The 144,179-nt window shown below is 40.7% G+C and overlaps 2 protein-coding genes across 4 annotated transcripts; both read right to left on the reverse strand.

Moving 5' to 3' along the window:
- Positions 1-1,287: 1,287 nt before the first annotated feature.
- Positions 1,288-13,625, reverse strand: LOC132828352 (gastricsin-like). Its single transcript, XM_060845380.1, has 9 exons — positions 13,570-13,625; positions 11,913-12,078; positions 10,804-10,921; positions 10,566-10,684; positions 8,038-8,237; positions 5,567-5,689; positions 5,339-5,483; positions 3,524-3,622; positions 1,288-1,443 (listed from the first exon to the last, which is right to left on the reverse strand). The coding sequence occupies exons 1-9, from the start codon at positions 13,623-13,625 to the stop codon at positions 1,288-1,290; spliced, it is 1,182 nt and encodes a 393-aa protein (XP_060701363.1).
- Positions 13,626-44,271: 30,646 nt separating this feature from the next.
- LOC132828359 (fibroblast growth factor receptor substrate 2-like) lies at positions 44,272-118,161 on the reverse strand. Of its 3 annotated transcripts, none has more exons than XM_060845387.1 (8): positions 118,005-118,161; positions 57,337-57,444; positions 55,074-55,162; positions 52,232-52,418; positions 50,510-50,671; positions 48,000-48,166; positions 45,969-46,918; positions 44,272-44,482 (listed from the first exon to the last, which is right to left on the reverse strand). In XM_060845387.1, the coding sequence occupies exons 3-8, from the start codon at positions 55,137-55,139 to the stop codon at positions 44,455-44,457; spliced, it is 1,560 nt and encodes a 519-aa protein (XP_060701370.1). In that variant the 5' UTR covers positions 55,140-55,162; positions 57,337-57,444; positions 118,005-118,161; the 3' UTR covers positions 44,272-44,454. The 3 variants fall into 3 exon arrangements, with proteins under 3 accessions (XP_060701370.1, XP_060701371.1, XP_060701372.1); XM_060845388.1 differs by lacking the exon at positions 118,005-118,161 and adding an exon at positions 57,594-57,635; XM_060845389.1 differs by lacking the exon at positions 44,272-44,482 and having other exon boundaries at positions 45,965-46,918.
- Positions 118,162-144,179: the final 26,018 nt, after the last annotated feature.

The following is a 144,179-nucleotide window of genomic DNA, read 5'->3' on the forward strand; positions in this document are numbered from 1 at the left end:
TGGGATACATTTGTTAATTTTTCTATTACCCCAGATATTCATTTCTAAAGGGAATTAGATAAGTGTTTGAAAAGGGAATGCTCCCAGGCTGATGGGCAAAGGAACATAGGATTAGGACTAATACAGTGCAGAAACAAGCAGAGTGAAGCAATTACCTCCCTCTCGGCAATATTGCTCAATGCAAACTTAAGAAAAGAAAAACACTTAAGAATCTGTACCTAGGTACCTTTGTACGTAAGATAGTGCTGTAAGCAGACATTTGTAAACTTGTCACTGTATGTATTTGTGTACATATAACAATAAAGCTAATTCCAGGAATTTTAAGGCTGCCATGCTAAGTCACCAGTGGTGGAAATCAAGGAAGCCAGAATAGAAGGAATGTCAGGATATCAGAGGGCTGCAAGGTTGGAAGAGCAGTTATGGAAATGTGCAATGGTGAGGCTATGGAGGGATATTTTCACAAGGTTGAGAACTTTAAAATTTGAGGCTTTGTCATTTGAGTTCCAATTGAAAAGAAACATGGTGGCACTGTGGCTCAGTGGTTGGCATTGTCGCCTCAAAGCACCAGGGACCTAGGTTCGATTCCAGCCTTGGGCGACTGTCTGTAGAGTTCACACATTCTTCCCAAGTCTGCGGGAGTTTGCTCTGGTTTCCTCCCACAGTCCAAAGGTGTGCAAGTGAGAAGAATTGGCCAAGATGAATTGTCCATTGTGTTCAGGGATGTGTGGGTTGGGTGCATTAGTCAGGGGCAATGTACAGTAATAGAGTAGGGGAATGGGTCTGGGTGGGATAGTCTTCGGAGGGTCGGTGTGGACGAGTTAGGCCCAATGGCCTGTTTCCAAACTGTAGGGATTCTATGAAATAACATGAAAAACAGACTTTACATTAGAACCAGAAAATAACTGAGATAGGAAATCCATTATTTTAGAAGTGCTTGAACAATACTGACAAATATTCAAAGAAAACGTGAATGAAACAATAACCAATAACTATTTTTTCAATGTTTTATCATATTTATTGTTTACAGATAAAGCAATGATATCCTTTGGGTAGAAACAGTTTCTCAATCAAGGAATCAAAATTTTTAGAAAATAGGTGTGGCAGTCACTGGGCAAAATCAGGATGTGTAAGGTCCTGTCTGAGTAATAACAGAACAAAACCTTGTAGCAATAACACTTGCGAGAGTATACCATAATCAGTCTATTCAGGAAGATCATTAATCACAGGCAGAGAGTCACTTGGAGAAGATATTACTTTCCTTGCAGGATAAATCAGATTGTACACAGCTTAGGCAGCTTTAGCGAATCCCATTCTATTGTTCCCTCTGTCATAAATAGAATAAAATTCTCTCAGGAAGACATCACCCAAGATCCAGAAAGATCCATATCGGGTAGGAGCTGGCAGGTAGGTGGGCTCAAATGCAACAAGACATTGGCCATAACTCTGTAAAACATGAAACAATGATACACTATTAGACTCAGCTATTTTCTAATCACCCTATTCAGAGATGTCATGACACACTGCTGGAGCAAGTGGGACTTGAACCCAGGCGTCCCTGTCCAGGGATAGGACACTACCACAGTGAGCCGACCCACACAATTTGACTCAAGGAACAGATTAGACTCTCAAATAATCAAGACAGGTTTATTAACTTCAGCCGTCAGACTGAAACTCTATAGAAATACTTCCAGTTCACATTTTTTTGGCCTTATTGTAGAACTGACAAAAAAAAATGACAAAGTTGACAATGAACAAACAAAATGGTTAAATTGATTAATGTTAAGGTAAGCTTATTTTTCTCAACTTTGGTCATACGGGGAGTCAGCTATCTCTGACAGTGAAGTGTATAATTCCCACTCAAATGGATTAAGTTGTGTCTTCACTTGCTCAGCCATTTAGTGTTGGGTATTTCAAACTTGTTCTGTTAGCACATGATGGCAGTGATTCCACTGGAGAAAGAAAGAGGGGAACAACGTGGGGAGAGATGGAAGGGAAGGGGCAAATTGTTCTACTAGGGAATCTATTCCTCCTCCCACAACATTGGCCACCTAACATCCAGCATTGACGTCAGTAAATGCAGTCATCCAGAAATTTATAGCACAGCATTTCACTGAAATGAGACATTGTGAAGAGAGATCAAATCAAAATCAGGTTCGAGAACTTTGTAACATTTTGCTCCCCCAAATAATATTTTTCTTATGGGCTTTTTACAGAACAATCAAAACATTTTCTTTAGAAAGGTTTTCTGATTTCACTACAATACAAAGGAAATTTAAGCCCATGATGTGTTTCTGATGCTTCACAATTAGCAATAGCAACAAAGGATTATGTAATTGACGTAGAGGGCAGTGGATGCTGGAACATTAAGTAAATGTAAGGAGGAGGAGATAGATTTTTAATAAATAATGGGTTGAAGAGTTATGAAGAACAGACAGGAAAGTGGAGTTGAGATCAGTTATGGTTGTATTAAAGATGTAGTTAGGCTCAAGGGGCTGAATTGCTTCCTCCTGCTCCTTGTTATTTTGTTATTATGTTTTGTAGTTCAGTGGGCTAGAGTAATGATCTAGAGTCATGAGTTCAAATCACATCTCAGGCAGCTGTGTAATTTATATTCACTTAATTTAAACCTGGATTAAAAATGTAGTATCAATATTGCATGAAACAAGCAGATTATTTTGTCTTTTAGTGGTCAAAATCTATTATCGTTTCCAATCCGATCTACATGTAACTCCAGACTCAGCATATTATGTCTTCAATTATTGTTGATTGTCCTCAAAATGGCCTGGCAAGCCACCATAGAGTTTTACAGCATGGAAACAATTTAGTTGTTTAGTCATTTCTGTTATAACGCGGTCGTCCAACTCTTGTGCAATCCCGTATTCTAAGAAAATCATGTCGTAGCTGCACCATTTAAACTAATGGGACTGGAATCGTGTTATAACTAATACACACTTGACAACTTCACGCTTTAGAAACAATGTCCTCAATTCAACATTCGTGTTATAGTGAATTCATGTTAACGAAATGCGTATTGAAGCAGAACCACCTGTATTGAAAAAGCTGCTTATTACCATTTTCTCTACAAGATGAGGAACAGGCTGCGTCAACTGCCGCATTTCTTTTTTTTTAGATTAGATTACTTACAGTATGGAAACAGGCCCTTCGGCCCAACAAGTCCACACCGACCCGCTGAAGCGCAATCCACCCATACCCCTACATTTACCCCTTACCTAACACTACGGGCAATTTAGCATGGCCAATTCACCTGACCCGCACATCTTTGGACTGTGGGAGGAAACCGGAGCACACGGAGAAAACCCACGCAGACACGGGGAGAACGTGCAAACTCCGCACAGTCAGTCGCCTGAGTTGGGAATTGAACCCGGGTCTCAGGCGCTGTGAGGCAGCAGTGCTAACCACTGTGCCACCCTGCCGAGTGAATCAAATAGGGAGCCAATTAATCTTGCAGTTTATCTGACTAAACTAGCATTAGCTTTTAAAAAAAGACAGCTGTTGTACACACCTGTTGGATGTAGGCCGAGGCTGGAATAGTGAGTTCAACTCCATTGATTACAAAGGTCAGCGAAGGCAGGTTTGCAACAGCATTACAGTTAACCATGTACTGTGAAATAAAGAAGAAAACATTCAGTACGTCTGCATGTGTAGTTCAATAGGCAATATACAGCAAGGAATCATTGGGTAAGGTATCTTTCCATCGACAACCTATCTCAAATAATTGCTTTTTCACTGCAAGTGTGAACCTTGAGATGTTGAGACCACACTTGGAATACTGTGTGCAGTTTTGGTACCCTTCCCTGAGAATGGTTATTGTGGAGGGAGTGCGACCTCACTTGATTTCTGGGATGGCAGGGCTGACGCATGAAGAGAAACTGGATCAGTTAGGCCTGGATTAGATGGAATGAGGTGGGATCTCATGGAAACCTATAAAATTCTAACAAGACTGGATAGGGTAAATGCAGAAAAGATGTTCCCAATAACTGGGGAGGCCAGAACCAGGCGGTCACAGTCTAACGATATGGGGTCGGCCACTTAGGACCAAGATGAGAAGAAATGCCTTCACCCAGAGAGTGGGGAGCTTGTGGAATTCTCTGTCACAGAAAGTGGTTGAGGCCAAAATATTAAATGGTTTCAAGAAGAAGCCAGGATAAAGGGATCAAAGGGTATGGGGTGAAACTTGGAAATAGTTTGTTGAGTAGGCTGATCAGCCAGAATCATAATGAATGGTGGAGCAGACTTCATGGACCAAATGACCTACTCCTGACCCTATTCCATGCTTTGATTTTCTCAGGGCATTTTGTATCAAAGGTATTTGTTAAAGTTTATTAGGAAAGATGATTTCTATCCAAATGGGGAGTCAACTTCAAAGTTTGATCTGTTTAAAATCATTCCAAAATGAACGGGGAAGGGGATTAAGGTTAGATTTCCTCACCTCGGGAGTTGTATAGAAAGCTTTGCCACAGAGGAGAGGGTCTTACTCAGTATTTTGTTCTATTGCATTAAACAGCCACTCCTTTCTCCAATGTGCCACTATCATTGGATTCAATGAGTACTAAATGTCTTACTGAACCCCAATGTTGTTTATTATATTATCCCTACATACCACATGATATCACAATGCACCCCCCACATCACACACTTACTATCTTGCTCTGATTAAATTCTTTTGTTTTCAGAAAGATGCAATTTTAATTCTTTTAAGTGCATTGACTCATATGTACGAGCACTATGCTTCAAAACACTGGTTCTGCCTTCGGCGAGAGTGTCAAATCCTTCCCTTTCACTTCCCCAGTCACACCCACCAAGTGCAGTCTCAAAAGAGAAGGCATTGTTCATTGTTAGGACAGTTTCATTTCCATACCATCATCTCATGATGTGGAGGTGCCAGTTTTGGACAAAGTCAGAAGTCATGTGACACCAGGTTAAAGTCCAACAGGTTTATTTGAAATCAGTAGCTTCAAGGAGCAGGCTTATGATTTCAAACAAACCTGTTGGACTACACCCTGGTGTTGTGTGACTTCTGACATCATTTCATGATTCCTTTGATTAAAAGTGAACATTTTGCACAAACCAATTAAGACTTAAATCCATTAATGATTCAGAGGTGACCGCAAAATTTAGTTCTGCTTAAGACTCCCACAACAATCAGGTAGAGGGAACAGCAATCCACCACTGTTCGTTGTATCAAACCCACATCCCAAAGCTGAAAGGATAGTCTTGTGACATAGATTCCACTATTGTGGTCAACAAGTACCACTACAGCCCCAGCGCTGAGGCTGGCCAGTGTCTGTATCGGTAAGCACATATTGGAAAAGCTTACCTCCCCATACTGGTTCTGATAGGCACCAATGTGTTGCATCAGTTGTTCTAATTCCTCACTTGGTGCAGTGAGCAAGGAAGTCCCAGTATCAACCATAGCTTGGCAGCCTTGGGTACAGAAGATTGACTGACCATTAAGAAGCACACTGAAGAAGAGAATTTTATTATTAGGTTATTGATCTATGGATGGTGCACGCTACTCATAACCAACCAGTCTTTCCTTACTTACCCTTGCATAGGGATGAGCCAATACAATTCCTGAAGGACAGGTACCCAGACAATTTCACCAGTATACAAGCTATTGTCAATCCCTCCAAATGTCACTTCACCGCCATATTGACTGTTTGGTTGTCTGGAAAGAAGAAAGGTATTCAACTTTACTAATCTTTTACTCAGTGTTAAGGCACCATAAGACATAGGAGCAGAAGCAGGCCATTCGGTCCATCGAGACTGCTCCATCATTCAATGAGATCATGGCTGATAACCAACTTCTCTGCCTTTGTCCCATAATCTTTGGTATCATTACTAATTGAACCTCAGCCTTGAATATACTTAATAATCCAAACTCAACAGGCCTCTGTGATAAAGAATTCCACAGATTCACTATCCTCTGAGAGAAGAAATTCATCCTCATCCTCGATTTAAATATGCAATCCCTTATTCTGAGATCATGCCGTCTTAATCCTTCCTCAAGGGTAAACTACCTTTCCATATCTACACTTCAAGATCCCTGAACAATTTTGTATGTTTCGATAAGGTCACTCATCATCTATATTGACATATTTAGTTTGCCCTGACCTAGCTTCAATATACTGACTAAAATACAAGTCTCACTTTTTCTTCTCCATTCACTGGCATAATCCCAAGTCAGGCTGAGGCAAAATATATTGCTTCAGATTCTGCATCAGAATTAATATCAAGTAATCTGTGACCAAGAATATGTGTCATATTATAAACCTAGCCTATGACTAGGATAATCCCAGATCAGATATACCTGTCAAATGCTGCTTCTTAATTTTAGGTTGAGAGAGGCATATCCCAGGAAGTTTAATAGCTCTGAAGCACTGATCATCTCTCTCAAAAGAAAGAAGCTTGCTGAAATGATTACCATTTTTAGGATAGCCTTTTTAAGGCAGTTATAAATTGTCCACGTAATTGTAAAAGTCCAGATAAGAATTCTCATTAATGTACTGCATTCAGCTGTGTGAGACCTTTTAATTACCAAAATGTATAAAGGTTTATAGAAGAACTCAACATGCAACTCAAAATCTTGGTGGAAATAATAGATCAGAACATTGGATAGGGTCTAGAAAAAGAGAGATGGTACAATCTCACCCCAATAGTAAATCTAGTTGTAAATTTTAAATGTTATAGTAAAACATATGACATCCATTATATATTAAAGAAACGTTTATCTTAATCCCCTGGGTGAAGATTATATACCCAAGCTGGCTTTGTGAAATTGCCTTATCCAGATTCGTCCTCAGTACTTTGAGAATATAACATTAGTCTTTTTTGTGTAAATGTGGTTTCTGAGCTGTCACAAGATCCCATTTTTTTCTCCAAATTTTGATTTTGATCATTAAGTTCACAAAAAGACAACCTTCTTTAACTCTAAGGAAAGTTAGAACTGTCAAACTCCCTCTAAGGGTCCCTCATAACCCAGGAATGCGAACATTGTTGATTAGTAATATTTTGTCAAAATCTTTCCTGAGTTAGGGGACTTGCATGGTAAAATGAGAATGTGTTTGTGAATTATAAAGTCTTCTATCTGAATGTGGTTTAGCTATTACTTCGCACATTGGCTTGTTTCCTGTTTTAGACAGGAAAATGTGTTTGTGTGCATCTTCTTTTATCAGTGAATCCTTAAGATTGTTAAGCAGAGCTAAAACCCAACTTGTCAGGATTATAGCTGGACTTTAGTGAATTATTTTTAACTGTCTTTTTCTTAAAATATACCCTTTGAATTTTTGTAAAGTGACTTTCTTATCCTTATAACCTTTCATGAAAACCATATCTCTAACCACAGGTTTCTTCACAATTACTTATTATAAAAAAGTAATTATTTCAAGTGACAATATAGGCTTGTGTTAGCTGCCCTTGACACAACTCTGTTCAAACAGGTCATAATAACTCACAAATTATATTCTGATTTGAGATAAAAATGTATTTTAGTGACATAGAACTTTCAACAACCAGTTCATCTTCAGCTGTAGCTTAGTGCAAGAGTTACAATTTCAAATCCTACAATGGAAACTTGTGCACAAAAATCTTGTTTGACACTCACAGTTATCAGCTTTCAGATGAGGCTATAAACCATGACCCCATCCACTTGCTAGGATAGGCACAGAAGATCCCACTATAATATTTGAAGAAGTTCTTCAGAGTTGTTCTAATATTCTGGCCTGTATTTATCCCTCAGCCTCTACTATTAAAAAAGCAGATGACCTGATTATTGCAGTTTATGGGACCTTCCTGAGCACAAATTGGCTAGTAACCTTCCTACTTTAGAACAACAACTGCTCTTTCTGGGTCACTCATAGGCAATAAACACACAGGACATGAAAGATGCTACATAATTGCAAGACTTTCTTTAATCATCTATTCCAGTACCAGACTCTGGGGTTCCCTGTGTTTCTTAAGAAACTCTACTCTTCAATTTAGAGTCTCAGTGATTTCATCATGGCCCCATCCTCTTACCTGCCCAGGTAAACAGAAAACACGGGTGATGATACCAGATTGTTCCGCATCATGCCATCAAACACAGGGGTGGCACCCCCCGCTGAAAGCGCTGGGTAGGAAAGACCAAGGATTCCATCAAATTTTGCATAATAGAAGGTAGATCCAGGTTCATTCTGACTGAGGCCAAACTCCTGCTGGGGAATAGAAATGCCTGCAACCTTGGGTGGGGATAAAAAGGCAATATTAGAGAAAGTATTACTGTGAACTTAGAAACACAAATCAATCGAAATGACTAGTAATTTCAATGGCGTAGCCACTGATTGTTGTTGGATTAGAAGAATCAATACTCCTGATACAGATAGCTTCAAAATCAGCAGCATTTATTTAATTTTGTTCCATTATTAAAATTGAAATAATCTCAGTTTAGACTCTGGGAGCTGCCACAGAGTTATTTCTGTACTGTATAATGTATTGCACGCCAATCAGATGGAGCAGGACAGAAGACCATCCTATATCCCAGTCTGTTCTCTTTTAGGCCAGTATCTGTCGTTACCATCACTATTATAACTATTATTCATAGAAAAGTGTATGTTATCACAGCAGCTCCCTTCCTAACAGCACGTTGCTATATGTACTTATTTCCCTCCCCCCACCCCCATGGACTACAGCAGTCTTTCTCAAGGGCACTAATGGATGGGCGATAAATGCTGGCATAGCCAGCGTCGCCCATGTCTTGTAAATGGGGAGCCATTTGGATGACATTTGTAAGACACATCAATCTGTTAATGAGTTAGAAATAACAATTAGTTCCACTGCTGACATCCTTTGGAGGAAAACGCAAAGAGCAGCTGCTGAGATTGTAACCTGAACTCGTCCCAAAGTTGTTCGTAACATACAGTCTGCTCCTCTAATTAAAAATTGCTTAATTCATATCATCTGGTAGTCGGTCTTTTAGTAATAAACTCAAACTTTGCTGCACTATTTGCACTGCTTAACTAAGATTATAGGATCAATTGTTCAATTTAATAAAATGCCAAAGGTAGACTGTATCATTTTAATGCTATATTTACATCAGTTGGTCAGATGATAACTATCAGTGCAGACAGCAATTGTCAATGATACAGGACATCACTGAGTTGGCAGAACAAACAAGACAAAATGACTGACTGCAATATGATTATTGAAAGAAGCAGCGCACAGTCAGTATATAGAGAGCTTTGATGCTCAACCAACATGGGTTGAAGCTCTTTGCTTGAACCCACTAATTCTTCAGTGGATCCCAGGCTGGTGTCTAGCAGGAAACAACTCCACAAATGGGCAACACATTCTTATGTATCCCTGTGTCCCTGTCGATTCCTGCTGTAATGCCTGGGTGAGGGAAAGTGAGTCTTCCGATGTGTGGGGAGCTGTATGACAAACACCAGTTGTTTGAACTTCAGATACAGGGCCCTGTGATTTATCATTCAGAAATCAGCAGACTCTTGGATCAAGAATGAAACGTTAGATTGATTTATTATTTGATTCTTCAAAGGTTCAACATTGATCACTGACCAATGCTGGTTGATAACAAAAAAAGGGAGCAATTTTAATTTATCAATAGACTTAGCCCAGTATACCCCCACACATAAACAGCTATAACTCCCTTGTATAATCCCACCTCCTGCATGTGAGTGACTGACAAATAGTTTTAGCTAGGACTATTATAGAATTCACGGCAGCAAGCAGTTCCCACTCCACCAATCAGGAACAACAGATATTTCAATCAACCTTTTCAGACATGTTATGACACATCTTTTTGGCCCAGTTAGGACTTGAACCCGGACCTTCTGGTCCATAGGTAGGGGCGTTACCACAAAAGCCCCTTGTATTTTAAAGGAGATTGTACTTTTCATCAACAGATGGTTGAAAGTACTTTGCAACCGACGAAGTACTTTAGAAGTGAATTCATAGATATAATGTAGGAGGCCCAGCAGCTAATGGAGATATTTTCTGATCAACCTCTTCAGATATGTCACACTTCTAGAGCAGTTGGACCTGGACCTCCTGGCTCGAGGTGGTGACACAACCTTTGCATCACAGCGCCCCAGTCAGAGGCAATAAGCTTAGGCTAATCAGCAAAGGCTTAGTAAATAGCACTCTCTAGAATTAGAGTGTTCTGGGCCAAGCCCTTCTCCAAGGAGCTGAGCCCACATTCTAGGCTGACACAGTACCACAGCACTGGGGGAGTGCAACATCTTTGGCTATGCTGCTTTTTGAATGAGACATTAAAACTGAGGGTCTGACCCAAGTGGCTGTAAAAGATTCCGCAGGGCTACTGCAAAGGAAAGCAATGCTAATGTGGATACCTCAACATCATCAAGAAAAACAGATTACCTGGTAATTGTCTTGTTGCTGATCTTAGACCTTACTATCTCCAAATGTCCTACCACATTTCTTACATTAAAGCAGGGACCAGGTTTTAGAAATATTTCAGTGGGCATCATATGAATGAAAGGCCTTTTTATAAAATGACTGGTAACATTTTGATTGATATCATTAATACTTACATTAACTGTATCAAATCCAAAATATCCAGTTAAACTACCAGAACCATACGCAATGCTGAAACTTTGTCTGTTCGTCGTGAATGTTGAGGATTGTCTTGGATTATATCTGGGATGGTTCTCTGAAGAGAGAGGATTGAGTTATGATTTATTTCGTTCACAGGATGTGGCAAGTTCGTGGATTATTCAGTGTCAAAACAAAAGAATTGGGCAAATAATCATTTGCTGGTGTTATACTCACCACATGCTGGACTGCCACAGAAGATAGAGGGGACCCAAAGGTTAGAGGAGCCAGTGTCGAAGAGAACGGTGAAACTCTGGGGTGGGTTACCAATTGTAATAGAACCGTAGTAGGAATTCTAGCGTGAGTTTGAGAAAGGATATTAGAATTAACCATTGGTTAGTCTGGATATGAATTATGCTTCATTAATTGGTAGAAAACAAAATCTCATTATTTTCTCAACTAATGTCTTTCAAAAATAAAAACATTTACAAGAAAAGTACCTCTAGAAATGAGAGCTTAAATTTGGCCAGCAAGCCATGGCACCAAAGATAAACATCGAGTCATAGCGATAGTACAGCATGGAAACAGACCCTTCGGGCCACTCATCCATGCTGACTAGATTCCCCAAATTAACCTAGTCACGTTTGCCAGCGTATCCCTCTGAACCCTTCCTATTCATGTATCCATCCAGATGTCTTTTAAATGTAGGAATTGTATGAGCCTCCACCACCTCCTTATTTGATACATGCACCACCCTCTGTATGAAAAAGTTGCCCCTTAGGCCCCTTTTAAGTCTTGCCCCTCTTACCTTAAACCTGTGTCCTTTGGTTTTGGACTCCCTACTCTGGGGAAAAAGACCTTCTAACATTGATGGATTACACCTTATTGGTGGTAATGAAATGGCTTAGTTCTTCTTTAAAAGTTTTGTTAAAATTGTACACATTAGCTGAATAGTACTGTCTCTTAACTCCTTTCCCTCTGTAACCCCTTAAAATTGAAATGTGTCTGTCCTGATTTTAATTATCACTGACATTGGTGGTAATAGCATGCTGGCTCTTACAGTTGTAAATCACATTTAAAAAGAGCAACTTCTTGTATCTAGACTGATGGCCCCTACTGGGGCTTTCATGTGCTCTGCACCTTGGAGCAGCAGCTACGACAGAAATTATAAAGCCAGCAATGAATTGAACAAGGGAAATGTTGGCAGCATTTATAACCTTCAGTCTCATAGCACCTGCCTGTACTTGAGCTGGATAGTCAGCCTCTATTGGAACTTAACCCCAAAGAACTAGCATTCTAACTTTGTCAACTCCTCTTCACTTCAAATAGTTTCCTTCTTAACTTACATCCATGAAATTCACAAGTGGCTCATTTGCATCCTCTGACTGATATCCAGGGAAGAGATGCTGGTATTTCAAGCCAGGATCATATTTGTGCGTTTCTAAGAACCTTTTCAGCTCCCCACGCTCCTTCAGGATATCTCGGACAGACTTGCCTCTGTACAAAGGCATTCTGAAAACGATTTCAAAAATACCATCAACAAGAATCAAATAATTGAAGGTTGGAGCAAGCCCTTTTGTAAATAATGGAAATCAAGTACTGAGCTGCTACTCTAAGATGCAACATGCTTCAAGGCTCCACAAGAATTGAGAGTGAGAACAGAAATATGTTCTTCAAATGGATTCCTTGATTATTGAACGGTCACTGAACCACTTCCTTATGCTGTGGTTTTACTTTTGGGTAGGTTGAGGAGATAGGCCCCAAGGAACAGGAAGCAAACCTCTACTACTGTTGTTGTTCACAACCACAGGGTGGCTGTCTAATTAACCAAAGTAACCACACCAGCTCCTGCCAACACTCTTTAGCTTGCTTTATATCTGGATTTTACATCAAGAATTGAATCTCACCTCTGCAGACCTAATAAATGCTTCTACTTGAGTTTCAGAGATTATTTTAAATTCATTCTAATTAAATCACCAGATTTTACCAGCTTGTTAAAAAAAATCCTACCCATTTCACCTCTTTAAATGAAGTTTATAAACTTTATCCCAGAATTAGGTTCAAGCTCCACTTCTCCAGAGATGTGTCACAGCATCCCTGAACAAGCTGATTAAAAATATGCTTTCATTCTCTATGCCCCCAAATGCATTCCACTACTTAGCATCGTAGACTCCTTGTACACACAAAGGCATTGTCTGAGTAACGTTAGATCAAAGATGTTCCATGAATTATTGCTCATCTTTCCCCAAAGGTATCTCTGTAGCCTCCAAATCTTCCTGTAATCAGCCCCTTCTCAAACTCTTCTGCTTGAACTATTTAAGCCTGAATTAGTTGGTAGCAGTCAGAAGATTGTGGGAATTTGAAATAATTCATTAATATAGTGCAACACTTCTCAGTGGTGCTTTTGTAGGGCAGGGTGGTAAAAGATACTGCTCACATACTTAGGTGAATGTTCAAACAAACAGTAATTGACCTCAAGAGTTGGTATTTATTCTGGACAGAGACACTCCTTGATCCAAACATTGGGAGATAATTTCCACCTTGCCTTAAAATTAATATTTTGCTCATATCCGCTAATTTTACATCACAAGAACAGAGGATAGAGGAGCAGGAGTTAGGTGTTTAGCCTCTAGAGCCTGCTGCAGCGTTCATTATCATGACTGATCCTCTACAGCAACTTCACCTTCCCACAGTATCACAATATCCCTCAATTCAGTGCCCAATCCCAGTCTTCGTTAAATTTAACCGGGAGCCTTCATGGCTCTCTGATACATAGGATTTCAAAAGAGTTTTTTTCATTTGACCAGTAATGGCAGCAACTTTGCCTTTTTGCCCATCTGCTTCTCATATATTTGACTGCAAAATAAAGCTTTGCATCAGACAGAATTAATGAATCCAGCATCTCCAATAGCAGAATGAATAGAAACTGAATGCACAGAAACAAACCATCATATAATCTGGTAAAAATTTCATGCTAAAGTAATAAATTGTTCAGTGACTTACTTGTGGAAACACTGAGAGAGTTGGATACAGACCAAGGCAAAGATTAACAATTTCATTTTGCTCCTCGTTGTAGTGTCACCAAAAGTCAGAGTCTAGTGAGATTCACACAATTCCTAGGATTGTGCTAGAGACTGCAGTAGGCTCAGTACCTTTATACTCAAGAGTAATCGTGCAATCTGCTTTTCAAGTTCATTAATGAAGGTCATGTTATCACCGATTCTGAACTAGATTGCTCTTTGTTTAAATACAAACAAAATAATCTTCAAATAATTGAACCTCCTTTCACCTTGAAACAATTTTGTGGCCAGGAGTCATACATCTGAAGACAAACAAGCAATTATTCATTCTGATGAGAATTAAATTGTGAGGGAAAAGCTGTTTCACTGAGGAGAGTAAGCTAGTCCATTCTAGGTAAAGGCACACACATTTATATTATTCACAAAAAACAGTCTTGCATCTCTGTAATGATACAGGATGGGGATGAGGCAGAGGTTTGCATGGGCAGAGGAGATATGAGTTTTGTTTTGATAATGGCAGACCCGAAGGAGAGAGAACAATTGTCATCAGCTAACGTAACAGCTATGAAAGGTCATGTGTTCAGAGATTCATGGGGAGCAGGATGAAGGGTTGAGGAATTGGGCTCAAGAACACCACTTCCTGAGGTTTTTCATGGAGCTCTGTGCTGTTTTCTAAACCCCTTCCTTCCTTTTGCCTACATAACTATATCCAGCAAGGTGTATTGTAAGAATTTGCAATGCCAAGGAATACAAGGGAATGGGCCAAGTGCTGGAAAATGGGATTAGAACAGTTACATAGTTGTTTTTGACTGGCACGTGTGTGATGGGCCAAACAGCCTTTCCCTGAGTTGCAGATCTCTGTAGCTCTAACATCTTTGTTTCTAAAATGCATGAGCACTGCATTCAGCTTTTCAAGCTCCAAAACCTTGAATTCTATGAAAGTAGTTGGATATACTGAACCATGTGATCATCTCAATTGAACAATGCACTCAGTCACGCAGGAACTACAGTATATAGTTTCACTGGGTTCCATGTATCAAGTAAAACTGCCTTCTCTTAAGAGTGAAATCAAACAGTAACATTTAGCAATTAAGGTGCCAAAGCACTTATTTCATTGTGCAGGTCAATAAAACATGGTGGCACAGTGGTTAGTACTGCTGCCTCACAGTGCCAGGGACCCGAGTTCAATTCCTGCCTCGGGCAACTGTCCGTGTGGAGTTTGCACATTCTCCCCGTATCTGTGTGGGTTTCCTCCGGGTGCTCCAGTTTCCTCCCACAGTCCAAAGATGTGCAGGTTAGGTGAACTGGCCATGCTAAATTGCCCATGGTGTTAGGTGTAGGGGAATGAGTCTGGGTGGGTTGCTCTTTGGAGGGTCGGAGTGGACTTGTTGGGCCGAAGGGCCTGTTTCCACACTGTAAGTAATCTAAAACTAATCCTTAGAGCATCAGTTATTCATGCTGAGATAAAACCTCTCCAAAAAAAAATTCAAGCAGACTTGGTAAATAGTTTTATATCATTACTTGAGAAAGGATGTACAGACACGGGAGAGGGTATACAGGAGGTTCCCTAGGTTGATTTCAGAGTTGAGATGGCTGGCTTATGAGAAGCGATTGAGTAAACTGGGACTATATTTATTGGAATTCAGAAGAATGAGGTAGGATCTTATAGAAACATATAAAGTTATGAAGGGAATAGATAAGATGTAAGCAGGGAGGTTGTTTCTACTGGCGTGGAAACTAGAACTAGGGGGCATAGCCTCAAAATAAAGGGGGAACGCGTTCTCCCAAAGGGTTGTGAATCTGTGGAATTCCCTGCCCAGCGAAGCAGTTGAGACTAACTCATTGAAAGGTTTTAAGGCAAAGATAGATAGATTTTTAAACAGTAAAGGAATTAAGGGTTATGGTGAGTAAGTGAATAAATGGAACGCAGCCATGATCTTATTGAATGGCGGAACAGGCTCAATGGGCCAGATGGCCTACTCCTGCTCTAATTTCTTATAAGCCAAGATTGCCAAAAGCAGATCGAGATAACAGCCTGGAATATCTGTTGGTGTCTGCACTTCAATGGTCTTAGTGAGTTTTGAGAAGATTTGTAGCTCAGGTTGAGGTTTTGGATGTAGGTTTGCTCACTGAGCTGAAAGGTTCATTTCATTTCTAAACGTTTCGTTACCTTACTAGGTAACATCTTCAGTGGACCTCATGCGAGGTCTACACAGAGCAGCAGGAAATCACCTATACCATGTATTCAAAAAGAATGGGTACCCACTGAACACAGTCCGTCAATTTCTCAGCAACAAACCCAAACAAGCAGACAAAACACGTCCAGAAACCCTAGCCACTCTCCCCTACATCAAAGACATCTTAGAAATGACTGCCAGGCTACTCAGGCCTCTTGGCATCATGGTAGCCCACAAACCCACCAACACACTAAAACAGCAGCTAATGAATTTGAAAGACCCTATAAAGACAATGAGCAAAATTCATGTCATTTAAAAAATACCATGCAAGGACTATAACAAACACTACATTGGACAAACAGGCAGAAAACTAGCCACCAGGATACATGAACACCAACTAGCCACAAAAAGACATGACCCCCTCTCACTAGTATCCTCACATACAGATGAGGAAGGACACCACTTCGACTGGGACAATACATCCATCCTAGGACAAGCCAAACAAAGACACGCACGAGAATTCCTAAAAGTTTGGCATTCCAACCGGAACTCTATCAACAAACACATCGAATTAGACCCCGTCTATCAACCCTGAGAAAAGGAACACGAGGTGACTTCACCACAGGAAATAACATCACCACAGGAAATGACATCACCAACCCAAAGAAACCCAAACATATAAATAGAAAGCAGGAATTTTCAGCATTGCTTCGCATGAGGTCCACTGAAAATGTTACCTAGTAAGGTAACGAAACGTCTGGAAATGAACCTTTCAGCTCAGCGAACAAACCTACATCCAAAACTTCAATGGTGTCTGAGGCTTAGTTTATGGCAATATTAGGCAAATGAAAGTTTTAGCACTTTATGTATTGGTTACTCATGTTGAAGTTAAACTACATTATCTCTGCCATTCACATCCTCCCCGTCACAAGCTCATCAGGAGTCAGCATTTGATAGTTGCTGTTTTGCAGTTGGCAGATCAGAAGTTTGTGCTAATAACTTACATCACAATGAAACAACTTTAAAAACATGGAAATGGAGGGTTACAGGGATAGGATAGCGGGTTGGGTCTGCATGAGATGCTCTTCGAAGGGTCAGTGTGGTCTCAATGAATGCTTGATTGTTAGAGGCACTGGATACTGCAAAGGCTGTGAGCCCTGACAACAATCTGGCAATAGTAGTAGAGACTTGTACTCCAGAGCTTTCCACTCCCCTGGCCAAGGTCTTCCAGCACACTTACAACACTGACGATTACCTCTTAACGTATAAAATTGCCCAAGCAGGATAAATCTAACCCAATCAATTACCAAGCCATCAGTCTACTATCAATCATCTGTAAAGTGGTGGAAGATGTCAAGAACAGTGCTGTCAAGCAGCACATGTTGGGTGACACCCAGTTTGGGTTCTGCCAGGACCACTCAGCTCCTACCCCATTACAGCCTTGGTTCAAACATCAAAAGAGCTGAATTCCAGAGTTGAGGTGAGAGTGACAGCCCCTGACATCAAGGCTGCATTCACCCAAGTGTGGCATCAAGGAACTCTAGCAAAACTGGAATCAATTGGTATTAGGGGACACATTCTCTGCTGGTTGGAGTCATACCTGGAAGATGGTTATAGTTGTTGGAGGTCAATTATTTCAGCTCCAGGACATCTCTGCAGAAGTTTCTCAAGACAGTGTCCAGGGCCCACCCACCTTCAGCTGCTTTATCAATGAACTTACCTCCATCATAAGGTTAGAAATCAGAATGTTCACTAATGATTGCACAATGTGCAGCTCCATTTGCAACTCCTCAGATATTGAAACAAGTCGAGATTCAAATGCAACAACAAAATATCCAGGTTTGGGCTGGCAAGTGGCAAGAAACATTCATGCCACACAAATGCCAGGCAATGACCATCTCCAATAAGAAACTATCTAACCACACCCCTTGATATTCAATGGTATACCATCACTGAAAATCTCCCATGACCAACATTCTTGGGACTGCCATTGACCAACTTGAGCAGCTGAACTTGCCACAAAAAAACAGTGGCCACAAGAGCAGGTCAGAGATTAGGAATACTGTAGTGTATAACTCACCTCTGGACTACCTAAAGCCTGTCCAACACTTACAAGACACAAGTCAGGACTGAATACTCCCACTTACCTGGATGAGGGCAGATTCAACAACACCCTAGAAGTGAATGAGTTGACACCATCTGGGACAAAGCAGTCCACTTGATTGGCACCACATTCACAAACATCTACTCTCTCCATCACTGATGCTCAATAGCAATTCTGTGTACTATCTACAAGATGCACTGCACAAATTCACCCAAAGATACTCAGAAAGCACTTTGCAAATCAATGACCATTTCCATCTAGAAGAAGAGCAACAGATACATGTAAACACCATTACCTGCAAGTTCCCCTCCAGGATGTTCACCATCCTGACTTGGAAACATATCACCATTCTTTCACAATCAAAATCCTGGAATTTTCTCCCTTACACCATTGTGGGTCATAGCAAGTGGACTGCAGCAGTTCATGAAGGCAGCTCACCACCACCTTCTCAAGGGTAACTGGGGATGAGCAATAAACACTGGCCAGCCAGCGAAGCCTACATTCCTTGAATAAATAAATAAAATTCCAAAGCTTAGGCAGCCAAAGGTCACTAATGATAGGAATAATTCAATTTTGGGATACAAATTTGAGAGTTTTTGCCTTCAGTGATCAAGGATAGACAGAACTTAGCCTTAATAAACTCTGGACCAAAACAGAGATGATTTTGGGAAACTAATATGCTTAGTTATCTGTTACAAGCAGTTTACATTTTTGGTTTGGAGCAGATAATGGCAAGGCTGTCACATTCTAATAGATGGCCCTGTTGCTGATTTTTAGCACAAACCTATAGGTCTATCAGACCCAGAAAATACCACAGATCTTTTGAAAATGATGCTTCTATGGCTAAGTAACATTTGGGCACTCACTGTCTACATCTCCCCATGACAAATGGCCACGTTGGTGAGTGGGGAGCGACTAGCACATGGCCAACATATACCAGAAAGCATCAGCTATTTGAGGTGGTATTCAGGAAATTTGTTGCTATGGCTTTCTATTAGCAGGAGATAGCTTGTCAGCAAAATAATAAACACTTATAATCACACTTCATTTCCAATATTTCCATTAATATCCCTTTCCAAAAATTAATAATACTTAAATTCAAAATACTTATATTCAAAAAGAATTCAAAATTCTTTACACTTGAAAATTTGCAGATTCCATTGTTGCACTTTCTACTGATCTGCTAATCCAATCCAGGACTTTTTTAAGAGACTGCACGCAAAGGCACTGAAATAGCTAATGTAAATTGACATATTGTGGCTACAATGTCAACTTACAGCAACAGAAAAACACACAATGATTACTGAGTTGATGCTTTGTTATCAATGTTTTGGAATTACACAGAACATTACAGCTGCTGTGAAAAAAAAATAATCAAAAGAAGATGATAATCAGTAGAAAATAAATAAATGAAGTTGATAACTTTCAATAAACTTTCAATGTACTCTACTCAAGTGACAGAAGCATATTGACAGCTTTCTTGCAAGATAAAGTAGATTTACCAACCGAATAGTTAAAAGCCCCCAGGATCCTAATTCAATCAAACATCATTCCAACAGTTGAAGGAGCAAACTGAGATTTAGTTGCCAAAACAAATTCATTAAAGTGGTTTAATTTATAAATAATTAAATATGGAATATGTTGCAAGAAATATCCATTTCCAATATGTTGCACTGAATACTTTTGGCTTTAGAGCTGAAATTATACCCAAATGTTTTCATTATTACTGCAGGGGATCCTTTGCGGTCTGTATAGATCAAAGATTGCTGTAGGGGCTGAGAGCTTTAATGGTGATGACAATCCATTCATTCAGTTATGTGGTTGGCAGGGATTTAGATGTAAAAGCAAGGAAAAGAAGGCGAACAAGACATCACTATGTTAAGTTTGAATACCACGTGCATGTCTGTGCATTTCATTACAGGAAGAAACTTTGGTCCACAAAACTAGTATAAGATTGTGGAACATTATCAGTAATGAAAGCTTACAGTCCAGGATGACTTTGAAAATGCTAATTAAAATAAAAGTTTTAATAGAGCCTTTATGAAAGGTTTAAGAGGGCAATGAAATCTTATTCCCATTTATTGGGAATTCGACTGCAAATATGTAGGATTGGCATTGGAAGAAAAAAGGGCACTAGGATTTATTTCACACTCTTCCTGCATTTTTTTATTCCATGAAAAATTGGATGAGTTGCTTCAACTAACTAGATAGCATCAAGAAGCTAGATATCATCTGAACCTCAACTATCTGTCTTAACTTGCAATAAGTTCCATTCCCTTATCACTCCTCCCCACCCCCTCACCACCCCCATCCTCACTGGCCTGCATTGTTCCTCAGTAGAGCAATTTTAAAATTCTCATCCCTTTTTGTCAAATCTTCCCAGAGCCTTGCCCTTCTCTACCTCTGTGACCTCTACAAACCACACAATGATTAAATTCCCTTCAGTGTGGAAACAGGCCCTTCAGCCCAACCAGTCCACACCGACCCTCTGAAGAGTAACCCACCCAGACCCATTTCCCTCTGACTAATGCACCTAACACTATGGGCAATTTAGTATGGCCAATTCACCTGACCTGCACATCTTTAGACTGTGGGAGGAAACCGGAGCACCCGGAGAAATGCTCTGAGATTTCTGCATTTGCTTATTTCTAGTCTCTTGTACATTCTCAATCATAATGATTCCACTAATGGCAGCCATACCTTCAGTTGCCTAGAGTCCAAGATCTAGAAGTACCTCCCAGCCTCACTTCTTTCCTTTAATCTATTCCTTAAAACATTTCTCTTTGACTAAGCTTTAGGTGATCAGATTTACTGGCCCCTTTGTCATGCCTTGCTTTGTAATACTCTTGTCAAGCTGGCATATAGGGTAACTGTTAGTGAAGAATTAATGGACCAAATAGCCTCCCCCATTGCTACAATCACAATGAATTATCTGGAACCACTGATGAAGCAAATAACCAAAAAACATTAAGGCAAAAAAAATTCATTTGAGATGTTTTATGCTGTGTTCGGAAAGTCAATGCTTCAGGGGAACTGGCTTCATTGCCCTCATACACATTATGGAAAAGGACAAGCATGAACCTGAACTCAGCTGAGGAAGGCTGACACTAATACCAGATACTTTCAGGTAAATCTGTCTCCGAACAGGAAATATGAAGAGCACAGGACCAACATGTTCCAATGAACAAAAACATTGTGGGCAGCACGGTGGTTAGCACTGCTGCCTCACAACGCCAGAGACCCGGGGTCAGTTCCCGCCTCAGGCGACTGACTGTGTGGAGTTTGCACATTCTCCCTATGTCTGCGTGGGTTTCCTCCGGGTGCTCTGGTTTCCTCCCTCAGTCCAAAAATGTTAGGTGAATTGGCCACGCTAAATTGCCTGCAGTGTTAGTTGCAGGGGTAAATGTAGGGGAATGGGTCTGGGTGGGTGCGCTTCGGCGGGTCGGTGTGGACTTGTTGGGCCGAAGGGCCTGTTTCCACACTGTAAGTAATGTAATCTAAAAAGGGTGGGACCATCAAATCCTGTGAACACTGGATAGAAGAATTTACAGTACTGGATTAGGAGGAAAAGGAATGCTTATGGCTGATGCTGAGGGCTCAACACTGGAGAAGCACGAGGAGTCAAGAATGTGCAAACAGGAACTTAAAGACATTACGAGAGCTGAAAGGGGACATTAAAGGATACTGGCAGGTAAAATAAAGGAAAATCCTAAATTGCTTTACAAGTGCAAAAAGGTAAAAGGATAATAAGGGAAAGAGTAGGATGACAGCAGTAATTTGTTCATGAACCAGAGGATGCAGGTAGGATTCTACATGAATATTTTGCGCTGATGTTCACTCGTGACAGGGTTATTTTGGGTCTAAAACTCAGGGAGGAGGTCAGTGATACAATTTTTAAAATTAGCATAGACAGAAAGGAGATTCCAAGTGGTCTGGCAAGCTTAAAAATAGATAAATTTCCAGGGCCAGATAAAACAAATCCCAGGATGTTGACTGAGGCATAAAAGGAAATAACGGGATTACTTCCAAAAATTTTTATTTCCTCTCCGACTACAGGAGAGGTTCCCAGGGACTGGACGACAACCAATGTCATGTCATCATTCAAAAAGGGGAATGAGAGATTAAACAGGGAACTACAGGCCAATCAATCTAACATCAGTGGTGGAGAAACTATTGGAAGCAATTCTGAGGGACAGAATTAATCTGCATTTGCAAAGGGAGGAATTAACCAAGAACAATCAATTTGGTTTTATTAAGGGGAAGTTATGTCTGACCAACTTAATTCAATGTTTCAAAGAGGTGGCTCAGTCTAATGCTATTGATGTAGTTGTTAAGACTTCAATAAGGCTTTTATAAGGTCCCACAAGAGAGACAGCTAAAAAAGGTAACAGCCCATGGAATCAAGAAAATTGGCAAATTGGATCCACAATTGACTGATTGGCAGGAAGCAGAAGCTAATGGTAGAGGGGTGTTTCAGTGATAGGACATTTGTGTCCAGTGGGGTCCCAAAGGGATCAATTTTGGGACCCATGCTGTTTGCAGTTTATATTGATGATTTGGACTTGAATGTGGGAGGGTTGATACGGTGCAGAGACGATAAGTAATGATAAATAGTGAGGATAGCCTCTGAATACAGGAGGATAGGGATGGGCCGGTTGGATAGGCTGATCAGTAACAAATGGAATTCAAACCAGATAAATTCTTGGGCAGGACAACCAAGAGCCTTGAGAAGCACTGAGGATCAGAGGAATTTTGGTATGCACGTACACCGGTCCCTTAAGGTATCAGGACAGGTGGACAAGGTAGTTGAAACAGCTTTTTTGGTTGCCTCTATTAGCTGAGGAATTGAATTTAAGAGCAAGGAGATTATACTGGGCCTTCAAGAGATGTTGGTTGGACCACAGCTAGTGCAGCTCTGGACTCCACATTATAGGAGAGGTGTGATAGTATTGGAGAAGGTACATGAAGATTGACCAGAATGGTGCCTGGGGTAGAGAGTTTCAGTTGCAGAGAGACATCAAACAGACTGGTAGGGCTTTCCTGAAAACAGGAGATTGAGGGAGGGGCATAATTGAGATGTATAAAATTTAGGGGCATAGATACGTAGACAGTAAGAAACTTCTCCCCATAGATTTAAGGTAATAGCAGAAAATGATATCCTTTTACCCTTAATATACTGTACTTGTAAAACAACTTCCTTTATTTTACTTGCTAGTATCCTTTCATGTCCCCTTTTAGCTCTCCTACTCATTTCAAATTCCTGCTGGCACATTATTCAGCTGTGTTGAGCCCATGGTATCTGGCATAAGCCTCCCTTTTTCTGTTAATTCAACACTGCATATCCCTATTCACAGTGTTCACAGGGTTTGAAGGTCCCATCTTTTTTAAGAGATGTGAGGGGGGAAACCTTCCCCACCCAGAGGGAGGTAGGAACCTGGAACTCACTGGCTGTAAGGGTGGTCGAGGCAGAAAGTCTCATCATATTTAAGAAGTATTTGGGTGTGCACTTGCGAGACCAAAGTTGATAAAGGGTGGCATCGGAAAAAGCACAGCAGGTCAGGCAGCATCTGAGGAGCAAGAGAGTCGATGTTTTGGGCGTAATCCTGCATCAGGATTTCATCGGGTTAAGCCCAAATCATTGACTCTCTTGCTCGTCAAATGCTGCCTGACCTGCTGTGCTTTTTCCGTTGCCACCCTTTATCAACTTTGGTCTCGCAAGTGCACTACCACCTTCTCATGGGGAACTAGAGGTGGACAATAAATGCTGTCCCATCTAGAGATGCCCATATCGTTTGATTTTTAAAAATATTCATTGTCTTCACCAACAGGACGAAGCTGGGTCTGGCAAGGTTTGCATTTGTTGTACATCCCTAATTGCCCTTGTGAAAAGGACAAACTAAAATACAATTACAGAGGAACCTCGATTATCTGAACGAGATGGGCTGGCACTATTTCGTTTGGACAATTGATTATTCGGTTGATCGATTCAATGCCTTTCCTCTGGGGCTTGGAGTTTTCTATTCAGTCTGCCCCACATTCACGAGACTAGCAGCAGCACAGAATGCGGGAGGTCCCGCCTGCGCCAAATCCCATCCAACCCCACCTCCCACCTGACCCCCAACCTCATCCAAACCTGGACCCTCAAACCCCCCAAACCCCTTCTACCCCCGCGCCCTCTCCTGGACAGCTGGACTGGACACCAACTGCTGTCTTTGGGGGGGGGGGGTGAATCTCTAAGTAGCACACAGACACAAACACATGCTGAGACATTTGTATCATTGATAGTCACAGGTGAGGCGCCGGAAAACTGGTGCCACTGTTTAAAAAGGGTGGTAAAGACAAGCCAGGGAACTATAGACCAGTGAGCCTGACCTGAGTGGTGGGCAAGTTGTTGGAGGGAATCCTGAGGGACAGGATGTGCATGTATTTGGAAAGGCAAGGACTGATTAGGGATAGTCAACAGTATACTTAAGAGGGAAATCAGGAGGGCACAATGGGGACACGAGGTAGCTTTGACAAATAGAATTAAGGAGAATCCAAAGGGTTTTTACAAATATATTAAGGACAAAAGGGTAACTAGGGAGAGAATAGGGCCCTTCAAAGATCAGCAAAGCGGCCTTTGAGTGAAGCCACAGAAAATGGGGGAGATACTAAATGAGTATTTTGCATCAGTATTTACTATGGAAAAGGATATGGAAGGTATAGATTGTAGGGAAATAGACATCTTGCAAAATGTCTAGATTACAGAGGAGGAAATGCTGGATGTCTTGAAACGGTAAAAGGTGGATAAATCCCCAGGACCTGATCAGGTATACCTGATAACTCTGTGGGAAGCTAGAGAAGTGATTGCTAGGCCTCTTGCTGAGATATTTGTATCATCGATAGTCACAGGTGAAGTGCCGGAAGACTGGAGGTCGGCTAACATGTGCCACTGTTTAAGAAGGGCAGTAAAGACAAGCCAGGGAACTATAGACCAGTGAGCCTGACCACAGTGGTGGGCAAGTTGTTGGAGGGAATCCTGAGGAACAGGATGTACATGAATTTGGAAAGACAAGGACTGATTAGGGATTGTCAATATGGCTTTGTGCGTGGGAAATCATGTCTCACAAACTTGATTGAGTTTTTGGAAGAAGTAACAAAGAAGATTGATGAGGACAGAGCAGCAGATGTGATCTATATGGACTTCGGTAAGGCGTTCGACAAGGTTCCCCATGGGAAACTGATTAGCAAGGTTAGATCTCATGGAATACAGGGAGAACTAGCCATTTGGATACAGAACTGGCTCAAAGGTAGAAGACAGAGGGTGGTGGTGGAGGGTTGTTTTTCAGACTGGAGGCCTGTGACCATGGAGTGCCACAAGGATTGGTGCTGGGTCCTCTACTTTTTGTTATTTACATAAATGATACAGATGCGAGCATAGGAGGTACAGTTAATAAGCTTGCAGATGACACCAAAATTGGAGGTGTAGTGAACAGCGAAGAGGGTTACCTCAGATTACAACAGGATCCTGTCCAGATGGGCCAATGGGCTGAGAAGCGACAGATGGAGTTTAATTCAGATAAATGTGAGGTGCTGCACTTTGGGAAAGCAAATCTTAGCAAGACGTATACACTTAATAAGACCATAAGATATAGGAGTGGAAATAAGGCCATTTGGCCCATCGAGTCCATTCCACCATTCAATCGTGGTTGATGGGCATTTCAACTCAACTTACCCGCATTCTCCCCGTAGCCCTTAACTCCTTGTGATATCAAGAATTTATCAATCCCTGCCTTGAAGACATTTAACGTCCCGGCCTCCACTACACTCTGTGGCAATAAATTCCACAGGCCCACCACTCTCTGGCTGAAGAAATGTCTCCGCATTTCTGTTCTGAATTTACCCCCTCTAATTCTAAGGCTGTGTCCACGGGCTCTAGTCTCCTCACGTAACGGAAACAATTTCTTAGCGTCCACCCTTTCCAAGCCATGTATTTTCTTGTAAGTTTTGATTAGATCTCCCCTTAATCTTCTAAACTTCAATTAATACAATCCCAGGATCCTCAGCCGTTCCTCGTGTGTTAGACCTACCATTCCAGGGATCATCCATGTGAATCTCCGCTGGACACACTCCAGTGCCAGTATGTCCTTCCTGAGGTGTGGGGACCAAAACTGGACACAGTACTCCAAATGGGGCCTAACCAGACCTTTATAAAGTCTCAGGAACACAACGGTGCTTTTATATTCCAACCTTCTTGAGATAAATGACAACATTGCATTCGCTTTCTTAATCACGGACTCAACCTGCATGTTTACCTTTAGAGAATCATCCACTAGCACTCCCAGGTCCCTTTGTACTTTGGCTTTATGAATTTTCTCACCGTTTAGAAAGTAGTCCATGCTTGTATTCCTTTTTCCAAAGTGCAAGACCTCGCATTTGCTCACATTGAATTCCATCAGCCACTTCCTGGACCACTCTCCCAAACTGTCTAGATCCTTCTGGAGCCTCCCCACTTCCAAAGTACTATCTGCCTGTTCACCTAACTTTGTATCATTGGCAAACTTCACTAGAATGCCCCCAGTCCCTTCATCCAGATCATTAATATATAACGTGAACAGCTGCAGCCCCAACACTGAACCCTGTGGGACACCGCTTGTCACCGGCTGCCGTTCCGAAAAAGAACCTTTTATCCCAACTCTCTGCTTTCTGTCAGACAGCCAATCCTCAATCCATACCAGTAGCTCACCTCGAACACCATGGGCCCTCACCTTGCTCAGCAACCTCCCGTGTGGCACCTTATCAAAGGCCTTTTGGATGTCTAGATAGACCACATCCACTAGGTTTCCCTGGTCTAACCTACTTGTCATCTCTTCAAAGAATTCCAACAGGTTTGTCAGGCACAACCTCCCCTTACTAAATCTATGTTGACTTGTTCTAATCCGAACCTGCTCTTCCAAGAATTTAGAAATCTCATCCTTAATGATGAATTCTAGAATTTTGCCAACAACCAAGGTTAGGCTAATTGGCCTATAATTTTCCATCTTTTGTCTTGATCCTTTCTTGAACAAGGGGGTTACAACAGCGATCTTCCAATCATCCGGGACTTTCCCTGACTCCAGTGACTTTTGAAAAATCTCAACCAACGCCTCCACTATTTCCTCAGCCACCTGCCTCAGAACTCTAGGATGTAGCCCATTGGGGCCAGGAGATTTATCAATTTTAAGACCTTTTAGCTTTTCTAGCACTCTCTCTTTTGTAAGGGCAACCATACTCAACTCAGCCCCCTGCCTCCCTTTAATTGTTGGGATATTACTCATGTCTTCCACTGACTGACGCAAAGTACTTATTAAGTTCTCCTGCTATTTCCTTATCTCCCATCACTATGCTTCCAGCATCAGTTAGAAGTGGCCCAATGTCTACTTTTGCCTGCCGTTTGTTTCTTATGTATTGAAAGAAACTTTTACCATCATTTCTAATATTACTGGCTAGCCTATCTTCATATTTGATCCTCTCCTTCCTTATTTCTCTCTTTGTTATCCTCTTTTTGTTTTTGTAGCCTTCCCAATCTTCTGATTTCCCAGTGCTCTTGGTCACTTTATAGGACCTCTCTTTTTTTTTAATACATTTCCTGACTTCCTTTGTCAGCCATGGCTATATAATCCCTCCCTGGATAATCTTTTTTTTCTTGGAGATGAACCTCTGTACAGTGTCCTCAATTATACCCGCAAACTCCTGCCATTTTTGCTCTACTGTCTTCCCCGCTAGGCTCTGCTTCCAGTCTATTTTCGTCAGTTCCTCTCTCGTGCCCTCATAATTACCTTTAACTGTAACACTATTACATCCGATTTTGCCTTGTCTCTTTCAAACTGCAGACTGAACTCTACCATGTTTCCTAAGTGTTCCCTTAGATTTTTTATCAAGTCTGGTTCATTACATAGCACTAGGTCCAGAATAGCCTGCTCCCTTGTGGGCTCCATGACAAGCTGTTCCAAAAAGCCATCCTGTAAGCATTCCATGAATTCCCTTTCTTTGGATCCACTGAAAACATTATTATGGTAAGGTAAGGTCCTAGGGAGTGTTGCTGAACAAAGAGACCTTGGAGTGCAGGTTCATAGCTCCTTAAAAGTAGAGTGGCAGGTAGATAGGATAGTGAAGAAGGCGTTTAGTATTCTTTCCTTTACTGGTCAGAGTATTGAGTACAGGAGTTGGGAGGTCATGTTGCGGGTGTACAGGACATTGGTTAGGCCACTGTTGGAATATTGCATGCAATTCTGGTCTGCTTCCTATCAGAAAGATGTTGTGAAACTTGAAAGGGTTCAGAAAAGATTTACAAGGATGTTGCCAGGGTTGGAGGATTTGAGCTACAGGGAGAGGCTGAACAGACAGGGGCTGTTTTCCCTGGAGCGTCAGAGGCTGATGGGTGACTTTATAGAGGTTTACAAAATTATGAGGGGCATGGACAGGATAAATAGACAAAAGTCTTTTCCCTGGGGTCAGGGAGTCCAGACCTAGAGGGCATAGGTTTATGGTGAGAGGGGTAAGATATAAAAGAGAACCTAAGGGGCAACTTTTTCATGCAGAGGGTGGTACGTGTATGGAATGAGCTGCCAGAGAATGTGGTGGAGGCTGGTACAATTGCAACATTTAAGAGGCATTTGGATCGGTATATGAATAAGAAGGGTTTGGAGGGATATGGGCCGGGTGCTGGCAGGTGGGACTAGATTGGGTTGGGATATCTGGTCGGCATGGACAGGTTGGACTGAAGGGTGTGTTTCCATGCTGTACATCTCTATGACTCTATGCCATGCACACAACCTTTTACTGCAACTTTTTTACAGGTTCCATCTTTGCCCTGTACAGGACGATGTTGGAGAGATTATCTGGGGAAGGGGGGTTTAGGGTACACCCCGGTGTAGAACTCCAGGGGAAGTGTGGGAAGAGAAAGAGGGAGAGAGAGAGGGGTGGGAAGTCAGTCATTTAAGAGATGGTGCCTGTACTCCCATCAGTCCAGGACTGTTCTCAGCAGTACTTTTAATCACTGTAAACAAAAGACACAATCAGTATTGGACACATGTCTTTGATGTAATGTTTCTGTCAGGACCTTGAGATCTCCATTGAATAATCCGATTTTCAGATAATTGGTATTCAGATAATCAAGGTTCGCCTGTAAATGGTTCCTTTATAGAGCATTTAAGAGTCTGGAGTAACAAATCGGAAAGGCTGGGTATGCATAACAGATATCATTTGCTAAGAGGACTTAATTAATCAGGTAATTAATCAGTGGTGCTGGAAAAGCACAGCAGCTCAGGCAGCATCCGAGGAGCAGAAAAATCAATGTTTCGGGCAAAAGCCCTTCATCAGGAATGGAGGCAGTCAGGAGATAAATGGGAGAGGTGTGGGGCTGGGGAGAAGGTAGCAAAGAGTACAATAGATGAATGGGGGTGGGGATGGAGGTGATAGGTCAGAGGGGAGGGTGGAGTGGATAGGTGGGAAGGGAGATTGGCAGGTAGGACAGATCATGAGCACAGTGCTGAGCTGGAAGGTTGGAACTGCAGTAAGGTGGGGGGAAGGGAAATGAGAAAACTGGTGGTAATTTTTATGACCATTAAGAGGTTTTCTGGTCACTATTAGTAATGCTGGCTTTTTAATTCCAGTTTCATTAACTGAATGTAAGTACTAAATCTGCTGTAGCAGAATCTCAACTGGTGCTTCCAGATCCATTATCCACCTTCTGAATTACGAGCTCTGTATCATAACCATTATGCTACCATACACCATCACACAACATTGCATATATCAACTCATTGCGAGTTTCAGTCAGGAAGTAGATTAAAAAGTACATATCTTATGAATAAAGGTTGAGGAAACATAAGGACATTGAAGCGACTCTCGGATAGGCACATGGAAGATAGTACAATGAAGGGCATGTAGATTAGTCTGATCTTAGAGTAAGATATAAGGCCGGCACAACACTGAGGGCCGAAGGGTCTGTACTGTATACTACTGTACTGTTCTACGGTCCTTACCTTACTTTTTTTTAGATTAAATTAGATTACTTAGTGTGGCAACATGCCCTTTGGCCCAACAAGTCCACACCAACCCACCAAAGCGCAACCCACCCAGACCCATTCCCCTACATTTACCCCTTCACTTTACACTACAGGCAATTTTAGCATGGTCAATTCACCTAACCTGCACATTTTTGGACTAAACATGACAAAACCAGTAACTGGGTTCCAAAGTATTTAATTTGAAGTGGCTACAGTTATTGGGGTAGGGGGTGGGGTGCGGTCAGAATATTACTAAGTTCAGTAAAAAAACAGAAAGAACTGCACAACCTGAAAATCAGAAGCAAGAACAGAAATTGCTGGAAAAGCTCAGCAGTTCTGGCAACTGTGGAGAGAAATTAGAGTTAACATTTCAGGTCCAGTGACCCTTCCTCAGAACTTACGGCTGCTAGGAAAAAGTTGGCTTTTATGCAGCAGACAGGGTGGGGTGGGTGGGTGGTGTGGTTAATGAGTAAATGATAGGTGGAGATATAGCCCAGAGAGACAGTTAGCCAGACAAATGAATGGATAATGATCAAACTAGGAGAATGAATGGCTGCTAATGGGGACTATTAGTCGCTAACAATGGGTGGGGTGTAATAACAGACCATATCCGTGGATGGAATGAACTGCCAGAGGAAGTGGTGGATGCAGGCAAAATTACAACATTTAAGATGTTGGATAAGGACATGAATAGGGTATGGGCCAAAAGCAGGTAAGTGGGACCAGTTTAGTTTGGGAACATCGTCAGCGGAGACAAGTTAGAATAAGGGGTCTGTTTCTAGGCTTATGCCTGTATGTGAAAGTAAGGCCTGATATGTGGGGGTTAGGTTAAGGACATGGGAGCAGGTCCCTCAAGCCCCTAAAACTGTTGAACTCGATATCAAGTCCCAAAGGCTGCAGGGTTCCCAAGTGGAAAATGAGCTGCTGTTCTTCCAATCTGTGCTGAGCTCCACTGGAGCACTGCACTAAGACAGAGATGTGAGCCAGGGAACAAGGCGGTGTGTTAAAGTGGAAGGCAACTGGAAGTGCAGGGTCTTTTTTTGCAGACAGGACATAGGTGTTCCGCAAAGTAGTCACCCAGTCTATGTTTTGTTTCCCCAATGTGGAGAACACAATATGAGGAATAAATGCAGTGGACTAGATCCAGTGAAGTGCAGGTAAAGCTGAAGGACGGGTAGACCAAGGTATCCTGGAAGGAATGGTTTCCTGCGGGGGGGAGCTGACAAGGGAGGGGTAGGGAATGTGTGTCTGGTGATAGCATCCTGTTAGAGGTGGAGGAAATGGAAGCCAATGGTCCTCTAAATGTGGGTACTGGTGGGGTGGCAGGTAAGAACAAGGGAGATATTATCACTGTTGTGGCAGGGAAGACAGCAGTGAAGACTGAAGTTCAGGAGATGGGTCAGACCTGGCCAAGGGTGCTGTCAACCAGTTGAGGAAGAAGGTGGACATTTCAGAGGCCCCCTTGTCAAAGTTGGCATTGTCAGAATAGATGCGCTGGAGGTGGAGGAACTGAGAGAATGGAAGAAAGTCTTTCCAGGAAGAAGCATATGAAGATGTAGTCACGTTGGGAATTGGTTGGTTTGTTGTGGATATTAGTGCCTAGCCTATCTCTAGAAACTGAAGCAGAGATGTCGAGGAAGGGAAGGCAGGATTCATATATGGACCGGGTGAAGGTGACAGCGGGGTGGAAACTGGTAGTGAAAGAGATCAGTATTGTTTTTATAGCTCTAGGCAAGAATCAGAAAGAGCTTGACGTTGTTAAACTATAGATATTTGAGGTGTTATTCAAATCTTGGTCTGATCCTTCAAGTAACAATGATTTCAATCGTCAACCATAAACCTGTGGTGTACATATCTTAGAATGAACAACTATTTAAGCAAAATATATGGAATTCATTTCTCTACCTCTCAATTTTCTACCTCTGCCTTGAGGAGTCTTCTTTCTGTAGGATGTGATTGGTCCTTTAAGTTTCTTTTCAGTTTTTTGAGAAGTCAGGAAATTGATGCATGAAATAGTTATCCAACAAACTATGCGTCTCTCCCCCCTCCCCCATCGCTCCCAAAATCAATCCCCAACTTCAACCTCTGCCAAACTGGCAGTTAGCTGTTTTGCCTCCAGGATCTGATAAGGGCACTCTAATCCCTCATTCATCTCCAGAAGGCCTTTGACAAACTGCTGTACAGAAGACTGCTCAAGAAGAGAGCATGTTGTTAGGGGCGAGGTACGGGCAAGGGTTGAGGATTGGTTGACTGACAGAAAGAAAGCAGAGGGTAGGGATAAAGGGGTCTTTTGCAGGATGGCAGCCAGTGACTGTTCTGTTTCACAGGGGTCAGTGCTAGGACCACAGCCATCACATTATACATCAACAATCTGGATGAAGGAACCAAGGGCATTGTGTCATCTGCAAACTTAGCATCAAAGAGAGGTGGAGGGACAGGTACGGGGAGGTTGCAAAATGACTTGGGTAGGCTAGCAGAGTGAGCAAAGAAGTAGCAGATGGAACATGTGGAAAAGTACGAGGTTACGCATTTTAGTAGGAAGAATAGAGTATTCACTATTTTCAAAATAGGAAAATGCTTTGGAAATCTGAAGCAGAAAGGGACGTGGGAGTCCTACTTCAGGATTCTCAAGGTTAGCATGTAGGTTCAGTTGGCAGTCGGGAATGCAAATGCAATGTTAGCATTCATTTCAAGAGGGCTAGAGTACAAGAGCAGAGATGTACTTGTTGAGGTTGTATCAGGCTCTAGTCAAACCGCATTTGGAATGTTGTGAGCAGTTTTAGCCGCGATTTCGAAGTAGGGTGTACTGGCATTAGAGGGAGATCCAAAGGAGGTTTATAAGAATGATACCAGGATTAAAGGCTTGTTGCATGAGGAGCAGTTGAGGACTAGGAGTCTGTATTCGATAGATTTTAGAAGGACGATAGGGGATCGGATTGAAACTTACAGAATACTGAGGGGTCTGGATTGAATAACTTGAGGGAAGGCCTTCTGGAGATAAATGAGTGATTAGAGTTCCATTAGCAGACTGCCTTGGGGGAGGCAATGTTCTACTGGCACTATTGCTAGACTATTAATCCAGAGACCCAGGCAACATTCTAAAGACCTGGGTTCAGATCCTGTCTTGGCAAATGGATAAATTTGAATTTAATAAAATCTGGAATTAAGAGACCTACAATTATCATGAAATGTAGCGATTGTTGGGAAAAGCCCATCTGGGCCACTAAGGCCTTTTAGGGAAGGAAACTATCATCCTTACCTGGTCTGGTCTATATGCAACTCCAGACCTACAACAATATGGTTGTCTCTTAACTGACCTCTGGGAATAGGTAATAAATGCTGGCCTGGCCAGCAATGTCTACATCCCTTGAATGAATAATCTTTTTTTTAAAAGTGCACATGGAGAAGATGCTACCATTAGTATGAGAGACTAGGACCTGTGGGCACAGCCTGAGTGAAGGGACAATGCTTCAACACGGAGATAAGGAGGAATTTCTTCAACCAGAAGGTGGATAATCTGTGGTACCCATTGCCACAGAGGATTGTGGAAGCCAAGTCATTGATTGCATTTAAGAGTGATAGGTAGGCTTATGCTCGAAACGTCGAATTCTCTATTCCTGAGATGCTGCCTGGCCTGCTGTGCTTTGACCAGCAACACATTTGCAGCTGTGATCTCTAGACCTCATTTTTTTACTCGGAGTTCTTGATCATAGGTTGGTCATGGGGGAGGGCAGCTAGAATAGAATGACTTTGAGAACAGATCAACCATTATTGAAGAATGGAGCAGACCGAAAAGGTCTAATTCTGCTCGTATTTTATGATTATTTCGTAATATTCATTACCACCTCGATTCTGGGTAATCCAAGATGGACAACAGGAAAGATTTGTGGTGATAACAGCTGAACCTTTTACAAGATATTTTAAGTGTTGGAGGTGATTTTCCTCAAATTCCAGGAGCAGTAATAACTGTTTTATATGCTGTTGCAGTGTTTTGAAATTTGAGAAAATATGTTGAAATAACGACACTATTAAAAGAGAGAAGGACAGACAATAGGCAGCACATGGTCAGTGAAGGAGAGAGAAAGAAAGAAACCTACATTGCTAACTGACAGCAGTGAATCTGCACAGTTACTGTATTTGTTTGAATTCTCAGGAGATTGGAGTGCAGAACAAACAGCAAAACTAACAACAGATCTTGGAGGAAGATGTTTGGGAAATGTCACAGCACAGAAACCAATAGGCGCATAATTTTAAGTGTAGCCTTTCTTGTTGTATGTTTTATTGAGATCGGTCTCTTGATTAAATTTTTAAAATATAAGCCCTAAATATTAAGTTAGCCTGGAACAGTGTTTTGTAGAGGAATAATACAGTGCTGGTTTTGGGGTCTGTGGATTGGAAGGAGCAAAAAAATGGCCTTTAGTAGAGAGATATGCTCCTCTATAGGCAGGATAGAAAAGGAAGCATCAGAGGAGGAGTGGCATTTCTGATAAGGGATAGCATTACTACTGTATTTAGGGAGGATATTCCTGGAATTACATCCTGGAAAGTTATTTGGGTAGAACTCAGCAATAAGCAAGGGATGATCACCTTATTGGGACTGTATTATAGACCCCCTAATAGTCAGAGGGAAATTGAGAAACAAATTTGTAAGGAGATCTCAGTTATCTGTAAGGAAATAGGGTGATTATGGTTGGGGATTTTAACATTCCAAACATAGACTGGGACTACCATAGTGTTCAGGATTCAGATGGACAAGAATGTATTGTGTACGAGGAAATCATCTGATTCAGTATGTGGATGTAGCTACGAGAGAAGGTGCAAAACTTGACCTACTCTTGGGAAATAAGGCAGGGCAGGGGACTAAGGTGTCAGCAGGACAGCACTTTGGGGCCAACAACCATAATTCTACTAGTTTTAAAATAGTGAGGGAAAAGGATAGACCAGATCTAAAAGTTCAAGTTCTAAATTGGAGGAAAGCTAATTTGATGGTATTAGGCAAGAACTTTCAAAAGCTAATTAGGGGCAGATTTTCGCAGGTAAAGGAACAGCTGGAAAATGGGAAGACTTCAGAAACAAGAGGCTAGAGACAGTATATTCCTGTTTGGGTGAAATGAAAGGCTGATAGGTGTAGGAAATGCTGGAAAACTAAAGAAATTGAGGGTGTGGTTAAGAAAAAGAAGGAAGCATATATCAGGTATAGACAGGAGAGATCAGGTGAATCTTTAGAAATGTATAAAGGTTGTAGGAGGGCAAAAAGAGGACATGAGATAGCCCTATTTGCCAAAGCTAAGAAGAATCCAAAAGGATTTTATAAATACATTATGAACAAAGGGTAACTAGGGAGAGAATAGTGCCTCTCGAAGATCAGCAAAACAGCCTGTGTGGAGCCGCAAATGGGAGAGTTATTAAACGGGTATTTTGCATCAGTTTACTGTTGAGAAGGACATGGAAGATGCAGAATGTGGGGATCTAGATGGTGGCATCTGGAAAAATGTCTGCATTACATGGAGAAAGTGTTGTTAGTCTTGAAATGCATAAAAGTGGATAAATCCCCAGGAGCTGATCAGGTGTACCTTTGGGAAGTTAGGGAAGGGATTGCTGGGCCCCCTTTCTGAAATATTTGTATCATCGATAGTCACAGATGAGGTGCCTGAAGACTGGAGGTTGGCAATCGTGGTGCCACCACTTTAAAAAGGTGGTGAAGACAAGCCAGGGGACTGTAGACCAGTGAGCCTGACGTCAACTGTGAGCAAGTTGTTGGATGGAATCCTGAGGGACAGGATGTATATGTATTTGGAAAGGCAAGGGCTAATTAGGGATAGTCAACATGGCTTTGTGCGTGGGAAATCATGTCTCATGAACCTGATTGAGTTTTTGAAGGAACACAGAGGATTGATGGGGGCAGAGCAGTGGACGTGATCTATATGGACTTCAGTAAGGCATTTGGCAAGGTTAGATCTCATGGAATACAGGGAGAACTAGCCATTTGGATACAGAATTGGCTTGAAGGTGGAAGACAGAATTTCCTGGTGGAGGGTTGTTTTTCAGACTGGAGGCCTGCGACTAGTGGAGTGCCACAAGGATCGGTGCTGGGTCCATTACTTTTCATTATTTATACAAATGGTTTGGATGTGAACATAGGAGGTATAGATAGTAAGTTTGCAGATGACACCAAAATTGGCAGTGTAGTGGACAGTGAAGATTACCTCAGATTCTCAAATCATACCTCAGATTAAAATGGGATCTTGATCAGATGGGCCAATGGGCTGAGAAGTGGCAGATGAAGTTAAATATCAGTAAATGTGAGGTGCTATATTTTGGGAAAGCAAATCTTAACAGAACTTATACACTTAATGATAAGGTCCTAGGGAGTGTTGCTGAACAAAGACTTTGGAGTGCAAGTTCATAGCTCCTTGAGAGTCACAGGTAGATAAGATAATGAAGGCAGCATTTGGTTTGCTTTCCTTTATTGATGTGAGTCTTGAATATAGGAGTTGGAAGGTCATGTTGCAGCTGTACAGAATGTTGGATAAGCCACTTTTGGAATATTGCATGTAATTCTGGTCTCCTTCCTATCGGAAGGATGTTGCGAAACTTGAAAGGGTTCAGAAAATATTTACAAGGATGTTGCCAGGGTTGGAAAATTTGAGTGACAGGTAGAGGCTCTATAGGCTGGGGTTGTTTTCCCTGGAGCATCAGAAGCTGAGGGGTGACCTGATAGAGATTTATAAAATCATGGGGGCATAGATAGGGTAAATAGGCAAAGTCTTTTCCATAGAGTGGGGGAGTCCAGAACTATAAGGCATAGGTTTAGGATGAGAGGAGAAAAATATGAAAGGGACCTAAGGGGCAATTTTATCATGCAGAGGGTGGTGCTTGTATGGAATGAACTATCAGAGGAAGTGGTGGAGGCTGATACAATTGCAACATTTAAAAGACATCTGGATGGGTATATGAATAGAGAGGGATTAGAGGGATATGGGCCAAGTGTTAGCAAACGGGACAAGATTAGGTTGGGATATCTGGTCAGCATGAACAAGTTGGACCAAAGGGTTTGTTTACATGCTGTACATCTCTAGGACTTTATGAATAGCTGTTAGAAAAATACTCGTGTGGATAAAGCTTCCTATCATCCTTTAAGAACATTGTCAATTGTGCTTTCAAAATTCAGTCAAGGTTTGGACCTGAACTGTGCCTAATTAGTCAAGCTTGCTTAGTGTGTCTCTTTCCTTATTCTTTTACCTCACCTTTCTAGGCACCTACTTGAAGCACTTCAATTCCTGTGGTGCAATTACACCTTTAGCATTGTTAGGATAAATGTTCACTCAATGGAGTGGACTTCAAGGAGTCAAGCGTGTGAGAAAATTTAGCAGCGCATTCTACCGCCATCCCCTTAGCTTCCACATTATAAAATTACACTAGTCCTTCATCGGTTGTGAAGTATTACAGGCTTTCCAGAGATTGTAAAATTCATTTCCACAGAAGTATCGTTCATTCCCCTGTTACCAACTGGATTAAGACAGACAGTTAAATCCTGTCTTCAAAAAGAGCGAGTGGGCCCCAAATGCAGGGGGTCTGCCAAGAAAGAGGGAGACAGCAAGGAAAATTTCCTGCAAGTACCACCAAATTAAACAGACCTTCTTTAAACAGATCCCTTAAATCTTCTTTCACTAAAAGAAAATGTTTAAAAAAAAACACAAGCTTTTAGTCCATTTCTTTATTCTATTCGCCATTTTCAGAGGCCAATAAAGTATGATACAGCATTGCTCTTACAACATTTAATCGTTATATTTCATACATTTCCATACAGCATATAAACAAAGTATGAAATGGTGCTAGTTCGAACATAACATTTGCAGTACCGTATAATACAATGCATTTATAAACATAACCTGATTTCCATAAAACAGAAACATCCAACTTAATTGTTCATCCCTAATGGGGATCTTTATTAGTGTAGTCACTTTAATAAAGTCATAAATATTTAGAATCAGACTACAATTACTTTGACTGAAATTACAATACAATTATTCTGCTTAAGCGTACCTACAGTTTTCCTAAGGAACACTAGGCCATTAATTGCATTTAACCCTTCCTTATCCATAAAGTCACAAACAGTGCTTTTGATACAGCAATGAAAATGTTGATGTTTGTTAAGATACCGATGCTCAGTTGAAACAGGTAACTGGTTATTGGGCTTAACCTTTATTAAGCAGAGTGATAATACCTTTTTAATAAAAAGCATGTGTAGCTTTCACAATGTTGCCATAGTGCAGAAGTCATCAGTATTTTGGAAAAAAGATGTGCAAAATCTTGACAGCAATCAAATCCTACTTGACTAAATTATAAATGGTTACAATCCAACCAGATTATTCACTGGTTAATGATCAATTTATCAAATTAAGCAGCTCTGAATAATTTGTACCACAATCCTTTATGAATTCATGAAGTAGGTTCGAACACTTCATGGATTGGAAAGGGTTAAAAACAGTCCATAAACTCATGAATATCACAGCTCAGGAAATAAGATAATCACAGAATTTACAAATGCCACCACAGTTCCTTGCATGTAAAAAACAAATTATTGGCAAATGTGAAATTAACTGATTTATTGCAGTCTGGTAGATCTGGTAGCAGAATTGGTCACAGATACAAGCAGATGGAACCACAGGATTAAAGATTGGAAATGGGATTTAAATTTATGATTCAGAATTACATGAACATATAACTTGTGTACAGAAACTTAGGAAAATAAATGTCACAACATCCAGTTTGTTAAAATTAAGGCAACAATTAACAAAGCAAGTATACAAAACCTGGGTGCACGCAAAAGGTCTAAAAAGTCAGGTACCTATCTCAGGATGCCAATACAATTTGATCACATTCTTACTTGGAGACTGGACAAATCTAGTAGCACTGTTAAGTGTAATTTTTCTTCAAAAGGGAGTGTATAGGAAGTTCTACTGGGACTCCCTATTTGAGAATGTTAATGCCGACTGATAGCTAAGGTACAAGTTTGGGAAATTCACTCCCTCTGCATCAAAAAATACTTAAGAAATGCAGCAAATGTGCTCCCTGCATAAAGCAAAAAAAAAGTTCATTTTTTGTTCGGAGTATAATATTTTTTTTCCAAATAGCAACAGTTCAGCTCAGATAGCAGTTCTTTCGGTGTAATGAGTTCTGTGTACATTCAGAAAATCCTGTGATTACCTTCCTCTGTACCTTGGTAAAGCTCACAGAAGCAGACAATATACAGCAGCATCCAAGGACATCTACGTACCTAAGTGCAGTACACAAAATACTTCTACAAAACTGCCAGCAAATCAGCACATGCAGAGAAATGAAGGAGTTTAAGACATTGACGAGAATGGCCTGAAACCTGCTAGGAGTATTTATTCATGAAACTTTACACAATAGTTGGCAGGAAGGTATCCCGCTGAAATTTAAAAGTAACTGTGCAATGAAATTCGCGCAATTGCATTTGTGACTACAGGCATCTAGATGCCACCATAAGGTTGATAGTGGCATTTCAAATCAAATCGTATGCAATCTCTACAAAGTACATTGAAATTACCAGACTTAAATACTTCCATTAAAGACCCAGCATTTTTTGAAAAACACTTTCAATGTGTCTTGGTCACCAGTGCTGAAGAATGAAACCACTTTCCACTTTTACATTTGTGGCAATACCAATGATTCAAGGCTAAATAGCAGAGTTTCATGAATGTTTGACCCCTACAGCAGATATGTAGCCAAATACGGCAGCATTTAAGAATCTTGATTCCACCAAAATATCTTACTAGCTTAGTGATAAGGCACTTCCTTCTCACCTCTGTAATTTTACAGATTTAGTCAGGCAAAAACCTTACATTCCAAACATATTTGTATCTTGGCATTAGTAGCATCTGACTTCTAATATACCCACCTTCCAAAACACAAAATGAAAACACTAATTGCACTACTTAGAAAACAGACACCTGCTACCAGCCAATCCATATGGCAACTTAGGCACTTGAGCTGTAAAAGAATCTTCAGTGCTAATCTGTAAACACAACTGTAATCAGCAGTCTCAGTGACTGATCAGAGGTCAAAATTCTTCCTTTTAAAAAAATGGGCACAGGAGATGAAGTGGCCTTCTAAATGATTTAGTAAGAGATAACTTGAAATTTAAATTAAAAACACATTACATCTTGCTGACTCAAGTTGCAGAGGAAACATCACAGCCAGTACTTTAAGGCTAATATTGTACAACTTGAAGCTACAATTGCTGTAGATCTGGTCAAGCCAGGAATAATGAGGAGATGCAATGATACTTGGCTTTTATCCTTCATTTTTAACATCCATGTTGATGTTAACTGCATGGTTTTGGATTACAAGAGAGCTGGTGGAAAACCCCGAATAAAAATTCAGACAGCACAATAATCTCTTAAGTAACAACTGCTCTTGGCTTAGAATGCTGTAAGGGATCTGTAGTGTGAGAGCAACAACAATGGACAGAATGCAAGTCCCAGTGTCAACTAGCATTTGATCTCCATACCTACCAACTGGTTACATCAATTTGTGGCTGCAGTGCAGACCTGAGCAGTGCTCTCTCACCCCTAGGCATCTAGATTCAAACCTCAAGTTTAAGGCCATAAATTAAAAGAAAACAAAGAAATTCTGACTAGTCTTCATTCAATTTCCAGTTGGAATCTGGTGCTCAAAAATCAACATTAATCTCGTACAGATTAGAAATTTTCATTTAAGACAAACCAAGAAATACTGTTACAGAACTCAAATTGTTGCAGTTCAGGACTTAGGAACCATGCTTATTTTCAAATTTGTTTTGAGCTATGCCCGACCCAAGAGTGCAAAAGAGGATACAAAGTGGAAAAAGTGAATTTCATTCTTTAGCCCTGTTATACCTCACCCTGATGAGTACACATACATACAGAAGATAATACTGTGAAGCCATTTATTTGGCGACTGAAGTTCAAAAGTTGTGCACAGAACTGGTGTAGTTCAAATTCAGTGCAAAGGACAAAATCCCTCACAGCCATGGTGAACAATACAGATAATCCTGAAATGAACATACAAATAACAAAGGCCACGTATATTTGTTGAGTGGAAGTCAGCTTAATCTGTTTAGAAACTAAAAATTGCCAACTGCACCCAACATCATAAAAAACAAATACAATTTGGCAACTCCTAGTTTTCAAAAGATGTGTTCACAAACATTTCAAAGCTGCAATATATTCTAACACTTCCTAAAACAATACAAAAATAGTCAAATACATACAATGTATAACTGGACAACTTAAGCCCCCATTATTATACAATATTGTCAACACTAATCTCTATTTGTAGAGCAGAGTTAACTGTAAACTAATCTATGACAATACTTCAGTTCCATCTAGTGGTATGCTGGGGTAGTGAGTAATTTGAAATCCATTCACTAGCTCTTTGTGACTTGGTTTGCTCCGGTCAGTTCTCCTATTTAAAAGATACTGATTCTATTCTAATTAATCAGATGAGATTTGACAGTGAACATGTTAGTTCACTTTGGGAGACAGAGAACAACCACAACTAAGTTCAAACTTGTCTTCTGGCATTTTCACATGCACATCAGCAGCAAGGGTCACTGGACAGCAAAGTTTAGTAACAGTGGCCACTTTTATCTTACATTTTTCCTTTAACCCAAAAGTACAGAGGACAATTACCCCAACTGAATTAGGTGACAGACCCGATAACCAGATAGTCATTGTATTACTTCACTGAGTCACTTGAGGAGCACAGCATGTACTACATTTTGTGTTCTACACCATTACATTGGAATTATTTTATGATTCCCAAGCATAAATGAGTAACATGTAGAATATCTTTTAACCGTTAAACCAGCAAACTACACGGGTATGATGTGGACATAGCTCAGTAGTACTTTGACTTTTTTTGCTCTGCCTAGAAAAATTTCATTTATTTGCACAGCTAACCAAGTCTAGGATGAATGACTGTTTTGTGCAAAGTCAATTTTCAGCCCAAATCTCATTCATATTCTACTGTTTCTACACATGCCACACGAGTTCCTGTGCCAAAGGCAGGCATAATTTTCAGGTTAAAATATGATCATTGCATAACAGAAACAAGTTCAGTAATATTTTCTTCTAAATGCTTCTTGATAATTGGAGTAATTTGTTATAGGATATCCATAGAACAAGAATAAGTTAGAGTGCTACACCATCTATGTCTGATCATCATGGCAGCTGTAAATTCATAGTGGGGGCTCTTGTGTTGCAGCGGTAATGCAGTTGCAGTGGTAGTCAACTCTAAGTACTACCTGCTGAAAATATCTAATTTCAAAATGGGGGTAGGTAGCATCGTTGTTAAAGGAATTAAGCAAAGTCTTTTCTATCTGAAAAACAAATGCAATTAACTCCAGGAATGTCATATGAATCAATAAAATTCAACAACGGTCAACTTTGCAATGAATTTTAAAACAAAGAGGTCTAAACATCAAATATATTTAAAAGATTTGTGATTTAAGACTGACAGTTGAAGATATTCAAGCATCAAATCAGAACACTTAGTGACAAGTGTCATTTCCAGTTTATAAAGGACATCTTGAGGATGCAAGGATGCCCTGCGTTCTTTTTCATAGCTATTACACACATCAACTTGCTCCCAGCAAATTTAAAACATGAGAAATATATTGCAGCTTTGAAAGTTGTAATGGGAAAGCCAAGCAAAACATAAATGTCAGGCTATACGATCATGTGCAGGAAGTTAGTACAGTATATGCATTCCCACACATCTCAGCAGAAATACTTATGGTCAAACACTCTTGTACTCACATCGTTGGATCAAAATGTGAAATACAAGCTGAAGAAAGAATTATGGTGATTTTTGTTTAACTACAGCCAAAGTACAACATACAAATAATTAATTTTAAAGTTCTAACAATCAAAAGGAACAAGCAAGTCTCAGTGTAAACAAAGGCACCAGACAGACTGGATTTTGTTAAACACTACATCACCTTATCTCATGCTTGGAGGGTTGGCACTTTTTTGGCACATTTCATAATGTTTTATAACCCTGAAAATGTCAAGATTCAATTATAGAATGAAAAATAAGAGTTAAGGATGTTCAATATAAATTGCAGAAATTCAGTTCAATGAATTATCACCTTTTGATGGAAGATTTATTCATACAACCTGTATAAGGGAACAGAACACACTTTCAAATATAGAGTGCTCCCACACACAACCCCTATATGTAATAGTGGGAAAAGGACTAAATATCTGGGGTATTTTCCTTTCTGATTTAGAGTAGGTATACTGGAAACTGGAGAAAACTGAAATCTCATTACACATCAGTACTAATTCTACTATAGAAATTACTGCTATATAATCATTTGCTCACCTCAAATTTCAAGTTATAGCTTGGATCACTAATTCTTATCTGAAGAAACAGGTTTAAATACTTCAAAACATTACATTGCAACATTTTTATACAACTTCAACTGCCTTTCAAGTCAAAGCTATCTCGCCAATTCTTTTTTGCTGCTTTTCTATTTCTCACTTTGCCTTCTATTCCCACAAGTCACTGATGAGCAAGTCGGTAGACAAGAACTCAGTCTCCCCAAACCTGCCCCAGTATGTGAAAGTGATCACTATTGAAGTGTAAGAACTCAGCAAAGTGTTCTACCTTGAAGGAGGAGGACATCTGAGCCAGAAATCATATTTCACCTGAAATCCACGCATACACCCTTTCTCAGGGTGTCATGAGACTGAAGTCAGGAATGGTGTTGCTGGCTTTTTTCCCCTTCCTAAACCAACCATTGTCACTATAGAAATCAGACAATTCAACCAGATTGAACTGTTAACTTTCCTACTAGGTACAGATTAGCCACCCACTAGATAAACCTAAAGGCATTAATGCAATTATTACATTTGTGCTATGGCAATTTTATCAACATGAATGGACCATTTCAGAATCTCAACCAGCTCACCTCGATTTTGATTCTTTTGTTGATAATAAAGCAAAAGCATTTCCAATGAGTAGCCCCCCTTTGAAATTTGTAGCAAACATCCTTACTCCTTTGACAGTTGTTCCTCTGAGCTAAACTGTGTAGTTTTTACATCGTTCACTACACAATGCACAGTAAAACAATGTTGACTGATGCATAGCAATGACTGTCAGCAAACACCTGAAACAGCCTCCCGACATCTGGATCAAAAAGAGACAGTATCTGTTTTCATGGGTCTACACACGGTCTACTTCAAAAAAGCATTAAAAAGGCCATATCAAAATAACCATTTCGTAAAGCAAATGATCCTATTTTCCTTTTGAAATGAGCAGCCCATCGAGCTTAATATCATGAACAAAAGATCACTGCAGGAATGTAATAACAAGTTAAAATCATTCTGAAATGCCTGTGTATTTAGAACCTTTTAAACAGAGACCATCCCTTTTAAAAAAAAAGGCAAAGTTTTGCTCAAAGTAGAAAATGTAGACAATGTACCATATTTGACACTTCAGAAGTAGAATATTTTCTATGAATTCATTTTAATGGCAAATTATGGCTAGCAGTGGGTCCCAACAAATGAAGAGCTGAAATAAAACATAGAACAAAGGTTAAAGTCATCAACACCACTCTGATCTATTCCAGTAAAGTAACACCTGACTCAGTAAAACTATATTTAACTTTGGCTTTCCCTGCAACATCCCACCTTGCAAAACACTCTACAGATCCTGCAATAACATGTCAATGCCCAAAGAAAAACAAAAAAAACACAAAAGGTGTTTTCCCTGATGCTTAAAACACCAAAAAAAAACAAAATACATGAAAATGATGACTGAAAATAATGACTGACATAGTTTTGTGAAAGACAGCTAGGATTGGGACTTCCCATTCCGGTTAAATAAACCTTGCTTATTTAAATAGACTCAAAGAATTTTACAGATAATAGCTGTTAACACTTCCTTTCACAGACTACATGAGAACGGCCAGCTAAGTAAGGTAAGGTATTTATGAGGGACCTGTATCAAAGAATAAATCACTGCCCCCAAGAGAGGGGTAGAAAATAAAGAGGGTAAATAATATGGCCATGTTTATATTAAATGCCTCCAAACTTAATGATCATGTTCTTACCCAATTATAATGTAGTTATTTAACGAATTCAATAACGCTCATGTTTTAAAATTCCTAACAGACCCAACAAGGAATGATCATACAGTTTTCAAAATAAAACCTCTTCTGTACAGCTGACTGATTATAACAGTTAAATCAATTACATGGTGCTCCTCTCATAGCTCAATGGGTAAATTCATCGCATTGCTTATTCCAAAGCCTAAAAAAGTAAAAACAAACGACCCAAATGCACATCAACACAGAGGAACCATCTCAAAAAAGGACCTTCCACACCCAAAACCTACAAGGGTAGGGTCCCGTGATTGTACACTGGGATCACTACATAAAGTTGAAACTTTGACCAGGGAAACCACATGAATACTGAGTGCCTGGTAAAATTGTAGCATTCCTTTTAAATGCAGCATATTGAAATATAAATCACTTTTGGCATTATAATAACACTTCTACAGACTTGTATCTACATTTTATTATGCGCGGTTTCAACAGACCAATTGGACATGTCAGTGGTGTCTGTTTGGGATGAGTAAATGACTCTGCTGAAACTGTAACCCTACTTATCTCTTTACTGTAGCTTAGTATCCCATTGGGCATTTCATAATTTCACTTTCCCCTTTTTTCAAAGAGAAAAGGATGGAAAGCAGCCAATTCCTGATTTAAACCTTGATCTTTGTGAATCAGCTCACCGAGGCAGGGGAGGCTGTGGGTTCATTAAAGTTAAAAATCACCATGGGTTTCCATCATTGATTGTTTCTATCAGAAATTGGGCACAGGTGAACAAAAAGGTTCAGATATGTTGCTTCGCATTGTAAAGTACCAGCTCAGAATCATGCAGGAAGCATGGCAACTTGCAGTACAGCAACAATTCTAATAATGGACCAGTATCTCAACCTGAACAGGAAGCTATAAATACCAATATCCAAAAGGACAAAAATCGCTAATGCTTACAATGGCAGATCTGTACTGTTGTGCCTCGTCTTCCTTGATGTCCCATCATCCCTTGGTAGTGCTTTTTGCAAACTGGACATAGCAGCTGTCTTTTTAATGTCTATCACAGCGTAAAATTCAGTCCTACGTGTTGGAGTTGGCGGAACAGGAGTGCTGGGCATTTTGGGAGTCTGGGGGTTATCCGAGTCACTCCCACCCTCCAGATCCACTTGGATATAATTTAATTGCCTTTGTTCAGGGCATGGACGCTTAAAGTCAAAGCTGAAGACATTTGGGGTGCAATCCCGCCTCCGGGTAAAGTCTACTTTATGTAAACCGGGTTGAATAGTTACATTCTCAGTATTGACATAATTCCGTAGTGGGTCAAGACTATTGTGGTATCCATTTTGTGGAGGGGTTCCAGGGTCACTCAAGTCCTCTTCCTCCCGCCTTTGTGTCTGACTTTCCCAAACAGGAGGTAAAGAGGGCAGATTTTCATAGTTCAGCATGGCTGTCTTCCTAGGTGCACAGTTGTTCAGGGTCTGGCCATCCCCACCCACCTTGAGCCGTCCTCGTCGTAACCCTGTGCCAGCAGACACAAGGAAACCATTGATATTCTCATATGTCATTTTATTGTTGGACCCACATGCCATGCTGTGTTCATCACCATCGTGGACATTATCTCGGTCCATAAAATTCAAGCCACCGCCACCATGTTCTATGTGATCTTTCTGTCTCTCTATTTTTTCACGCTCCATTATTCGTTTTTGAACTGGTGTTGGTCCTAAGACAAACTTGACCTCCCCCGGCTGCAGGAGGACTTGAGGAGTTCTGTCCTCCGTTGCAGGACAGTGATTTACATGGCTTCGCATCATTTCAGAGACAGATGACCGTGCCTCTGTCACACCATGAACACAAAGTCTTTTCTTCCGCTCTTCATCAACATTGGATGTATTCACATATGTGTGAATCTGTTACAAAAAACAAAAAGAGATCACAAGACATTGCTGAACAACATAAGTGGGTAAGTAATTGTAAGCATTACTAAATTTAATCAGACGTGCACATGGATCAAACAGTTCTACAATTAATGGAGTGAATAAAATAATTTGAAATATTAGTCTAACACAATCTCTTTCAGCTCAACCGAACAGATTTTCCGTCCACATATCTCCCCTATTGTCTATTAACAAGAGAATAGTATGATATTCCTTAATTTTAACAAATTTTAAAAAAGTTAATAATTTCTCAGAATCAATCATCTGCCTTGTGTCCTAAAAATCAATTACTATGTTGTGAAGTCAGTTTGAGCAGTACAATAAAAAAGGTTAGTGGAATTCTATTACTTTCTATCTTGTGCAATTTGGTTAGGTTAGTAGTATAAAGGATAGCTTAATATTTCATCGTTTCAAAGAAAACCTATCATATTTCTTAACGCTTCTAAAATTAAATTGCCACTGATAAAACACACCGTTTAACAATGAAATTACGTTCCTGAATCAAATAAGACTTCAGAATTTTAATGCCGTGCAATTTTGTTAATTTTATATGAATCTACTCTGATGACAAGGCAATAGCCCAGATAAATACTTCTTTGTAACACTAACCAACCACTTTGTTATTTCTATGAATTATGTGCAATGTAAGATCCCTATGCAGTATGACAGCTCCAGAACATCCTGGGCTTAAAATAATTGCCAGAACGTAGCACTCAAAATTTAAACTTCAATTTAAATTAAGAAAATGTCAGCATGAGAACTTTAATAGGTATAAAACTACACAGCTCCAGAGGCAAGTGCTGCAGTAGAAACTACTAAATTCTGATCACTTTTCCAAGGAAATCAGTTGTAAATCCACTTCACAGCAAAGTTTCTCATGCCTGCAACAATTCTTGTAAAGCTCTTCTGCACTTCATCCATTGCATTCACATCTTTCCTAAATTATGGCATCCAAAACTGTACACAATACTCCAGCTGATGTGTATTAGTATCTTGGACATGGTGGAACTTTCAACATGTGAATTCAGATGGTCGTAAGTAGATGTGCACATACCTGATCATCACCACCTACAATTAAAGGATGTGTAGAATCTTCGCCCACTGAGGAGAGACGTGTGCTTCCTATAGAGGGATGCCTAGTTGATGGGTGAGAAGAGCCATCACCCATTTGTGGATAACAAGGGAATCCATTTGAAAATCCTGGCACAGCAAATCCAGGGGCTGAAAGAATTATTTTGACTCAGCTTTACTTTTGCAAGTTAAATTCCATATTCACATTAACAAACTATCACAAATTACCATTTTTAGCTCCATATTGATCCCTTCACCACTAAACTTTTCATATTCATGGGAAGAACACCGGACCCCTTCCAAGGAATTCAACAACAAGGTCATTTTCAGATTACACCAAGAGTCACACAGGTATCAATGCAACAAATATTTGAAATATGACAAATACAGATCAGTTTTCTACACAGAAACAAAGGCCATAGAATGAAATGGTGTGGTATAGACAGTCAAAAAAGGAATCTCCTCTGTACTTTTCTTCTGCCACTTCTTTTTGTATCCATCCTTGTAAACAACTGAAGTTACTTACAAACTTAGTCAAGCTTTTGCTATTCCACCGACCACAATGTTTCTGAACTCGTTCATTTGCTTGAATAATCCCTCACTCCACCCATGACGACTTTGTATGCAAAAGATTTAGTCTCACTCACCCCAGTCAGCCCCACTTGTTATGGTTCCCAACTCTGCTTCCATAAGGGATTGGCACTTCAATCTACCCATAAAATAGTTGACCACTTACCGGATCAAATTGAGACAAGAAAGCTTTTATTTCTTCTGCTAAACTATTCTCCACAGCTGGATAGCAAAGACAATCAACGGCTTATTTTCACTAATACTAAATTTCAGTATAAACACATCTCTTCTGTATCCTTCCAGCTTCAAGTCCAATCATTGCAACAAGTGCATGGACTTTGTCACCAGCTGCTTATGCTACCCACCCTCATGTTCCCGTTATGAACCAAGCCACATCTCCTTCTGGAACCAAACCCCACCCTCTCCCACAGGCTGAATTTGTGATTTTCTTCAATTTCCTTCTCATCTTCCCTTCAGCCCTCTTTAAATTCATATTTCACAGGGTGTACTTCCTAATCCTTTGATGTATTCTTGCTAAATTGCTGATTACCAACATCCCTTCCTAGCCCTCACGCCAGCTGAGACTGCAAACATTTCCCTCTCTTTAAATATTGGAGCAACCCCTCCCTTATACTTAAAAACTGAAGTTGCTACCTTCCTCTACTTCTTTGTTGTTATAAACTAACAGCCTCACTTCCAATTTCCCAAATTCTTAAATATTGTACACCTCCTAACTCACTACCCATCCTTTGCACAGATCCCCATGTTATCACACTCACCAAGTTTGCAACCTGCGACAATCACAAAAATGTGTCCAACAAAGTATCACAAATGAGAGCCACACAAATGTAGTGCCATTAATCCCTTCCTTTTCCCATCTGGAGCCTTCAAGACAGTTAACTTTATCGTTCTCATCAATGGTCTTCTATTGTTCAGCTCTATGAGACTTACGCTTGGTTACACGCTTAATATCATAACTGTAGCTACAGAAGCAACAGGAACTTTTTTTTTCATTTCTATATCCCGACCACTGCAACAACTATATTCCTGGGCTTCTCTTCTTCTTCATTACAATGTGGCACTTTGCAAAGTCATCCAGACACAGGATCAGCTTTCATTCATACATACACAGATTACACTCAATTTTATGCTCTACCATCATATCGGTGTGTCATTAATTCTGCCTTTTTAGAACCCAATTTTAATTTCTCCACAATTGCTGGCTACTTCGGCTCTAAGCTCTGGAACTGTTTCATGAGACTCTGCCTCATTCCTCCTTACATCCTCCTTCTTTGACTAAGCTTGGCTATCTATGACAGTTTCTTATGTGGCTCAAGTCAAAGTTTTCATTATAATTACTCATTTTATTACAAGGAAGATACTATATAAATAAAAAGGTGGTGCTGCTGTTGCCTCAGTCTCATCATATTGCTCATTCAACATCCTTGACATCCATCCTCCATAAAACTCAACTTTCCCAACACCCTTCTGACTTGGTCTTTTTCTGCATTCCTTTACCTCACCAATGAGCATGCCTTCAGCCAGTTAGGCCTCACCTTCTAAACTTTGTTCAGTTAATCCTCCATTGCTCAATGCCTCTCTTCTCCCATAACCCCCCCCCCCCCGCTGAAAAATCAACATCTTAAGTAAAACTTCACCTTATCACCCCTCCCAATCTCTCTTCTTTGGGATTGTAGTCGCAGTATGAAGACAACCTCTGAAGCACCTGGGGACATTGGTTACTCATCAAGAGCACTACATCAATGCAATTTGTTATTGTAATTTGTTTTAATTAATTAGTTAGCCAACATGGCATTAGTGTTATCATAGGAAATATAATAATGTTTATCCACTACAACTAATCCAATAACATCTTTTCTTTCAAATCCAACAAACAAATACGTATTTTCCCCAACCACTCACTGGTTGGCGTCTGAGGTGTCCTTGGTAGATCAAGTTCTGTTGGATGAGTGTTTCTTGATATCATCATGGGCTCCTCAACTACATTAATACTGTTACACTGCATGATCTCTTGGAGAAGGTTAAAGATCTCCTCAGCACGTGCACACTTGAAGGCGAAAATGCCTGCAAATGAAGTAACAGACAGTTACTGCATAAAGAGGCATTCAAAATAAAAACAGAAAAAGGGTTGTATTGTTTTAAGATTTTTCTCATTGACATCTAGGACCACTTTGATGGGTTCACTGCGTGGATTCTGCCAGTATCTTCTGTGAAGTTTTGTAAATTTCATACACAGCAAAACTCAGCTGCTCATACCCAGCAAAAAAAAAAGGATTGAAACCAGCTAAGTTCTTCTCTAATGAAATAGGCCAGCAATTCTTTGTACATTTGGTATAATTGCCCTGCATTTTCCTGCTACAATCTAAATCCGTATTTCAAGTTTTCTAGCAGTTACTTATAGCAAGCAGTAGATGGTGCACAGAAGCCATTCATTTAAAATACTATTGGGCTCCCAAGAATCAAATCCTGTTGGCGAGAAATTTATTTTAATACCATTGACTAAATAAACGGAAACAGCTCGATTACATAGGGACCTTTCACAATCTAACCAAGTATTCTTATAAAGACTATCTTAAACTTAAAGCGTGAATACTGAAAGGCTGCAATGTCAGGAGCTGTTCAGCCTATCGCATCCATGATGGCTCTCAATAGAAGGTCAATTCATCTCAGTCACTCGATAATAATGTTCTATTCTCACCTCCTCCTACCCAACTTCACCTTCGGTTCTTTTCTCCCATCTATTTCCACCCAGGTTTCCTGAATGCATCCATTTAATTAGTAAGTCAAGGTTGCACTTCAATGTGAACAATCATCATCTCCTGGACTTTGCTTCAGCAATCAGCAAAGCCTCAACTTTTCCTGGATTTGCCAAGAGTTTTTCACCCACCTAACCCCGGGCCACACCACACCTCCCACCCACTCACTTTGTTTTGTCTTTGATGAAACAACAGTGGGATGCAAGAGGGCATGAGACGCTGCCATTCACTGGTTGGAGTTGGTTAGGTAGACCCAATCACCTACCCTCTCTTGCTGCTTTTTACTATTAATCTTTCTGCCCAAGTCACTGAGACACACTAAATTTCCTTTGGAAGTCAAAGCCTACTCAGACAGAAATGTGGATCCTGCACTAGATTGAACAGAGTTTAGATAGAGCAGTTTGCCTATTGTTCATCGATGATCCAAAACATTCAGTTCTCTGGAATTTCCTTTAAGGAAAGTGGAATCTCTAATTCCCATATGTAGTTATACAGAAGATTGACAAGGCACACATCTGCCTCATCTTTCATCAAGTAATGTAAGATAGCAAGGTGTTAAGTGGTAGCGATGAGCTCGTAATCTTCTGAACTGAGATCGCCTAATGAGGATTTTTACCTGCAATTTGGGGATTACACTCCATAGCCCTGTCTATAATGTACGAGTGCGCTACTGATCTCTGTAACCCAAAGAACTGAAGAAGTAATTCAAATTTTATTACATTGGACTCTAATTTTAACTGAAGGCTTACAAATAGTGTTCTGCTCTTCCAAAAGTGTGGGGCACGTGAAACTTATTTAGTACATTCAAGAAGAACAAAAAAAAATTCTGTCACACAAACGAACAGTTCCATTGACAATTCAAACTAACCTTGCCCAGTCTGACACCTCCTTCCACTTTCGAATGAGAAGAGGTTGGAGTCATACCCATAACGCCGCAGGCAGAGATATGGCCATCTCACAGCATCTCGTTTTCTGGTGTGCAAAATTAGCTCAGAGTTGGTCAGTTCCATGATCCCAGAGCCCAGCTCATTACCATCATCATCTACGTTTGTCACCTGTGGAAAAGTGACGTTTTGAAGATACGCAATAAATTATGGTGTACTTTATTATCTACCTTTTCTACAACCGTAGTTAGCATTCATATGTATATTTACAATAATTACATTTATCTTTGCACCACCTCCATTGTTCCCATTCTGTCAGACAAAGGCATTCGAATGCTTGCCCAGCATCAAGCTGTGCAGAGTTCAAAACTAGCGAAACAAGTACAAAACCAAAGCCTTTCCACAACCCCTCAATCAGAAATTTTGTAGTTTTACCCAGGAATCCAATCCCTCTGACCAAGTAAAATGCAACAACATGCAACCTTGATGCTCAATTACGAAGCAAGGTTCCAGACTAAATAACGTGAATTTTCATGATGCTGACATCACAAACACAGCTCAATCAGTAATGGAAATTTTATTGATTCCCTTGAGCAACAATTTAGCTCTGTACTCATGCCTCAGAATTAAAATTTAACTATAAACATGTATACAATCTACAATTGACAGTTACGCGCACCCATCAAGAGATTAATGATAACAAACTGCACCTTTATGAAATGCTAAATCTCCACACTATCTGCTTGTCAGAGAAATTTAACCAGGTTTATTAAGGGCAGAGACGTTCTTCAGTTTCAATGGAAATGATAGATTTTGGAATGCCGTCAGTACACAAATGCAAATCTTTTGTTGCCTCCATATTAACTTTTTCAAACATCTCCTTTGCAAGACTCCCAAGCTCCAATCCAACTCTTTCATTGCTGCACTGTCATTTCTGCTCCTGCATATACATTTGCTGCCTATATTGAGCTCCACTGGTTTCCTAAGCCATGGTACAACAATTTTGAAAATATGATTTATGTTTACATATTATTCTATGGCCTTGCACCTCTCCACAAAAATACCACAGTCCCATATCCTTTCCATCACCCTCTAACCATAGAGCACGACCAATGGCAGCAGAGTCTTTATCCATCTTATTGGTACACTCTGCATTTATGTACCTAAAACTCTTAAAACAAATGCTCACTACACTTGAGGCAGCTCTTAATTTTCATGCTCATCCTTTGCTGGTTTCCTAAAAACAAGGCAGTTTAGGATATTATTCCATGTGACAAACTTTGCCCTTGAGTTCGCTGTCAAGAGGGAAAAGAGAACTCAATCCCAAAAGGAAAAGACCATAAAAATCTAACGACTTGTTTCATATGGACATCATCTTCCCCAGTGTACATTTTATTCTGACTTTAGGGGTGACTTTTGGCATCTAGACAAAGTCTTTTATATCCAGCCATATCAGCAACATCAAGCAAGCCAGAGGAAGGGTCACCAGACCTAAAAATGTTAACTCTGATTTCTCTTCCCAGATGCTGCCAGACTTGCTCAGCTTTTCCAGCAACCTCTGTTTTTGTTTCAGAGTATAAAAACACTGCTGCTCCTGCAGTTTATAAGAAATTTAAAAAATTAGGGCAAACTGAAAAACCTTTAACAAAAAACTTTAAAAATAGATAAACTTTCATCATAATGGAGATTTTTGACATACCTTCAAGTAAAATAATTTTTTTCAGATTCAAAGAGATGATTCAGTGGTAGTAATGACTCAATGCTGTTTAATGACCAGCGAAACCTTAGTTATCAATAAGCTGTCAAGGATTTCAACAGCAGGACTAACATGCATTAAAAGTGGATATCCATGTCACTGACAGTAGATTCCATATTTCCAACAGTGGGGAGTTCAACAGGCCAGTATTCTCTAGAATTTAGATGGTTAAGGGCTGATCTGATTGAAGTCTTCAGGATAATAACAGGATAAGACAAGATAGATAAAAATGGCCTATCTCCACTAGTTGGCAATTCTAGAACTAAAGGACATAGTCTGAGAATTAGGGCCAGACCATTCACCAGATATTTAGGAAGCACTTCTATACACAAAGGGTTCTAGATGCTTGGAAATCTCTTCCAAAATGGCAGTGAATGCTAGATCAGTTGTTAATTTTAAATTGGAGATCATTTTTGTTAAGCAAACGTATTAAGGGATATGGGGCAAAGGCAGGTATTTGGAGTTAGACCACTAATCAGCCATGATCTATCTGAATGGTACAGCAGCCTTGAGCAGCTGAATGGTCTACTCTTGTTCTTATGTTCCTAACAAAACGACCTGGGGATAAACAGGCAAATCAGTGCAGCAGCTTCTACATTTTCACATTTAATTCTGCACATGTAAATGCCCAAAGTTGCAGTCATTTTCTTGAGGTCATTCTGTTCAGGTGTCTAAACCACAGCATCTTGTCCATTTACACACCCAAGCAGTTCTGTTCTATTATTTTAGTTACTAATTTGTTGGATTGCAAATCTACAGACACATGAAATTCAATAGCCTCAACTAATGTATAAACACCTAAACGGTGCAGCAAGTTAGGCCAGCACCCACTATTTGAAATCTATGCTAAAAAAAACCAAACAAACTTCAGGACTGGCCCTCAAGTGACCCATTAAACAAAGGATTTGGGCTATCATTCTGTAAGTTTAAGTTGCTATTACTTACTGCAAATAGGAAAAATTAAGAACTGACCCAGGTTTTACAAAAAGAAGTTGAGGCCTTGTTCGACTGACAAATAAGTACAGCAAAACGTTCCAATTGCTTTGGATCGTGGGAAGTGAAACATTTACCTTGAATTTGGTTGGGTGGTTGTCTGTGATCGTGTCTTTATCCAGACAGCTCCAGCAGCTCCCCATGGCTTCAGCAGACCAGCTGATCTCTGAATTGAGCAAATTAATATTGACAATTGAATTGTGGAGCTCCAATCCAATGTAGAAATTGTATCAATACATAGAGTTAACTGTCAAAGTACTAAGCAGCAGATTTTCTGTTTAGCGTATAATGCTGTTAGTTTTTCCTGTAAATTATAATGTAATTGAATTTTCCAGTTGCAAAAAATATATGTTCTTCCCAGCAGAGTTTAAGTTCATTTGCTGAATAAGCTTTTATAGAAATGCGAACAATTTTTGTATAACTGAGATACAAACGACCCACACAGTCGTCTTCCAATGTCGTTCTGGAAAGAGCCACTAAGAGATACAGTGGCCCTCAAACTCCCCAGATCAGTTTCCCTTCAGTAGCCTCAAAAGTCTTCCACGTGCTTGCATGGCTTAGAAAGGGTGGAAACTGATAAGTTGTTTCTGTTAGGCGGGGAGACTACGTCCGGTGGGCACAGCCTTATAATTAGAGGGGGTCAATTCATAACAGAAATAAAAGGAGCCATTTCTTCAGCCAGAGAGTGGTGGGCCTGTAAAATTCATTGCCACAAAGCACAGTGGAGGCTGGGGATGTTAAACATCTTCAAGGCAGAGATTGATAAATTCTTGATCTCGAAAGGAATTAAGGGCTACAGGGAGAGTGCGGGTAAGTAGAGTTGAAATGCCAATCAGCCGTGATTGAATGGTGGAGTGGACTTGATGGTACACATGGCCTTACTTCCACTCCTGTGTGTTATGGTTTTATGCTTTATCTCAGTCACTGTTGAACTGACTCATCCATTCACTCCTTCTCCTCTACTAAACACTTCCCACAATTGAGATTGGTTAAAGGAACAGAGACCAGGTGCTTCAAAACTCTACATTATTTTGCATGACTGCTTTAATTCACTTTTGTAAAATAATTTGCACACAATCTTGGCTATCATTCAAATTGTTTATACACGATTCATTAAAATGTAGACCTATAGTCCAACTTTCAGCCTTAAACATTCACTTGATAATTAACCTTTGATATCACATTTCCAGTCCACACTAACTCTTCCATTCACAGGGCCTTAAAACTTCACAAGTATTCATTTTTCCTCCATCCTAGAAGCATGTAAAACGCGACCTGGACATCAACTAACCACCAAATCTTTATTACCTCATCTCTCAGTAACCACTTTGAAGTAAAGAATTGCTAAAGAAACTCCAGCAGCACTTTATAAAACATGAAGTTCAACTGTATTTGGACAGCCTAAAAGTTGTAACTTAAATGCAAAATCTATGCTTTTGATTTAATAGTGTATAAATGTCTCAGTCTTAAAATAAAAGCTAATCTGCAGAACAAATGTACCTCACGTTTCAAAAAGGATTCTTGTGGTTGAAATGCTTCAAAGAAATATTTTGTTTTTTCAAATGTAGTTTGTATAGTTAAGCGATTATACCCACTAATGTAAGAAACGTTGCTTACCTATTGCACATAACAAACTTGCACTACGTGGAGCTACACTAAATACTTTGAGAAATTGTGCAGCATGGAACTTTTTGGTTATTTGGAACCATTAATATACCAGAGCCCAGATTTGAAGTCTACTCACATGATATCTCTAGAACTCATTAACAAGTTATATCGTATCCTCAGAATGCACAGCACATTTATTAAACAAAGTACCCTTCTCAGGAGCTTATAAATCAAAAGGCTTACAGTCCCAGTCCAAAACTTGAACACTGTCTCAAAAGCTCACAATTCAGTACATAATGGGGGAGAACTCCATTGTCACTGGGGCCATCACTTGGAGATGACATTATATGTTAAGACCCTGCCTTTCTACGTGGGTGGATATTAAAGATGCCAAAGTTCAATGTGAAGAAAATCATTCAAATTCTCCATTATCCTGAGAATCCAAGCTGTGCCAGCAAAAAAAAACAGATTCGCACTTTAGGATATTTCTACAGATGTATCAAATGTTGCAAGTCTTTACATAATAACAGGAACATTTCAAAATACAAGTTGTCTAAAGTAATATAAGCTATTTTTAAAAAGCTAAAGGAGACCTCAGATTGCTTTTCAGAAAAACGTGGCACAGCAAAACAAAAGGCCATATCATCATTCACCCACTTACTTCTGTATACCTCAGCAGGAGCTAGTAAAGATAAACATTGTAGATATATAGATTGTACTGTCTGTTCTTACCTAGCCTTGGCCATTAGTGGGAAAGCTGCCAATTCTCAGTTCCAGGTGCCTCTGCTTGGAGTCATGGTAAACAAATTCAAGCCATCATTGAGTATTTGTGTCTTCAACCTAATATAAAAGTATCAAAGAGATGGTATCATGCAATAGAATTCTATTCTAACCAAGAATAGTAAACGTGGAGACATTAATCTCAGAACATAAAAATTCTCTCCACTTCCAAAATGCTTACACAGTAACAGATCTTCACACATTTTTACCTGTATTATAAATAGTAGTTAGCTCTTTTAACTGCCCATTCTGCTGCGAACATTTAAAATAGATACCAGTGATCGGACATTGAACTACAGGAATATGACAGCTTCATCCACTGTTCACATACCTTCGAAAGTCACCAAACAGCCTATAAAAAACAGCATTTAGTCTCAGTACCGTAGGAGTGTCCCTTCTGTCACTCTGTTACCTTCCTAATCTGTATAACTTATCATATTGAGGATTTATTTAAGCTATAACTCAATTAGGGCAGGGGACTCAAAAAGGTCAATTTAGTATATTTTATTTTAAAATTCTTCAGCTTTCATCCATGCAATACATTCAGTTTATAGATTTTATAAATGACAAAAAGCAACCTCTTCAGGAACATATTTTAAAATGATGCACACAAATGAATTTTTTTTTAAACTGAGAAAACTAAAAAATGGAATAGGAATAAATGAAAATTACCAGACTCAAAACAAATAAAGATCACTAGTCTACTTATAAGGTAGATGTCAAATCCTGTGTAGAGTTTTGCAATACAGTATTGTCAATACTCACAAAAGAGTTGCCATGGCCCTCTGCAGATTACAGACAATGCAGAACAGTATTGCTGTGACAGCACTTTTAAAAATGAATTCAACAATGCAATATATTCAGAATCCTAGAGAGAGAGAGTTAAGAGCTGTAACATAATCTTATTGCACTGAGGTTTAGAAACAGATCATGCATTTCTTTTTCACTGCATATCCAATGCTGATCGAAAATCCACCCTCTCATATCGATCAGTTAACAGTGTGTAGTGTTAGAAGCATCAATGATGTTAACACCTTTACATGTAGAGCTAATATACTTTGGTAACAATGCACTTGCAAATTTCATTAAACAATCATTTGCTACAGGGAGGTGATTCTAACAGCTTTTAGTGGAGACAGAGGTCTGAATTTAGAATTATTTTGAACAAAAGCCAAGTCATAAAAGAACAAAATCAGTTGACAGCAAAAAATAAAACATTCTAAAGTTATCAACATTTTCCTATTATCCTCAATCAAGATTTTACACAACAGAATGAAATCATTCCAGTTTCAACCTGCTTTTGCTTTTTATATATATAGTATTCCTTTGAGAAGGTTTGTCATAATTCCAGAGAAGTAAATAGCAAGCTTGTAAATCAATCACATACGATAATTTGTAGAAGCAGGTTGTACCATAGTTAAGACTTTGTCCAAATCACGGTCGTCTTAGGAGGTTTGGCATCAGTCTTGGTCAGAATGATGTGCAGAGTTACCAAGCAAAAACTGCACTTTTCCAGTGGAAACTCGTCAGAGTCCAACAGCATTGCTCAAACTCATCACCACAGATTAGTTAAAGAATTACACTGGGAACGCAAGAAACAACTTGCTACTTGGCTTCTTGGTCAAGCATGGGAGTGGCACAGGGTTAATACACAAAATACTAAAAAAACTCGAAAATAATAAGAGCAATCAGCTTTGTGGTGCAGTGAGTTGTGGGATGTGGTACTTGCATCAATTTGGAAGAGGAGATCAGAAGGAAAACGAAGAGACTATGATTTCATTAAACCGCTCTCTAGAATGTCCTTGAGACGGATACACAGTGGCAATGGCAGGGCCCCAGTGATCAGACACCCACCCTCGCAACCACAGTTAGTATGTGGTCCAGGAAACAAAACAAATGGGGAGAAAAATTTCTGGGGTTAAACAGAAGTATCAGAATTAGATGATGAATGTCTAAAGTATTTAACTCAAGTTCAGCAAATCAATGCAAGACCGTAAATGTTGCCATGCAACCAACTGTGTCGCATAAGCCTCACTAACACCCGTTGAAAAGCAGCAAAATGAAATGTCAAAGACATAAAAGATCTGATCAGTTGGTCAAGGATAAAAACTTTAAAACTAATCTGCAGAGAAAGGTGGGGGAGGGGGACAGCATTTGAACCTTCTGCACGCTAGTATTTGTCAGCATGTTGCAGGCATGTACATGACCTACAGAGCAGGGTTGAACAGGACACAATATATTTCTGGTTTGATGAAATGGAGCCACTAACAATCAAGGAGGATTATATCCGAGTGCTGACAATAACAGATGTTGATTTTCCAATTTCTACAGTAATTTCAACCGTAAAGCTACATTACTGAAGTGCCAGTCCAGTGCTTTTATTTTGTATTTCCACATGAACAGAACATTTTCTATTCTCCATTATTCTTATTGCAAGCGTGCAATAAGAGGAAGGCTGCTAAAATATAATCAAAATGTTCACAGCCAGAGATAACGTGGTCACGTATATGTTCATGAATTTTTTTAAAAATGAAGGAATCCAAGAAAGATATTGGTTCTAAACGTGAGAAAACACTGAGCGAAAATGCAATGAGAAATCACTTTAAAGTATCTCTGAATTGAAGTCCTAAACTTCATCCAAAACATGCAGGGTCTGAAGGGAGCTGCCTCAATAGTTTAGAACTAGGAGACACCATTTAAAGTTGAGGGATCTCCCATTTCAGACTGGGAAGGAGAGTTTTTTTTCCTGATCTTAGGGGGTTGTTAGTCCTTTAAACATTCTTCCTAAGATCGTCTTACCAATGCTATCATTGAATATATTCAAGGCAGAGTTAGATTTTTGACTGAAAAGAGTCAAGGGTTCTGGAGTGCATACAGAAAAGGAAATTGAGGCCACAAAATATTAGCCATGATCTTACTGAATGACGAAGCAGGCTTGAGATCTCAAACGGGTCCACTACTGCGCCTAATTCTGTATTCATGTGAACTCCCTAACTCTTTGGAATGCAACAGTTCAAGAACGCGATTCACCACCACATCCTCAAGGGCAATTAGAATACGCAATAAATGCTGACTTTTACCAGTGATGCCCACATCCCATCAGTGAATAAAAAGACAACATGTAGGTTCAGATGATAGAAAGACACTGTTGATTTCCAAGAAGTTTATTTCAACAATGAAATTTGAACTTGGGAAAACAAAGGGTTGCTGACACGTAATCTTTAAGCTGTGTGGATATGCAGCATCTCAAAACATTTCTTACATACAAGTCAAACCCTTTAAGTTACTCTGGTCATACACAAAGGGTATCTATAAAATGTCCATGCACTTAAAAGGGCTCAGCTGCACAGTACACAAAAAAAGAATTTAGAGGCCACCATGGCCACTGATCAAAACAATTCTAGCTTGCGCGCACACCTAAAAGATAAAAGAATATAGATACTGTGTATAGATATCGCTTGATCTGACTGCTTCTAACATTTTTTTAAAATTTCAGATTAACAGCACTTGCTTTGTTTTTAATTTCCCTCAATGATCGAGAGATTTTGCATAAAAATCTTAATTTTCTCCCACGCTTTAGTAAATTCACCTACTTAAGCCAGAAGCACTCATATCAACACCATGTCTGAGGTTCCTTAAAATGTGTCAACGCTTTTCTGTGACAAAACATCATGGAAGCTCTCCAACTTATTTTCTGGGATAAGAAAGATATTTTTAAGGCATGCTGTGACTAAGATTTCAGTTAAATGCAATGATGAAGGGTGTGTATAATTCTGTTCGTGGACCCATGAATTGTGAAAGCACCCCACAGAGCAATTACAGATCGTTACTCTTCCAGATGGGCTGCGCCTCGATAGATGATTTTCAGTTGTATAAAACCAGGGTGAAGTACTGGTGGTTACAGGACTGTCACTGATGCCAGTAATTTGAGGTGATGAATTAAAGCTGTGCTTACACTGCACTATTGGCTTCAGGCCAGTTGCTGTATTCAGTGGTTTCAAGCTGGCAACACCTAACTTTAAAACCTTGGCTACGAAAGACAGACATGCAAGTACATGTGTGTCAAGTTTTGCTCTCACATAAGACCATAAGACATAGGAGTGGAAGGAAGGTCATTCGGCCCATCGAGTCCACTCCGCCATTCAATCATGGCTGATGGGCACTTCAACTCCACTTACCAGCGTTCTCCCCGTAGCCCTTAATTCCTCGAAACAACAAGAATCTATCAATCTCTGGTATGGTAAATCTTAAATGTTTTAAATATGTGCAGGGGGACCCACATTATCCAATGCATCACTTTTAAAAAAAAATCTTTCTTGCCACAAGTTTTACTTCTTACTGCCTGACATAAGTGTTGGGGCAGAACTTTACTGAAACAATTAGAATTTAAAAATGTGGTGCTGGTACTCCAGGATCTGCAGTCCTCACTTTCTCCTGAAACAATTAGAAAACAATCACTTTGCTTCACAACAAAGCCGTCACATCTGAGTGACGCAAAAATAACATTAAATCACAATCATTAAGTAGAGACTTTAAATAAACCAAGGTGTATGGTTTCTGACAGGCAATGGTGTCATATACATTAACAGATCTGGTGACAACACTGTACTGCAAGTCCTAGCAAACTGATTAGATCACAGCTGTTCATGAGATATACATTAAGAACTACACTCATCTAATGAGTGGAAATGAGTACAGAAATTTAAACCAATCCCAGACAGTGGTTCTGCTACCTCTGCAAGATGAGTCAATGTTCCAAGCATAGAGTTCACACTTGCTCAGCAGTGCTTTTGTCTTCATTGATAACCAAAAGGCTGCAAAATCTGCTTAGAGTGACATTTTGTGATAACATGTAATTGTGAAATAACAAAATCATGCTGAAAATATACAATGCTCTCAACACTGGTCACTGAGATACAGGGGCATGCGATCCTTGAAGGTTGTGCAGAAAAGGGACAAAACTACAAAGTAGTTACTAAGTTCCAGCACAAACAGGAGTTGTCATTCAGCCCAGAGAGTATTCCATTACTGTAGATAATGGCTGATCATATACGGCAATGCCAAATTGTCACACTTTGCCCATATTCTTTAATGTCACTAGTACAGAAATTTCTCAAGCGTTGTCTTGAATTAACTCAACATCTGAGGCAGAAAATTCCAATGTTTCACCATCCTTTGAATGAAGAAGTTCTTCATCTCAATCTTTCTGGCTTGGCTTTTGATGAGACTGTGTCCCCTGGTTCTAGACCCACAATCAAAGGAAACATCCTTTCCACAACTTGAGAGATTCTAGGATAGTGCCTCTCATCTTTCTAAATTCAAGAGAATGCAAGTTCAGTCTCCATCATCTCTCCTCAAGGGACACTTCCACTATCACAGAAATCAGTCTGGTGCATCCCTGCTGTATTCCCTCAGTGACAAATCCATCCTTCTTTTAGAAAGGGGATGATAACTGCACAGAATACTTAAAGTGCAATTTCATTAGTGTTCTATACAAGTGAAGCAAGACTTCTGCCTATCAAAAGGGCATGCAGTTGTGCAGAGGAAGCAAGATTGCCTTGTTAGAAAGAAATGAATTAAAAGCGATATCAAGACGTGATATTGAGTCAGAAGGCATAGAATCTGCGTGGGTAGAGTTGTAGGAACCGCAAAAGGATAAAGGGTGTGGTGAGAGTTATGTAGAGGCCTCCTAGCAGTAGTCAGGATGTGGGGAAGAAAATAAATCAGGAGATGGAAAAGACAATTAAGAACAGCACTATTACAATAATCATGGGGGACTTTAACAGGCAGCGAATTGTCAAAATCAGGTTGCAGTGGATTTCAAGAAAAGGAATTCAAGAATGTCTACAAGATGTTTTGCTTTGAGAGCAGCTCAGGACCGAGCCCACTAGGGAACAGGCAATTCTGGATTTAGTGATATGTAATGAGGCAGACTTGATTGAGGAGCTTAAAGTTAAGGAACACTTACGGGGAAGCGACCATATACGATAGAATTCAACCTGCAGCTAGCTGACAAATTATAATGGAGTAATGGGTGATGGCAAAAACAAGAGGGAAGAGCTGGCCAGAGTTGATTGAAAGGTGAGCCTAGCAGGGAAGACAGTACAGTAATAATGGTAGGAGGTTCTGGGGTTAATTCAGGTGGCTCAGCAGACGTTCATCCCAAGCAAAAAGAAACACACTAACTGGAAGATGAGGGAAGTCAGGATCAGCATAAAAGCAAAAGCATACAATGGAGTGAAAATAAGTGTGAAACCAGAGGATTGGGAAGCCTTTAAAATCCAGCAGAGGATAACCAAAAAAGGTTTTTGTCGGGGATAGGAGGGGGAGCTTGCTAGTAATACAAAAGAGTTTTTGAGATATCTATAAAAGTTAAGAGAGAGGCAAGACTGAACATTCGACCACTGGAAAATGATGCTAGAGAAGGAGTAATGGGGAACAAAGAATGTCAGAGTAACTGAATTGGTATTTTGCATCAGTTTTCACAGTAGAAGACACCAGCCGCATACCAGAACTTCAAGAGGTGAGTGTAGTGGCCATCCTTAGGATAAGATGCTGGGGAATCTGAAAAGTCTGAAGGTGGATTAATCACTCAGACCAGATGGACCACCCCCAGAGTTCTGAGAGAGATCACTTCAGGAGTGTTGTAGAGGCATTGGTGGTGATCTTTCAGGAATCCCTAGAGTCACGGAGGGTCCTAGAGGACTGAAAAATGGTTAATATAACATCCCTGATTAAGGAGGGAGGGAGGCACAAGGCAGGAAACTCGAGGCTGGTTAGCTTGATGTCAATCATTGGTAAAATTTTAGAGTCCATTATTAAAGAATAATTTTGCATATTGCTTCAAAATGCCTGGTAAAATAGGGCTGAGTCAGCACAGCTTCATCAAGGGGAGATCATGCCTGATAAATCTATTAGAATTCTTTGAGGAGACAAGAAAGTTAGACAAACAAGAGCCAGTGGACAACAATACTCTAATTTCTATTTCAGAAATACACAGCACCTTCCTTCAATTGTCTCACTTTTGCACTTTATACATCTGCCATACTCTTATCCATTCACTCAGCCTGTCTAAATCCCCGGCATTCACAGTTTTGTATCACCTACAAACTTGGAAATATTAAAGTTGGCATTCACATCCAAATTATTGGTGTAGATCATAAAACAGAGATCCGTGCTATTGACTCTTGCAGTACCTCACTGATCACACAGTGTGCCAAACTGGGAATGACCCATTTATTCCTCTCTACTTTCTGCGTCTTAACCGAACCTCAATCCACGTGAGCATATACAGATGTACCTTAATCCACGCTAGCACGAAGGCGGTAGGTATGCTTTCCTTCATTGGTCAGAGTATCGAGTACAGGAGTTGGGAGGTCATGTTGCGGCTGTACAGGACATTGGTTAGGCCACTGTTGGAATATTGCGTGCAATTCTGGTTTCCTACCTATCAGAAAGATGTTGAGAAACTAGAAAGGGTTCAGAAAAGATTTACAAGGATGGTTGCCAGGGTTGGAGGATTTGAGCTACAGGGAGAGGCTGAACAAGCTTGGGCTGTTTTCCCTGGATCGTGGGAGGCTGAGGGGTGACATTATAGAGGTTTACAAAATTATGAGGGGCATGGATAGGATAAATAGACAAAAGTCTTTTCCCTGGGATCGGGGAGTCCAGAACTAGAGAGGGCATAGGTTTAGGGTGAATGGGGAAAGATATAAAGAGAGAGACCTAAGGGGCAAATTTTTCATGCAGAGGGTGGTACGTGTATGGAATGAGCTGCCAGATGATGTGATGGAGGCTGGTACAATTGCAACATTTAAGAGGCATTTGGATAGGTATATGAATAGGAAGGGTTTGGAGGGATATGGACAGGGTGCTGGCAGGTGGGTCTAGATTGGGTTGGGATATCTGCTCGGACCGAAGGGTCTGTTTCCATGCTGTACATCTCTATGATAGATCTCCAATATTACGCAATTTTGTTTTGCTTACAAACCCATGTGGGATTTGATTATTCAAATTCGCAAATTTAAATCACATTGACCTTGTCAACTCTCAGCAATATAATCAAAAATTTTGGGTTGTCAAACATGATTTCACCTTTTAATTTGCTCAATCAGATAATTATTTTCTAAACGTCCAGTAATCATGGTATTCATGAGTATTTTGCCAATGAGGATGCTAGGCCAACAAATCTGTAGTTCCCTCTTTTCTCAATTGGACAAAATGAATTTTTTCCCATCTGAATTAGAAATCTCATCATTAAGAATCCTGGAAGAGAAAGTGATCACAACATAGAACTGCAAATTCAGCTTGAGGGAGAGTAACTTGAGTCTCAAACCAGTGTTTTTAAATGAAGGTGATGACAAGAGTCTGAAGAGCTGTCTAAAGCAGGCATGCAAAAAATGGGGACTAAGGGGAAGTCAGTGGAAAAAACAGAGGCAGATATTTAATCAGACATTTCAAAAATTAATTCCAGTCAAAAAGGAGGATTGAGGAAAACGATGAACTACCCCTGGTTAACAAATAGATAGTCAAGGAGAATACTTAAACAAAAACTAAGGCATGCAGAGTGGCAAAAACAAGTAGTAGGCAAGAGGAATGGAAATTTGTTTCTTCAGAACCAGCAGCAGACTACTAAAAAAAGCCAGGAGAGAGAAAATTGTTTATGGAACTAAATTAGCAAGTAATATAAAAACAAACGAGAATTGACCAGTCTATAAAACAGAAAGAACAGCTGAAGTATGGGCAGGATCCTTGGATGATCTTAACTGGGGAACTAATGACAGAGAACTTAGCATATGACTTAAACCAATATTCTGCAATCAGTCTTCACTGAGAACACTACAGACATTCCAAAGTAATAGAAAAGCCTTGGAGAACAGAGAAGAATATAATGTATCCAAATTTTCTGACTATACAAAAATAGGTGGGAGGGTAAACATGGTGACAACAGAAGGAATCTACAAGGGGATACAGATCATTTGAGTGAGTGGCAAACACTTGGCAGGTGGAGTTTAATGCAGGGACACCGGAAAGGCTTGTCACAACTGTACAGGGTTTCATGACGCTGTACCTGCAATACCACATATAGTTTTGGTCTTCATGTTTTTAAGAAAACTCGCACTGGAAGTCATTCAAAAAGAAGATGCTCTTACCTAAAGGCGTTGACATTTCAAGGATAGCTAAACAGACCATGCCTTTATTCATTAGGATTTACAAGAATGAGGGGTGATCTTATTAAAACAAGCAAGATTCTGAGGGGGCTTGATAAGGTAGACGTTGAGGAGATATGCCCACTAGCGGGGGGAATCACGAACTAGGAGACATAGCTACACAATAAGTAGCGTTCATTTAAAAATGAAGATGCATAAGAATTCCCTCTCCCAGAAGGGTGTGAACATCTAGAATGCCCTATCCTAAAGAGTTGTGGAGGCAAGATTTCTGAAAATATTTAAAGAGGTTCCTTCTTACAAAATTGGATATACTGCAAATGGATTGGGATTCCAAGTTAGATATGACAACAAAATATTTGCATATAATGTTTATTTAAATGGACAAACCAGGGTGGCACTCTTATTGGTAAGGACAATAGCGCGTCTTGAGAAGATTTGTAGCTCAGGTTGAGGTTCTGGATGTAGGTTTGCTCACTGAGCTGGAAAGTTCACTTTCAGATATTTCCTCACCATACTAGGTAACATCTTCAGTGAGCCTCCGGACAAAGCACTACTGATGATTCCTGCTTTCTATTTATATGTTTGAGTTTCTTTGCGTTGCCGATGTCATTGCCTACGGTGATGTCATTTCCTTTTCTTTTTCTCAGGGAGTGGGTAAATGGGATCCAAGTCAATGTGTTTGTTAATCGTGTTCTGGTTGGAATGTCCTGCTTCTAGGAATTCTTGTGCATGTCTCTGTTTGGCTTGTCCTAGAATGGATGTGTTATCCCAGTCAAAGTGGTGTTCTTCCTCATCTGTAAGGAAGGATAGTGAGGGAGGGTCATGTTGTTTTATGGCTAGTTGATGTTCATGTATCCTGGTGGCTAGTTTTCTGCCTGTTTGTCCAATGTAGTGTTTGTAACAGTTCTTGCACGGTATTTTGTAAATGACATTAGTTTTGCTTGTTGTCTGTATGGAGTCTTTCAAGTTCATTAGCTGCTGTTTTAGTGTGTTAGTGGGTTTGTGGGCTAGCATGATGCCAAGGAGTCTGACTAGTCTGGCAGTCATTTCCGAGATGTCTTTGATGTAAGGGAAAGTGGCTAGGGTTTCTGGACAGGTTTTGTTTGCTTGTTTGGGTTTGTTGCTGAGAAATCGGCAGACTGTGTTCATTGCATACCCATTCTTTTGAATACATGAGATAACATATAAAAGTTAAGGACATTTCAAGTTGTTTTTAAACTGATATTCTAAGAGCTAGACTTGCGAGCAGGCTTTCCAGGTTTTATTATTAGCATCAGCTATTGGAAGAAAATCTGCACAAAATGAGCCCAAATACAGCAGGTACACTTGCTGGAATGCAATACTTTTTTTTAAAAAACCTTTTAGCTTGAACATCACTAAAGAAAACCAGGCACAAATTAGGCAATTAAATCAAACAACAACTTGGAATTACTGATATTTGCACAAATCACAGGAACTACTTTTATGAGCCTTAACAGTAATTTTAATAGTTCTAATAGTCTTAATAGTAAGTTTATAGATACAAATGTATCTTTGTTGTTGTTGTTGCACTCAGTTACGGGCATCACACAGTCCCATTAGAGAGGTCTGCTCCCATGCCAAGTGGGTGGTCATTATATGTTATTATCCTAAAGTTCTCAGTGGATTCAGTGCAAACTTCTTAGCAGTCTTATTTTTCCTACTTTCCTATGGGGAATGTTTTTGAATCCATAGACGTTATACTTGTTATTAGATGTTCACCACGGAAGATAATTTTTTTAATCAGCAGTGAACATCAGCATATCAGAAGATTGACAAGGTTAATCAATCCATTGTTGTGGTTCTGTTCGCCGAGCTGGGAATTTGTGTTGCAGACGTTTCGTCCCCTGTCTAGGTGACATCCTCAGTGCTTGGGAGCCTCCTGTGAAGCGCTTCTGTGATCTTTCAAACCACTACAAATGCCAGAGGAATCTGCCACTTCCAGTCGTCAGTTGCAGCTGTCCGTTGCAGTGGCCGGTATATTGGGTCCAGGTCAATGTGCTTACTGATTGAATCTGTGGATGAGTGCCATGCCTCTAGGAATTCCCTGGCTGTTCTCTGTTTGGCTTGTCCTATAATAGTAGTGTTGTCCCAGTCGAATTCATGTTGCTGGTCATCTGTGTGTGTGGCTATTAAGGATAGCTGGTCGTGTCGTTTCGTGGCGAGTTGGTGTTCATGGATGTGGATAGTTAGCTGTCTTCCTGTTTGTCCTGTGTAGTGTTTTGTGCAGTCCTTGCATGGGATTTTGTACACTACATTGGTTTTGCTCATTCTGGGTATTGGGTCCAAACACAGAACAGCCAGGGAATTTCTAGAGGCATGACACTCATCCACAGATTCAATCAATAAGCACATCGACCTGGACCCAATATACCGGCCACTGCAAAGGACAGCTGGAACTGACAACCGGAAGCGGCAGATTCAAACCACTACAAATGCCGGAGGAAAGATCACCAGATGCGCTTCACAGGAGGCTCCCAAGCACTGAGGATGTCACCTAGACAGGGGACGAAACGTCTGCAACACAAATTCCCAGCTCGGCGAACAGAACCACAACAACGAGCATCCGAGCTACAAATCTTCTCACAAACTTTAATCAATCCATTTTATGGATTTTTTTTTTCCTTACAGAAAAATTTCAATAACTTGTGTGTATACTGAATGTGAAGAGGGCACAGGTTAGTTTTTTATTCATTGGGTTACATTTAATCTGATGATGGGCTCAAGATAACACTGGTGTACTTTAATAGTTCACCTAAGGTAAATAAATAGACACCAAAAATAAAGAGAAACTAATAAAACAGCTCACAAGCATAATAAAGAAACATTGCTCACCATTCTTTCAGAATATTACATTAAAAATTGAATCCCAGGATTTACACACACTGCATAATGATGCACATTGTACTTAAACATCTATTATAAATTGCAGGGTGTTCACACATCATAACATTGCTATGAAGGGAAAATTTGTTTCAACATGTCAGGACAGGTCAGGAATTCATTTCATCAATCCATTGGTGAAACCAAATGCAGCAAATAAAAAAACCAAGACTCTAGAGCAGAGCACTATTTTAAGTAATAAGAAGCTGAGTAAATCAGGAGGAGACTAAGTAGAAAAAAAGACGATAGGACATTAGTCATAAAAGTGACATCAAAGGCATGTTAGAAAAAAAACCCGAAGCTAAAGACACTCTCTACTTGCATGACGCGTTCACAACAATCGAGGAATGAATAGCACAAACAGAAGATCAATAGATTTGCTCCAACAGCCATTATAGAGACATAGTTGCAAAGTGACCAGAGTTGGGAACAAAATACTCTAGAATATTTAACTTTTAGATGAAATGGGCAAAATGGAAAAGCAACAGTAGCCTTGAAACAAAGAATGAGATCCAGTCAGCAGAAAGGAGTTTGGCTCAGAAAGTCAAGTAGTCAAATCAATTTGGGTAAAGTTAAGAATAAAACAAAGGACAGGAAACATTGGTTAGTGTTGTTTATAGGCCCCCAATAGTAGCTGTGGTGTAGGGGAAAGAGTATAAATTGAGAAATCAGAGGTACCTACATTAACAGTAATACAGCAGGCATGGAGGAACTTCCATCTTCGCCTGCCTCGGCAAATCAAATTTGTAGTAATAGTGTAGAGGACAAGTTCATATCATAAAAACAGGAGATCACCAACTGAGCAGACCATTTTGGATTTATAATCATCCAATACATCAGAGTTAATTAATAATATCAGAAAAGGATCTTTAGGAAAGATTAAGACAAAATTTCATAGTAAACTTGAAAGCAATTTAGGAGATAAAAACAATAACTGCAGATGCTGGAAACCAGATTCTGGATTAGTGGTGCTGGAAGAGCACAGCATCTGCCTGAACTGCTGTGCTCTTCCAGCACCACTAATCCTCGAAAGCAATTTAGCGAAGTTCAAAACTAGGATCTTAAATCTAACTAAAGCAAATCACAGAGGTATGATGGGGAAGGGTGCGTGCTGCATTCAGAAATGAAGTGCAGCAAGGTGGAAGAGAAAGGTCCAGTGCTATACAAATGGTTAGGACAATGTGGCAACAAATATGAACCCGATAACATACTTTTAAAACAAGGTTTTAAAAGATCTAGTTGTTGAGATAGTGAATAAATTAGTTTTGATCTTCTTTAACAATAAATTCTTTAGCACCCAAAAATAAGATAGCAAACATATCCCCACTATTTTAATAAACTGAAAGAAAATGCAGGCTTTCAGCTAATTAAACTATCAATGGTAAGCAGAGAAATACTAGAACCTATTATTGATGTGATAATAACAGAACACCTAGAGCAGGTTATAATAAGGTTAAGCACAGTCTATACTGACTTACCAAAAAGAATCTGTGTTTGACAGATCTGTTGAATTTCAGTCTATTTGAATATGCAGCTGGCAAAATGAAGAAGGGCAAAAACTATTGGATGGACTGCATTTGGATTATCAGTAAATATTCAATAGGATACCAGGAGATTATTACTCAACATTGGGAGCCATGGAACTTAACATATTAACAAGGTCTGAGAATTGGTTAATGGACAGAATGGAGAGGTTGGAACATTTTCAGATTGACAGGCTTTAACTATGGATCAATACTTAGGCAATCGATATTGACAAACTTGATACAGGAGTTGACTGTAACACATTGAAGTTTGCTAACAATAAGATGGATAAGAAAGTAATGAAGAGAATAAAAAAAGATGAGATGTAGAGAAGATATAAACAGTTTGGGTTGGTAGGTGGTAAACAGATGAATACAACATGACAAAATATTGTCCATTTTAATAGGGAAAGCTCAAATTCAGAGGAACTTAGGAGACTTTGTACATGAATCATAGAAATTTAACATGCAGATGTATCAAGCAATAAGACAATAAATGAAATGTTAGCACTTGTTACAAAGGATTCGGAATATTCAAGTACAGAAGTCTGACTTGAAGTATTGGTGATTTACACCTGGTATAGAGTAGAGTTTTGATCCCCTCACCTACTGGGTCCATTGCTCTCGATGTGCTCTCCTCTACATTAGGGAGACAGGATGTCAACTTGTGGAACTTTTCTGGGACACATGCACCAAACCACCCCATCACGCTGTGGCCGACTGCTTCAACTCCCCCTCCAACTCCACTAAGAACATGTAAGTCCTCTGCCTCCTCTCCTGCCAAATCCAAGCCACACAATGATTGGAGGAAGAACATCTCATCTTCTGCCTTGGGACACTTCAACATCAAATTCTCTAATTTCCTATTCTCCCCTCCGCCAACCTCATCCCAGATCCAACCCTCCAACTCTGCACTGCTTTCTTGAACTGTCCTATCTGTCCATCTTCCTTCCCACCTTTCCCTCCCTCCTATCACTACCACAACCCCCCACATGCATCTACCTATCATCTTCCCAGCAACCTTTCCCCCACCCCCAACCTCCGTTTTATCTCTCAGGCCCCTTCTCCCTCCCCCACCTCCAACATCCCTGATGAAGGGTTTATGCCTGAAATGTCAGCTCTCCTACTCCTCAGATATTGCCTGACCTGCTGTGCTTTTCCAGCATTACACTTTTCAACTCTGATCTCCAGCATCTGCAGTCCTCACTTTCTCCTTTGGTTCCCTTATCCAAGGACGGGCACACTTACTTTGCACTCCCTCAAAGCAAGTCCACAAGACAGGTTCATGCAGGAAAGGACTGGTTAATGAGATTTCCTAGAGTCTGGAACAAGGAAAATTAATCTAATTCAAAGATATAAAACTTTTAAGGGACTTGATAGCTAAATATTGAGAACATGAGTTTTCCTCATTTGGGGAATCTATTACATGGCTTATAGCCTTAGGATAGGGCCATTTGGAATGATGATAAGGAGAAATTTCTTCACTCAAAACAGCTGTGAGTCTTTGGAATTCTCCACCCTGGACAGCTGTATTGTACATTTGGTTGTTGAGTACACTCAAAACAAAGCTTAACAGATGCATGTGTATTAAGAGTATTAGGGGCCTGGAGATGGTGGAAGGGGTAAAATTGAGGTATAAGATCAGACAATGTCTTGTTGAACAAGAAAATATGAAATGGTCTCTCCCAATCCCTTTTTTTTTATATTTAAAAAAAAATCACTATGCTCAAAGGGCAATAAAATTAAATTTATTTTGGTCTTAATGTGTATAAATTACATTTTAGGAAAGCGGATGACAATAAATATATTCCAGAACTGGAGGTATACCAGAGCTGTATTAGAAAGGGTACAGAGCAGACTCTCAATAAATGACACCAAAAGCTCTCTTTCAGCTCTCCAAAGGAACAGACAGAAAAACTACTCCCACTGGTCAGTGGTTGCTATGGAAATGAACTTTGTAACCCATTACAGCCCTATTGCAACTTAATCCTCCTCTTTAACAAAGTTATTTTGAAACTTTCCAATATTACCATTCTAACTCAATGATCACAACTATATTCCAAACAAATATTCTGGACAGTTTCAGAAACCGGGAAAATGGATAATAAAATATTCTTGTTTAAAGAAGCGAGAGAGGCAGATGGGAAATTATAGGCTGGTCAGCCTGACCGTGGTTGTTCAGAATCCATTATTAAGGATGAGATTTCAGAATTCTTGGAAGTGCATGCCAAAATAGGGGTGAGCCAGCACTGCTTTCTCATAGGGAGGTCAGGCCTGACAAATCCATTAGCATTCTTTGAGCTGGTAATAAGTAAATTAGTCAAAGGACAGCCAGTGGACGTAATCTATTTGGATTAACAGAAGGTCTTTGATAAGGTACCACACAGGAGGCTGCTAAATAGACAAGAGCCCTTAGTGTTAGGCACGAGGTACTGGCATGAATTGACTGACTGCTAGGAGGCAGAGAAGAGACACAAAGGGGTCTTTTTCAGGATTGCACCTGAGTGGAGTTCTGCAGGGGTCAGCGTTGGGACTGTGACTATTCATGTTATACATTAACCATCTGGATGAAGGAATGAGCATTGTTGCTACATTTGAAAATTATATAAAAGAGTAGAGAGACAGATAGTGTTGAGTAAGTGTGGAAGCTGAAGAAAGATTTGGACAGGGTTGGACAGTGGGTAAGAAGTGGCAGATGGAATACAAATCTGGGAAAGTGTGAGGTTATGTACTTCAATAGAAGAATCGGAGCATAAACATTTTCTGAAACAGGAAAGGCTTCGGCAATCTGAAGCAAAAGGGACTTGGGGATGCCAGTTCAGAATTTTCTTAAGGGTTAATATGTAAATTCAGTTAGCATTTAAGGCGGTAACTGCAATTTTAGCATTCATTTCAGGGGCTAGAATACAAAATCACTAAAGCTGAATAAGACCCTGGTCAGACCACATTTAGAATAGAGAGCAGTTTTGGGCCCTATATCTAAGTAAGGACCATACTGGCCTCGGAGGGCATTCAGAGGAGGTTTACAAGAACAATCCCAGGGATGATTGGCTTGTCATGTGAGGAGCAATTGAGGACAATGGGTTGGTACTCAATAGAGTTTAGAAGAATGACAGAGGATCACATTGAAACTTACAGAATAACGGTGAGGTCTGGATAGAGTGAAGTAAGTATTTTTACTAACAGGAGAGATGAGGACACAAGGGCACAGTCTCCAAGTGAGGGCCAACCCTTCAGACCTGAGGAATTTCTTCAGCCAGAGGTTGGTAAATCTGTGGATCTCCTTGTCACAGAAGGCTTTGGAGGCCAAGTCATTGAGTGTATGCATAAAACAGAGATAGATAGGTTCTTGATTAGTAAAGGGATCAAAAATTGCAGGAAGACAACAGGATCAGCTGTGATCGAACAATGGAACTATACTCAATGGGCTAACTCTGTTCCTACAGTTTATGCTGCAAATGTGTTGCTGGTCAAAGCACAGCAGGTTAGGCAGCATCTCAGGAATAGAGAATTCGACGTTTCGAGCATAAGCCCTTCATCAGGAATGCTGAGCTGCTGCCTAACCTGCTGTGCTTTGACCAGCAACACATTTGCAGCTGTGATCTCCAGCATCTGCAGACCTCATTTTTTACTCCTACAGTTTATGGGCTAATACTTGCCTGGCACAGTGATAAATTTCATCCAATACTTAATCACTTTTCGCTTCCAAAACAAAAGTTCAATGTGCATCTATGATTTGGAGATGCCGGTGTTGGACCGGGGTAGACAAAGTTAAAAATCACACAACACCGGTTATAGTCCAGCAGGTTTAATTGGAAGCACTAGCTTTTGGAGTGCCGCTCCTTCATCAGGTGGTTAAAGATAGGCGCTCTGAAAGCTAGTGCTTCCAACTAACCCTGTTGGACTATAACCTGGTGTTGTCAGATTTTTAACAATGTGCACCTACACTGCAATGGGAAGTACTGAGCCATTCTGGCCAGAGCGGCCACACCATATCAATTAATCTCAAAAAGTATTATTTAGGGCAGTACAATTAGTTTCCATTCCCACTTTAGAGAAAAACCATCCAGTGCTTGCATTTGCAATCTCAAGCCAGTTAAGTTCTCTAAATATGCGTTTGCAAGCACTGCATCAACACAGGGTCAGGTTCAGCTTTGATCTCGCCCGTCTCCACAAAATGCAACTGTTTTCTGACACCACATCCAGACTCTCAGTTGAAAAATGGGACCAGCTACCTTAAAGTACTGTGCTTTGATATTATGGTGCAATATGCATTATATTATTTCAGGATCAACTCTACAGAAGTAGTAATATTGTGGAAATCAGGTTTCATTGCTGGCTTGTGTTTCAGAACTTTCTTCTAACCAAAGAAAGCAGCATGTGGGAATCTTTTGTGAATTGCAATTATTGCTGCAGAAAGCTCAAAATTTTTAAAACAAAGTGGATGAAAGTGCTGAATATCAAAGCCTATCTTCTAAATGTAGTCAATTAAATAAACATGAAAGGGTGCAGAGATCCAAGGTAGACTCCGTAGAGACACTGAGCTGCAGTGGACTAGTAAATGCGACCTGAAATACAAGAATAACATCAAGTTGATGCTTACAAAACTATAGGTTTATAATGAAAACAAAAGAACTATGAGTGCTGAAAATCTGAAGCAAAGTGCTGAAGATACGCTGGGGGTGTGGCAGCATCCGTAGACAGAAAAGCACACTTAACATTTAGAATCCAGTGACCCTTTGCCAGAACTGAAAATAGCAGTACTTACATAGATAAAGGTAGTGTGGGGAGATGGGAGAGGAAGAGAACATCCCGAGGTGGTGAGAGGAATTTATTTGCATTGGAAGAATTTTATGAGTAGACAGAGTCAATATGGAAGAGCATTAGCTTGTTTTTGATTAGAAGAATCAAATTTGCTAGAGAGACAAGGTCAAACTCTGAAGACATGGAATTGAGAAACAGTTAAATAAGACCTATAGATGCCTTAGTAAAAGGTACTGTAGTGTGATGTTGGGATGGATGGGATTGTACTTTCATGATGCTTCAAAATCCTCCAAATTATGTTATATGTAACTAGCTTAGTTTGTTCTAGCTTATCTTCATTTTCTTTGGCACAATAAGCATCTACTTTATTATTAAAACCATCTGCAGCATTTCATGTATGCATTTCAGAAAAAGAAAACAACACATTAGCAAGTCAGATTTCAGTTTGGTATCCGATTGGTCCAGTAATAACATCAGCCCGGATCGTAACACAAGGATGCTTGGAAACATGATAGCAATTTATTTTTGCTGACTGGCGTTCATAACCACAGCAACCTGCACGTATGGGGCTCAACAACAGATGCCATTACCAAAAACAACAACCCACATTTGGCAAGTTCACGTATGGCACTAGCAGTAGGACATGGCTCAAGGACTGAAACTTTCAGCCACCAGAAGTGATTTTGACATCTCATCTGAAGACACACCATCTGACACACGTGTTTGCTGCAGATCGATCATCTTTCATAGATGACAGGTTGTTGCTAAAATCAGTTCAATCACTGATTGCTTCTAAAAAAAAAGAAAAGGTGGCATGGATAAATCACTAACCACTCACTTCTGGGATCAGAGTCTTATCCGATCCAGACAGAAGCCATTTTATTAGGGTTCTCTTGTACTAACTGTAATAGAGATCTCAGCTTTATTCCAAATAGTTTTATTCCAGCTCGACAGGATAAATTTTGATACTATCCTGCATTAAAATGTCAATTTTATTCAGAGGTCAGTACAGACGGCAGAAAAATTCATTTTGGTGCAATATAGCACAGAACGGAGAGCTGAAGGCACATTATTCAAGCACATCAACTTTGTTGTGCTTGTGTGGTATTAATAAGTGAACAACTAGAACAGGAAAATGTTCCTTTATCCATTGCAATTGCCTGTTGCCTTGCCGAATCAATTTGCCATTACAAAAAGAAAACCTGTATCTCCACTCGCATCCACCCCAAAAAATACAATGAGAGTAATTGAAGCATGCAAATCATAAGATGTCAAGTATAATTCTTCCATGATTTCATGTGGGACAGCAGTGGAAATGGCATAGTTAGCTTCAACAGTGTTTTGAAATAATTACGGCCATTATTCCAGCTGAAACCGTGGAAGGAAGAATTGTACCTGACACCTTATAACCTGCATGATTTGATTACTCAAAGCTGTTAGAGGTGAATGGAGACTCCTAGTGAAAGTTTGTAGGTGGACATGACATGCCTGAGTAACAATGCCTCTGCAGTCTAAAACTAGTACAGGTAGATAATCCTTTATCAAAAATCCTGAAATCCGAAGACTTTTTTGTGAAGTTTTTTTTCTAATTAACAAGGTTGTTTGGCATGCAAATAGTTAACCCAACTCCACATCCACTTGAGACACACTCAGATGCAAAGTGGGGGGTGTGATCCAGCATTGGCAGACATCAATTATGTCTCAGGGCCCGTAGTACTCTTGCTGTTCGCTAAGATATTTTAAAATTTCACCATCAAACTGTCACATATTCCGAAGTCCAGCTAGTCCTGAAGGTTTCGGATAAAGGATTATGTACCTGTACTAATAAAAGTTTAAAGTTTCAATTCAGCTCAGAGGCAACTTAATTGGGAACATAAAAGGCGGCAGATAAAATGCAGAAGACTGAACATTGGAGAAGAATTGTCAGTCTTAGAGTTGCAAATCATTTAGTATAAATGGTTACTGTAAATACCACTGCATTAAAAATACCCAGAAAACAAGAAAGCAGATAAGGCACAGATAGAGTGGATAGTCGGAGCCTTTTTCCCTGGGTGGAAATGTCAAATATCAGGGAGCATAGGTCTAAGGCCAGAGATGAAAAATGTTTAAGGGAGTTTTTAGGTGCATTAGTCAGGGGTAAAATAGAGTAACGGGAATGGGTTTGGGTGGATTATTCTTTGGAGGGTCGGTGTGGACTTGTTGGGCTGAATGGCCTGTATTCATACTGTAGGGAATCTAAACTATTCTAAGGCAACATTTAACTGAACGTGGCATCAAGAACCTGAGCAAGACTGGAATCAAAGGATGGAGTGGGGGAAATTCTCCAGTGATTGGAGAAGTCATATTTAGCCACAGAAGGGTGATGATTCTGGTTATTGGAGATCAAACATTTCACAACATCACTGCAGGAGTTCCTTAGGGTAGTGGTCCATCCATTACCACCCATCTCCCCCCAATGCAACAGTTCAAGGTGGCAACTCACCATCATCTTTTCAAGTGTAATTAGTTATGGGCAATGCTTGTTGGTCTAGCCAGCGTGAGATTAAAAAGAAAAATCTGCGAATTCACTGATCCCAATAGCCTATATTTTATTAAAGCACATTGCTTTCCTCCCTGTGACATTTATAATTTGTAGTTGACACAACTTGAAAAGTGTCCTGTGTGCCCAACGTACAACAAAATATGGCACCATAATAAAGTAGATTACAAATAGTAGTTCTTTTTTTAAATCTTACCTACGCATCATGTAAAGCTGCGCTCAAACTTTTCAACCAAACTTCAAAACTTGAATGGTATGCATGTTTCAATGTCTGTAACAGAAATTGCCTCACTTTACATGATAACAGCAAAACTGTGATTTTACTATGGAAATGTAATAGAAAATCTATTTTCAGAATTCATGGAGGAATTTACACAAAATGACTATGAGAATAAAGTTACATACAATTCAACCATAGAATAGAATCCCAGAAGTGTGAAAACAGGCCACTTGGCCCAACAAGTCCACAACGACCCTCCGAAGAGTATCCCACCCTGACCATTCCCCTACCATACCAGATTACATTTCCCCTGTCTAATGCGCCTAACCTACACACCCCTGAATGCTATGAGCGATTAGCATGGTCAATCCACTTAACCTGCACACCTTTGGACTGTGGGAGGAAACCATGGCATCCAGGAGGAAACCCACGCATACATGAGAAAATGCAAACCCCATAGACAGACAGTCACCCAACGCTAGAATTGAACCCAGGTCCCTGGCGCTGAGTCTGTAGTGCTAACCACTGAGCCATCATTCCATTAATTTTCCCAACATGCATCTTAGATTCTGAGTCTAAGAAGGAAGCACTGAAAACATGGTCAAGGAGGTCGGCATTTAGAATTAAAATAGAAGAAAGATGGAGAGGTTAAAGGAGAAAGTTCTAGCTTTAGGGCTAGACAACTGGAGATCTGGTTGCAATTAACTGTCTTGGGTATTGTGTCCTAAATTCATTCAAGTCTTAGCGTGCAGGGATCCATGTTTGATTCCAACCTCGGGCAACTGTCTGTGTTAGGTTTGCACACTCTCCCTGTATCTGCACAGATTTCTGCTGGGTGTTCCAGTTTCTTCCCACCATCCAAAGACATGCAGGTTAGGTGAATTGGCCACGCTAAAATTTTCCATCGTGTTCAAGGATGTGTGGGTTAGGTGCATTAAATATAGGGTAATAGGGTAGAGGAATGGGTCTGGGTGGGTTACTCTTCAGAGGGACGGTGTGGACTTGCTGGGCTGAAGGGCCTGTTTTCACACTTTAGGGATTTTATGATTCTATATGCCAAGAAGAATTTAGTTTGTCCAGTAGTATTCTCCTTCACCAATAACTAATTATTGATCTATTGTTTCCGCATCTATGGCAATACCATTTCAATTCATAGTAAACAATGATGATGGTTTTTAAAAACAAGGTTTTAAATTTACATTTTAATTTATTCCAACCTTCACAGAATGAATGGCATAAAAAAAAATTGGTTGGTTTGCTCAGCGGCTCACAATGCAGAGTAACACCAAAAGCAGAATTTTGATTCTTGCACCAGCTGAGGTTACCATGAAAGTTTCACCCTCCACCCAGGGCATGACAATCCTCAGGTTAAACCACCACTAGTCATCTCTCTTTCTATCTAATGAAAGTGCTGCCTTATATAGTCCTTAAGTGCTACCTTATAGGACTGTGGTAACTTTACCTTTTACCTGAAGCAAAAGGAATGCACATCATGTAGAATTTAAAAGTGCTTTCATTTTAATTCTCAATGGAATTTAATACTTTTATTGAAAATTTCACATAATAATTAGAGTTTGCTCTACAGGTTTGTTTTAATTATCAACATTATTTTTTTTAAAACTATCACATTTCAATAGCAACAATAATTTTAATAGTGGAAACAAAAACATCATAACAATCCACAATGCTTGGCGCAATATCTTTGGGAAATTATTACATACCCTATTCATTAAGTACTGTAGCTACAACTGTCATCCTTGGCACACCACTAGATGTCACTAAGATACCAAGTCCCATAGCAAGGTTTTGGACTGTAAGCATACAACATGTCTGCCTGAAAATCAATACAGCTGGTTAATTTCCTGAATTTGTGGTGAGTAGAGCCCTGTTGAATAATATCGGCATCAGAAACGCAGGTAAATGCAAGATTTTTGTTGTTGTGGCAACAATAAGTGGTATTGTTCAAAGCTCTCTTACACAGCATAAATAAGCACATTAGTGCCCGAACAGTCAGCATTTATTGTGCCATTGTGGTTTTTCTACACATGGGTGGAGTTCAGACTAGATGCTTCACCCCCACCCACACAGTAACTCTAAGGGTTAAAACATGACAGCTGTACAACTGACCAGCTTATAAAATGCAATATTTATAAAGTAAATATCCTTCAAAAATCAGCTTACAATTTCCAGAATCTCTAATATTTTCTCAAAGACAAAACGCTCTCAGGTTCTGTACATTGAACTCTACAAACTCATGAGAAACCTTTCAAAAAAGCATAAAAAGCAAGGGAGAGAAATGCAGCATAGAGCCAAAAGATAATTTCTCAAATAGTATTACAAGAGATTTCAATGTTTAAAGACCTACTTGAAAAGCATGGTGGCATCTGTTAGTCTCGGGAGACCATGAGACCTCATTGTTGGTAACTCAGTCAGTCGACTTGATGTCCAGATGTGTCACAGGTTGTGAAGGTGGAAGACACCGAGATGTCGCTTCTCTGGAGTGGAGGCTCCAGGTATTGCCGTCGTAAAGCATTGTGCGGAGGACACAGGGCCTGTAGACTACAACCTTGGTGTGCCTTGTCAGCGTTCTGTTCTCCCAGGCTCTCTCTGTCAGCCTGACTAATATGGAGGGGTTGCTCATCCGATCCATCTGTTGATCTCAGTCTGGGGAGACACTGTCCGTGATGGCGGAGCCAAGGTATGTAAACTCATGAACTACCTCCAGCTCATAGTTGTTGATTTTTTGGGGGGAATGTGGGGAGAGTCTTCTCACATTGGTCTTTTTCAGGCTGATGGTCAAGCTGAAGTCCTGACAGGCTCTTGTGAAGCTGTCCATGAGGCGTTGCAGTTGCTCTTCAGTGTGTGTTGCCAGTGCCGCATCGTCTGCAAACAACATGTTCTTGACTAGTACTTCACAAACCTTAGTTTTCGCCCTCAGCCAGGACAGACTGAACAGCCTACCGTCCAATGTGGTGTGGAGGTGGACACCATCAGTTAATGTTCCAAAGGCATGCTTCAGCATGACTGCAAAGAAGTTGCTGAACAGGGTGGGGTCTAGCCCAGCTTCACACCACCATGAATTTTTAAGGCCTCCGAAGAATAGCATAGACTGCAGTTTACTACAGAAAAGTTAATTTTAACATTAAAAACTCTTCCAATTATCATTTTAAGCAACCAACCAATCATACTCATCCCTACCACAATTTTTTTCAACTTGGAAGATGTAAATGATATTAAGTGCAAGTTATACTGCTAAATCTATGTTTTAAAATTGCTGATTGGCAATTCCTTGCTGCCATCTCTAAAGAAACACACAATAAATGAAAGAACATAGCATACATGCTCATTAGGGTTAGATAAAAATACGCAGTTAAAGCAGATTTGTGCAAGCCAGAGCAACTTCAGTGCTCGCATCTGAACAGGAATTATTTTGGTCCCTTGCATGTAATTCCATATTTCAGATTTATGTACATATTGGCATATTGCTTGATCCCAAGCTCAACACTGCCTCTAAAATCCTATTCATTGCCAAAACCATATATTTCCATTTTCACATGATTATCTCCATCCACCCATTGCATCTGCTGTTTAAACCTCTACTTAACTATACCATTCCTGATGAAGGGCTCTGGCCCAAAACGTCGAATTTCCTGTTCCTTGGATGCTGCCTAACCTGCTGTGCTTTAACCAGCAACACATTTTTAGCTCTGATCTCCAGCATCTGCAGACCTCACTTTTTACTACTTAACTATACCAATGTTCACTTGACTAACCTCTTCATTCCACAAACTCCAAACTGTTCAAATTTCTACAGCCTGCATAACACCAGACACAACTTTCAGCCCCATCTTAACTGACCTACATTAGCTTCTCTCTCTCTCTCAATGCTTTACGTTTAACATTGGAACCTTATCTATACTGTCTCATGCCATCTCATGTTTTGATGCACCAAAAAGTCTGTTCAGACCTTCCATCTCCCACATATTTCTTCTGTTAAATTTATCTTCTCCTGCCTGCCTCCACACACCCAAAATTCCATTCCCGTTTTATTGGTTGCAGCCTTCAGCTAGATTAGCTCCATTGCTGAAAAATGTGTTGCTGGAAAAGTGCAGGTCAGGCAACATCAAAAGGAGCAGGAGAATCGATGTTTCGGGCATAAGCCCTTCTTCTTCTGCCCGAAACGTAGATTCTTCTGCTCCTTTGATGCTGTCTGGCCTGCTGCGCTTTTCCAGCAACACATTTTTCAGCTCTGATCTCCAGCATCTGCAGCCCTCACTTTCTCCTAGATTAGTTCCATTGTCCAGCACACTCTCCTTAAAGCCTCTTCAATTTTCTCACTTCACCTTTACCTGCCACTACTTCAAAACTCACCTTTTCAAATCAAACATTTGGTCACATTTCCCAAATTTTCCTTCATGCCTTGCCATATTGCTCTGACATAACTCCATCTCAAACATATTGGAACATTTGCATTAAAAGAATATAGAAATGCAAGCTGTTTTCTAAACCAGAGAACAGCTTCTTGTAGCTACCATTTGCTCAGTAATACTATCATAGTTGCTGCAACTATTGCAAGTTTGATAGCTACAACAGTAGCCAGGCCAAGAGATCCACCTATATAACTCCAGCAGTGTAATAAGCCTGGTGCTTTGAAGGTTATGGTTTAAGATTCCAATACAAAAGAGCTACGCATTTCAAAGACAACTTATCGACAGCCTTCATTATGATGTGCGTACTGTTCATGAAGAAATGGACACAATCACTACATTGGAGCAGCATGGTGGCTCAGTGGTCAGCATTGCTGCCTCACAGCACCAGGGACATGGGTTCGATTCCAGCCTTGAGCGACTGTCTGTGTGGAGTTTGCACATTCTCCCAGTGTCTGCGTGGGTTTCCTCCAGGTGCTCCAGTTTCCTCCCACAGTCCTGCACGGTCAGGTAGGTTGGCCATGCTAAATTGCCCATAGTGTTAGGAGCATTAGTCAGAGGGAAATGGGTCTGGGGGGGTTACTCTTCGGAGGGTCAGTGTAGACTTGTTGGGCTGAAGGGCCGGTTTCCACACTGTAGGGAATCTAATCTAATCTAGTGACTCCTTAACAAGAATGTGCCAATGTTGCTGCTAAACTGACATTTTGCAATCTGGGTTAATGGGTTATATGGAGAAATACAGTTCTATTCCAGTAAACACAGTAACTCAATCCAGATAAATGACAAATACACCCACTCTTTGCCATTCTCAGCACAAATTTTGGAATGACGTACAGCTACATCAAGTTCCAGACACCCCCATATCACGCAAACTGCAGTCTCACTTAAAGCTTCATTGACAGCGCCAGGATTACCTTGGTAACCCAGCACTCGCATTATGCATGGGTTCTCTTTGATGCAGCCTGCACTGGCGACCATGAACTCTGTGTGATACTCTTACTGGGGTCAAGAGTTAAATGTGATTCCCACACAGATTTATTAGCTTACAAACCGTCTGCCCTCCTACTACAGCAAGTTTATAGCCTGAAATACACTAATTATACTCACAGAGAAATGCTACTTTATTTGCAAGAACAGTTGTAATCTTTAACTCTAAGTCCACAGGTTCAGGCAAAACAGGCTCATTAATCTACATAAGGGTCTTCTGTGTGGTACCGCAATCTGTTCCAGGCAATAGATAGTACTGTCATTGCACATTGTCAGTGAAAGGCAGGTGGTATATTGACACATTCAAAACAGTTTGCCCAATATAGTCACACCTCATTAATCCTAGATTTTGAAGTGTCATATTAATTAAGTTACTGGATTTTCAAGGCTGCTCTGTTTATTCGAGTCAATGCATATGTGTGTCTTTTCCCTTTTTGAGTTCTGCTGAAAGAGTGAATTAAAGGATAATTTGACTGTTTTTCAGATGTCATATTTAGTCTAAGGATTCGCAACTTAGAATCCCGGCACATTGCCACATTTTTCCAAATTATTTTCAATAATGCACAGTTTAACTCGGCAATGAACATTTTGTGCTGTTGACTGTACACGAAATGGTCATAATTACACAACATAGACAATTAATAAATTTTCCACTGCACTAGACAAAATGTTGATCTGCAAGTTTGAATTCTTACACTCATTGCCAATACACTATGGATAGACACACACGTGAAAATTATCGAGGTTTACATTATACTCACAAATCCTTGAAACAAGTACCTAACAAGAATTAGAAAACTAAAATATCATAACAGCGTCAGACAAAAAATAAGTGAGATCAAAACAACTATCTACTAAAATTAAGTCCTATGCAGTAAAGTATCTCAGCACAATATCCATTTACATCATAGGCTGATGTTGATTTGTAGTACATTTCTAAATTCTCTCTGATGCTAACCTATTTTGCTTATCTGTTGATCGATAATGAAACATGTACACAAAAAGTACTGTTAATAATTCCAGGTCTCAAGTGTATAGAGCACACATGCCACAAAAATACCCCAACCATTTTCAAATGGTAAGAAATGAACTAATGTAGAATGATAATATCAGTATTTAGCTGTACTGTCCAAAAGAATACACTAAATATAGAACATCTTTCTGAAAATTTGTCATAATATTTCAACAATTTAATCCCTGTTTCTTTCCCTAAATTGTTGCTCATTAGTTTTCAAAAATTACTTTGTTAATCCCCTCTCCCTTTGGATCTTGATCAGTTTCCTAGAATTTTTCTTGAAATACCCACATGCAATATTTGAGTTCCCTTTGCCAGCTCTAATACAGTGTAAACAAGAACTATATTGAAAAGCATTTCCTCTTATTTCAAACTCAGCAATGAGGTTCCACACCATGACCTGACTCCCCAGTTCCAGCACTACAGCAGTTACCAAAGGATTTTCCAACCCATCCTACTGGCACAAAAATAATAAGGCAAGAATTAATCTTGGAGAGATTTTTTTCCCCCATACACCTGAAGCTCACCGGTACTGCAGAGATATTCTACTTACTGCAAGTATACATCACTCCTCTTGAAGTCTTCAAATTGAATTCTGGAACAGCATGAGCTGCTGCCAGATATTAGGTGCAACTTTGCAAAATGTGCTCATCACTGATTTCCAAAATGTGTGAAATAATTATAATTCCTTGGGCAGTGAAATTAGCAATCACACCAATAAAGCTAAAAGGAACATATCCCAATTCATAACATTACACTACATGTTATATGTACATATTAAATAACCCTAAACGAAGTGATTCACAGAACAATTTCACAGTAGGCTGAATCATTTTCTCTCAGAAACAAACTGTTCTCTGCAACAGCAATCTTGACTTCAGCTCTCTTCGTTTGAATTAGCACTTGTATTTTTACACTTTCACCTTCACTTTTTTTTTGGCTCATTAAAAAAGACGTAGATGATTTTAGATTACTCTTGAAGCAAAAGTAGGAAGGCAGATTATCTGAATGGCTATAAACTGACAGAAGAGAATGTGCAAGATCTAGGTGTCCTCATACACCAGTTACTGAAAGCAAGCATGCTGCTGTGTCTGGCACCAAGATGACAAATGGTACATTGGCCTTCCAAGCAAGAGGATGTGTGTACAGGAGCAATCTTACTGCAATTACATATGATCTTGGTGAGATCACATCTGGAATATCATGTGTAGCGTTGGTCTCCTTATCTTAGGATAAACATGCTTGGTCTTGAGGGAGTGCAGCAAAAGTTTACTAGACTGATTCCTGGGATGACGGGACAGACATTTCAGGAGAGATTGAAATCAGTTAGGATTGTATTTGCTGGAGTTCAGAAAACAGAGGGAGGATCTCACAGAAATCTATAAAATTCTCACAGAACATGGCAGGGTGGATGCAGGAAGGGTGTTCCCAATGGCAGGGGAGTTCAGAACAATGGGTCATAGATGAAGGATACAGGACTGAGACGAGGGAAATTTCTTCATCGAGGAAAGTGGCAAGCCCTTAGAATTTCCTATGAAAGAAAGCAGTCGAGACCAAACATTTATGATTTCAAGGAGGAGTTGGACATAGCACTTGGGGCTAAAGGGATCAAAGGATATGGGAGGAAAAGAAGTTTGATTATCAGCCACAATCATAATCAATGAGGGAGCAGGCTCAAATGACCTATGCCTGCTGCTATCTTCAACGTTTCTATGTTTCTGTTCACAAAAGGATACACATTTTAAAATGCAGGCTATTTCCCCAGTGCCTATTATTTTATCAAATGTGTAGTAAATAGATTAACTGCACAATACCTCGATTAAGTTTCCATTTCTGAGTGCAGACTTAGTCAGGTGCCCCATAAAACTACTTTCAAATTGACATCAATAGCAGTTCCAATCAAAGAAAGAGAATAGATTGTGCACCAAGCTCTATCCGGTCATCTCATTATCACATTTTAAAGGAAATGACCATCTTCATTTTCCATTTCGACAATTAGGTTTGAACTGCAGCTAATGGTAGTTTGAAATTCTACTCTTGGGTTGCAAAAGCATGAGTACTAGTTGTAATTTCACTACATTCCTACCTTCCAACATTCAGTCCTCGCTTCAAAAATTGATGTTAACTTTTGTCCACAGTTAAGATAGAAAATCTACCACAATATTGAGACACTGGTCCCTTCCATACTGCCTTCATGACCTTATGATTGACTATGTTGGGTGAAGTCAGAATCTATTCACTTCAAAACAACATCCTCTCTATGAAGAGGTTTAATAGAGGCAGCAGCAAAGTGAAACACAAAACATCTGATGGTTGATTTTCCAACTGAGTGCATCAGTAGAAAGTGGCACTCATAGGATTTTCTCCTCTCAGTCAGAGTGTCATAGTGATGTACAGCACGGAAACAGACCCTCCGGTCCAACTCATCCATGCCGACCAGATATCCCAACCCAATCTAGTCCCACCTGCCAGCATCTGGCTCATATCCCTCCAAACCCTTCCTATTCATATATCCATCCAAATGCCTTTTAAATGTTGCAATTGTGCCGGCCTCCACCACTTCCTCTGGCAGCTCATTCCATACACTTAACATCCTCTGTGTGAAAAAGTTGCCCCTTAGATCTCTTTTATATCTTTCCCCTCTCATGCTAAACCTATGCCCTCTACTTCTGGACTCTCCCCACCCCAAGGAAAAGACTTTGTCTATTTATCCTATCCATGCCCCTCATGATTTCATAAACCTCTAAGGTCACCCCTCAGCCTCCGACGCTCCAGGGAAAACAGCCCTAGCCTATTCAACCTCTCCCTATAGCTCAAATCCTCCAACCCTGGCCTTGATTTGGAGATGCCAGTGCTGGACTGGGGCTTCCAATTAAACCTGTTGGACAATAATCTGGTGTTGTGTGATTTTTAAACTTTGTCCAACCCTGGCAACATCCTTGTAAATCTTTGCTGAATCCTTTCAAGTTTTACAACATCTTTCTGATAGGAAGGAGACCAGAATTGCACGCAATACTCCAACAGTGGCCTAACCAATGTCCTGTACAGCCACAGCATGACCTCCCAACTCCTGTACTCAATGCTCTGACCAATAAAGGAAAGCATACCAAACACCTTCACTATCCTATCTACCTGTGACTCCACTTTCAAGGAATTACGAACCTGTACTCCAAGGTCTCTTTGTTCAGCAACACTCCCTAGGACCTTACCATTAAATGTAGAAGTCCTGCTAAAATTTGCTTTCCCAAAATGCAGCTCCTCACATTTATCTGAATTAAACTCCATCTGCCACTTCTCAGCCTTTTGGCCCAACTGATCAAATTCAAAATGTCTGGAAACTAAAAATCTTCCACGCACTCCTTGTTGGCTCTGCATTCCCTGAAGAGCATTCAGCTTGAGAATCAAGCCCATAGCACACTAACTTGAAGATGTCTTAACTTTAGAAGAATACAGCTGTAAAGACAATTCTCCTGTTTTAATTATACAGCAGAGAATTGCCAATACTGAGCTGATGAGTGAAAACTTGGATCCAACATCCTGCCAGCTAGATAACATCCATTATTCCAGCAAAACATCGTCATTAAATTATTCTTAAGCACAAGCACCACAGGCAAGCATGCTAACAGAGACTAGCATCCAACACTAATTAAAATACATGCAAGAACTTTAAAAGTTAATGAAATTAAAGTGCTTTAAATCCAAGAACATTCTCAAAGTGTCACCCACAGGCCACTGGTGTTCTACGATGGCCCTCCCATTGATTGAAAATAAAAGTCACGGACAAGCAATGGCACAGCAAAGGTAATAAAAAGAGTACTGTGTCTCAAAAGGCAATTATGACAAGTCAGTTCCTGCAAGTGTGGCATGAGTCCTCACAAGAGGTGCAACAACAATGTAGCTTTAAAAGGATGATTTGCATAGTTGTCTGTTGTACAGTAACAAGACTAGATTTTCAATACATGCAGAGCTGAAGGCAAAAAATGAATCAACTGAATGTGGAGCTCAACACAAGTTGAAGTTCCCCAGTTTGGAACTAGACATCACCTCATCAATGTCTCCTCAAAACCAACACCATTCCTCTCATTCTGACTGTTTTGTGGCAAGCAATAGCAAATGGAGTAGGACTGATACATAGTCCACCATATCTTCTACACTTTACAAGTCATGCATGGACAAAAATATCTGAGAATCAATACATTAATAGTCTATTTAGTTCCTCAAATCTGTCCCATCATTCAACAAGATGATTAAACTACAAACGAATTTAGTATTTCCATGTCAAAGAACAATACTGCACAGGAACAGCCCATCAAGCCTAAGCCGACGTATGACACCTTTCGAAACCAAACATCATTTGCCTCTACGCAGTCCATATCGCTCTAGTTCTTGCCTATTCATGTTTAAGCTGCCTCTTAAACGTTACTACTGTATCTGCTTCTACTACTCCCCTGGCAGCACATTCCAGGCACTTACCACCCTCTGTGTTAAAAAAAACTAGTCTCTCACATCTTTAAAAACTTTTTCCCTTTCACATTAAACCCACATCCACCATTAATTGACACTTCTATGCTGGGGAAAAAAAAAATCACCATTTATCCACGCCTCTCAATTTTGTGAACTTCTATCAGATTGCCCCTCAGCCTCCAATGCTCAAGTGAAAACAAACCATGTTTGCCCAATCTCTTCTCAAAGTAAATACTCTCCAAACCAGGCAACTTCCTGGTAAACCTTTTCTCTACCCTCTCCAAAGCCTCCAGCCAGTGCAGCAACCAGAACTGTGCGCAATATTCCAAATGTGGCACCACTATTTAAGAAAGGTGATAAGGAAAAGCCAGGGAACTATAGACCAGTGAGCCTGACATCAGTGGTGGGCAAGTTTTAGATTAGATTAGATTAGATTTACAGTGTGGAAACAGGCCCTTCGGCCCAACAAGTCCACACCGACCCGCCGAAGCGAAACCCACCCATACCCCTACATTACCCCTTACCTAACACTACGGGCAATTTAGCATGGCCAATTCACCTGACCCGCACATCTTTGGACTGTGGGAGGAAACCGGAGCACCCGGAGGAAACCCACGCAGACACGGGGAGAACGTGCAAACTCCACACAGTCAGTCGCCTGAGTCGGGAATTGAACCCGGGTCTTCAGGCGCTGTGAGGCAGCAGTGCTAACCACTGTGCCACCGTGCCGTCCAGTTGCTGGAGGGAGTCCTGAGGGACAGGATATACATAGCTGTATGCATGGAAAATCATGTCCCACTAACTTGATTGAGATTTTTGAAGAAGTAATGAAGAGGATTGTTGAGGGCAGAGTAGTTGGAAGGTTCCTGGTTAGCAAGGTTAGATATCATGAAATACAGGGAGAACCAGGCATTTGGCTACAGAACTGGCTTGAAGGTGGAAGACAGGGGATGGTGGAGGACTGCATTTTAGAGCGGAGGTCTGTGATCAGTGGTGTGCCACAAGGATCGATGCTGGGTCCACTGCTTTTCATCATTTATATAAATGATTTGGATGTGAACATAGGAGGTATAGTTAGTAAGTTTGCATATGACACCAAGATTGGAGGTGCGGTGGACAGCAAAGGAGGTTACCTCAGAGTACAATGGGATCTTGAACTGATGAGCCAAGGGCTGAGTACTGGCAGATAGAGTTTAATTTAGATAAACGTGAGGTGCTACATTTTAGAAAGGCAAATCAGAGCAGGACTTATACACTTAATGGTAAGGTGCTGGGGAGTGTTGCTGATTAAAGAGACCTTGGGAGTGCAGGTTCATAGCTCCTTGAAAGTGGAATCACAGATAGATACAATAGCAATTAAGGTGCTGGTACGCTTTCCTTTATTGGTCAAAACACTGAGTACAGGAGTTGGGAGGTCATGTTGTGGCTGTACAGGACATTGGTCCAACAGTGGCCTAATCACCGTGTAATTCTGGTCTCCCTCCTAACAGAAAAATGTTGTGGAACTTGAAAAGGTTCAGAAAAGACTTACAAGGATATTGCCAGGGTTGGAGGATTTGAGCTATAGGGAGAGGCTGAATAGACTGAGGCTATTTTCCCTGGTTGGAAGCTGATGGATGACCTTATAGAGGTTTATAAAATCATGAGGGGCATGGATAGGATAAATAGACTAGGTCTTTTCCCTGGGGTGAACAAGTCCAGAACTAGAGGGTGTAGGTTTAGGGTGAGAGGAAGAGGAGTTAAAAAGGACCTAAGGGGAAACGTTTTCATGTAGAAGGTGGTATGAATATGGAATGAGCTGCCAGAGGACATGGTGGAGGCTGGTACAATTACAACAACATTTAAAAGGCATCTGGATGGGTATATAAAAAGGAAGGGTTGAGGGGATATGAACCATGTGCTGACAAATGAGACTAGATTAGGTTGGGATATCTGGTCGGCATGGACGAGTTGGACCAAAGGGTCTGTTTCCAAGCTGTACACCTCTATGACCATATAGTTCTATATAACTGCGACATTACTTGCAAGTTTTTTTATACTCTATACTCTGAACGATGAAGGAAAGCACGCATTGTGCCTTCCTCACCAACTTATTCACTTGTATTGCTACTTTCAAGAAAGTGTGGACTGTACACCTCAATCTCTGTGTTAATGTTTCTAAAGAGTTCTGCCATTTACTGTATACTTCCCTCCTTCACTAGACCTTCCAAAATGCATCACCTTGTATTTGAATTTTTAAAATTAGAATTAGAATCCCTACAATGTGGTAACTGGCCCTTTGGCCCAGAAGTCCACACTGTCCCTCCAGAGAGTAACCCACCCAGACCCATTCCCCTAACCTATATTTACCCCTGACTAATGCATCTAACCTACACATTCCTGAACAGTCTGGGCAATTTAGAAAGGTCAATTCACCTAACCTGCATATCTTTGGATTGTGGGAGGAAACCAGAGCACCTGGAAGAAAACCCACAGATTTAGGGGAGAACGTGCAAACTCCACACAGACAGACAGTCGCCCAAGGCTGGACTCGAACCCGGATCCCTGGCGCCGTCAGGCAGCAGTGCTAAGCACTGATCCAACATTAAATTCCATTTGGCAATTCTCCACCCAAGTCTCCAGCCTATCCCATAACTACTGTATCCTCCAGTAATCTCCAGATTATCCGCAGTGTCCTTTACTGCATTTGATTTTAAAAGTCAGTTTTAATATTAATTGACTTTGCATTAACTGTTTCTTTTTAAACTTTTAGCATTCTTTACATGAAGTGATGCTTAATTTCATTTCTCAAACTTCAAACAAACCACCTTCTAACTTTTAAGAATACAGTATAACTTTAATTTGTGTACTTATCCCATGTAGCTCAATCCTCAGAATCAAGTTTTTAGTCTTATAAACCTGTGCTTTCCAAAGCCAAAATACTCTTCCTAAGGTTGATGCCCAGAACACGTTAAAGTATTCTAGCTGCATTCTGACTAGTGTTTTATAGTTGAAGCATCACTTCAACCTCCTTTGTATTCTGGTCTACTAGATACAGATGCCAGCACATTAGATACTACCAGTAAATCTATCATTTACAAGATACCATGCAAGAACTGTAAAGAAAAAAACATCAGACAAACAAGCAGGAAAATTGCCACCAGGATACACAAACATCACCTGGCCACCAAAAGACATGATCCATAATCACTAGTTTCCACATATACAGATAAAGAAAGACACCACTTTAACTGGGACAACACACACATCCTAGGACAGGCAAAACAAAGACACGCAGGAGAATTCTTAAAGGCATGGCATTCAAACCAGAACTCCATCAATAAACACATCAATTTAGATCCTACCCCTCTTCCCTTAAAAAAAAACCAAAAATGACATCACCCACCTTAAGAAACAAGACCTAAAAATAAAGAGGCAGGACATCCCACTAGCGCTTCACCATAAACTCTCTCTGAGGTTATCTAGTATGGTGACAAAATGTCTGAAAACAAATCTTCCAGCTCAGCAAGCTAACTTACATAATTATTTTCTATATTTGCACATGACACTTAATTTATTACTTGGGAGGGCCAAATGACTTTTTGGACGTCCACCATTGGCAGTTTTTCATTATTTAGGAACAAAAATGTTCTGTTTTATGTCCAAAGCAGATGATCTCACATTTGATTCCATTTAAGTCAATTCGGTACAGTTTTGCCCGCTTAACCAACATCTACTCACATTGCTGATAATGTTGTCTATCTTTCACTTTGGCAAATTTGTATATGTAGCTTTTTAAATAATTTAGTTAGTTAACAAATCAAATGAATAGCTGAGACCCCATAATCATTCTCTGATGAAGGGTATATGCCAGAAACAACGATTCTCCTGCTTCTCAGATGCTGCCTAACCTGTTATATTTTTCCAGCACCACACTGTCCACTCTAATACTCTAGCATCTGTAGTCCTCACTTTGTCCATAGGCATTCTCTGCCCATTACTTCAAAAAATTAATCACGTTCATCTAGTATGGCCTACCTTTAACTCCACATATTTTCAATGTCATGTAAATTTAACACAATGTGGATTAAAGGAAGAGACAAGGCTTCAAGAATTCTTTATACTTTCTCCAATTTTCTTCTATCCTTCATCTCATTGGGGTACAATTCTGCAGGGAGTGATCAACTTCAAGTACCTCAAGCAGAAGGGTGGTCATGAGGAGATCTTGATTGTGCGCGTGGGAAATGTGAATGTGAATCACAGCTAAGTCCAATGTTTTCCTGATCAAACATTCACATTTTGTTATCAGCTAGGTAACTTGCCCCACTTAGAGTCATAATTCATTATCAATTTAGTCAGGTTTTGTGATGTATATACACATCTTGGAAAACAGACTGTACTACCAAATAATTGCACAACTTAATCAAGTTTACGTCATTGCTCTCCATGGTATGAGGACACAAACACTGCGCATTCAAACACTAATTCTAAAGCCAAGTTAACATTGCTTGTTAAAATTCTACATCACATGGCTCAGTGTTCTTCACGCCTATGAAGAACAGCTTGCTGATCAGTCTGTTCAGCAAGACTGTTTCTACCATAATTCCATTAACAAGTTTATTTTCACCATCCCAAATCAGTTGAAATCTTGTTTTAGATACACACTGCCATAAAACTCATTGCAGGATTCAGACTATATTCAAAGGCAGACTGGCTCCTGCACTAAAAGGGTTCAAGATGCACCAGGATTCAGGTATACGGTGGTGAAACGTTCACAAGACCATCGGAACAATCTCCAACCATGACAGTAGCTGAGTAAAGCATTTTAATTACTTTTCAGCACATAATGGGTACATTTCTTTTCATAAAATGTTCTGTATGCATGTGAGCCATTTTTTTGTAAATTTCTACTGGGATAAGGGATTGTTCGGGGGAGATCCCCACTACCAACTACAAGTAACCATGTAGCAGGAGACTGTGTAGCTGGGTTCATTAGACAGCTGGTGAGACATTCTGAAACAGCCTTCAAATCCAATTGGGGCTGAGATGAACTTTAGATCTGCCTTTTCACCTTGTTTCAGTGAATTCACGGCATAAGCCATGAATCGGCAGCCCGCTGCTACCTGCCTAATAGCCAAATACTATACATTATATTATCCAGTGATCTGGAAGCACAAACGTGCAACTTGCATAACAAACAGACAAGCATGAGCTTTTACCTACAAGGAAGGCAATGCAAAAAAAGGAAAAAAAAAAGTTACCTTGCAGAAATAGTAAAAATCTTGACTCAAGAATAAAACAGCATGTCTACGCATAAGTGCTTCAAGATGATGACAACAATAAAATGTGCACAATTGTCCATGGATGTGGATTAGTCTGTCACTTGTCTTTTGACAAGGATATTTACAAAATTCATTGGTCAACAACCCATGCTATCAAAGCCATGTACAAACACCAGCAACTATAATACGTCAAGTGTAAGGGCAATGGAAAAGCATGTCAATGCTTTTAAAATCCTTATCCTGGTTTTCAAATTTCAACTTCCCATCTCAATAACCTCTACTTCACAAATCTCCACAGTCTCCAAGTTCTGATCTCTACTGAATGTTTAATTTTCAACATTCCACCATTGCGTGCAAAGGCCCAAGTACTGGAATTCCCTCTCTCCTTAAACACTCTTTACTTTTGACTAAGCTTTTCGTCATTATCCATATATACCCTTCTGTAGCTCAGCATCAGAAATCTTTATAATGATCCTGATCTTGTTAAGCCCCTTAAGCGTTTTGATAAGAAAAAGATGCCACATAAATGCTATTTATGCCAACTTGATGCCAAAGCCTCCTATAAAACATAAGCTGAAATGCATATTTCCTCAGGCTGAAAATATTAATTTCAGTGTACAGTCTAAAGACCAGTGAATACATTAAATTTACAATTACTGTACAAAAATGCATAACATTTGAAATGCATATCCTTAAACTGGAGTAGGGAATTCACAAACCCGATATACAAACAAGTGCTTTACCCGAGTTAACTCGGCAGTAGCACCAACTGCAAAACCTGTACTGATTGAAGTCACCATGATGTCACATCTGCCCCAACCTCACCCCTTGCCTGACCCTCAGGTTGAAGTCCCCACTAGTTATCACTCTACAACAACAATGCAGCCTATGATCATGTAAGACAAATGACACTTTCACTTTTATTTTCAGTTCATTCAACATAAAACAAAGGAACAATTCGAAACATTAGTAAATTATAAGAGCAGTGGCAATTTTAAAATCTGCACAAAATCATATCCTATTTTTAATAAAAAAAGGAAATATTTTCTCCTTCAGTTAGGTTCAACTGTACATCAGAGATACAACTCATCCGTTGCTGCTCTTTATACACCACTACAAACTTGGTGGCCAGACAAAGATGATCTCAGCATTCAACTACAAAAAGGAACCCATTAAACTCATACCTCCGTACTCATACTCTGCACTGCAGAATAATCATATCACATGACGCGTAACTAAGCTGGCCAAAACACAGGTTGTAAATCCATTAGCTCTCATTTACTACTGCCCAATAACCTTCTACTAATGTAACAGACCCCTTTGATAAACTGCGGCAAGGCCCAGACCCTTTAGTTCAGTCAATGAATGCTAATCATAAGGAAACAGTTGGAGTACTGTTTTTACATGTATTCCCAAACAATTGTATACAGCCTTACTAAATATCAATACAGAATTCAAAACAGTCTTGGATTCTTTTAAATGCCAGGAGAGTTCACGGACCACGACGATGACGACGACGACGACGACGACGACGACGACAACAACAAGAGAATTCAAGGGTTGCGTTAAATAGAAAACAAAGAATTGTAAATTACATACCTTAAAGTCCTTGAATTGTTTCAAGGCTAAAGCTCAACACAACGTTGTACAGAATTTTGTACAGAACGGGATATGGAGTGATTCAATGTCTGAAGTAGAATGCATAAATTCCAAAACGGTTTCAAAAGTGGCCCAACACAAAAACTAAGAGGCACTAACCCAATCAGACTTCTATGAATTAGGCAGCCAACACCGCAATCTGATCTTGTTTTACCATGACATCCTTTGCTCAGAACTCTCAACCTCCTTCACTTTACAGCTTCAGGCCAAACATTCAAACCAGCGTACAACTTGGGCCAAAATTTGAATTGAATTTCCCAATTCCAAGATTAGAAGTTCTTGAGCAGAAATCCAGCAATTTGGCTGTTAAAATGACTCGAGTCCCTGGTTCAAATATGTTATCAGCTTTCCCCCATTTTGGAAGATTCTAATGGGTAAAATCAGTATTTCCTATGTGTAAGCCAACTTGCATTATTTATTGACATAGAACATAGAAAAGTACAGCACAGAACAGGCCCTTCGGCCCACAATGTTGTACTGAGGATTATTCCTAATCTAAAATAAAATAACCAAACCTACGCACCCCTCAATTCACTGCTATCCATGTGCATGTCCAGCAGTTACTTAAATGGCCCATGGACTCTGCTTCCACCACCACCACTAGCAAAGCATTCCATGCATTCACAACTCCCCATGTAAAGAACCTACCTCTGATATCTCTTCTGTACCTTCCTCTTAAAATCTTAAAATTATGACCCCAGTGCCAGTCAATCCTGCTCTGGGGAGGTCTCTGGCTATTGATTCTATCCATGCATCTCATTATCTTGTAGACTTCGATCAGGTCACCTCTCTTCCTCTTCAGAGAGGAAAGTCCGAGCTTAGTCAAGCTCTCTTCGGAAGACAAGCCCTCCAGTCCAGGCAGCATCCTGGTAAACCTTCTTTGCACCCTCCCCAAAGCCTCCGTATCTTTCTTATATTAGGGCGACCAGAACTGGACACAACATTCCAAGTGTGGTCTGACCAGGGTCTTGTAGAGCTGCAGCAAAACCTCGTGGCTCTTAAACTCGATCCCCTGTTAATGAAAGCCAAAGCACCATATGCTCTCTTAACAATCCTATCCACTTGGGTGGCAACTTTGAGGGATCTATGCACTTGAACACCAAGATCCCTCTGTTCCTCCACACTGCCAAAAATCCTATCTTTAATCCTATATTCGGCATTCGAGTTAGACCTTCCAAAATGCATCACTTCGCATTTATCCAGGTTGAACTCCATCAGCCATCTCTCAGCCCAGCTCCGCATCTTGTCCATGTCATGCTGCAGCCTGCAATAACCCTCAATGGCACCTCCAACCTTTGTGTCAAATGTTATTTCCTCTTTCTGAAGAGTGTGATATCCAAGATAGCTTTTCCAAAAGCCAACATACTGGTTCACTTAATAGTTCACAATTATTAATAAATGGTTCCTGGGTCATCACAATGCTTATTTCCTTTAGCCCTCAACGAACATACCATTTCTAATCACAGCAAAATGTACCAAATCATGAGAATGGTTGGGAAACAGGTTTAAAAATTAATACAAAATCAGAAAATACAGAAAAGGATTTTAAAAAAGTGCAAGAAAAGGAAATGGGGGGGAAGACAAAATAGTAAAAGAAAGGAAAGCTGCAATATTTCATCATGTTGATACTGCACTGAAGAATTTAGTCTTGGTTCTAGTTCACAGCAATACAAGTGTGAATCATGATTTCATCATCTATTCAAATCATTAGAAAACTGGAAAAGGTAAGACTTAAACACACTAAGGTGCTGCACTTCACCCTCCTAACATCACTGCAATATTAAAACAGTACAGAACACCTAATAAAAAAAGTTTTTTTTAAAACTAACGAGGGTATGAAAATGCTGGAACAGCAGGCCACCAGAACCTGATCTAAGCAAGTGTTTTTGGCAAGCTTTGCACTAGTTGCTTTGAGACTGTAGCCAACGCCCAGTCTTTCTAGTGTGCAACCATCTTCGCCAGATGATTTCTGATAGGCAGCTAGTTGAAAGTTAGCAGGAAACACTTTTGCGGTAATGATAATGGAAAAATGACATTCATAAACACATCAGCAAGAAAAGACTAAACCAGAGATAGAGCATATGATGATTAGCTTGCTGTTTTTAAAACCATTAATGTGCTTTGGCATATGGAAACAGACTGTTGGGTATGTGCCAAACTGCAAGCAAAATACTCTGGGTTATGATTTTCCCAGTGCTGGCAGCTTTGGATTCAAGTATACTCACAATGTGTTGCAGCAAGAATACTGAAAACTTGACAATCCACTGAACCATTGCCTAGGATTACACACTGCAATATGAGTAGAGGTCAGTGATAGCTCCTACATTATAATCTTCAGATTAAAAGCGCTCAGTGACGTAGGGTAACATTACCAACAGCAGAACTGTTGCAAAACTGAATTATCTTCTCACAGAAAAACAAAGAATAGTTAATAGCGTATGATAGTAATTCAGTAGCAACATTAAAATTACACCTTAATTTTTTAATAAACTTGTGCAGAGATATGATGCATCCACCCTCTGAGCAGGTGAGACTTAAACCATGGACCACCTGGTTCAGAGCTAGGGACACCATCATAACAGCCCTGAAAATTATCATATAAGCATTCTGAATTTCTATCATAAGCTAAGAAAAGGAATAACTTAACTCAACTGACAACAGTGATCATATGTCACCCTAATACTTCATGATGGAATCACTAACTTTTGTAATGACATCTTTTTATTTATTGTGGACTAAAAAAACTGAAGATACAGTTTTATTTGAAGAGATTATGCCAAGAGATAGCTGCAGTTCTAAAAGTCATGTTTACTGGGGGAAACGACTGTGTATAATTGTGCATGCTCCTGGAACACCAAAAACAGAAGCAAATACCACAGATCTAATGAGTTCTACACATAGGGAAAAACACTTGATTACTTTCTGATTGGCTTCCAGCCAACAGATTATGGCTTCTATGTGGGTCTACAGCAGAAAACTACCTAGCTTGTAAAAGCGAAGCAATGAAATAAGCTTTTGGTCGCTTGTTTGGAAATACTAACAAATCTCTAGTAATAGGTAGCTGCTTACCACTCATCTTTCTCTGCAAATGTGTTGATAGAAGAAAAAGAACACCTTTAAAAGACAATAAAGGTCAACTTTCAACAGAGTCATGGAAACAAACCAACTTATCTGCACCGACCAGATACCCTAAATTAATCTAGTCTTATTTACCAGTATTTGGCCTATATCCCGTTAAATCTTTCCTATTCACATACCCATCCAGATGCCTTTTAAACATTCTAGCCATACCCACCTCCACCACTTCTTCTGACAATTCGTTCCATATATGCACTAACCTCCACGTGAAAAAGTTGCCCTTCAGGTCCCTTTTAAATCTTTCCCCTCTCGTTTTGGACTCTCCTCTCCTGAGGGAAAAAAGACTTCAACTATTCACCCTATCAATGCCCCTCATGATTTTATAAACTTGTAGAAGGTCAACCCTCAACCTCCAATGGTCCAGGAAAGAAGTTAAAAGGAGGAGAAAGAAAACAACTCATTAAACCAGTGGTTCAGGTTGGTCTATAAAACAGTGTTTCCTGATTTATTTTTCCACCTTTAATACCCATGCCCTGACTGTCTTTGAGTATCTGTTTATGAAAGACAGACTAAAGGAGAGTTAGATTTAAAAATTTAACTTAGCAATTTATATTTCTTAATTGCTAATGATAAAGGATAATTTGCTTGTAGTAAACAATTATTTTCTTGTTAGTTACAGAAACCTGGTGAGTATTTCATTTGTGCCCAAGATAACCAGTCAGGTAAATTGTGGTATTTGAATAGTTTGAATAAATATTTTCACATTTGTAACGACTCTGGGACTTGTGGGGCTTGATTTTGAGCAGTATCCACACGAGCCATGACACTTTAAAAGATTTGACATAGCGTCATATTCTAATATACTTTATTTGTCCCTCACCAATGGATAGCATATAAAATTATTTCAAAAACAAATCCATGAGCCGCGGCCAACAGCAGCAAGACTATCAAATAAATAATTCTGCTCTCATTTGTTAATAAAAATCATCATCCCTAATACAGCATTCACATCAGCAAAAATAATGCTATGCTAATTCCTGACACACAATCATGGTCATTGGTAAAGCTCAATTATTTCAAGTAAAAAATCTTCCAAGAGAATTCAACAATGATGGAACTATGTAAGTAGTGCATTTTTGCAAACTAATCCAGGATCTCTCAAGTTTTATTTGTAGTGTTAACAGAACATCCAAAGTATCATTAACAGCAATTCTATACTTTCAAATATTACCTGAAATTGATTCGTTAATTACCTAGTTTAGTTACGTAGTGAAAAGGTGAGGACTGCAGATCAGAGCTGAAAATATGTTGCTGGAAAAGCGCAGCAGGTCAGGCAGCATCCAAAGAACAGGAGAATCGACGTTTCGGGCATGAGCCCTTCTTCAGGAAGAAGGGCTCATGCCCGAAACGTCGATTCTCCTGTTCTTTGGATGCTGCCTGACCTGCTGCGCTTTTCCAGCAACACATTTTCAGCTCAGTTACATAGTCCCAACATTTAAAAAAAACATTTCAAACACAGGTGTTTCTGGCTAGTCAGGCGCTTATAGCTATTGTATTGCTGTTACAAGGTGGGAGCAAGCCTTTGTGAATTGCCAAAGTTCGAAGAGCACACTTTGCAATGATTTGATACAGCTCAGTGGACAAAGGAGTTGAGTTCAAGCCAACCCAGACAAAGCTGGCTAATTTCCTACCCTAAAGGACATCAGTGAACTAAACTGTGGTTTTTAATTACAACCCCAAACCTTTATGGCCACTTTTTATGATACTAGCTTTTCACCTTCAGATAGCTTTTAAACTGCAATTAAATTCCCAAAGTGCTATGTGAAATTTAAGTTCACAAACTCTGGGTTATAAATTCAAGTAGCTGTATTACTAATCCAGCACCATTGTTAGTTTCTTTTGAATTCAATTCTAGAGTGAACACTGTTTAGATTTAATCTTGAACCAGGTTTGGCTGTGTGAATAAAGCCAAAACTTCAATCAAATGAGAAATTCATCTGTCAGACTAAGACATGAGGATGGGCCAGTGTGACCGGGACAGTGACTGGTCTAAACATAGTTTTAAAAAAATCACATTGCTCCTTCATCAGGTAGCTAGTGGGGCAGGATCATAGGCCAGAATTTATGTAAAAGTTCAAAGTATCATACACCTTATGCAATGCATTGAACAAGCCTAGATTGCTGTTAAGTTTTTAAATCACTTAGAATGGGGATGCAGGTTTCGATTGATAGGTCAATCCCCAAACTTCTTTCAAAACACAGTCCTGAGATAACTTAAGGTTTATATATGACACTTTGATCTTTTACTATAAATTCTGTGTCCTATGATCTGGCCTCACTAGCTATCTGACAAGGGAACAGCGCTTGGAAAGCTTGTACATTTTAATAAATCTTTTGGACTATAACCTGGTGTTGCATAATTTTTAAACTGTGTCCACTCCAGTCCACAATGGTACTTCCACATTCCGATCTAAACATGTAATCTGACTGAATACAAGAAATCATCTGTTCCAGTTCTATAGTAAGCTGCACCAAGATAGGCTCACAACATGAAAAAAGTTCATAGGCTGTTTTTAATTTTCATTATTGTATTGATGGGATTAGCAGCTTTAAATACAGGTTTAAGGTTTAAATATACCTTTAAAAGGTAAACCATTAGCTTTCAGGTTGGTGCTCGACTTTGACTGCACCATTGTCCAAGAAGTCACTGCACGTTCTTGGAAAGTAATTACTCTTGTGTAGTGAATTATTTCTTAAGAACCATTGGTGGGAAAACAAAACCCACAATAATGTAACCTGGCACTAACATTATTTTGTGGAAGAGTTCCAAAATACCCTCCTGCAAATAATCCCATCAGTTATAATTACTTAGCTTTAGCCACAATGGGCACTCTTTGGAAATTAATTAAAGCCAATGACTTACATTTTCCATTAAACAATGGCTGACATTGGTTTTTGAGATGTGTATTTGACAATGTACCAGTTCTTCAATTGATTCAAAGATGACTGAAGAAAGCAAGCTTTTTGCCCAAGTATACAGACACTCAAAATCAGTGATTGACATTCGTCCTCCATACTCACCTGTGCAATGTGGCTGACTGTGGCCATCCCAAGAGTTGTTTCATTGTGAGGAGTAACTTAGAAAGACAGACCAGTGGGCATTACCCACCTTCATACTTCAGTGATATGTTAATGAAAACTAAATTTCTCCACACTTCAATACAGGAATAAGGTAATAATGTATGTTTTAGTAAGTTTAACTGGAATAGTGGAAATGAGTAAGATGTGAACCCCTTTCACTTGTTGAGAGTTCTCAAAGAAAAGCTAGTAAAATAAAGTTCCAACTTCTGGAAGGTCAAGGGGCTCCTCTGAAGTTGGCCTTCAAACATCTGTTGATCATTCTGTATGATGCTATTCATCTTAGGTCAAACAAAATCCAGCATAAAAAAGGTGGAAAGCAATAGTGAGTGAAAGGGGAAGGATCACAGGAACTCCAACACAAGGTTAGAGCACAACCAAGATTATAATTCTCATGGTGTCATCCTTTGAGGCTCAGAAGCAACCAAATTAAATTGATTCACCAGTGATGCCTGGTTAGGGTAGAGTAGCAGCAGGTCAGTTCTACGGTATTTGCCCAATCGCAGTTCCAAAGTTAGTGAAAGCGGTTGATCAAAATACCTTCGTCTGTTCAAACACTCAAAAATTCTAATCACTAATCCATTAATCAGGGATCAAAAACTTTTAATCTCCTCCTGATATAGGTGTCTGCATTTACAACAATTTCAAATTTGTCCCCTTGTTTTGTTCTCTACTCATTATCAAAATAATTAGACAGCATACTATATACTCTGTTAGCAAATAAGTACAATCCTATTGATGCCTGTTAATCACTTCAAGGAATCCCTTTTCCTTCAAGCAAAAGAACAATGAAGCTATTAAAATAAATAGCCTTTAAAATTTTAGAAAGAAAAACTATTAATTGTTCAAATGAACACAGCTAAAATAAAAAAGAAAGACAATTCCCAGAAATGTTCCAAAGTAACACAACCAGAGCTTCTAAACTATAAACTTGCACAAATTGTACATAACCCCAAAAGGGATTTATGACCTAACAGACTAAGTTGATTGCAGGTATGGTTCAGCATGGTTTTAAAATCTAAACCGATATATAGCAAAATAGAAAGGTTTTCAGAACATCGGTCCAAAGAGTCTGAAGATCTGTCACCAAAGGCAAATCAGAGAGGAAGTGGAGATTAAGAATGTACAAGTCTGATGAACAGTGAAGGAAAGCAGTGAGCCGGCATGTGGAATGGGGGAGGCAGAGAAATTTGTGAAGTCACGGATTTCAAATTAATAAATTGGGGACAGGAATTCGGGCTGGCACAGTGGCTCAGTGGTTAGCACTGCCGCCTCACAGCACCAGAGTCCTCGGTTTGATTTTAGCCTCTGGCGACTATTTGCACATTCTCCCTGTGTCTGTGTGGGTTTCCTCCGGGTGCTCCGGTTTTCTTCCACAATCCTAAGATGTGCAGGTCAGGTGGATTGGCCATGCTAAATTGCCCATAAAGTTAGGTACATTAGTCAGAGGGAAATGGGTCTGGGTGGGATGCTCTTCGAAAGGTCAGTGTGGACTTGTTGGGCTGAAGGTCCCGTTTCCATACTGTAGGAAATCTAATCTCATCTAATCATTGACAAGGGGAAAAAAACAACTGTGGTAAAGAAGGGGATTTGCTGCAGATTGGAGTCATTTCACTTAGGCTCAAGTTCAATGGAACTCTTAACCCAAAGTCAAAGTGTAACTCTAACCTATGCATTGGAAGAGAGTCTGTTCTAACAAGTGGTCGGTAAAACAAGCTTCATTATTGCGAGGTTCACTCTGCTGTGACTTTCTTTTAAACAAAAAGCCAAAATTAAACATTATTTCATCTTTGCAGCAAATTATTAACAAATCCTAATACAAAATTATTAATAATTTTGAGGCGCAATCCACATATTTCTTATTGGGAACATTCCAATACGTAAACACTAATCTCAAAAGTATGTTAATAAATTGCAAGAATTCCTCAGAGGGAATCCTTATCCCGTCACTGAAAGCATTAATAATCAAAATGAAGCAAGCAACAAAGTCAAGGCTCATCTATGAAGATAGAGATTTGACCAAGATGTCCGAGGGTGATCACTGCTAACTGTCCGCTGAAGTAAATTTAACCATTTTAATCATCGGTCTCACTTCTTATGTACTGTTCTTTTAAAACAGGTTGAAAAGCTCTGAATTAATTCACAGTATCTATCTTTTTCTAAAAATGAAACTCTCATGAATGTTTAAACACACAATATAGCATGAGTCTCAGCAACTTAATCCTTGAAATCACACTGTAAATACATGTGAAGAAACGAACACAGAGATCACTACTGCGATGCAGCAGCATAATTCTCAATGTATGCAGCAGAAGCAACATTAGCTTGGATGAAAACAGGATCTGTACAAGGCACAGACAGGCCCAAATCTATTCTCTCATGCTGAAAATATCAGTGCAAAGGTCTATGGACCAGGCAGTTGGACAATTTTCTGTCGTGACACCTTAACCAAAGTATAATGTTTTCAATCTCCTCTGTTGAATCAAGTCAGTCTTTTTACCCCAGGTTTTCTATTCAGATTTGCGGAACAGACACACATCATAATATTCATCCAATGTTTCGGAGGTTCCTAATCCTGTCAGTAGAATTGCGTGGTATTGCACTGCATTTGAAGAAAAACTGAGTTATTTTGAAAAATTGAAAATACAACATTAAATTTAGTTTGGCCACAACCAGATCAAACCTCATTACACTGTTGATTTTCCGCACCATTTTTGCCCTCAACTATTTCCAGCAGCAAAAATAAGGTGAATGAAATATTTATTTGGAGCATTTGACAAGCACTTTAAATCAAAATATATTCATTAAATATTCTGATTTAATCACAAATATATAGTACACAAAGTTCTTCAAAAATACACAAATTGGAAGGGATCAAAAAAATTGTTTTTTGAAAACAAAATAAAAAGGTCATGCCATTTTCCAGTCTAACCTTCCAAGAAACATTGGACTAACAGACACAGCACTGAATTGAGCACAAATTGGAATGCAAAGTACTGTGGATACTGGAAATGCTCAGCAAATCTGAAAGGCCATCGACCTGAAACATTAAGTTCATTTCTTTCTCCACAGATGCTGCCAGATCTGCGTACTTTCAGAATTTTCTGTTTTATTACTGAATCTAGCATATCTATCACTGCTCTCACGGTGTGTGTAGTGGAACAGGATGAGAATCCAAAGACTCAATGCATTAGCTGCAGGTATGCACTAACTATGCAGCCATTTAATTGGCAAACTGCTGGCAAAAGTGATAACAACCATCAATTACGGCAAATCAGACTTGAGGATGGAGATTGGACTTTCCAAACTATTATTGTTTAAGCTCAAGTGGGATTCTAGAGCAGAATGACATTTCAAAATAAAAAACAGCATACAATAATCAGACAAGCAACAACGCATTACACAAAAGACAAGAAACTGTTCCAAATATTTTTTAAATGTAGGTATTGTGGCTCATTGGTACTGTCCCGAGCTCTAAGGCAGAAGTTCTGGATTATTTTAGATTTGTTTAAGACATGGTCTTATTGGAATGGGGGTTAATTGATGAAGAGCAGAGAACTGTTCTTTAGGTGTGCTGGTCAGCACTCCCCTCTCCCAGCACAAACAGAAACAAAACTGATTACTGACCGTTTACATAATTTATTATAACAGAGGTCTTGCTAGCAACAATGCATCAAAAATAAAAATAACTAGAGCATGAATATTCCACTAATGCGATAAAAAGGTGCTATATAAATGCACGTTTATTTAATTACAACATTTCAGAACCAGATAAATTGAAGTTTCACCTGCTGACGGAGTGTACATTAAAACGGTGATTCAATTGCAAGTGCACTTCATTGGCATTAAAACTCTACAGTATGATCGAAGGTCACGAAAAGAGCTTTATACCCATGCAAGTCTTCCTTCAAATGTTACACAAGGTGCACACTAGAATTAGGAAAGTTTGCAGATTTTGATTACAAGCCGACAGTTTTACCCAGTTGCAACACTACTTTTTAAACCAATAGCTCAGTTTTCATGATCTTGACCACTATGCTGCAACCCAACTGAGGTTTTACTTGCAACAGAGTTATTACAGTGGGCCAACACTCCATCCTCCCTGAATTACTAATAAACCCAATTCAACCTTTTATTTGAAGAATGGCATGTTGAGGTACTGGAAATATGGCAGAACCTTTGAAACCGTACATCAGGAAGGGACATGGTCAAAATATATGGCAGATTACAGAAGAACGATATAGTATTACAAATATCGACTGGGACAACGCATCCATCCTAGGACGAGCCAAATAAAGACACGCAAGAGAATTCCTAGAAGCATGGCATTCCTACCGGAACTCTATCAACAAACACATCGAGTTAGACCCCAACTACCACCCCTGAGAAAAGGAACAGGAAGTGACTTCACCACAGGAAATAATATCACCACATGAAATGACATCACAAACCCAAAGAAACCCAAATATATAAATAGAAAGCAGGAATTTTCAGCAGTGCTTTGCCTGAGTCCCACTGAAGATGTTACCAGTAGGGTGACGAAACATCTGGAAATGGACCTTCCAGCTCGGCGAGCAAACCTACATCCAAAATCTCAACCTGAGCTACAGATCTTCAAGACTTGGTAAGTATTAAAAATATTGCAGTAACTGATTTAATGTTTAATTGTTGAAACAGGATTACAGAAAATATAATCCCATTTTCATTGTTTGCCCATGTATCTAGAGTTCTAGTTCGTCTCCCCCAATTTAGCTCTGCACACAATAAAGAGAGAACTTTGTATGTTGGAAATCAGAAACAAAAATGGAAATTACTAGAAAAACTCAACATCTGTGGACAGAAAGCAGAGTTAACATTTTGGATCCAGTGACCATTTGCTTTCTTTTCACAGGTACTCCCAGAGTTCTTTATGTGCTCCTTCTGGCAATTAAAATGTAAACATTTCAAGAAGGAGGCCAGGATGCCACACACAAAAAAAATTACAAATACCCAGAATTAATTTGAAAGTGTCCAGGAGTTTCAAGGGATCCCCTAAGCACTGTTTAAAAACAAAACCAAGACATGGGCTCCATCATTGGGCTAACATTTGTCATCCATCCTTTAAAACCCTCAAGGAGGTGGTGATGAACCATTTTCTTGAAATCTGCAATTAAGTTAGGAAGGGATTTCTATGACTTTAACACAAAATCAGATAAGGAATGATGATAATCAGTAAAGGCAGATAAATCCCCAGTGCCTCAAAGTCTGCACCTGTAAGTATTAAGGACGTGGCAGCAACAAATGTGGACGCGTTATGATTTTACAGAACCCAATGAATTTTGGAATGGTACCAGTGGATTAGAAAAATGACACCTTTATTCAAAAAAAAAACCAAGATAAGCAAGAAGTGGGAAACTACAGACTAATTGGTTTGGCTTCTGCAGTAGGAAGTTGAGGGAGTCCTGCATAACGTAGGAGATAATGAACACTTAGAAAAACAAAGTTCATTCACCTGCCAGCACAGTTTCATGAACAGCAGGTCATGCTTGACAAACCTGCTGGGGATGGAGTCTTTCTGTATGACTCTTCGATCCAACCAAACCATGTCGACCACAATCCCAAACTAAACTAGTCCCACTCACCTGCAATTGTCCCATAGCTTTCCAAACCCCTCTCATTCATGTACTTATCTACATGTCTTTTAAATATTGTGACTGTACTCACATCCATTTCCTCTGGAAGTTCATTCCACATACAACCCACTGCGTAAACAAAAAAATTGCCATTCATGTCTTTTTAAAAGTCTTTCTCCTCTCACCTATGCCATGTGTTGAAATAATATACCAGAGGGGAAAAAGACATGCCATTACCTTATCTATAACCCTCATGATTTTATAAACCTTTAAGGTCACCTTTCAACCTCCTATGCTCTAGTGAAAAAAGTCCCATCAAGGATAGCCAGCATGGTTTTGTGAAGGGCAGGTCGTACCTCACAAACCTTATTGAGTTCTTTGAGAAGTGGACGAGGGTAAAGCAGTAGATGTTGTGTATATGGATTTTAGTAAGGCGTTCGATAAGGTTCCCCATGGTAGGCTAATGCTAAAACTATGGAGGTATGGCATTGAGGATACATTAGAGGTTTGGATTAGGAATTGGCTGGCTGGAAGGAGACAGAGGGTAGTAGTTGATGGACTATGTTCATCTTGGAGTGCAGTTACTAGCGGTGTACCACAAGGATCTGTTTTGGGACCATTGCTTTTTGTTATCTTTATAAATGATCTAGAGGAAGGACTTGAAAGCTGGGTAAGCAAGTTTGCGGATGACACAAAAGTCGGTGGAGTTGTGGATAATGAGGAAGGAAGTGGTAGGTTACAGCGGGATATAGATAAGTTGCAGAGCTGGGCGGAAATGTGGCAAATGGAATTCAATGTAGCTAAGTGTGAAGTCATTCACTTTGGTAGGAGTAACAAGAAGATGGATTACTGGGCTAATGGTAGGCTACTTGGTAGTGTGGATGAGCAGAGGGATCTTGGTGTCCATGTACACAGACCTCTGAAAGTTGCCACCCAGGTAAATAGTGCTGTGAGGAAGGCATATGGTGTACTGGGCTTTATTGGTAGAGGAATTGAGTTCCGGAGTCCTGAGGTCATGTTGCAACTGTATAAGACTCTGGTGCGGCCTCATCTGGAGTATTGTGTGCAGTTTTGGTCGCCATACTATAGGAAGGATGTGGAGGCATTGGAACGAGTGCAGAGGAGGTTTACCAGGATGTTGCCTGGAATGGTAGGAAAATCTTATGAGGAAAGGCTGAGGCACTTGGGGCTGTTCTCATTGGAGAAGAGAGGGTTTAGGGGAGATTTGATAGAGGTGTATAAGATGATTAGGGGTTTAGATAGGGTCGACACTGAGAACCTTTTACCGCTAATGGAGTCAGGTGTTACTAGGGGACACAGCTTTAAATTAAGGGGTGGTAGGTAAAGGACAGATGTTAGGGGTAGATTCTTTACGCAGCGGGTTGTGAGTTCATGGAATGCCCTGCCAGTAGCAGTGGTGAACTCTCCTTCTTTATGGTCATTTAAGCGGGCATTGGATAGGCATTTGGAAGTTATTGGGCTAGTGTAGGTTAGGTAGGATTCGGTCGGCGCAACATTGAGGGCCGAAGGGCCTGTACTGCGCTGTATCTTTCTATGTTCTATGTTCTATATCCAGCCTCTCATAACTCAAACCCTCCATCCTCAGCAACAGACTGGTAAATGTCTTCTGAAACCTCTAACCAGCAAGGTTGATAATGGGGACCCTGGCAGATGTGGACACCCAAAAGACTGATCCAGAACATTAGATCTCAGAGGTAGAGTACTGGCTTGGATAGAGGATTGGCTGACTGGTTGAAAGCAGATGGTCAGGATAAATGGGTCCTTCTCTTAATGGCAAACTGTGACTAGTGGGGTGCTGCATGGTTCAGTTCTTGGACTCAATTATTTACAATCTATGTAAGTGATTTGCAAACAGGGACAGAGGTCAACATAGCAAAATTCACAGAAAGCACACTATGAGGAGGAGCTAGAGTTTACAGTTGGATATTGATAGGCTAGGAGAATTGGCCAGAATCTGGCAGATGGAGTTTAATGTGGATAAATGAGAGGTTATCCATTCTGGCTATAAAACAAAGAGGGCAAATTATTATTTCAACGGGAAGTAGATTCAAAGTGCATCAGTGCAGAGGGAGCTCGATATTCTGGTGCATTAATCACAAAAAGTGGGTATGCAGGCACAAGGTATAATAAGAAAGACAAATAGAAGATTAGCATTTATTGCAAAAGGACTGGATTACAAAAATAAAGAAGTGTTGTTACAATTACATAATTGATGAAATCACACCTAGAATATTGTGTCTATTTTGGGCCCCTTGAGGAAGGATATGGTAGCACTGGAGGCAGTTCAGAGGAGGATTATCAGTGATTCCAGAGATGAAATGCCTGTCAAATGAGGAACGGTCTTGTACTCACTGGAGTTCAAAAGAATGAGGGGTATCTGACAGATACATAAAATGCTAAAGAGGATTGATAAGGTGGACGTTGAACAGATGTGGGACAGTCTAGAACAAACGCTCATAAATATAGAGTAAGAGGAGATAGGTTCAAAACTGAGATAAGGAGAAACTACTTCTGAGGGTTGAGAATCTGTGGAACTCACTGCCTCACAGTGCAGCAGAGGAAGAATCAATCAATAGATTAAATAACAAAAATAGATACCTTTCTGACGAAAAGCAGGAGAAAGGGCAATGGGGAGCAGACAAGAAAGTGGAGTTGAGACCACAGGATAAGATCAGCCATGATCACGTTAAATGGCAGAACGGGCTCAAAGGATTGAATTGCCTACTCCTGCTCCTACTTCCTATATTCAGCATTACTGAATTGATGCCAGTGTTGTAGCCTCATCTGCCACAGCTAATTATGAAGAATTAGTCTTTAATGTTGCAGTTGGAATACTGGTAAGGACCCAACAGACTTTGCAGTTTGCAGGGCCTTCTGCATTTTCTTAACAAGATGTGGAGTGAATCAAATTGGTTGAAGACTGGTATCTTTGCTGCCTGGGTCCTCAGGAGGAGGTAGGATTTGACACCATAGTGGAGTTACCCTTTACAATGCCAAACTCAACATCTTGCACAGCCTGAAACTGCTTCTCAATCAAGCTGAATTTGGCATCATTTTATTATAACTGTTCCCATTGTTAGAATGCCACTTTGATAGCAGTAACACTGATGACTGATAACTGGAAATGAACAATCTAATACAATCAGTACAAAGAAAAAGGATGCACCAGTCTCCTCCTGAAACACCACATCACAAACCCAAGATTTCAGCCCAGCGGAGAACCTGTCAGTTGTGGATACAACACTCAGTAGCACACTATTATATAGGTGGCATTGTGGGACAGTGGTTAGCATTGCTGGCTCACAGCATCAGGGATCCAGGTTCAATTCTGGTCTTCAGTGACTACCTATCTGTGTGGTGGCTTTCCAGTGTCTGTCTGGGTTATCCTCTGGTTTCCACCCACACTCCAAAAATGTGCAGGTTAGGTGGATTGACCATGGTAAAGAGCCCCATCGTGTCCAGGGATGTGCAGTCCAGGTGGGTTGGGCATGGTTAACATAGGGTTGCAAGGTTTACAAGGATAGGATGGGATGCTCTTCACAGGGTTAGTGCAGTCTCGATGGGTTGAATGGCATCTATCTATACTGTAGGGATCCTGAGCTCTCTATGTTAACAATGTGGCACATGCAAAAATTTCCAAAGAAAGTGCAATCTTTAGCAAACTTCAAACTGAACATCTTAACCCATTCTGCTCTACATACGAGACTTGAGTATGTTATGAGCAACAACTTTTTCCTAAGCAGCCTTTGTAAACTTATGAAGATCAGATGACAAGACTAAATATTATGCAGGCAAGGTTCTTGACCAAGCCAACATGCCTAACAGCTACACTATACTGATACAGTCACAAATATATTTTTTGGCCAGGTAGCCAGACTGCCATAATACAGGTTGACCAGAATGAATCTTCCTTAGCAAGCTTGACTCTGATGTGCACTCTCCTGGTGGTCAAAGGTAGTGCAACAAGGTCACAAAGTTTCACTTAGGGGTTTTGATATTGTCCCCCAACCCAAATGAAAAACAATGCACCCTCCTTCAGAAGCAAGCACATTTCACAGGCACAGAAGGAAGTTCCAAGCCAGCTCCAGTATTGGGTCATATTTGCAACAGAACCTTCCAAGCATAGAATGCCCCTACTCAGCAGCAAGCTGAGTACGCACACCAATGGACACATAAGAGCACCAACAATCACAAATGTATTTGCCCAGAATAATTAGGGAGGGGTCAGCAGCTAGAATGGTTCAATCAAAAAAAAGATTATATGTATATAGTCCTCAGGGAACCTCAAACGCTGTACAAGCAACAGAGACAGTTATGTTATAAAGGGGAGATAATCAAAACAAAGCGATCTGAAAAAATTTAAAACAAGAAGCCGAACAACCATAATCTCAATCTTCTTTGTATTATTGCCTTCTTGGACAGATTGTTACATAAATTTATCATTACTCCAAGTTTGAAACTGCACCCTGGTTCCAGAGTTTGCAGCAATCTTGAAAATAGCTTTGGGATTTTATCCCTGAATCAAACTGGTGGTCATTCCACATAAATCAGATGCTTTAAGCTGCATCACACTGTCACTACTTCCAATGTCTCAATATGCCATGCTCCAGCTGTAACCTTATGACTAACTTGTACAGGCTCTGTAAGAATCCTAGGAATTCTTTCATAAACCAGAGTGAGAGTAGGTTAGCTTTTATTTACTGACACTTCTACTTTATAACCCCCAGATTCCACTTGTAATACGCCCTGCCGCCAGAGTATTTAGTCTATATTTTCACTGTTTATCTTCCTTCCCTGATCTCGTAACTTCAATTCAGATCGCTCTTCTATAGGATGTTGTTAAACTTGAGAGGGTGCAGAAAAGATTTACAAGGATGTTGGTGTGTGTGTGTGTGTGTGTGTGTGTGTGTGTGTGTGTGTGTGTGTGTGTGTGTGTGTGGAAGAATGTGCGCATGGCGGGGGGTGGCGGCAATGTGTGTGTGTTAAGGAGAGACTGAACAACAGGCTGAGGCTTTGTTCCCTGGACCATCAGAGCCTGAGTGTTGATCTTAGAGGTCTACAAGATCAAGAGGGGCACAGATAGGATGAATAGCCATGGTTGCTTTCCTGGGATGGGAAAGTCCAAAACTAGAGGACATAGGTTTAAGATGGCAGAGGAAAGATTTGTGAAAGGATCTACAGGGTAAAATGTTTTATGCAGGGGGTAGTGTATGTATGGAACAAGCTGCCAGAGGAAATGAAGGAGGTGGGCACAATTACAACATTTAAAAAGGCAACTAGATGGGTATATGAATAGGAAGGGTTGAGTGATTTGGCCAAACGTTAGTAAATGGGACTGGGTCAGATTGGGATGACTGGTCAGCGCAAACAATTTGTCCAAAAGGTCTGTTTCCATGCTCTATGATAATACCTTTACTTTCTCCACAATCATGCCATTTACAGTTCAAAAAAATTATTTCCTTTTACTTGAACTTAAACCTCAGCCAAATTGGACTAATTTCTGTCCAAATCCACAGTACACCTTTGAAAAGGTACAATCTCACCTCCAAACCTTTGTTAAAACGAGTCAAAACCAACAAAAGTTTTTAGTTAAATTAATACAAGTTATTAATCAGAGACAACATCTGATTCTACTGCTTGTTTACTTATTAGTGATGCAGTCTAGTCAATCCCCACACGATACAGACTGACCCAAGGGCTTGTAAAAAGTACATATCAGCCAAAAGACAGCACAGGCTGTAGAAATTCATCTGCAACTGAACAGATATCAGCCAACAACTCTCTATTCCTTTTGTAGTCTTATAATAATCTTACTTGTTCCATGAGCATATAGCAGTCACAAAGGGAGATTTTAAGAGGAGTACGAATTAGTACTACATACATGTACAAGTTAAAAATGATTCAGACTTTTCATGTTAGTATGTGCAGGGTGGCAACCTCAGAAACAAAACTATTAACACTAAACTTTTCATGATCCTTAGGAACATTGGAATAGGGTGAGGCCAGTTTCTCCAGTCTATTCTGAACTTTTATGAGATCAGCTGATTCAAATTTAGTACATTAACCACTTTTGTTTCCCCTTCCACTCCATTTTGATTAAGCCCTTTGCCTCTCTCCCTACCTTCTTCTCATTTTTGATGATTTGCATTGCCCATAATGGGCTGTTCTTCTAAATGTGTAATTGGCTATATGGGTGATTACTGGTTTAAAAAGTGGGAAAAAAAACTCAAAAGTCTATTTATGTTTCAGGGCTCTTGAGACAAAGTGGTAATTTTCCTACCTCTGAGTTAGGGTGCCTGGGTTCAAGCCCCAGGTGCTCCAGAGGCGTCTCTCTGAACAGGTCAATATAGAAAATATCCAGTTTGTCTCAAATGCCATCATACCCTTTACCGAATTAAATCCACCTTAAAGTTTCAACTGATACATCATCAGTTGAAAATTCAACTGGAATCAGACAATTCCAAATTTCATCCACTTTTTGATGTGAACAATGTTATTTGATTTCATTTCTAAACAACCTAATCAATTTTATGATGATACCCCTTTGTACTTAATTCTGCCACAGGTTCTACTCAAGTGAATCCCTTTGACAAAGTGAATGGATCACCTTTCAACTTTATAGACAATCATCAGGTTTATGCAACTTTCCCACAATAGTTAACCCATTCAGCACTGCTCTCATGTTCGCAAATGTATTTCCAGCAAGGCTGATATTTCTTTCCCAAGGTTCGGTATCGAAAACTTAACACACTACCCCAAGATATAGTCTGCACAACAAAACATAAATTTCTCACTTTCATAGTTCAAGCCTTTTGTGATAAGTACAAATATTCCAGTAATCTTTTCAATTATTTATACACCAGTATTAGCTTTCAATGATCTATTCTCATTGATCCTTATATCCTTTTAATATCTCATAACTCCTGACTATTACCATTGAACAAATTTGCTGATTTGTCTTTCTTGGATCCAAAGTGAACAATCTCTCACAACCCCACACTGGACAATATCTGCAATGTAGGTTTACCCACTCACTCAAGTCCTTTGCAACAAGAAGTTGGCAATCTATGTAAAGTAATAGGCTTTCAAACCTAGTGTCATCTGAAAACTGCAAGTAATCCTCTCCACGCTTTTACCCAGGCTTAAGTGAAAAGCTGAGGTCTCATATTGGACATGTGGATAAGGCCTCACACTTCTAAAAAATTCTTTCCTAGTCACATATACATGTACTTACAAAATTTTAGTTCTGTATTTTATTTTGACAAACACAGCAACTACATAATACTGGGAAGATCCACAGTGAACAGCCAGATAATTAGCCAGTTAACTATGAATCTATTGCAGGTTGAAAGATGAATTTTGACCAAGATACCAGAACCTCTCATTCTTCTTCCCAAGTGTCATGGATCTTTAATATCCAACTGAACAAATTTATGCCTCAACCAAAAGCATTCTTCTTTAACAATGCAGCATTCCATCAGTACCTTATTTAAATTTGGGGACTTGCAATAAACCACAGTGCCAGCTTCTATGTTCACACTGTATTTCCGAACTATTGGTTATTTGTTAAGTGAACACATGCATACAAGACCATACTTTGTTGAAAATATAACATCTGAAATATAGACGTACGTCAGGAATGCACTGCAGCCTTGCTCTCAAATTGTTCCTCACTGATTGAGAGCTCAAAAAATATTTTTAATAACATCCACTAAAAAGTCAGACGTGTTGCTGAACTTCTCACCTCGCACTCATTAGGATGAGAGGAAGAATGCCAAATTTCAAATAATCACAACAATTTATACTGAAGAAAAGGTGCTGACTGAGTGCAAGACAAAAATCTTTGGCAACATGTCTTGTGTTACAGCAATATTCAAGCTGTGACTAAGCCATTGTTTGTAATATCTTTTCATATACCTGTCTAAAACTAAATCAGAAAAATCCTATCTTATTTGAGAAAATATTTGAAAGCAAATGATTTTATAGTCTGCACTGTAATCACAGAAGAGTGGATATGAAGCAGAGCAGAATGCACTATAATCAAACGCAAAGCCCTCCACTTGGAACTGAAACTGAATAGTAACTGCTGTTAGTGAAGGGCAAAATACATTTTGCCTATGCTTAGAGGCAAATGAGTCACACAATGCATTCCTAAACTCTGTTTTGCCACAGAATTTCTTTAGGCATGGGTTTTTCAGCAATCTCCCATGGAGGTGTTGACAGACTGTGGAGGCATAACTGTTGAACTTGATCTGATCTTTACCACTGGTTAGCACTCAAAGATAAAACTACAGTAGATTTTGTCAGCTCTATTCCAGGATAGAGGCTAATTGTAGTATCCTAACTATTACCCCAGCTAACTCAGCATAAATAACAAAATTCAACCCTAGGCCTTCTGGCCTCCACAGTATTTCAGCTTTCTTGTTTAAATGTTGAAAGTTGAATCATGGCAAGACTACTACTAGACAATACACTCCATTACAGATACTAATTGTACATTAGTTGATAGAAAAACCTACTGCCTTAAACTTCACTGCTCTTAAATGACAATTGTTTGGCTTCTGAGCAAACTCCTCAAAAAACTACTTTTCTGCGACCCATCCTTCGGTTCAAGAATAAAACATCAAGCAAATATGTTATTAAACACATGTTATTAAACATATCTTTTTACAAGTAAATTAAAGAGCGAGTCCGTACTCTACTTTCAATTTCCTATTGATGGCCAAATAACATTTATTTTTATGACACAAGAAAAACAAAATGCAATGAAAATTCAGTCGCAAAATATATCATTTACATTTGAATAGTGACAGAGCCATCCCATCCACCTAACAATATACAGTCGTTGTAGAATTCACAGAATAATCATCAATACCTTACAAGATATCAAATGGTCAATATTTCCTCAACATCTACCAATGTAATTAGACCATATTTAAATATAGCCACATATAGCAGTATACAAGTGGCCAATATGGTAAACACAAATACAGTCACACTAAACGGTGTGCACCATCTGGCCAATACTTAATCCTGGGATGTTGAGAGGGTTATGTGGTCATTGTCAACCACCATCTGTGAGAGCTTGCTGTGTGCAAACTACTGCATCTCCCACATCGCAACAGTGATGGAACCTCAAAAATAAGAACTGTTAATGCTTTGCAGCACCCAGAATGCACGAAAAACAGTAAATAAATGCAAGCTTTCATAGCCAAATTCATGCTGTAAACCCATTCACATTGCAGTCAGACATAAGGAGTGCAAACCACCAGTCAGCCCCAGCACAAATCAGCGCAGTGAGACATTGTGTACCAGTCCTGATGAGAGCAGGAAAAGCTTCAACCCCGTGTCTCCTTTTAGTCATGTTGAAGTACTATATAGATAGACATGTATAATTTTATATGGAGGTATAATCACAGTGGGGAGTGTGATCAGTGAAACACACGGGTTTTTACACTGAAAACCCTATACCCCAGACAGACAGTCGATTTAAATTGTAACCAGGAATGCAATCAAGCTTATCAAGTGTGTGGCTGGAGTATTTTTGTTGTTGTTGTTGTAAAGTGCAACGAGTGAGAGCACATTGAGTGGAGTGGGTCTGTTACTGGGGGGATTAGGTTGGGAGGGCAGGGGGTAGGGATATGAATGCTCCCGGTCAGAGAGAGTGGCCTGTCCCTGAGGGACCTACTGCTCACTCTCAGTCAAATAATAAAAAAGAGGAGGGGGTGGATATTTTGTCTTTCATTCCCTCGATAGAGAGGTAGGGGAAGTGGGGGGTGATCCCGCGGGCCCCCCGCCCCCCCATCCGACCCCGGGGAACGACCCAGCCGCCGCTACTTACACCGACACCGCGAGGGCCTGGCTCTCCTCTCTCCCGCCGCTGCCACCCTGGCCGGCTCCTCGCTCATAGTCGTCTCCGCCGCCGCGGCGGTGTGTGAGAGCCGGCGGCCGCCTCAGGCTGCAGCCTCCGCCCGCTCCCTCACAGGCCTCAACTGACATCTCCCGCAGGAGGCCAAAGGGCAGCCTCGCTACCAAAGACACTCCGGCGTGCGCCAAGATGGGGTGGTGCAGGAGGGAAAAGTCCCTCAGTCAGCCTGCGCCAGCCTCCAGGGACACTTGGTCCTCCAAGCCCTCCTCAACTCTGCATATCTTTCCCCAATATTATAAAAACCCACTTTTGCAATGCTGTACCGCAAAAAAAATTACTCCACTTCCTTTCATGACAATATTTTATAATCGAAATCCCCTTCGCTATACAGTGCGGCAAAAATAACTGCTCAATGCCCCTTTTTTGGTCTTTAGCAATTAAAATCTCCTGTGCAATTCTTTTCAGCAAAAAAAACTTGTTCAATACCCCTTTCTGCTCTTTTCAAAGTAAAATCACCTGTGCAATTCTGTACATCAAAAAACTGCTCTACTCTGTTTTGTGTTTTTCAAATTCCCTACAACAACAAAAAACTACACAAATCCCCTTTTTGCCTTTTTTCTAAATAAATTTCCTTTGCAAAACTGTACAGGAAAAAAAATCACTTACATCTACAAAATATTGACATTTAGATTACTTCTGTTTTTCTTAAACCAGATGCTTAGTTCTTCTTCCCATTTGAAATACTGACATTTCAATTACTTTTGATTTTAAAACCAGATGTTGTCGCCAGTGTAAACCCTGTACAAGTACTTTTCAGCCAACAACCTGGGCTTCCCTTTAATGTTTTTGCCCCCTTATCCAAGTTAGTTGTCAGACTGATTTCAAAACATATCACATGATTCCGCTCTTCATCTTACCCTCACCTAAAACCAGTCCTAATAAATTACAATTTTATAATACTGTTCAAAAAGAAAATAATTTACATTTTGCTAGCATTTGCATTAGAGTCTATGATGTTTCAATATAGAAAATGTGGCAGCTAGGTTGCACACAGCAGAGACCCACAAACAGCAATGTCAAAGAGTTTGGAAAAGATTTACCAGGATGTTGCTGGGAATGGAGGGTTTGAGTTATAAGAATAGGCTGGACAGGCTGGGAGCTTTTCACTGGAGTGTAGGAAGTTGAAGGGTGACCTTTCAGAGGTTTATAAAATAATGAGGGGCATAGATAAAATGACTAGCATAGTCTTTTCCCTAAAGTGATGGAGTTCAAAACTAACTAAATATTTTTAAGGTGAGAGAAGAAAGATTTAAAAAGACATAAGGAACAACTTGTTTACATAGAGAGTGGTTCGTGTGTGGAATGAACTGTCAGAAGAAGTGTGGTTGCAGATACGGTTACAATATTTAAAAGACATTTGGATAAGTACATGAATAGCAAAGGTTTGGAGGGATATGGCCAAACGCAGACAGCTGAACTAGTTTAGTTTTGGAATATGGTCAGTGTGGACTAGTTGGACCGAAGGGTCTGTTTCCATGCTGTATGATTGTATGACTATGACTCTGTGATCATGACAATACTTTTAGGTATTTTAATCAACATATTCCGAGATGCAGTGATATAACTCTGGAGATGGTGGAACTCGAACCCAGACTTTCTGCATCACGAGAGCCATGTGACAATGGTTTTATGATGTTAGTTGAGAGATAAGTTTTGGTCAGGAACCGCAGGAAGCTTGGATAACTCCTTCCATGGATTTCACTGCAAGCAGCAGAGCTAAAATTTGGCCCACTTTTTATCATATTTTACATGCTCATTTGTTCAACTTCCTTTCTTTATAGCTGTAAATTGCCCATGATCTGCTTCGAGAGAAACTTATCTGTCTGTCACCATGAGACCAAGGTAGCAAAATTTGCAAACTATTTCTAGCAGTGTGCTATTTAGTGCAATCAGTGGCAGAGATGTGATACCATGCCCCATAGCCACAGTTTTCTTCACATTTACGGCAAGGGAGAACATTCACAGGCGTGGATGAAATAGCTGAGTTTCCACGTAAGTGACAAGCATAACATCGTCAGTGTAGATAGATGCAAAGTAATATTTAGTATCTCAGGTACGCCCTCTGTTTCCATGCACAAATCCCCCTTTTGATCCCTAATCAACTCTAGTCTCCTTTTACTATCATTTCATTATTTTTAATACCTGCAGAAGATTTGCTTCTTATATTTATTTTTCTTCATTTGAATTTTTTTACCAGCTTGGACGTGAAAAGTCACCATAGTCCCAAAGGACCATACAGCTGCCCTCTCATTAGAAAGAAAGGACTGTTGATGGTTTAACCTAAGGGTCACCACACCTAGATGAGGGGAAGAGTTTGGGAAGCAGAATCCTTCGTGGTAATCTCAGCAAGTGCAGGAATTAAACCCATGCAAACCAGCTATCCAGCCAGCAAGATAGCTGCCATCTATTTTCACTTGTACTCTCAACGTGACAAGTCATATATATCTTTTCTCTACTTCATCTTTGTTTCTATTTCTTCCATCAGCCAGGATTGCTCTGCCTTTCCTCCAGATAGGAAGGTACTTCAACCATACCAATCCAGAGAAAGTATATTCCTGTTACGGTGAATGGAAAGACTAGTAGGTGTAGGGAATGCTGGATGACAATAGAAATTGAGGGTTTAGTTAAGAAGGTTTGGTTAAGAAAAAGAAGGAAGCATATGAAGAGTACAAAGAAAGTAGGAGTATACTTGAGAGGGAAATCAGGAGGGCAAAACGGGGACATGAGATAGCTTTGGCAAATAGGAATCCAAAGGGTTTTTACAAATATATTAAGGACAAAAGGGTAAGTAGGGAGAGAATAGGGACCCTCCAAAGATCAGCAAGGCGGCCTTTGTGTGGAGCCACAGAAAATGGGGGGGATACTAAATGAATAATTTGCATCAGTATTTACTGTGGAAAAGGACATGGAAGATATAGACTGTAGGGAAATAGATGGTGACATCTCGCAAAATGTCCAGATTACAGAGGAGGAAGTGCTGGATGTCTTGAAACGGTTAAAGGTGGATAAGTCCCCAGGACCTGATCAGGTGTACCCTAGAAGCTAGAGAAGTGATTGCTGGGCATCTTGCTGAGATATTTGCATCATCAATAGTCACAGGTGAGGTGCTGGAAGACTGGGGTTTGGCAAACGTGGTGCCAATGTTTAAGAAGGGCGGTAAAGACAAGCCAGGGAACTATGGACCAGTGAGCCTGACATCGGTGTTGGGCAAGTTGTTGGAGGGAATCCTGAGGGACAGGATGTACATGTATTTGGAAAGGCAAGGACTGATTCGGGATAGTCAACATGGCTTTGTGCATGGGAAATCATGTCTCACAAACTTGATTGAGTTTTTTTAAGAAGTAACAAAGAAGATTGATGCGAGCAGAGCAGTAGATGTGATCTATATGGACTTCAGTAAGGCATTCGACAAGGTTCCCCATGGGAGACTGATTAGCAAGGTTAGATCTCATGGAATACAGGGAGAACTAGCCATTTGGATACAGAACTGGCTCAAAGGTAGAAGACAGAGGGTGGTGGTGGAGGGTTGTTTTTCAGACTGGAGGCCTGTGACCAGTGGAATGCCACAAGGATCGGTCCTCTACTTTTTGTCATTTACATAAATGATTTGGGTGCGAGCATAAGAGGTATAGTTAGTAAGTTTGCAGATAACACCAAAGTTGGAAGTGTAGTGGACAGCGAAGAGGGTTACTTCAGATTACAGCAGGATCTGGACCAAATGGGCCAATGGGCTGAGAAGTGGCAGATGGAGTTTAATTCAGATAAATGCGAGGTGCTGCATTTTGGGAAAGCAAATCTTAGCAGGACTTATACATTTAATGGTAAGGTCCTACGGCATGTTGCTGAACAAAGAGACCTTGGAGTGCAGGTTCATAGCTCCTTGAAAATGGAGTCGCAGGCAGATAGGATAGTGAAGAAGGCATTTGGTATGCTTTCCTTTATTGGTCAGAATATTGAGTACAGGAGTTGGGAGGTCATGTTGCAGCTGGACAGGACATTGGTTAGGCCACTGTTGGAATATTGCATGCAATTCTGCTCTCCTTCCTATCAGAAAGATGTTGTGAAACTTGAAAGGGTCCAGAAAAGATTTACAAGGATGTTGCCAGGATTGGAGGATTTGAGCTACAGGGAGAGGCTGAACAGGCTGGGGCTGTTTTCCCTGGAGTGTCGGAGGCTGAGGGGTGACCTTATAGAGGTTTACAAAATTATGAGGGGCATGGATAGGACAAATAGACAAAGTCGTTTTCCTGGGGTCGGGGAGTCCAGAACTAGAGGGCATAGGTTTAGGGTGAGAGGGAAAAGATATAAAAGAGACCTAAGGGGCAACTTTTTCATGCAGAGGGTGCTACTTGGATGGAATGAGCTGCCAGAGGATGTGGTGGAGGCTGTACAATTGCAACATTTAAGAGGCATTTGGATGGGTATATGAATAGGAAAGGTTTGGAGGGATATGGGCCCAGTGCTGGCAGGTGGGACTAGATTGGGTTGGGATATCTGGTCGGCATGGGCAGGTTGGACTGAAGGGTCTGTTTCCGTGCTGTACATCTCTATGACTCTATGACTCTATAACTGATAATAAGAGCTTCTTTAAATATATAAAAAGGAAAGAGAGAGGTCAGAATGAATCTGGGGAGACGATATTGGGGAACAAGGAAATGGCAGAGGAGTTAAACAGATATTTTGCATTAGTCTTTATGGTGGAAGATACTTTGAAGATTCCATTAATACAAAAGAACACAGGGGTCATGTTAAGTACCACCATCATCAATAAAGAAGTACTATTAAGCAAACCAATGGGGCTAAAGGCAAATAAGTCCCGTGGCTTCGATGGCTTGCATCCTAGGATCCTGAAAGAGGAAGCTACAGAGATAGTGGACAGGCATGAGGCTGGATAAACACAGCAAGCCAGGCTCTGGAGAAGTCGACATTTCAGGTGTAACCCTTCTTCATGACTGGGGGTGGTGTGGGGGAACTGCAGAAGAAGAAGGTGGGAGGGGCAGGTTGGTGAAGTGGGGATCGGTGAAGACAGGTAAAGGTTTCAATCTGGTGGTCAATGGGAGGAATGATCCGGTTGGTGGCAGGAAGGAGTGGAGTGGAGTGGAGGGGAGGAGGAAGGGCTGGGAAGGGAGTCGGGGGATGTGAAGGGAGCTAATTTGAAATTGGAAAACTCAATGTTGAGTCCTCCGGGCTGTCGGCTGCCCGGACGGAAGATGAGGTGTTGTTCTGCATTAGTTATAACTTTTCAAAAATTATTAGTTTCTGGAGAAGTTACCAAAGGAAAAACTGTTAATGTGACACACCTGTTCAAAGGCAAAAGTTGGGTATATACAGGCCAATTAGCCTAACATCTATTGTTGGAAAAACGTTTCAACCACTTATTAAGGAAGTAACAGCAGAACGTTTGGAAAACTGTAATCTAAACAAGCAGAGTCACGATTTCATGAAAATGAAATCATATCTGACTGATTTATTCAAGGTTTTTCAGGAAGTCTCACCAGAGGTTTAGAAGAGAACCAGTATATATGTTATATGGGCCTTCAGAAGGCAATCAAGATTAGATTAGATTAGATTACTTACAGTGTGGAAACAGGCCCTTCGGCCCAACAAGTCCACACCGACCCGCCGAAGCGCAACCCACCCATACCCCTACATATACCCCTTACCTAACACTACGGGGAACTTAGCATGGCCAATTCACCTGACCCGCACATCTTTGGACTGTGGGAGGAAACCAGAGCACCCGGTGGAAGATACTTTGAAGATTCCATTAATACAAAAGAACACAGGGGAGAACATGCAAACTCCACACAGTCAGTCGCCTGAGGCGGGAATTGAACCCAGGTCCCTGGCGCTGTGAGGCAGCAGTGCTAACCACTGTGCCACCGGAAGGTGAAGTCATACAATAAGAGCCCATGGTAATGAAGGGAATATATTGGCATGGACAGAAAATTGGCTCATGGGCAGCAAACAACAAGTCGGGATAAGGGGTTACTTTTCAGGTTGGCGACAGTGATCTGTGGTGTTCCTGAGGGATCAGAGCTGGGACCACATCCATCTAAAATATATATTAAAGATCTAGAAGAACAAAGTGAATGTACTTTCACCAAATTTGGAGGCAAAAATAGTTGGAAAGGCAAGTTGTAGGAGGGGTACAAAATGTTTACAGAGGGATATTGATAGGTTAAGTAAGTGAACAAAAGGTTTGGCAAATAGAGTACAATGTGGGTAAATGCAAAATTCTTCATTTTAGAAGGGAAAACAAAAGAACAGATAATTATATAAATGGAGAGAAACTGCAGAAAGCTACAACAAAAGAGACATGGGAATCAACTTAACATCTATGTTGAGGAAAATACTGGTGGCTATCATTAAAGAAGAAATCGTGAGATATCTGAATGGAAAGGGTTCCATCAGGCAGGCTCAGCATGGATTCAGGAAGGGAAGGTTGTGTTTGATTTACTGAAGCTTTTAGGATGCAACAAGTGTGGTGGATGGAGGGGAACAGGTGGATGTTGTATACTTGGATTTCCAGAAGGCGTTTGATAAGGTGCTGCATAAAAGACTCATCCATAACGCATGGACTTGCAGGGAATGTACCAGGATGAAGGGAGGACTGGTTAACCATAGAAAGAGTTGGGATAAATGGGTGTTTCTTGAGTTGGCGAGCAGTGGTGAGTGGGGTGCCATATGGGTCAGTGTTGGGCCCAAAACTGTTTGTGATATACATGAATGATTTGGAAGAGGAGACCAAGTGTAACAAATTCAAGTTTGCTGATAACACTAAATTGAGTGGAAAGGCAAACTGTTCAGAGGATGTGGAGGGTCTGCAGAGAGATTTAGACGGTTAAGTGAGTGGGCAAGGGTGTGGCAGATGTACTATAATGTTCGCAACTGTGAGGTTATCCACTTTGGAAGCAAAAATAGAAGGCCAGAGGATTATTTAAATGTAGAAAGATTGCAGCATGCTATTTTGCAGAGGGACTTAGGAGTGCTTGTACATGAATCGCTAAAAGTTGATCAGGAAGACAAATGGAATATTGACTTGCATTGCTAGAGGGATTATATTTAAGAGCAGGGAGGTTCTGCTGCAGTTTTACAAGGTGTTGGTGAGGCCACACCTGGTATATTGTGCACAGTTCTGGTCTCCTTACTGGAGGAAGGATATACTGGCCTTAGAGGCAGTGCAGAGGAGGTTCACCAGGTTGATGCCGGAGATGACGGGGGTTACCCTATGAGGAGAAATTGAGCCGTTAGGACTGTACTCACTAGAATTTAGAAGAATGAGAGGGGATCTTATAGAAACATTAAAAAATTATGAAAGGAATAGGTCAGACAGAGGCGGGCAAGTTGTTTCTGCTGCTGGGTGAGATTAGGACTAGGGAACGTGGTCTCAAGATTAGAGGGGAGTAAATTGAGGACAGAGATGAGGAGGAACCGCTTTGCCCAAACAGTAGTGAATCTTTGGAATTCTCTGCCCAAGGAAGCAGTAGAGACAGCTTCATTAAATATATTCAAGGCACAGTTGGATGGGTTTTTGCATGGTAGGGGAATTAAGGGTTAAGGGGACAACGCAGGTAGGAGGAGCTGAGATGATGGATAGATCAGCCATGATCTTAATGAATGGTGGAGCAGACTCAAAGGGCCAAATGGCCTTCTCCTGCTCCAATTATTCTGATACTATGATAGTATGATACTTTTGCATGAAACACAGAGAGCTAGTACTCTGCTGCAGCAGGTAATCAGGAAGGGAAATGGAATGTAACCTTTATTTCAAGGGGATTGGAATATATGAGTAGAGAGGTCTTACTGCAACTGTACAAGATATTGGTGAGACCACAACTGGAGCACTGTGAGCAGTTTTGGTCCCCTTATTTAAGGAAAGATATTATTTCATTGGAGGCAGTTCAGAGAAGGTTCCCTGTATGGAGGGACTGTGTTATGAGCAAAGATTAAATAGACTGGGACTCTACTCACCTGGAGTTTAGAAGAATGAGTGGTGATCTCATTGAAACATATAGAATTCTTAAGGGCCTCGACAGAGTAAACGGTGAGAAGATGTTTCCCATCACGGGAGAGTCTAGGACCAGATGGCATAGTCTCAAAATAAGTTGTCGAGGAGAAAGTGAGGTCTCCAGATGCTGGAGATCAGAGCTGAAAATGGGCTTCCTGAAGAAGGGCTTATGCCCGAAATGTCGAATTTCCTGTTCCTTGGATGCTGCCTGACCTGCTGCGCTTTCCCAGCAACACATTTTCAGCTCAAAATAAGTTGTGCCAATTTAGGACTGAGATGAGGTGGAATTTCTTTTCTCAGGGGATGATGAGTCTTTGGAATTCCTTGCCATAGGGAGCTGTGGGAGCGAAGTCCTTGCAATTATTTAATGCTGAGATAGATAGATTCGTGATCAGCAGGGAAATCAAGGGTTACTGAGAAAAGGCAGGAAACTGGAAGTGAGGAATGTTGGATTAGCCACGATCCCATTGAATGGCCAAGCTGGTTTGAGGGACCAAACAGCCTAATCCTGTTCATATTTTTTATGGTCTTATGGACATCCTTTCTCTCCAACACTGTAATATTCTCCCTCATTATTTCACATCAGGAAATCACGAGCAGATTCTGATAACTTAGCTATATTTTTTTCTTTTCTTGAAAGCATCAAGTGAGGGTCAAGGACCTACATGCAGAGACATCCAGGGTTGAAGAGAGAGTGGGAAGATAAAGGACAACAAGTAGTACCTACTAAAATGAGTATTGTTGAACAATTGTTCAGAATATAAAGGAAGACAAGGAGTTGTGATGATTTGCAGTCCCTTGTAAGGAAAGGAGAAGAAAAGGATTCATTGGAACTTTGTTAAGAAACAATAATAAAAGAAATTTTTAAAAAATGAGAGGAAAATTCAAGGAACATTCTTTTAAATAGAGTCATAGAGTCATAGAAGTGTACAGCACGGAAACAGACCCTTCAGTCCAACCTGTCCATGCCGACCAGATATCCCAACCTAATCTAGTGCCACCTGTCAGCACCCGGCCCATATCCCTCCAAACTCTTCCTATTCATATACCCATCCAAATGCCTCTTAAATGTTGCAATTGTATCAGCCTCCACCACTTCCTCTGGCAGCTCATTCCATACACATACCATCCTCTGTGTGAGAAAGTTGCCCCTTAGGTCTCTTTTATATCTTTATGGGCGGCATGGTGGCACAGTGGTTAGCACTGCTGCCTCACAGCGCCAGAGAGCCGGGTTCAATTCCCGCTTGACCGTATGGAGTTTGCACATTCTCTCCGTGTCTGTGTGGGTTTCTTCCGGTTTCCTCCCACAGTCCAAAGATGTGCAGGCCAGGTGAATTGGCCATGGTAAATTGCCAGTAGTGTTAGGTGAAGGGGTAAATGTATGGGTGGGTCATGCTTCGGCGGGTCAGTGTGGACTTGTTGGGCTGAAGGGCTTGTTTCCTCACTGTAAGTAATCCAATCTTTCCCCTCTCACCCTAAACCTATGCCCTCTAGTTCTCAACTCCCCGACCCCAAGAAAAGACTTTGTCTATTTATCCTATCCATGCCCCTCATAATTTTGTAAACCTCTATAAGGTCATCCCTCAGCCTCTGATGCTCCAGGGAAAACAGCACCAATCTGTTCAGCCCCTCCCTGTAGCTCAAATCCTCCAACCCTGGCAACATCCTTGTAAATCTTTTCTGAACCCCTTCAAGTTTCACAACATCTTTCCGATAGGAAGGAGACCAGAATTGCACGCAATATTCCAACAGTGGCCTAACCAATGTCTTGTACAGCCGCAACATGACCTCTCAACTCCTGTACTCAATACTCTGACCAATAAAGGAATGCATACCAAACACCTTCTTCACTATCCTATCTACCTGCGACTCCACTTTCAAGGAGCTATAAACCTGCACTCCTCTTTATTCAGCAACACTCCCGAGGACTTTACCATTAAGTGTATAAGCCCTGCTGAGATTTGCTTTCCCAAAATGCAGCACCTCGCATTTATCTGAATTAAACTCCATCTGCCACTTCTCAGCCCATTGACCCAATCGATCAAGATCCTGTTGTAATCTGAGGTAACCTTCTTCGCTGTCCACTACACTTCCAACTTTGGTATCATCTGCAAACTTACTAACTGTACCTCTTATGCTCACATCCAAATCATTTATATAAATGACAAAAAGTAGAGGACCAATCCTTGTGGCACTCCACTGGTCACAGCTCTCCAGTCTGAAAAACAACCCTCTACCACCACCCTCTGTCTTCTACCTTTGAGCCAGTTCTGTATCCAACTGGCTAGTTCTCCCCGTATTCCTTAAGATCTAACCTTGCTAACCAGTCTCTCATGGGGAAATTGGTCAAATGCCTTACTGAAGTCCATATAGATCACATCTACCGCTCTGCCCTCATCAATTCTCTTTGTTACTTCATCAAAAAAACTTAATTAAGTTTGTAAGAGATGATTTCCCACATACAAAGCCATGTTGACTGTCCCAAATCAGAACTTGCCTTTCCATATACATGTATATCCTGTCCCTTAGGATTCCCTCCAACAACTTGCCCACCACCGATGTCTATAGTTCCCTGGCTTGTCTTTATTGCCCTTCTTAAACATTGGCACCACGTTTGCCAACCTCCAGTCTTCTGGCACTTCACCTGTGACTATTGATGATACAAATATCTCAGCAAGAGGCCCAGCAGTCACTTCTCTAGCTTCCCACAGATTTCTAGGGTACACCTGATCAGGTCCTGGGGATTAATCCACCTTTATGCATTTCAAGACATCCAACACTTCCTCCTCTGTAATATTTTCAAGATGTCATCATCTATTTCCCTACATTCTATATCTTCCATATCCTTTTCCACAGTAAATACTGATGCAAAATACTCGTTTAGTATCTCCCCCATTTTCTGCGGCTCCAAACAAAGGCCGCCTTGTTGATCTTTGAGGGGTTTAGATTAGAGTGGTACTGGAAAAACACAGCAGGTCAGGCAGCATCCGAGGAGCAGGAAAATCGATGTTTTGGGCAATTTAGCTCAGTAGTTACTTCAATTTCCTTGAAATCCATCTGGGCACATGTTCGTGTCCAGTTAACTACGGGTGCTGCTCAACGCTTCGTTCCTTCAGTAATGATCGTTGAGGGGCCCTATTCTCTCCCTAGTTACCCTTTTGTCCTTAATATATTTGTAAAAACGCTTTGGATTTTCCTTAATTCTATGTGCGAAAGCTATCTCATGTCCCCTTTTTGCCCTCCTGATTTCCTTCTTAAGTATACTCCTACTGCCTTTATACTCTTCTAAGGATTCACTCAATCTATCCTGTCTGTACCTGACTTATGCTTCCTTCTTTTTCTTAACCAAACCCTCAATTTCTTTAATCATCCAGCATTCCCTATACCTACCAGCCTTTCCTTTCACCCTAACAGGAATATACTTTCTCTGGATTCTCGTTATCCCATTTCTGAAGGCTTCACATTTTCCAGCCGTCCCTTTACCTGCAAACATCTGCCCCCAATCAACTTTTGAAAGTTCTTGCCCAATACTGTTAAAATTGGCCTTCCTCCAATTTAGGACTTCAACTTTTAGTCCGTTGTTGTAATATTGCAAATTGTTTTTTTGATTAGATTACTTACAGTGTGGAAACAGGCCCTTTGGCCTAACAAGTCCACACCGACCTGCCGAAGCGCAACCCACCCAGAACCATTTCCCTACATTTACCCCTTCACCTAACACTGCCCAATTCACCTAACCTGCACATTTTTGGATTGTGAGAGGAAACTGGAGCACCCAGAGGAAACCCACGCAGACACAGGGAGAATGTGCAAACTCCACAGTTAGTCGCCTGAGGCAGAAATTGAACCCGGGTCTCTGGCGCTGTGAGGCAGCAGAGCTAACCACTGTGCCACCGTGCCGCCCACGAAATTGTTGAAATGTTGTAAATATTAAAGTGTTGGAAAATCAGCACAGCAATATCAATAATTTGCAGAACACTTTCCCTTTTTTTACTAGTTCACAGGATGCCTCACTGGCTGAGCCAGCATTTATTGCCTATCTCTAAAATCCCTTGTTAGTGAGCTGCCTCCTTGCACCTTTGTAATCCATGGGGTGTAGGTAGCTCCACCATGCTGTCAGGAATTGAGGTCTAACCCAGCAAGAGTGAAGGTACAGTGATATATATCCAAGTCAGGATCATGTGTGGCTTGGAAGGGAACCTGCAGGTGGTCATATATCTGTGCACCTGTTGTCTTTGCCTTTCTCAGGGTAGAGGCCATGGTGCTTTCAAAGAATCCTTGGTGAGTTCCTGCAGTGCATTTTGTGGACAGTACACACACTGTTGCCATTTATTATGGTGAAATCTCACAAGATGCTTTGCAGAAGTGCAATCCGACAAATAATAATTTCAGTCAGAGAAACCAGCATTTGAACAAAAGCTTGATCAAAGAAGTAGGTTTTATATAGCCTTTTAAATAATTAGACAAAGGAACTTCAGAGGTAAGAGCAAAGATACCTGAAGGCACGGCCACCATCGAGTCATAGAGCTCTACAGCATGGAAATAGACCCTTCGTCCAACTTATCCATAACGACCAGATATCCCACCCTAATCTAGTCCCACTTGCCAGCACCCAGCCCATATCCCTCCAAACCCTTCCTATTCATATACCCATCTAGATATCTTTTAAATGTTGCAACTGTACCAGCCTCCACCACTTCCTCTGGCAGCTCATTCCACCCATACACACTATCATCTGCATGAAAATGTTGCTCCTTAGGTGTCTCTTATATTTTTCCCCTCTCACCCTAAATCTATGCCCTCTATCCCCACTCCAGGGAAAAGACTTTGTCTATTTATCCTACCCCTCATGATTTTATAAACCTCTATAAGTTCACCCCTCAGCCTCTGATGTTCCAGGGAAAACAGCCCCAGCCTATTCAACCTCTCCCAATAGCTCAAATACTCCAACTGTGGCAACATCCTTGTAAATCTTTTCTGAACCGCTTCAGGTTTCACAACATCCTTCCAATAGAAAGGAGAACAGAATTGCACACAACATTCCAAAAGTTGCCTAACCTATGTCCTGTACAGCTGCAACATGACCTCACAACACTTCCAATCAATGCTCTGACCAATAAAGGAAAGCATACCAAACGCCTTCTTCACTTTCCCATCTATCTGTGACTCTAGTTACAAGGAGCTATGAACCTGCACTCCAAGGTCTCTATGTTCAACAACACTCCCCAGGACCTTACCATTAAGTGTATATGTCCCTTTCTGATTTGCTTTTCCAAAATGCAGCATCCTCACATTTATCTAAATTAAACTCCATTTGCCACTCCTCAGCCCATTGTCCCATTTGATCAAGATCCCGTTGTACTCTGAGGTAACCTTCTTTACTGTCCACTACACCTCCAATGTTGGTGTCATCTGTAAACTTACTTACTATACCTCCGAAGTTCACATCCAACCCAAATGCGTGGGGTTCAAGTGATTTTGTTCAAGTTGAAATATTTGCAATAGAGGTTTGGATGATGTCAGTTTATGGACAATAGATGATGGGATGCCAGCCAAGAGAGCATTAGACTAGTCCAGTCTGGAGGTAACAAAAGCATGAAAGAGGATTTGAGCAGCAGACTCATGAATATGTTTATTGTTTTTGGACCGGGCGTACCATGAATGTCTAATGTACAAAAGCAATAACGATTACTCAAGATTGAAAAATTGTTTATGATGAATTAGTAGTTTGTACTTAATCCAAAAACATTATCAATATTCTCTTCTTCCTAAATAATGAAGAGACTAAACAGACAGGGTCAGCACAGGAATGTCCAACATCATAATTTTGACACCAGTAATATAATTTGGAATTCTTTCAAACATCCATTCTAGATCAAAACAGTCGGTTCTCAAAAAGTTATCAAAATATGTGAGGTTGCTTTATAAGTCAGAGAGGTCCTTCAGTTCTCAAAGGGGAAGTTGGCTGTTGTTGCTTGTTGATCTTGTAGGCTTCATCAGCTCCCTGAGAAACCAGAAATATACTGCCCTAAACCCCCTCTCAGACACTGCCACACTGGCTCATGGAGAAGATTTGTCCTTTATCAGATTTCCAGTGTTCAGCATCACAATATTGGTGTTTTCAGGGTTTTTGCTTCATTTTTATTTAAGAACTGATTTTAAAAATGCAAGGGTGTTGTCCATATTAAATCATTATTACGACCATCTTTTTCATACAATGCTTCTGGACAAAAGGGAAGGAGGGGACCCGTGATGCCGCCCCTCTGGCCCCATGATATGTTACATCAGGATTTCTTGCTGTCAGTGCATATCATACGACAGGGTGAGGTAACAAAACACAAGGCACTTAACTAGCTTCTCTTTCTAAATATTCTCTAACAATCTTGAAGTGTGCCCTATGTTCAGTGTTTTAGCAGGTGTTACCAGTACCTCTCTAGTTGGATTTCTACAAGATAATCTCAGAATCATCACAACTTATTCTCTGTAACCTTGATGTCATCCCAAGCTCTACTAGCTGATTCTTTTCACAGCAAGTCTTGTTCCTCTGTCATCCACTCACTGCTGATCTTCATTGGTTCCCAGTCAAGCAGCTGCATTAAAATTTTCAATCGGATTTTTAAATCATTCACCAACTTCACAAATCCCTAGTTCTGTGATCTCTTCCAGCCCCACAGCCTTCAGCGATATCTGCACTTCTGGACGTTTGTGCAACTCCAAGTTTAATGGCTCCACTAATGATCATTGTGACCAGAACCATCTCTAGAGTAGGGCAAATCAGGGTAACCCTCAAGGACCCTGCAATTTGGGGGAGGTTTGGGACATAAGCACCTGGGATGAACCATAACCCAGGATGGGGGGTAACCCTTGAACAGTGGGGAGTGGCGCTGTGGGACCTTCCATTTTGTTTCAAAAGTTGCAAGGTGCCATTAATGTGAAGGAACTTCACACAGAGTCGCAGGGGAGGTGTGGTGAAGCAGATTGTTAGCGCATTGTGGGATTTGCTCCAGGAGAGATGGGTGGCATTCTGTACAGTAAGATTTGCTCAGGCCCAGGAGCCCTTATGGAGAGCTCTTGCTGTGACTTCAGTTGGCTACACTACTGTGAAAGATGCCCACTGTTCCATCCATTTCAGGAACTCCAACCACAATGCCATGTTTCTTCTCCCGGCTTACAGGCAAAAGTTCAAGCAGGAGACTCCCTCGTGGATACAGGTCCAGTGCTGGTCGGAGGAGGCAGAGGATCAACTCCAGTGCTGCCTGAAATCAGCTGATTGAGCCATGTGCAAACAGTCCACAGGTACCTTGGATGAGTACGCCACCACAATCGACTTTATCAGCATGTGTGTGGAGGACTGCATACCGAGGAAGTCAATCCGGGTGTTTTCCAACAGGAAACCCTGGATGAATCAGGACATACAGAACCTGCTAAAAACCAGGTGTGGGGGGGGGAATCTAAGATGGCGGCGATCTGAGAAGATCACTATGCAGAGCTTCACATCGCAGCAGGAGCAGGACGTTCCTTTAACCCGGGTCATCAGGATTTCTTGGGGTGTTGGAAAGACTGTGGAGCCCCAAGAAACATTTAAAAATTGACTTACCTGTATTTTCAGCTGTCCAGAAATGCCTAAAAAGGGAGGAGCAGCATCTGAGGCCGGGCCTGCAGCTCAGCCTGCAGCAGCCTCAGAGCAGATTACTCTCCAGGACCTGGTGAACCAGCTCTCGAAATCTCACGAGATGTTGGGGAAACAGATTGAAGAGAAGCTGGCTCCAGTCTCTCTCATGCTGCAGAAGCATGAGCAGCAGCTGGGAGACCTGGAGAAGAGGACGGATGAGGTGGAGCACAGGGTCACAGTGGTGGAAGCTGATGCCAGTTCATTCAAGGAAGAGATCCAAGCCCTGAAGACGCAGGTTTGTAATTTGCATGACCAAGTGGATAATCTTGAAAACAGGGGCAGGAGAAAAAACATTCGGATCATCGGTCTGCCCGAGGGTAAGGAAGGTGAGCGGCTGCGGAATTTGTTGAAGATTGGCTTCCAAAATTCCTTGACTTGGAGACTGGCATGAGAGGATTGAAGATAGAGAGGGCTCACCGGGTCGCAGCACGGAGGTCGGGTCTGGGTCAACGCCCTCGTCCTTTCCTGGTGCGGTTCCATCATTACCGGGATAAGGAGAGAGTCATGGAGGCTTCCAGACTCCTGGAGAAGGATCCAAAGGCCCTAATTTATGAGGGGTCTAAGATCAGGTTTTTTTAGGACTTTTCAGCGGCGGTGAACCAGAAACGAAAATCGTATGATGGTGTCAAGAGAAGATTGAAGGAGCTTGGGATTCAGTACTCCCTGAGATATCCGGCAGTGCTTCCGATCACCTTAGATGGATCCATGCATCTCTTTGACACATCGGAGAAGGCAAGAGACTTTGTGGACTAACTAACCTAATTTAAACAGTTGTAGTGTGTATAAATATTGTTGCTTGGGTATGCGTTTATCATTCTGTAAAAGAAATGGAGGAAATCCGGTTGGAGGTTTGTTTTTCCCCTTTTTCTTCCTCTATTGATAATAATTTGGTTCAAACTATGTCTGGCGGTGGTTAGGATGTACATTTTAAATTTCTAAGTTAGGACATACCAAAGGATGGGTGGAGTATTTATTCCCCCTTTTTTATATAAAAGAATGTTTTTTTATTCAAATTGATATTCTATGAGGTGTTTATTCTTTTTAGCTTGTGCTTGTGATGCGGCTCTAGCTGGGAGAAGTGAAGGTGGTTGAGATGGTTAGATGCCTATTTATGGGCAGTTCGGGATGGGTAGTTGCCCTCTTTGGGCAGCGGGTGAGTTCCCCTACTCAGTGCTATTGGCACTTTATATGTTGGTTTGTTTTCTGGCTTTTGTTATTTTTTATTTTTAATAGTTTTGTATATTTGTTAAATTTGTGGTTTTAGTTCATGTAGTTTTTATATTTGGTGGACCATGCAACACTAAGGCTCAGCAATTTGTGGTTCGGGTTCCTCCTCTCTGGAATTTAAATGTAATTGCAGATTATGGCTAATGACTTAATTAAATGCTGTACCTGGAATATCAAGGGAAGTCACTCACCAATTAAGAGGAAGTAGGTACTCTTGAGTCTTAGAAAGGAGAAGGTGGATATTGCTTTTTTACAGGAGACGCATTTGAATGACAAGGAGCATCTGAAATTACAGCAGAATGGCTTGACCAAGTTTATTTTTCATCATTTAATACCAGAAGTGGCTATATTGGTTAGGAAAAATCTCTCATTTATATTGTTGGAATGTGTTAAAGATACATACGGGAGGTTTGTCATTCTTAAAGCCTTGATAAATGGGGAAGAATATGGCATTTCAAATGTTTATTGTCCCCCAGCTCATCCTCTTAAATTCTTGTTAGATGCTTTTTCTAAACTGATAAGTCTCAAGTCTCAGCACATCATTATAGCGGGAGATTTTAACTGCCTCATGGACCCCACAGTAGACAGGTTGCCTAAAGGTCCCTCGATCCCTCTGCACAAACTAAACAGTTATTGGGTCTGTGTGGGGAATTAGGATTGGTGGACGTCTGGAGGTGTCTCCACCCTACAGGTAGGGATTTCACGTTTTTCTCCAATCCACATAGATGTCACATGAGGATTGATTTTTTTCTGGCCCCTGTGGTAACCCTGGATCTGGTGGCATCCTGTACGATTGTTAATATTGCCATCTCTGATCATGCTCCAGTGTAGCTCATGGTTAAGATTAAGGATGTTACAGTGGATTCAAGGTACTGGTGAATGGACTCCTTTATTCTCATGGATAGCAAGTTTGTGGTGTATTTCTGTAGGGAATTTTGGGCGTTCCTAGTCATCAACATAGGCTCGGTTGATAGCTCATCTGTTCTCTGGGAAACTGCCAAAGCATATGCCAGAGGGTTAGTTATTTCATATTCCACAAGTAGGAAGCGACAGAAGGGTGAGCAGCAATGTCACCTTGTAGCACAGTTGAAGGCAGCCAAGAAGGCCTATTTTGACAGACCCTCATTGGTCAAACTACAGAGGTTTACAGCATTGCAGTCTGCACTAAATTCCGTGTTCACACAGATGGCAAAGAAGGAGCTGGCTTTTGCAAAGCAAAGGTTATACGAGCATGGTGACAAGCCAGGCAAATACTTAGCATACCTTGCCAGAAAGAGAAGTGCCCCACAAACCATTACAGCGATAAGGGAAGGGTCTGGGAACCTAACATGTGATTCTAAAAAGATTAATGTGACGTTCCAGAGATTCTACTCTAAGTTATATCAGTCCAAGAATTGTGAGGAGGGGCAGGCCAAAATGGAATCCTTTTTTAGAGATCTGAAGCTCCTGGGTGTGACTCCCGAACAACAGTCCTTTCTCAATGCCCCATTATCAGAGCAGGAAGCTGTGAGGCAGCTTCAAAGTAGAAAGGCGCCCGGTCCTGATGGACTTCCCAGCGAATTCTATAAGGAATTTATAAGTATACTGTCAGGCCCGATGCTGAATATGTTTAATGATTCATACAGTCATGTTTGTCTCCCACCATCTCTGAGAGAGGCCAATATTTCACTAATCCTTAAATACAGGGAAGGGCACGGAAGACTGTGCTTCATACAGGCCCATCTCGCTCTTAAATGTGGACTTTAAGATCCTCTCTAAGGCTCTTGCGTTAAGGCTGAAACTGTTACCCTCTATTATTAAAGAGGATCAGACGGGCTTCATAAAGGATTGCAGATCCTCCACTAACGTTAGGAGGCTGCTTAACATAATTCAAGCATGCCAACAGCAGTCAATACAGGGACTGGTGATTTCTTTAGATGCAGAGAAGGCATTTGACCGAGGTGAGTGGCCGTACCTTTTCTATACTCTAGACCGGTTTGGTCTGGGCGAAGTTTTCATAAGATGGGTAAAGGTTCTCTACAGTGTACCTTTCACTGCAGTCATTACCAACGGTGTACGATCAAGCAATTATAATATTTCTAGGGGCAGCTGGCAGGGCTGTCCCCTTTCACCATTACTTTTTACGTTGGTGATTGAACCGTTGGCAGAGGCCATTCGTGGGGATCTCAATATATCAGCTCCAGAAGTGGGGTCAAAATTACATAAGATCTCGCTGTATGCAGATGATGTTCTAACTTTCTGGACAAATCCAGCAGTCTCAGTGCCTTGCCTGATATAATGCATTCACACGTTGGGCGCTTTTTCAGGGTATAAGATTAATTTTGCTAAATCAGAGGCTTTGCCTATGGGTGGTCTTATGAAAGAGTTGGCTCTTGAGAGTGACTATAGATTCCCATTTAGGTGGCCATAGAGGGGTTTTGTGTATTTGGGCATATTCATTACTCCAGTTGTGGATTGGCTGTTCAAAGCCAATTTTACTCAATTATTTGAAAATAATTAAACAAGATCTACAAAGATGGGAGACACTTCCAATCTCATGGATGGGTCGGATAGCGCTTATTAAAATGAATATTCTCCCTCGTGTGCTCTACCCTATACGGATGCTCCCCCTGATTTTCAATAAACAAACACTCAGGAGACTGAACAGTTGGTTCAGCTCCTTTATCTGGCACCGTAAACGGCCCCTCATTAAATTAGCCAAACTGCAGTTGCCTCACAGATTGGGGGGAGTAGACCTTCCAGACATTAAAAATTACCAATTAAGCTCGCTTTTGACCTAAGTAAGTGATTGGGTTTGTGGGGACCCTCTTTCAATATGGCTAGATATCGAAGTCTCCCAGGCAAGGTGCCTCCTTACCAGTTTGCTGTTTTTGGACAAGGTGAGGACAGTTAGGGAATATTGCCATAACCCAATAGTCATCAATACTGTTAAAGCATGGAGGGCAATTCAGCAGAGGGAAGGTAATATTGGCAAAACATCTTTGTTTACACCTTTAGTGGGTATGCCGAGTTTTCAACCAAGTATGATAGATTCAGGATTTAAACATTGGGCAGCTAGGAGTATATCTTGCATGGGTGATTTATTTGAGGGAGATGTAATGATGTCCTTCTATCAGTTAGTAATGAAGTACGAGTTACCTAATAGAGATCTCTTTCATTTTTTTTAAGTTAGGGATTTTATTCAAAAAAGGACCACACCTTTGACTGATCACTACAAATCTGACATAGAAAGAGGGGTACTAAGGGCTAAGAGTACACTCTCTGTCAGTGCTCTATATCACCAATTGGGGTGTGCCACCTCAGATAAGTCTGATCGACTCTGCAAGATGTGGGAAAGAGAGCTGGGTGTTGAAGTTTCTTCTGAGGCATGGGAGGATATTTGGGAGAATGCAAGGAAGATATCAATTTGCAATAGGACCCATGCTTTACAGCTGAAGATTCTCCACAGGGTCCACTTAGCCCCAGACCGTTTGTCAAAATTTAAACCAGGGGTATCTTCAGCATGCCCCAAGTCCAAGGTCTGTATGGGTACTCTCACCCATTGTCTTTGGTCTTGTGACAGACTTCAAACATATTGGAGCGCTGTGGTGGGTGCAATGGAGAGGATTTTAGGTGTAGGGGTGGAGAAGGACCCTATTTCCCTCCTTTTGGGCCTCCCCATTGTATTTCCTGCAGACTCGCATAAGGCAAAACATTTCAATATTCTTACATTCTGTGCAAGGAAGAACATCTTGCTAGGTTGGATATCAGAAAACCCCCCAGGCCTGTCGGGTTGGCGGAAGATTGTTATGGAGCATATCCCCCTGGATTTTCTCATAAATATGGTACATCACAAAACTGAGAATCTTTGAGAACTGGTCATGGCATTAGTCAATGCCAACCTCCCCACTACTCTTGACCCACTCCCAGTTGCCTATCCAACCAACAGATGCACATCAGATGCCATATCTCTTGCCCCTCACCTCTCCCTAGAACGTCTTGACACCAAGAACAGCTACGTAAGAATGTAATGTATTCATTGATTACAGTTCAGCCTTCAGCAATATTATCCGATCGAGATTTATTACTAAACTTAGTGATCTCGGACTAAGCCCCACTCTCTGCAACTGGATCCTCAGTTTCCTGACCGACAGGCCACAATCAGTGAAGATTGAGGACAATATTTCATCTTCACTAACACTCAAAACTGGAGCCCCCCAGTGGCGTGTACTCAGCCCCATAATGTACTCACTGTATACCCATGACTGCATCGCCAAATACCAGACTAATGCCATTGACAAGCTCACTGATGACACCACCATAGTCAGTCGAATGTCAGATGGCAACAAAACAGACTACAGATGGGAGGTGGAAGACCTGGAAAAATAATGCACTGAGAACAACTTAGCTCCCAACGCTGGAAAGACCAAGGAACTCATTATTGACTTTCGGCAGGATATTACTCATGCCCCCCCTACACATTAACAGCACAGAGGTGGAATGAGTGGAGAGTGTGAAGCTCCTGGGAGTGGTCATCCACAACAAGCTTTCTTGGACGCTTCATGTGGACGCACTGGTTACAAAGGCCCAACAACATCTCCAAGCCCTCAGACAGCTGAGGAAACTTGGCATGATGGAATACTCTCGCCACTTTTATAGGTGCGCCATCAAGAGCATTCTTTCTGGATGTATCACTATCTGGTACGGAAACTGTACCATTCAAGATCGGAGATGGTTACAGAGAGTGGTGAACTTGACCCGGATAATCACAAAGGCCAACTTCCCATGTATAGAATCCATCTACCAGGCCCGCTGTCAAGGAAAGGCTGCCAGCATTCTCAAAGATCCATCCCACCCTCGCGATGCTTTTCTACAACCTTTACCATCGCAGAGAAGGTACAGAAGCCTGAACACACACGCCAGCCGGCTTCACAATGGTTTCTACCCTACTGTTGTCAGAATGGACTCTCAAATTCTGAACATTTGTCTGTACCTGTGTTTCTGTTTTTGCCGCTATTTACCTATTATTTATTTATTTATACTTTTTAACTCTGTGATCTGCCTGTATTGCTCGCAAGACAAAGCTTTTCACTGTGCCTCAGTACAAGAGACAATCAATGCAATTCAATTCAATTCCTGAGCTACCAAGCTCTGTTGTAGTTCCCTATACCTTTCAGCATCACTCTCTCACTTTCCTCTTAGTTGACACACCTTAATGTTTATCTCTTTGACCAAGATTTAGGGAAAAAAAACTATAGCAGAGAGGTATCAGAAAGTATTCTAACTCATACTTTTACAAGGTAACTAAGTATTAACTAACTAAGCAGAGATGGTTGGGCAGGTGATGTGCTGTTGCTGTATGATGTGGGAGCTGGCTGATCCCATTGTGAACGGCAGTGACCACATCTGCAGCAAGTGTTGGTTGCTGGAAGAACTCCGGATCAGAGTTGATGATCTGGAATCTGAGCTTCAAACACTGCGGCACATCCGGGAGGGGGAGAGTTACCTGGACGCTTTGTTTCAGGACGCAGTCACACCTGGGAGATTAAGTAATTCGCATTCAGCTAGTGATCAGGCACAACAGATTGTGACTGTAAGTGAGGCAGGTAGGGGGAACCTGAGTTCAGGAGTGGAGGAGCCTCAGCCCTTGACCTTGTCCAACAGGTACGAGATTCTTGCTCCCTGTTTGGATGAGGAAAAGGGCTCTGGACAGGATGAGCCAACTGACCAAGGCACCATGGTGCAGAAGGCCATTCAAGAGGGGGGAGCTAATAGACAAGTAGTTGTTATAGGGGATTCTATAATTAGGATAGTATCCTTTGCAAGCCGGATCGGGAGTCTCGCATGGTGTGTTGCCTGCCCGGTGCCAGGGTGCGGGACATCTCCGACCGGCTTGAAAGGATATTGGAGCGGGAGGGGGAGGATCCAGTTGTTGTGGTCCATGTTGGTACTAACAACATAGGCAAGACTAGGGTGGAGGACCTGTTTGGGCATTACGAAGCACTAGGCAGGAAATTGAAGCACAGGTCCTCAAGGGTCATAATCTCCGGATTACTGCCCGAGCCACGTGCCAATTGGCATAGGGACAAGAAAATTAGGCAAGTAAACACGTGGGATTGGTGTGGGAAAGAGGGATTCCACTTCATGGGGCATTGGCATTAGTTTTGGAACAGGGGGGATCTGTACCGTTGGGACGGTCTCCACCTGAACCGATCGGGTACCAATGTTCTAGCGAAGAGGATAAATAGGGTGGTCAGTAGGACTTTAAACTTCTGAGTTGGGGGGAAGGGAAAGTGAAAGCGACAGGGAGTATGGCGTTAAATGGAAAGATAAGCAGCAGGATAGCATGTGTCCAGGCGGATTTAAAATTGAGGCAGACTGAGAATGCAGCAAAAAGCAAGGATAACTTAGGACATCATATGACTTCCAACATCTCTAATGATAAGGAAGTTAGCATTAAGGCACTTTACCTGAATGCTCGTAGCATTCATAACAAAGTCGATGAACTAATGGCACAGATAATAGTGAATGATTATGATGTGGTAGGCATCACAGAGACTTGGTTACAGGGGGGTCAGGATTGGCAGTTAAACCTCAATGGTTTTTCAACTTATCGAAAAGACAGAGAGGTGGGCAGAGGGGGTGGGTTTGCTTTGTTAGTTAAGAACAAAATTAAATCAATGGTATTGAATGACATAGCATCGGCTGATGTGGAGTCTGTGTGGGTGGAATTGAGGAACCACAAAGGCAAAAAAAACATAATGGGAGTTGTGTATAGACCTCCTAACAGTGGTCAGGACCAGGGACGCAACATGTACCGGGAAATAGAGAAGGCATGTCAGAAAGGCAAGGTCACATTGATCATGGGAGACTTCAATATGCAGGTGGACTGGGTAAATAATGTTGCTAGTGGATCCAAAGAAAGGGAATTCATGGAATGCTTACAGGATGGCTTTTTGGAACAGCTTGTCATGGAGCCCACAAGAGAGCAGGCTATTCTGGACCTAGTGCTTTGCAATGAACCAGACTCTATAAAAGATCTTAAAGTAAGGGAACCCTTAGGAAGTAGCGATCATAATATGGTAGAGTTCAGTCTGGAGTTTGAAAGAGAGAAGGCAAAATCGGATGTAATGGTGTTACAGTTAAATAAAGGTAATTATGAGGGCATGAGAGAGGAACTGACAAAAATAGACTGGAAGCAGAGGCTAACCGGGAAGACAGTAGAGCAAAAATGGCAGGAGTTTGTAGGTATAATTGAGGACACTATACAGAGGTTCATCCCCAAGAAAAGAAAGATTATCCGGGGAAGGATTAGACAACCATGGCTGACAAAGGAAGTCAGGAAATGTATTAAAGAAAAAGAGAGATCCTATAAAGTGGCTAAGAACAGTGGGAAATCGGAAGATTGGGAAGGATACAAAAGCAAATAGAGGGTAACAAAGAGTGTAATAAGAAATGAGAGGATCAAATATGAAGGTAGGCTAGCCAGTAATATTAGAAATGACAGTAAAAGTTTCTTTCAGTACATAAGAAACAAACGACAGGCAAAAGTAGACATTGGGCCACTTCAAACTGATGCAGGAAGCCTAGTGATGGGAGATAAGGAAATAGCAGGAGAACTTAACAAGTACTTTGCGTCAGTTTTTACAGTGGAAGACATGAGTAATATCCCAAATATTAAAGGGAGTCACAGGGCTGAGTTGAGTATGGTTGCCATTACGAAAGAGATAGTGCTAGAAAAGTTAAAAAGTCTTAAAATTGATAAATCTCCTGGCCCCGATGGGATACACCCTAGAGTTCTGAGAGAGGTGGCTGAGGAAATAGTAGAGACATTGGTTGAGATCTTTCAAGAGTCACTGGAGTCAGGAAAGGTCCCGGATGATTGGAAGATTGCTGTTGTAACCCCCTTGTTCAAGAAAGGATCAAGGCAAAAGATGGAAAATTATAGGCCAATCAGTTTAACCTCAGTTATTGGTAAAATTCTAGAATCCATCATTAAGGATGAGGTTTCTATATTCTTGGAAGAGCAGAGTCTGATTATAGCAAGTCAACATGGATTTAGTAAGGGGAGGTCATGCCTGACAAACCTGTTGGAATTTTTTGAAGAGGTAACAAGTAGGTTAGACCAGGGAAACCCAGTGGATGTGGTCTATCTAGACTTTCAAAAGGCCTTTGATAAGGTGCCACACGGGAGGCTGCTGAGCAAGGTGAGGGCCCATGGTGTTCGAGGTGAGCTGCTGGGATGGATTGAGGATTGGCTGTCTAACAGAAGGCAGAGAGTTGGAATAAAAGGTTCTTTTTCAGAATGGCAGCCGGTGACGAGTGGTGTCCCGCAGGGTTCGGTGTTGGGGCCACAGCTATTCGCATTATATATTAATGATTTGGATGAGGGGACTGGGGGCATTCTAGCGAAGTTTGCTGATGATACGAAGTTAGGTGGACAGGCAGGTAATACTGAGGAAGTGGGGAGGCTACAGAAGGATCTAGACAGGTTGGGAGAGTGGTCCAGGAAATGGCTGATGGACTTTAACGTGAGCAAGTGCGAGGTCTTGCACTTTGGCAAAAAGAATAAAAGCATAGACTACTTTCTAAATGGTGAGAAAATTAGTAAAGCCAAAGCACAAAGGGATCTGGGAGTGCTAGTCGAGGATTCTCTAAAGGTAAACATGCAAGTTGAGTCTGTGATTAAGAAAGCAAATGCAATGTTGTCTCTTATCTCAAGAGGGTTGGAATATAAAAGCAGAGATATGCTACTGAGACTCTATAAAGCTCTGGTTAGGCCCCATTTGGAGTACTGTGTCCAGTTTTGGTCCCCACACCTCAGGAAGGACATACTGGCACTGGAACGTGTCCAGCGGAGATTCACGCGGATGATCCCTGGAATGGCAGGTCTAACATATGAGGAACGGCTGAGGATACTGGGATTGTATTCGTTGGAGTTTAGAAGATTAAGGGGAGACTTAATAGAGACGTACAAGATAATACATGGCTTGAAAAAGGTGGACGCTAAGAAATTGTTTCCGTTAGGTGAGGAGACTAGGACCCGTGGACACAGCCTTAGAATTAGAGGGGGTCAATTCAGAACAGAAATGCGGAGACATTTCTTCAGCCAGAGGGTGGTGGGCCTGTGGAATTCATTGCCACGGAGTGCAGTGGAGGCCGGGACGCTAAATGTCTTCAAGGCCGAGATTGATAGATT

Source organism: Hemiscyllium ocellatum, chromosome 26 (assembly GCF_020745735.1).
Source record: "Hemiscyllium ocellatum isolate sHemOce1 chromosome 26, sHemOce1.pat.X.cur, whole genome shotgun sequence".
In the NCBI taxonomy this organism is placed as follows: domain Eukaryota; kingdom Metazoa; phylum Chordata; class Chondrichthyes; order Orectolobiformes; family Hemiscylliidae; genus Hemiscyllium; species Hemiscyllium ocellatum.

Bases quoted from the DNA above. Each gene is read 5' to 3' on its own strand.
- LOC132828352 (XM_060845380.1), bottom strand. From the start codon at position 13,625: ATGAAATTGTTAATCTTTGCCTTGGTCTGTATCCAACTCTCTCAGTGT. The intron at 5,484-5,566 runs GTAAGTAAGGAA...TCTCTTCTTCAG, and splicing joins TGGCTCATCCCTATGCAAGG to TGTGCTTCTTAATGGTCAGT. The intron at 1,444-3,523 runs GTGTGTACAACA...CATGTTTTACAG, and splicing joins CCTCGGCCTACATCCAACAG to AGTTATGGCCAATGTCTTGT.
- LOC132828359 (XM_060845387.1), bottom strand. From the start codon at position 55,139: ATGGGGAGCTGCTGGAGCTGTCTGGATAAAGACACGATCACAGACAAC. The intron at 50,672-52,231 runs GTTAGTTTGAAT...CTTCATTTGCAG, and splicing joins GAGGTGTCAGACTGGGCAAG to GCATTTTCGCCTTCAAGTGT. The intron at 44,483-45,968 runs GTAAGCATTAGC...GTTTTATTTCAG, and splicing joins AACAGTACAGATCTGCCATT to CTCTTCATTTGTTGGGACCC.